We start from the raw sequence: 118,517 nt of genomic DNA on the forward strand, positions 1-118,517 counted from the left end.
CATATGTGTGTGACCCTCTAGGCCCAATATCGAGCTGGCCGTGAGTCATACCTGTCAGAACTCCTTCTAACTTAGTGAATTATTATCTCTGTAATAATTCACTCGACTCATCGACTACGGACGTACTAGGCCACTACGCCGTAGTCCCCAGACGATACAGGGGAATCCAATCCATTGGACCTGTCTGTCCTCAGTTACCATGTACCTATAATCCCTCATCCATCTAATATCCCAGAGACCGTATATCGAGCATGGTGTTGTCAGACCCATACAGTTTCTACTCGAGTCTCGCTCTAATCGGATTCTCCTGGAGAACTCTTTCTCTCTCAACCCGAATGACCCTGGCCAGGGATTTGTCTGAGCAAGAACACATGGGATATTCCTCTCATGACGCCGAGAGTGGATGATCCTCTGTCGACACTCAATAGCCCTCGTAAGGTCGACTACCACTCCCAATGACCAGTTGTACTAGATCTGGGAACAGCCAAACCTATAAGTCTGGTATCAAAGAGTGGAGCACTCATACAGGACATCCTTGGTGTCTCAAGTCTAAGAACCAGATACACCACTAGGACTACGGAATCGTTGTCTGACAATAAGGCATCATCAACCATCCAGCATTCCGTAAGCGGATCAATCAGTGAACTCATTCTCCAATGAGCACCTGTACTGTATCCCTAGTGTCCCTACACGAGCAGCTATGAGACCAGCTGCATCCATCATATGGACGGGTATACAGCACACCAGTCTATCCGGTTATCACGATGTCCCTCTCGAGTAACCTATGACTGGGATTATTTAGGATATGTGTTTAAAGGTGAATCGATCTCATTATCGTGATCTCATCACGATCCGATTCCCATTGCACAAATCCAAGGACATCACAATACATATGCATTTATGCAATAGTTATAAAGTGATATACGCCAAAAATATAATAAGCAAAAAGATTCTGTATCAAGTCACACGTGCCATCACTCACGTGATTGGCTTGCTGGGCACTTATGACTAGCAATCTCCCACTTGACCTAAAGCCAATCACCTATGTGTCTGATCCCCATCAGACCCCTGTGACGCTCAAAGACAATCTGAGACAATGGCTTTGTTAGTGGATCTGCAATGTTATCTTCGGATGGAACTCTTTCCACTGCTACATCTCCTCGGGTCACGATCTCTCTGATAAGGTGGAACCTCCTCAGAACATGCTTAGATTTCTGATGAGACCTAGGTTCCTTCGCTTGAGCAATTGCCCCGTTGTTGTCGCAATATAGGGAAATCGGCTCCTCACTATCCGGCACGACTCCCAAATCTGTGATGAACTTCTTCAACCAGACTCCCTCCTTTGCTGCATCTGATGCAGCAATGTACTCCGCCTCTATGGTCGAGTTATCAGTGGTATCTTGCTTGGAACTCTTCCAGCACACTGCTCCTCCATTCAAGGTGTACACATACCCTGAATTCGACTTGCTATCATCGACATCAGACTGAAAACTTGAGTCAGTGTAGCCTTCAACCTTAAGGCTATTACCTCCATATACTAGCAAAAGATCCTTTGTCCTTCTCAAGTACTTAAGGATACACTTTACTGCTTTCCAGTGCTCTAAGCCTGGATCCGCTTGATACCTGCTCGTGACACTCAGAGCATGCGCTATATCAGGCCTAGGACATAGCATGGCATACATGATAGACCCTATTGCTGAGGGATAAGGTATCATATCCATGTTCGCCCTTTCTTAGAATTTTCAATGCCAAACATTTTGACAATGGTTTCTATGTACCTGGACTGGGACAAGCCAAGCATCCTCTTGGATCTATCTCTATAGATTCTAATCCCCAAGATATATGATGCTTCCCCTAAGTCCTTTATGGAGAAGTGTCTAGATAACCAAGTCTTTATTATGGATAGCATTCCTACATCATTCCCAATGATGAGGATGTCATCCACATATAACACCAAAAAGGTGATAGCGCTCCCACTTACCTTCCTGTACACACAAGGCTCATCTTCGTTCTTAACGAAGTCATAAGATCTGATTGACTCATCAAATCTTATGTTCCAACTTCAGGAAGCTTGCTTTAGTCCATAAATGGATCTAAGCAACCTACACACCTTATCTGGGCAGTTCTTGGACACGAATCCCTCAGGTTGCATCATATACACCTCCTCCTCGAGGTTTCCATTGAGGAATGCAGTTTTTACATCCATCTGCCAGATCTCATAATCATAGTGTGCTGCAATAGCCAATAGAATTCTGATGGATTTTAGCATTGCTACGGGTGAGAAGGTTTCGTCGTAGTCAACACTTTGCCTTTGACGATACCCTTTAGCCACTAGCCTTGCTTTATTGGTCTCTACCTTTCCATCTACTCTGATCTTTTTCTTAAAGATCCATTTGCAACCGATGGGTACAATACCTTCGGGCGCATTAACTAGGTTCCAAACCTTATTGGAGTACATAGAATCCATCTCAGAATTCATGGCTTCTTGCCACTTCCCGGAGTCTATACTCATAATAGCCTCCTCGTAGGTCTGAGGATCAATATCCTCAACATCCTCTCCTCTAATATGTCCCACATATCTCTCAGGAGGATGAGATACTCTATCAGACCTACGTAAAGTTGAAACTTGTGTATTAGGTATCTGAACAGATTCGGGCTGTAGAGTGGTGCTTGAGCTTGGTTCTCTAACTTCGCTCAACTCTATCATTCTCCCACTGTCTTCGCCAAGAATGTGTTCCTTCTCAAGGAACACTGCTCTCTTAGCTACAAAGACCTTTTTGTCCTCGAGATGATAGAAATAATACCCACAAGTTTCCTTGGGGTATCCCACAAATTTACATCGCCCTGTCCTTGATTCTAACTTATCGGGGTTGTGTCTTTTAACATGGGCAGAGCAGCCCCAAATCTTAACTACTTTAAGATCAGGCTTCTTCCCTTTCCATATCTCATATGGTGTAGACACCACCGACTTAGTTGGAACTCTGTTCAGAAGGTAAGCTGCGGTTTCTAGGGCATATCCCCAGAATGAGATGGGTAGGTCAGCGAAACTCATCATGGACCGTACCATATCTAATAATGTACGATTTCTCCTTTCAGAGACACCATTGAGCTGAGGTGTATAAGGAGGTGTCCATTGGGATAATATCCCATGGTCCTTGAGGAAGTGAGTAAACTCTGTACTTAAGTACTCACCTCCTCGATCTGATCGAAGAGTTTTGATACTCTTTCCAGTCTGGTTCTCCACCTCATTCTTATACTCTCTGAATTTCTCAAAGGCCTCGGACTTGTACTTCATTAAGTACACATATCCATACCTTGAGAAATCATCAGTAAATGTAATGAAGTAGGAGTAACCTCCAATGACATGAGTTGACATGGGTCCACATACATCACTATGTATGAGTTCCAACAACTCAGTGGCTCTCTCTCCAGTTCCACTAAATGGAGAGTTGGTCAGTTTTCCACGAATGCAAGGCTCACAAGTTGCATATGACACATAGTCGAATGGATCTAGATATCCATCATTTAGCAACTTTTGAATCTTTCTTTCATGGATGTGACCTAGCCTACAATGCCACAGGTATGCACTGTTCAACTCATCTCGTTTCCTTTTGGACATATTTATATTCATGATATGTGGAGTGGTGTCTAACATAAATAAACCATTATGCAATGTTCCTTTCGTGATGATCTTATCATCTAATAATATCGAACAACCATTGTTCTCAAAAACAAATTTATATCCACTAACTGTTAAACATGAAATGGAGATAATGTTTTTGATAATAGAAGGAACAAAATAACATGCATCTAATGCAATAAAAGCTCCACTAGGCAGATGTAGGGCGACCTCGCCAACAGCTAAAACAGCAACTTTTGCTCCATTACCCATCTTGAGGTCCATCTCGCCTCTCTCTAGTCTCCTAGGCCTTGCCAGAACCTGCAACGAATTACATATATGATAAGCACTACCGGTATCTAATACCCATGTGTTATCATAAGAGTCTGACAAATGGAGACCGATCATGAATGTACCTGAAGCTTCATCAAGCTTTTGTTTCGCCCTTTCTGCAAGGTACTCTTTGCAGTTTCTCTTCCAGTGCCCATCTTTACCACAGTGGAAGCACTGGCCTTTGTCCTTTGTTGGGTCTTTCTTAGCAACCTTTGCTTTACCTTGTTTGCCCTTGCCCTTTCCCTTCTTAAGGGACCTTTCTGCTTTCCTTTTCTTTCTGGTCTCACCAGTGTAGAGAACTGGCTTCTCTTTCTTAATAGTACTCTCTGCCTCCCTCAACATATTGAGGAGCTCTGGGAGAGTCACCTCAAGCTTGTTCATATTAAAATTCATTATGAACTGTGAAAAGGAATCTGGTAGGGACTGAAGCATAATGTCCACACACAAGTTATCCTCTAGGACCATTCCTAGACCTGTGAGTTTCTTTATCCACTCAATCATCTTTAGGACATGGTTCTGAACCGGTGTCCCCTCAGTCATCCTAGCGCGGAAAAGGCTCTTGGATATCTCATATCGTTGAGTCCTTCCCTGTTCCTCAAACAATTTACGGACATGTAGGAGAATGGATCTGGCATCCATCTTTTCATGTTGTCTCTGTAACTCTGGAGTCATAGAGCCCAACATATAGCACTGAGCAAGAGTGGAGTCATCAATGTACTTCACGTAGCGAGCGATCTCATCCTCGCTTGCCCCTTCTTCGGGCGTAGGCATCACTGTATCAAGGACGTACACGATTTTCTCCGCTGTGAGAACAATTCTCAAGTTACGGAGCCAATCCGTATAATTTGGACCAGTGAGGCGGTTGACATCAAGTATGCCACGTAAGGGATTTGAAAGCGACATTTTTTGAAAATAAAGATGTAGCAAAAATGAATAACATGCAGATTTTGCAAGAAATAAACTATCAAGATATGGACTTCTATCTTAATATGCTCCCACTATTTTACTAACGAGTCACGCGACACCCTCAGCACGTGAAACGGAAGTCTCCGGCAGACTTCTAGTGGGGATCAGGATCCAATCAGCGTCTTAGTGTAACCTCGAGGGACTCGACCAATCACACTAAGCCTAAAAGGTAGACAACTCTTGCCGATCACAACTCCTTGTGATTCCCGTCCTGTTCGGCCTCCGAATCACCATGGCCTCGAGGGACTCGACCAACCATGATGCTCGGTTAAGTCAACACCTTCGTTACAAGATGAGTCTGATTTGATGATATACCCTCGAGGGACTCGACCAAGCATATCATGCCCTCAGGTCACCGGTGACATCTCTATGTCGTAAGCAAGATAGCGAATCGCGATATAGGTGAGTCTCGAGGGACTCGACCAACTCAACCTACACCGGGATTCGGTTCCTACTCATAACGATGGAAGGCCACGTGGGTCAATCTAATTGCCTCACGTTTACCGACTTAATATTATCGAGAGATGTTTCTATGATTTGGTCTCCTATTATGACATGTCACACATGTACATATTTAATATATATCTACATCGCATGCAAATATATATACATATCTAGTATGTGTATAAGCAATCACACCAGATGATCATGGACCACAACCTAATATGATTAGGCCCGAGCCAGTAGGCCTAATCACTCACATCAAGATCTATGTGTGCAACGGTGCATCTCCATGCCTTGTGATCGTCCATCTCGTCCTCGTTGGTTCCGTCGACATCTTGATGCATCTTCATGCATCACGATCGTCCGTCTCGTGGGTCCCGCTATGGCTTCCACGCTCCCGCTGCGCCTCCTCATGTGATTACAACTTAATCATAGGCACGCAGGCCCGACAATAAACGAGAAATATAATGGAGGTTCGCAGACCTCAATAATAATAATCACAAGTACACACATCACACGGTCCATGATCATCCGTCCACTCATCATACATCACATGTATAAATAATCGTCATTATGTAGGACTACTAGATAATAAAAATAATAATCAACTAAACCTTTTAATTAATTAATATTTTTTGAAATCAGGGATATATAGGGAATTTCTCAATTCCTAAGGGTATTTTCATAATTTGGACAAAAGATAGAAACTGGAATTTCTCAAATTCCGAGGGGCAAAACTGTCTTTTGCGCAGAAAACCCTAATACCCTTTCCCCTTTTCGCTGCTGCGCCGCCGCCGCCGCCACCCTGCTGGCGGCGGCCTGTGCGGCGAGGGCGAGGGCACTGCCCTCGCCTGCAGGTGGCACGCCCGCTGGGGTCGCTGCCGCTGCAGGTGGGCGCCCCCGCGGGCGCCGCCGCCTTCGCGGGCGGTTCTGCCAGCGAGTCAGCGCCCGCAGGTGGTGCTGTCTCGCTGGCGGCCGCCCCTGCGGGGTTTTTGCCCGTGGGAGCAGCGGCCACAGGCGCCGCTGCCCTGCGGTGCCTCAGCCCGCGCTGCTGCCCCGCGGCGCCTCTGCCCGCGGGCTCAGTGGCCGCAGGCGCTTCTACCGAGCGGGCTCCCAGCCCCGCCGGCCGCAAGCCTGCTGCAAGCAGATCGCCGGCCGGCTACTGCAGGCACAGCGCTTGCGCATGCGCCGGCGCTGTGCTGCCTGGCTGCGGCTGCGGCTGGCTGCAGGCATGCAAATCGAGGGCAGCAACTGTTGCTGCCCTTCCTTGCTTTTGCGTCAACGATTTTGACGTCAATATTCTTCTTAAACACAACACACGCAGTTCAAAAACCAATCATTCGCACGAACAACCTGGCTCTGATACCACTGTTGGAAATCATGGGGGGCGACATCATATGCGCAGCGGAAGAACAAGAAAACAAAAATCCCCGATTCCCAAAAAGATGTTCGTCGTCGTGCGAAGATTGGTGTGCAAAATCCGCAAAACACAAAACTGCGTATAGAGATTGTGTTACCTAGGGAGATCGTATATCCCTGTTTCCTTGCAGATCCTCAGGAGAGGGTGAAGGAGGTCAAGCGTCCTCCTCTCTAGCGGTGATCCACACAGCAGGGTTGCGACGACGCTCCTCAAAACTCCAGGCCTACTCTAAGGTGGAGAGGGAGAGGAGAATAGGAAAGGCAAGCAAAGACTCTAGCCTATGAGGCTGTGAATCCCTCCTATTTATAGAGATCCCGTGTCAAACCCTAATGGGTCCTTCCCTAGTGGGTATTGGATCTGCATCCAATAAGACAAGGGCTCCGTCGGATATCTCATATCCGAACCTCTACTCATCGCAATGCCTACCCTCTAGGCCCAATATCGAGCTGGCCGTGAGTCATACCTGTCAGAACTCCTTCTAACTTAGTGAATTATTATCTCTGTAATAATTCACTCGACTCATCGACTACGGACGTACTAGGCCACTACGCCGTAGTCCCCAGACGATACAGGGGAATCCAATCCATTGGACCTGTCTGTCCTCAGTTACCATGTACATATAATCCCTCATCCATCTAATATCCCAGAGATCGTATATCGAGCATGGTGTTGTCAGACCCATACGGTTTCTACTCGAGTCTCGCTCTAATCGGATTCTCCCGGAGAACTCTTTCTCTCTCAACCCGAATGACCCTGGCCAGGGATTTGTCTGAGCAAGAACACATGGGATATTCCTCTCATGACGCCGAGAGTGGATGATCCTCTGTCGACACTCAATAGCCCTCGTAAGGTCGACTACCACTCCCAATGACCAGCTGTACTAGATCTGGGAACAGCCAAACCTATAAGTCTGGTATCAAAGAGTGGAGCACTCATACAGGACATCCTTGGTGTCTCAAGTCTAAGAACCAGATACACCACTAGGACTACGGAATCGTTGTCTGACAATAAGGCATCATCAACCATCCAGCATTCCGTAAGCGGATCAATCAGTGAACTCATTCTCCAATGAGCACCTGTACTGTATCCCTAGTGTCCCTACACGAGCAGCTATGAGACCAGCTGCATCCATCATATGGACGGGTATACAACACACCAGTCTATCCGGTTATCACGATGTCCCTCTCGAGTAACCTATGACCGGGATTATTTAGGATATGTGTTTAAAGGTGAATCGATCTCATTATCGTGATCTCATCACGATCCGATTCCCATTGCACAAATCCAAGGACATCACAATACATATGCATTTATGCAATAGTTATAAAGTGATATACGCCAAAAATATAATAAGCAAAAAGATTCTGTATCAAGTCACACGTGCCATCACTCACGTGATTGGCTTGCTGGGCACTTATGACTAGCATCTATGATGTTATCTTCGGATGAAACTCTTTCTACTACTACATCTCCATGGGCCACAATCTCTCTGATCAGGTGGAACCTCCTTAGAACATGCTTGGACTTCTAATGAGACCTGGGTTCCTTTGCTTGAGCAATCACCCTGTTATTATCGCAATATAAGAGAATCAACTCCTTGCTACCTAGCATGACTCATAGATCTGTGATGGACTTCTTTATCCAAACTCCTTCCTTTACTGCTTTTACCATAGTAATATACTCCGCTTCTATAGTTGAGTCAGTAGTAGTATCTGTAGGGAAATCTAAGGGCGACATCATATGCGTAGCGGAAGAACAAAAAACAAAAATATCAAATTTCTCAAAAATGTGTTTGTCGTCATGTGAAGATTGGTGCACAAAAATTGGTAAAACTTAAATCCACATGTGAGATAGTTGTGTTTTATCGAGGGAGATCGTATATCCCTGAATCCCTATAGATCTTTAGGAGAGGATGAAGGAGGTCAAGCGCCCTCTTCTCTAGCGGTGATACACTTAGTAGGGTTTTGATAACGCTCCTCAAATCATTACTGAAATCTCCACGTCTACTATCTGAGAAGGAGAAGGAGAGAGGAGAATAGGAGATGACAACTAAGAAACCTCTGGCCTATGGGTCTTTGGTTCCCTCGTATTTATAGATGTCCCATGTTTACTTAACCATAATGGATCCTGCCCTATTGGATATTGGATCTTCATCCAACTACTCAGGCCTCTTAGATTAGTGGATCTCTATCTAATAATCTATTATTGACTCTTATTGGATCTCTAGGATCCAATAATTCAAGGGCTTATTGGATATCCAATAAGATAGGGGCTCCAACGGATATCTCATATCCGAACCTCTACTTGTCACAATGCCTACTACATGTGTGTAACCCTCCAGGTCTAATATCGAGCTAGCCGTGAGTCATACCTATCAGAACTCCTTCTAGCTCAGTGAATTGTTATCTCTATAATAATTCATTTGACTCATCGACTACGGACATACTAGGCCACTACGTCGTAGTCCCCAAACGATATAGAGGAATCCAATTTATTGGATCTATCTGTCCTTAATTACCATGTATCTATAGTCCCTCATCTATCTAATACCCCAGAGACCGTATATCGGGCATGGTAATATCATTCCTATACAGTTTCTACTCGAGTATCGCTCTAATCGAATTCTCCCAAAAAAACTCTTTCTCTCAATCCGAATGATCCTAGCTAGGGATTTATCTAAGAAAGAACATATGAGATATTCCACTCATGACACCGAGAGCGGATTATCTTCTATCAACACTTAATATCCCTTGTAAGGTTGATTGCCACTCCCGATAACCAACTGTGATAGATCTGAGACTTCAAAACCTATAAGTCTGATATCAAAGAGTGAAGTACTCATATATGATTTTATTAGTGTCTCAAGTCTAAGGGTCAAATACACTATTGGAATGACATAATCGCTATCAGACAATAAAGTCTCATCAACCATCTAGTATTCCGTGAGCGGATCAATTATTGAACTCATTCTCCAATGAGCACTTGCATCATATCCCTAATGTCCCCACACGAGCAACTATGAGACTAGTTGCATCTATCATATGGATGGGTATATAACACACCAGTCTGTCTGGTTATCTTGATGTTCCTCTCGAGTAACATATGACTAAGATTATTTAGGATATGTATTTAAAGGTGAATCGATCTTATTATCATGATCTCATCACGATGCGATTCCCATTGTATAGATTTATGAACATATATATATATATATATATATATATATATATATATATATATATATGTAAAAAATAATATAAAATAATAAAATATTAAATAATATAATAAGCAAATAGAGTGTGTGTCATGTCACACATGTCATCACTCATGTGATTAGCTTGCAAGGCACCTATGACTAGCAATATATTAGTTGGAACTCTTCTAGTATATTACTCATCCATTCAGGATAAACATATACCATGAGTTAGACTTGTTATTATCGACATCGGACTGGAAACTCGAATTCGTGTAACCCTCAACCATGAGGCTACTTCCTCTATATACTAGCAAAAAATCCTTAATCCTTCTCCAGTACTTAAAGATACACTTTACTATCCTCCAATATTCTAAACATAGATCCACCTAATATCTGCTCGTAACACTTAGAGCATACATTATATTAGGCTTGGTATATAGTATAACATACATGATAGATCATATCACTGAGGAATAGGGTATAAAATTCATATTTGTCCTTTCCTCAGGAGTTTTTGGGGATATGCATTTAGAAAGTGATATCCTTCATTGATATGAGACATCTCTTGGAATTTTCTATGCCAACTCTTTTGACAATAGTGTCTATGTATTTAAATTGTGATATGCCAATCATCCTCTTGGATCTATCTCTATAGATCTGAATCCCCAAGATATATGATACTTCCCTTAGGTCCTTCATGGAAATGTGTCTAAATAGCCAAGTCTTTACTATGAAGAGCATTCTTACATCATTCTCAGTGATGAGGATATCATTCATATATAGCGTAATAGCACTCACACTTACCTTTCTGTACACATAAGGCTCATCTTCATTGTTAATGAAGTTATAAGATCTAATTGTCTCATCAAATCTTATTGTCTAATTTTGGAAAGCTTGCTTTAGTCCATACATAGACTTAAGCAACCTGCATATCTTATCTAGACTTTCTTTGGACACAAATCCCTTAGGCTGTATCATATATAACTCCTCATTGAGCTTATTATTGAGGAATATAGTTTTTATATTCATTTGTTAGATCTCATAATCATAGTATGCCGCAATAGCCAATATAATTCGGATAGATTTCAGTGTATCTATGAGTGATAAGGTTTTATCATGGTCAACACTTTGCATTTGACGATACCCCTTAACTACCAGCCTTGCTTTATATGTCTCTACCTTTCCATCTACTCTGATCTTCTTTTTGAAGATCCACTTGTAATCAATTAGTACAATACCCTCAAGTGCATCAACTAAGTTCTAAACTTTATTGGAGTACATTAAATCCATCTCAAAATTCACAGTTTCTTACCACTTCCTAGAGTCTATACTCGTAAAAGCCTTCTCATAGGTCTGAGGATCAATATCCTTAGCATCCTCTCTTCTGATATGCCCCACAGATCTTTCAGGAGGATGGTTACTCTGTTGGACCTATGTAAAGTTAGAACTTGTGTGCTAGATATTTAAATAGAGTTAGGCTACGGAATAGTGCTTGAGCTAGGTTCTCTAACCTTGCTCAACTCTATCACGCTCTCACTGTCTCCACTAAGAATGTGTTCCTTCTTAAGGAACACTGCCCTCTTAGCTATAAAGACATTTTGGTCATCAAGGTGATAGAAATAATACATATAAGTTTCCTTGGGGTATCCCACGAACTTGTACCAATCCATCATGGATTCTAACTTATTAGGGTTGTGTCTTCTAATGTGGGCATGACAACCCCAAATCTTAACAACCTTAAGATCGGGTTTCTTCTCTTTTCATATCTTATATGGTATAAATACTACCGACTTAGTCAGAACACTGTTCAAAAGGTAATCTACGGACTTTAGGGCGTATTCCCAAAATAAGATAAGTAAGTCAACGAAACTCATAATGGATCGCATCATATCTAATAGCGTGCGACTCCTCATTTTCGATATACCATTGAGCTGAGGTGTATAAGGAGGTGTCTATTGGGATAGAATCTTATGGTCCTTGAGGAAATGGGTGAACTTTGTACTCAAGTACTCACCTCCTCGATCTGATCGAAGAGAATTGATACTCTTTTTAGTCTAGTTTTCTATCTCATTCTTATATTCCCTAAATTTTTTAAAGGCCTCGGACTTGTATTTCATTAAGTACACATGTCCATACCTAAAAAAATCATCAATGAATATAATGAAGTAAGAATAACCTCCTTTGGCCTAAGTAAACGTGGGACCATATACGCCACTATGTATAAGTTCCAACAACTCAGTTGCTCTTTCTCCAATTCCACCAAGTGGAGAGTTGGTCAATCTTATGGTCCTTGAGGAAATGGGTGAACTTTGTACTCAAGTACTCACCTCCTCGATCTGATCGAAGAGAATTGATACTCTTTTTAGTCTAGTTTTCTATCTCATTCTTATATTCCCTAAATTTTTTAAAGGTCTCGGACTTGTATTTCATTAAGTACACATGTCCATACCTAAAAAAATCATCAATGAATATAATGAAGTAAGAATAACCTCCTTTGGCCTAAGTAGACGTGGAACCACATACGCCACTATGTATAAGTTCCAACAACTCAGTTGCTCTTTCTCCAATTCCACCAAGTGGAGAGTTGGTCAATTTTCTATGAAGGCAAGACTCGCAAGTCACATATGACTCATAATCGAATAGATCTAGGTATCTATCCATCAACAACTTTTGGATTATTTATTTGTGAATATGACCTAGCCTACAATGTCACAGGTATGTATTATTCATCTCATCTCATTTCCTCTTGTAAACACTTACATTCATGATATGTGGAGTAATATCTAGCATAAATAAACTGTTATGTAATGTTCTTCTAGTGATGATCTTATCATCCAATCCAATATAATCGAATAATTATTATTCTCAAAAACTAATTTATATCCAATATGGAATGAAAATAATATTTTTGATAATAGAAGGAATGAAATAACATGCATCTAATATAATAATAGCTCCATTAGGCAAATGTAGAGTGACCTCGCCAATAGCCACTACAGCAACTTCTCCATTGCCCATCTTGAGGTTCATCTCACCTCTCATTAATCTCTTAAGATTTGCTAGAACTTGCAATAAATTACAGATGAAGACTGATTATGAATGTACCTAAAGCTTCTTCAAGCTTCTGTTTTACCTTCTCTGTAAGGTACTCTTCGTAGTTTCTCTTTAAGTGCCCGTATTTGCCCTAGTAGAAACACTGACCTTTGTCCTTTGTTGGGTCTTTCTTAGCAATCTTTGCTTTGCTTAGTTTGCCCTTGCCCTTACCCTTCTTAAGTGACTTTTGCCTTTCTTTTCTTTCTAATCTCACCAGCATAGAGAACTGGCTTCTCTTTCTTGATGGTGCTCTCAACCTCCCTCAACATATTGAGGAGCTTAGGGAGAGTCACATCAAATTTGTTCATATTAAAGTTCATAATGAATTGAGAAAAGGAGTATGGTAAGAATTGAAGCACAAGATCCACACACATGTTATCTTCTAATATCATTCATAGACCCATGAGCTTCTCTATCCACTCAATTATCTTAAGGACATGGTTTTGAACTAGTATCCCCTTAGTTATCCTAGCGCAAAAAAGACTCTTGAATGTCTCATATCGCTGAGTCCTTCTTTGTTCCTCAAACAATTTGCGGAGATGCAAGAGAATGGATCTAACATCTATTTTTTCATGTTGCCACTGTAACTTGAGTGTGGGCATCACTATAATAATGGATCTAGCATTGAGCAAGCATAGAATCATCTAAGTACTTCACGTAGCAAGCGATCTTATTCTCACTTGCCCCTTCCTCGGGCGTGGGCATCATTATAAGAACGATTCTCAAGTTATGAAGCCAATTCATGTAGTTTGGACTAGTGAGGCAGCTGACATCAAGTATACCATGCAAGAGATTTGAAAGTGACATTTTTTCAAAATAAAGATGTAGCAGAATAAATAATATACAGATTTTATAGAAAATAAATAATCAAGATATGGACTTCTATCTTAATATGCTCCCACTATTTTCTGGTAAAACACACAACTCGCTTCGGTATATGAATTAGAGACTCTCGATGGATCTCTAGTGGGGAGCATGATGCAATCGACGTCTTAGTGTAACCGCGAGGGACTCGACCAATCACACTAAACCTGAAAAGGTAGGCAACTCTCGTCGATTATAACTCTTTATGATTCCTGTCTTGTTCGGCCTCCAAATCATCATGGTCTCGAGGGACTCGACCAACCATGATGTTCAGTTAAGTCATCACTATCATTACAAGATGAGTCTGATTCGATTATATGCCCTCGAGGGACTCGACCAAGTATATCATGTCCTTAGGTCACCGGTGACATCTCTATGTCGTAGGCAAGAACTTGAATCACAATATAGGTGAACCTCGAGTGACATGACCAATTCAACCTACATCGGGAATCGATTTCATCCTATAATGATAGAAGACACGTGGGTCATGTTAGGATCGAGAGCACTAAGGGGGGAGGGGGGGTGAATCAGTGCAGCGGAAAACTTTCTACGATTAAAATCGAAAGCTGCGTTCAAATGATAAAAACAACTTCTGTATAAAAGTTGATACTAAGCAAGGTTAAAGTCAATCTATGCAGGCAGTTTGCAGCTATGATGAAAACCAGAATATCGGCGCAAACTAAAATCCGACGTTTGTACGAAGAAACTGATTTACGTCTAAATGCTGATTTGTAAATCACTTGATTTAGATAAGATGCAGTTTAAGTAGGAGTATAAAGGCAGTGTGCAGTTATGGTAAAGCTCAAAACGTAAACGCAATCTGCAATATGATGATCATACGAAAAAGCAGATTTACGTCTAAACGCATATTTACGTCTGAACCTTAAAACTCATTTGTAAAATCGCAGAGGGTAGTAAGATATTGAGAAGTTTGCAGTGAAGGTAAAATGCTCAAAGGAAATGCAAACCGAGATTTACAGTGGTTCGGTCAATCTTGACCTACTCCACTTTTGGCTTCCTCCACCGACGAGGTCATCGACGTCAACTAAAGGCCTTCCTTCAATAGGCGAAGGCCAACCACCCTCTTACAGATTCACTCCTTTTGACGGGCTTAGGAGACAACCCTTACAGAAGTTTTCTCTCCTCTCTTTACAACTCAAACTTTGAAGAACAGAAAGAGGAGAACTAGCAGTTTTGAGCTCTAAGAACCACAGAAAGACAGCAAGATTTCGAGTGTGTGTTCTATGCTTTTAGTGCTGAATGGGTGGGATATTTATAGGCCCCAACCCAGTTCAAATTTGGAGCTCAAATCTGTCAATTCCCGGAATTCCGGGATCAGGCGGTTGCACCTCCTGACTGAGGCGGTTGCACCACCTGGCAGAGCTCGAAGACTGAGCCTCTGGGCGGTGTCACCTCTGTCAGGGGCGGTTGCACCTCTCTACTAGAGCTCGAAGACTGAGCTCGGACGGTTGCACCTCCTGACTGAGGCGGTTGCACCGCTTGGCAGAGCTCGAAACTTGAGCTCAGGCGGTGCCACCTCTTGTCAGGAGAGGTTACACCGCCCAGTCTCGCTCGGAGACTGAGCCCAGGCAATTGCACCTCCTGGCTGGGGCGGTTGCACTGCCCAGTCTCGCTTGGAGACTGCCTCATGGGCGGTGCTACCTCCTACCCTGGCGGTGCTACCTCCTAGCACTATTTCAGGTCCGAATGGGTTGATCCATTCGGCCTAATTTGGGTCTTTCAGGGGCCCGATTGCCCCAAGATTAAGTTAATGGGATCACCTCCCATTTCTAACTTAATCATTATGCTAACTATGATTATTTCCTAAGACATTTACTGTAACTTGCTCCGGTACGTCAATCGCTTCTTCCGGCGAGCTTCCGGCGAACTTCCGTCGATCATCCGATGAACCCTCGGTGATGCTCCTGCGGACTTCCGACAAACTCCTGGACTTGCGACGATCCACTTGGCGAGTTCCGACGAGCTTCTTTGGCAAGCTCCTGGACTTCTCAGATTTGTTCCCGCAGAACCTCCGACGACCGTCCGAACTTCCGTAGAACTCTCGAACTCCCAACGTGATCATTGTCTTGACTCTGGCGCAACTCCTGCTACATGTCTTTCTTCCATCGTAGTTAATCCTGCACACTCAAAACAAAAACTTCGATCGAGACAATTAATCCTAAGCAATTAACCAAGTTGTCTGGCATGTCATTGGTCCCTCGACGCTTCGTCCGATTCTTCGGCGCATCGTCCTTTCCTGCAGCCTATTGCCCAATCGGCCAGTTGACTCCGTAACTCCGATATCCTTGGCATAATACCCGCTCTTCTTGGCCCGATGCCCAAGTCCACGGCCCGAAGCCTTCTGTCGATACGTCGACCGGCCCGACGTCCAATCTTCTGACATGTTCCTCCAGCACAACATGATTTTCCTGCTTTAATTGTCTCATCCTGATCGAAGTATCCTGCATTACTCAAAACGCAGATTACATCATAAACATATATCAAGTGGTTTCATCATCAAAATACGAGATTCAACAATCTCCCCCTTTTTGATGATGACAACCACCTGATGACGGAGTTAAACTTAACTCCCGGAGTTTAAACAAACTCCCCCTATCAATATGCCATATTGATAGAAACTCTTGGATTCAAAAATCCAAGCAACATGTCATCATAAACTTATGCATAACATGTCATGTCATCAACATACTTCTCCCCCTTTGTCATCAACAAAAAGGATAAGTACCACAATCAAGTGTTTGTGATATAAGTTTAACTCATTACATGAAAAACATAATATCTATTGTTATCATCATGCAAGTTTGCTATCATCAAATGGTAAGATATCAACATGTAAAATTGTGATTCAAGTTCTTGATATCTTAACATGATATGACATTCATAGCACCTATTCATATGAATGCTGCTTTTGATATCTCATCATAATATGGCATTCATGACATCTATTCATATTCTTCAAATATGGCACTCATAGTATCAATTTATATATTTCTCCCCCTTTGTCATCAACAACAAGGAGAATGATATAAGCAAATTTTAAATATAAGTGCGATGCCATAAGTTGGTTCATGTCATTTTCCAACAGTGAGTGATAGGATACCAATTATGCAAACATCTCGAGGAAAACATGACATGGAGATAGCTTTTATTGCTTCTTCATTTTTATTTATTATCTTTTTACATGAAGGAGGAAAGCTATATGTGAAGTTCAAATCGATAAGATATTAAAGCACACTTCATTTTTGCAAGGATTAAGATATGTAAGTGAGTCAAATCCTTGTATATAAAAATATCTTCCTTTTATAAGAGGGAATCATCAAATATGTTTCTCGAAAAATATTTTTCACATGATAAGTGCATTTGCTAGATGATTCCATATGTCAAAAATCAATGATGTGAATTAAACTTGATATGACATATGCTTGTTAAGTTCGAAAGAGGATAATGTATCAAGAAAATCCAATTGTTAGGATCAAGAAAATTCGAAAATGAAATTTGACACTTTCATACATTCGGACAGGGTTTTACTAGAGATATTCAATTACAATCATGAAGGTAAAACATGCTTATTATCATGAAAATTTTTGTATTCAAGCACATAATTTCCAACATGTAATCATGGCAAGTAATTATGTAAAATCATTATGGCAATCAAGTGATTTGATCATTCAATCAAAAAAGTCCGAAAAATAATTTTAACACGTTTAATCATTCGGACATATTTTTGCCATAGTTTTTCAAATATAATCATGAAGATAAGGCATGCTCATCATCATGGTAGTATGATAGCAAGTTTACCATATACAAGCTAGCAAAAAATTTCTACATTTTAAGGCCCGCAAGCTAGCAATTTTGAGATGTTCAAGAAAGCAACTCTTGCTTCTTGAAATATAAGTTTTGCTAGATGTGCAAATTAACTTTTTGCTTCTTGAGATAGGCAAGATAGCATTCCTTGGTGATGTTCAATATAGCTAAGTTCTACATCATGCAAGCTAGTGAATTTTATAACATTTTAGAACATGCATAATCACCAAAGCATCATAAATTTTAATAATGTGCAAAATTACAAATTTTGCATGATTGCATTTGTGTGTCTTGAGATTTGCAAGATAGCACTTCTTGGTGATGTTCAAGATAGCAATTTCTTCTCTTTTGAGAAGTGCAATTTTTGCTTTCTTCTTGAATTGTGCAAGCTAGCTATCTCCCCTTTTGTCATTGTCAAAAAGAAGGGAAAAACCCTTTACATCAATTTTTAAATCATGACAAATGTTAGTATCAATCTCATTTGTGCATCATTATATTTTCAAATTAAAATATGCACATTTTCAAAACATATAAACTCATTATTATATGCATGATTCCAAATCATCATTCATATTATTTCAATCATTGTTTCACTCATCACTATAGCTTATCATGCATAATATGTAAAACCATCTAACATGATATAAATATTTATTTATTTAATTTTTTTAAGCATTCATGATACACATCATACATTATCATAATAAAAAGCATATGCATCATAAATATTTCAAATCATTATGGTATTAATTTGTCACATTGCATCCTACCATGCATAATCGAAACTTCTCATTTGCATACATCAAAATAAATTCATGAATATCTCATGCATTCATATCATCACTTGAGGAATATTGAAAAGAAATAATTGGGTGATGAGATAAATATTTCATGAATACAAAGAATTGCATAAAAATTATATCATGAATACAAGGAATACAAGTCACAATCATTCAAAAGAAAAATCATCATTCATTTTCAATTCATTCAATTTGATAAATCAAGATCATGATTTTGATAAAACTCATTTCAAATTTAAATCATCAAAATCATTTTTATGGCCCACAAAATTTATAACATAAATAGATTCATGATTTCATTGATAATATATTTTCTCCCTTTTTAAGTGTTTCATTTTAAGTGGTCGATTTCATGTTAGCATGTCTTTTCATTTATGAAAACATGCATCAATTTTTTTAAAGCCACTGTTATTATCATGAAAATCGATAATCCATAAATATCAAGAATCATCATACATAATTTCAAAAATATATACTCATTAATCATAACTTCAAATTAAACATGATTTCATATACTCAAAATCGAGAAATAACAATGGAAATCAACATAATACACATTATTACTTCTCAACCACATATAGCATGATTTCATAAGGTATTTTTAATCAAAATCATTTTGTTTATCATAAACATGCAATTTTCATGATTATTTTCAAAATTACTAGAATGATAAGCATGATTCCTAATTGTTTGTATTTTCATTATAAAATTATTAAACATGCAATTTTCAAGAAAATTAAATAAAAAAGAAAAATGCTTTATGAAAAGCATCATGTAATTTCAAAGTAAAATAAAGGCATTTTGATTACCTCAGCGTCGAAAGGCGTAAAGACATAGTTTGCCACCTCACCTTTGTTGATTTTCTCCTCGTCTTCGGAGGAGCTCGATTCATCCCAATTTTTGTTCTTCTTCTTGCGTTCAAAGCAAGTAGTTCCATTCTTTTTACTTTTTAATTTTTGTTTCATTTGTAGTTTAAGTTCACCATCACTTGAGCTTATGCTCGAGTGGTCTTCAAATGTTCTATGTCCCAAATCCTTCCTGTTCTTTGGAAGGTGGTTCTCAAGTTCTTCATATGCATTGCACGTCATTTCATATGTGATCAATGAACCAATTAGTTCTTCAAGTGAAAAAATATTTAAATCTTTTGTTTCTTGTAAAGCCGTTACTTTTGAATCCCACTTCTTAGAAAAAGAACACAAAATCTTGTTCACAAGTTCAGAATTCAAAAAACATTTGCCAAGAGCTCTTAAACCATTGACGACATCCGTAAAACGGGTGTACATGTCACCAATGGTTTCGCTTGGCTTCATTTGAAAAAGCTCGAAATCATGTAGTAAAATATTAACTTTCGAGTCTTTGACTCTACTAGTTCCCTCGTGCGTGATTTCAAGAGTGCGCTAAATATCGAAAGTCGTTTCGCACAAAGAAACCCGATTGAACTCATTTTTGTCCAAAGCGCAAAATAAGGCATTCATAGCCTTTGCGTTTAAAGAAAAATGTTTCTTCTCTAAATCCGACCATTCGATCATTGGAAGAGAAGACTTCGAAAAACCATTTTCGACAAGATTCCAAAGTTCAACATCCATAGAAATAAGAAAGATCCTCATTCGGGTCTTCCAATAGGTGTAGTCCAATCCGTTAAACAACGGTGGACGAAAAATCGAAAAGCCCTCTTGAAAGCCATGAAGAGCCATTTCTCTCGGGCGTAAGTCCGAAATAATAAATACTGGGCTCTGATACCAATTGTTAGGATCGAGAGCACTATGAGGGGGGGGGGGGGGGGGTGAATTAGTGCAGCGGAAAACTTTCTGTGATTAAAATCGAAAGCTGCGTTCAAACGATAAAAACAACTTCTGTATGAAAGTTGATACTAAGCAAGGTTAAAGTCAATCTATGCAGGCAGTTTGCAGCTATGATGAAAACCATAATATTGGAGCAAACTGAAACCTGACGTTCGTACGAAGAAACTGATTTACGTCTAAATGCTGATTCGTAAATCACTTGATTTAGATAAGACGCAGTTTAAGCAGGAGTATAAAGGCAGTGTGCAGTTATGGTAAAGCTCAAAACGTAAACACAATCTGTAATATGATGATCATACGAAAAAGTAGATTTACGTCTAAACGCAAATTTACGTCTAAACGCATATTTACATCTGAACCTTGAAACTCGTTCGTAAAATCGCAGAGGGTAGTAAGCTATTGAGAAGTTTGCAGTGAAGGTAAAATGCTCAAAGGAAATGCAAACCGAGATTTAGAGTGGTTCGGTCAATCTTGACCTACTCCACTTTTAGCTTCCTCCACCGACGAGGTCACCGACGTCAACTAGAGGCCTTCCTTCAATAGGCGAAGGCCAACCACCCTCTTACAGATTCACTCCTTTTGACGGGCTTAGGAGACAACCCTTACAGAAGTTTTCTCTCCTCTCTTTACAACTCAAACTTTGAAGAACAGAAAGAGGAGAACTAGCAGTTTTGAGCTCTAAGAACCACAGAAAGATAACAAGATTTCGAGTGTGTGTTCTATGCTTTTAGTGCTGAATGGGTGGGGTATTTATAGGCCCCAACCCAGTTCAAATTTGGAGCTCAAATCTGTCAATTCCCGGAATTCCGGGATCAGGCAGTTGCACCTCCTGACTGAGGCGGTTGCACCACCTGGCAGAGCTCGAAACTTGAGCTCAGGCGGTGCCACCTCTTGTCAGGAGAGGTTGCACCGCCCAGTCTCGCTCGGAGACTGAGCCCAGGCGGTTGCACCTCCTGGCTGGGGCGGTTGCACCGCCCAGTCTCGCTTGGAGACTGCCTCCTGGGCGGTGCTACCTCCTACCCTGGCGGTGCTACCTCCTAGCACTATTTCAGGTCCGAATGGGTTGATCCATTCGGCCTAATTTGGGTCTTTCAGGGGCCCGATTGCCCCAAGATTAAGTTAATGGGATCACCTCCCATTTCTAACTTAATCATTGTGCTAACTATGATTATTTCCTAAGACATTTACTGCAACTTGCTCCGGTACGTCAATCACTTCTTCCAGCGAGCTTCCGGCGAACTTCCGTCGATCATCCGATGAACCCTCAGTGATGCTCCTGCGGACTTCCGGCAAACTCCTGGACTTGCGACGATCCACTTGGTGAGTTCCAACGAGCTTCTTTGGCAAGCTCCTGGACTTCTCGGATTTGTTCCCGTAGAACCTCCGACGACCGTCCGAACTTCCGTAGAACTCTCGAACTCCCAACGTGATCATTGTCTTGACTCCGGCGCAACTCCTGCTACATGTCTTTCTTCCATCGTAGTTAATCCTGCACACTCAAAACAAAAACTTCGATCGAGACAATTAATCCTAAGCAATTAACCAAGTTGTCTGGCATGTCATTGGTCCCTCGACGCTTCGTCCGATTCTTCGGCGCATCGTCCTTTCCTACAGCCTATTGCCCAATCGGCCAGTTGACTCTGCAACTCCGATATCCTTGGCATAATACCCGCTCTTCTTGGCCCGATGCCCGAGTCCACGGTCCGAAGCCTTCTGTCGATACGTCGACCGGCCTGACGTCCAATCTTCTGACATGTTCCTCCAGCACAACATAATTTTCCTGCTTTAATTGTCTCATCCTGATCGAAGTATCCTGCGTTACTCAAAACGTAAATTAAATCATAAACATATATCAAGTGGTTTCATCATCAAAATACGAGATTCAACAGGTCAAGCTAATTGTCTCATACTTACTGACTTAATATTATTGTGAGAGGGAATTGTTTTATTCGATCTCCTAATATGATGTGTCACATATATACATATTTAATATATATCTATATCACATGTAAATACATATACGTATCTAGTAGGTGTATAATCAATCACACGTGACATGAGCAATCACACCCGATGATCATAGATCATAGCCTAATGTGATTAAGCCCAAGCTAATAGGCCCAATCATGATATATGTGTGCATCAGCGCATCTCTATGTCCTGTAATCGTCCATCTCGTCTTCATCGGTTCCGTGAGCATCTTAGGTATCTCTATGCGTTGCAATCATCAGTTTCAGTCTCATGGGACTCGTTATCACCTCTACGCTCCCAACGTATCTCCTCATGTAATTATAACATAATCACAAGCACACAGACCCAATAATAAACAAGAAAAATAGAGGCTCATAAGCTCTAATAATAATTATTATTATATCATATATATACACATCACATGGTCCATGATCATCCATTCACATCACATATACACATCACCATATAGGACTACTAGATAATAAAAATTAATTATATTATTTAATTAATTATATGCAGTATTTTGGGAACCCTACCATATGGTGCCTTATTAGTCATTAGTGCCCTACAAGCCAATCACGTGAGTGATAGCACGTGTGACATGACACGCGAATTTTTTGCTTATTATTATTATAACATTCTCTCACTTTATATTGCTTATTACATATATATTATGATGTTCATGGATCTATGCAATGAGAATCAGATCGTGATGATCACAATAATAAGACTGATTCATCTTTAAACACAAACCCTAAATAATCTTGGTCATAGGTTACTCGAGTGGGATATCGAGATAACCGGACAGACTAGTGTATTATATACCCATCTATATAATGGAGGCGACTGGTCTCATAGTTGCTCGTGTGGGGATATTAGGGTTATAGTGCATATGCTCATTGGAGAATAAGTTTACTGATTAATCCGCTTACGGAATGTTGGATGGTTGATGATACCTCATTGTCAGACAACGATTCCGTCGTTCTAGTAGTGTACCTGGTCCTTATACTTAAGACATCAAGGATGTCTTGTATAATTACTCTACTATTTGATACTAGACTTATAGATTTGGAAGTTCTAGATATAGTACAGCTGGTTATTGGGGGTGATTATACAGGACATCTTTAGTGTCTCAAGTATCAAAGAGTAGAGTAATTATACAGGACATCCTTAGTGTCTCAAGTATAAGGACCATCCGCTATCAGTATCATGAGAAAAATATCCTATGTGTTCTTGCTCAAACAGAAAGAAAGAGTTCTCCGGGAGAGTCCGATTAAAGCGAGACTCGAGGAGAAACCGTATGGGCCTGACAGCACCATGCCTGGTATACGGTCTTTAGGATATTAGATGGATGAATGACTATAGGTACACGGTAACTAAGGATAAATAAGTCCAAAGAATTGGATTCCCCTATATCGTTTGGGGACTACAATGTAGTGGCATAGTACGTCCGTAATCGATGAGTCGAGTGAATTATTATGGAGATAATAATTCACTAAGCTAGAAGGAGTTCTGATATGTATACTCACGGCCAGCTCGATATTGGACCTAGAGAGTTACACACATATGGTAGGCATTACGACGAATAGAGGTTCGGATATGAGATATTCGTCGGAGCCCCTATCTTATTAGATATCCAATAAGCACTTGAACTATTGGATCTCATGGATAAGAGCTAATAAGAGATGATTAGGAAGAGACCCACATATTTAAGAGACTTGAGTAATTGGATGGAGATCTAGTACCTAATAGAGTAGGATCCATTAGGGTTAAGTTAACTAGGGGCCTCTATAAATAGGATGGAACCAAAAGCCCATAAGCTATGGCTTTCTAATTTCCACCTCCTATTCTCCTCTCTCCTTCTCCTCCTCAAATAGTAGGCGTGGAGATTTGAGCAGCAATTTGAGGAGTGTTGTCGCAGTCCTGTTATGTGGATCACTACTAGAGATAAGAGCACTTAAACTCTTTTATCCAATCCCATAGATCTGTAAGAATTCAGGGATATATGATCTCCCTAGGTAAAAACACTATCTCATACGTGGATTTAAGTTTTATGAGTTTTTGTGCACCAATCTTCTCACAACTACGAACACCTTTTTTAAAAATTTGAGATTTTTATTTTTTGTTCTTCCACTACGCATGTTATGTCACCCCTAGATTTCCCAACATATCCCACATGGCAAGTAGTCCCTTATGCAGTTAGGAAACCCTAGCCATTGGGGACTCCTTTGTGGCCAGGAATCCTATGCCACAGGGCTGCCTTGTGTGGCTAGAAAACCCTAGCCATCAAGGAGGCCTCTTTCACCAGGAAATCTTGACTACAAGGCAACCATGGATGGCTAAGAAAACTGGCCACCTGCTTACCCCATGCAGCCGGGAATCCTAGCCACCAAGGCTACCCTTGCAGCCAGGAAACCCTGGCCACCAAGGCTGCCCCTTGCAGCCAACCCCCAGGTCGAGAGCACTTATGTTGCTCTCAGCCTTGATACTTTTGGCCAGGTCGAGTGCAGCAAGGTGTGCTCTCGGCTAAGGCTGCAAGCAACCTTCACCCAATCTATAGGACAACAACAGTTGCTGCTCTTTCTCCCCTATTTGTATTAATAATTTTGATGTCAAAAGCCTTCTCTAAAATATTTTTTAATAGACGAAATAGGTGTAGTTCAGATTTAAAAACTACGACAAAAATCATAACAATTGCACAAAAGTAATTCTACGTGATTCAATACAACACACGCAGTTTAAAAACTAATCTTTCGCACGAATAACTTGGCTTTGATACCACTGTTGAAAAACCTAAAGCAACATCACATGTGTAGTAGAAAAACAAAAAATAAAAAAATCAGATTTTTCATAAAAAAATGTTTCTCGTTATCATACGAAGATTAGTGCATAAAAACCCATAAAATTAAAAACTACGTTTATATAAAAGATGTGTTACCTATGAAGATCGTATATCCCTAAAAACTTATATTTCTATAGGAGAAGATGAAGGAGGTCAGATGTCCTCTTCTCTAGCGGTGATCCACATGATAGATACGACAAAAACACTCCTTAAATCGCTACACGATCTTTCTCTCCACACGCACCACATGATTAAACAAGGGCGCCCCTTCTTGCTATTCACACACCCCAAACTGGAGCTATCAGTTGAGGATGAGAGGGAGGGAAGAGTATAGGAGATGACAACCAAAAGAAATCTAGCCTATACCCCCTTTGGTTTACTCTTATTTGTAGAGGTCCCTATTAACTTAATCCTAATAGATCCTGCCCTATTGGGTATTGGATTTTCATTCAACTACCTAAGCCTCTTGGATTAGTGGATTTCTATATAATAATATCTCTTTGGCTCTTATTCACAAGATCCAATAATTCAAGAGCCTACTAGATATTCAATAAAATAGGGGCTCCGACGGATATCTCGTATCTAAACCTCTATTAATCGCAATACCTACCATATGTGTATGATCATTTAGGCTAATATCGAACTAGTTATGAGTCATACCTATCAGAACTCCTTCTAACTCAATGAATTATATTATCTTCATAATAATTCACTCGACTCATCAACCACAGATGTACTAGGCCACTATGTTACAATCCCTAGATGATACAAGAGAATCCGATCCACTGGACATATCTATCCTCAGTTACTATATATCTATAGTCCCTTATCCATCTAATATCCTAGAGACCATATACTAGGCATGGTGCTGTTAGGCCTGTATGGAATCTACTCGAGTCTCCCTCTAATCGGATTCTCCTAGAGAACTCTTTCTCTCTCAATCCAAACGACCTTAGTAATGAATTTTCCTGAACAATAACACATATAATATTCCTCTCATGATACTATGAGCGAATGATCCTCTATTGACACTTAATTGTCCTCGTAAGATTGATTGCGACTCCCGATGACCGGTTGTGCTAGATTTGAAACTTCCTGACCTATAAGTCTAGTATCAATGTGTCTCAAGTCTAAGGACCAGATACATAATTGGGATGACGGAATCGCTGTTTGATAATGAGGTATCATCAACTATCTAGCATTTCGTGAGCATATCAATCAATGAACTCATTCTCCAATAAGCACATGCACTTTATTCCTAGTGTCCCATACACAAGCGGCTATGAGACCAATCGCTTTTATCATATAGACGGATATACAACATACTAGTTTATCTAGTTATCTCAATGTCCCTCTCGAGTAACCTACGACTGAGATTATTTAGAGTTTGTGTTTAAAGGTGAACCGGTCTCACTATCGTGATCTCATCATGATCTGATTTCTATTGCACAGATTCATGGATATCACACTATATGCAACAAACAACATAAAGTTAAAAAAAAAAAAGTCAATAAATAATAATAAGTAAAAAGAGTGTGTATCATGTCACACGTGTCATCACTCACGTGATTGACTTGTAGAGCACCTATGACTAGCACATTGTGCTGAGTTTTAATCACCTTAGATGGTCACAAATAGTCCATCATCCACACATAAGCCCTTGTATAAGTACTAAATTCTTTAAGTTAGAAATTCCCCTCGGCTCTGTGAACTTTGTACAACTCTTTTAGTCACTGAGCAATCTATCTCACGTTACACGATCTCATCCTTTTCCAAGTGCCCCGCTTGCCTTCACTATCAAGTTTGGTTGCCAATATCGAGCTATAGCTCAAACTCAACCATCCTAATCTTTGTACGCTACATGTTCTTCTCAGCTTGCTTGTCCTCGTGGTGCCTCTCAATGCTCATTCCCCCCAGACGATCATGCCTGCTGACTATCCTCAACACAGCCTCGCTTAGTCCCCCATGTTTGCATGTCCAAGTATTTCTAAGTATGTTTGTCCCGCTCTAATACTATCTGTCATGGACTTAGTTGGTTTTACCTAAGTCGTGCGACACCCTTGCGTATCAATCTAGAAAGAGTCAACCTTCTTGAAATCTCTTATGGTTCCTTAAGAACCTACAAAAGAAAAGACGGGTTAAAGAAAGCGTTAAACTCGGGATCCATAAGTAATATTTTCAACAAACATTTTATAGACAATACAAATTACAAATATGAAATTTACAAGCTTTAAACGATCCGCCACAACTAAAAGTCCCCATAAGTACTCACATGATATTACTGTGAAACAAGATAATGAACTAACCCTGGATAATACCCCAAAGGCCTATATAGCCATGTGTCACCCGAGTAATTTTTTAGTGTTATACTAGTTGATACTCCGAACTATATTGCGAAGCTAAAAAGCCTCCCAAAATGACTACACCTGTTTCTAGGTAATTTTGTATTTACATGACAACTGCACACAACCTAATCATAAAAGTCAACCAAACATAAAAATAAACCAAATAGGGGTTACTAATCTCAACAGTAATATGGCAACGAAGCAAAATATACCTATGCAGTATCTTAAACATGTCAACAGTAATATCTCATTCTTCAGTTTTTATCATCTCAAGCTCTGCAGATCTCGAAATCTGAAAAAGAAATAAATGCACTGCTTTGAAAACTTGCAATTAACTTGTAAAGGTTGCACACATGATAAGCCAACCAAACCCACGCCAAAAACTATATACAAACATGGAGTTCCCGTAGAGAAAGAAGAACAGCGCAACAAAAACAAAATTTTAAGTGAAAAAAAAGGTTACTAATCTTAGGAAGGGCCCTACAAGATGTTTGGTACTTGTGAAGCAAGTTTTAGCTGCAACTCCTTGATCTTTGAGCATAGCTCAGTTTTCTGCTCCTTGTAGCTCTGGAGCAAGAAATCCTTCCCATCTATTACTTCCTTCAACTCCTGCACTTCTCTCTTCAACATCTCAATCCTCTCTCTCTCTGCTTTTGCTTTCTCTGCTCCAACACAGTTTACTTCCATGCCATCAACATTGTCAGGAAACCCGTTCATGAACCCATTTGTAGCCACATGATGCCATTGTCTTGCCTCTATGGGTTTCTCAGGCGAGACCACCTCTGCAACACAATGGTCAGCAATGACCTTTCTTAGCTGCTGGATCTCTCTTTCAGAATTAAACAAGTCTCTGCCAGTGCAATCTAGTTGAGCCTGCAGATGTGCCGATTGGGACAATTGAATGTTCAGAGAATTCTGAAGGTCTGTTATCTGGGCCTGCATTTCCATGATCATTTCATCCCGTCTCTTGAGCTGTTGGCGTAGTTTTTGGATCACCTCTCTCTTGCTATAGATATCAGATCCAGATTCTGAGATGCAAGGGGAGCCTGAGCTGTTTGAGTGGTGCAATGGCTTCCTGGGCATCTCAAGACGATCAGGCGATGATATCCACATCACACTTCCAACATCTTTATTTTGTTCTGCTGCAGGGATTTCTACCAGGGTAAGGGAGACATCTGCCTCGTGTGCCACTGGATTTTTGGGTTGCTTGACATCTACTCTGCCTTCTGAAGTACCTATAGCACATCAAACATGGAAAAGGCCCAGTCAAAGATTGAAGGCACACCGCAGAATATCTACAACAATGAAGCACAGATACAAATATAGGATGCATACGTCAATCATGGAAAAGGCCAGGTCAAAGATCGAAGACACACTGCATGATATCTACAACCATGAAGCACAGATACAAAAATACGATGCATACATGTATGATACAGCTGTTGGATACATGTAAATGAAAACTTAAAATTTCCCTTTGGTTTTGCCAGTTCCCCCAAGCCTTTTAGTCCCTGATGGGGAAGGAAAGAAAGGGCTTCCTTCACTTATAACTACTCATCAGCCTTTATCCATTTGGACTTGGAAAGAGAAGTGTGTTGTGGATTAAACTTTAATGAGCTTCTTCAAACAGCTGCACCGGACCAAAGTAGGCCAGGTTGATAAGGACGTGGGTTGAACTCAATTCAAGCCGAACCCTGTTTCCTAGACCACACCTAAATGGTTCCTTGGCTGTTTAACGTTTAAAAGGTGCCTCCATTGGACCTAACCCATTTGGAAGCACCCTTTGGGGCAGTCAACGGTTCTCTGACTTGTTGAATTCTCACTTTCTCTTTTCAACTTAACCTCAGTCCTTTTTGGCTTAGGTTTGAGTTGAATCAAATCGCATCTAACCAAGAGTTGATGTACTACCAATCAATTATATGATTCTGCTGCTACTTACAACCTGTGCTGCGAATCATACAATTGATATGAACTTGAGGTTAACATAAAATAGTGTATCCACACCTCGCTGATGAATGCTAATCAGAAAAACATTGGTAACTTGAATACCATCTTGGGATGAAAGGCGTTCCTTCAAAGTGGACTTATTTCAGTGCATTATTCACAAATGACTCAGCTCATGCCAGTTCATATATCATTCAGCATCAGATCCATTTTATATATGAGAACCAAGCTCGGACTCAATCTCAAGAGGAACCTTAATTTGAATAGGCTTGCTCAGGAGCAGGCTTGAATAGGCTCAATATATCTAATATTACTATAACACTAAACTTATTCATTGAGCATTCAATTTGTTTGGTTTCTATATAAGAATTATGGGAAAATTGATATTTCAAAAAGAAAAGAGAAATATATATGAAATTTATACCATCCTTGAAGCAAATATGATGGTTTTGAAAAGTAGAATGATCATTTAGACCTTGATTAGTTGTTATTAATTTTTTTTGTTAAACAAAACATAAAACTATATAAATTTGACTAAAGCTTGAATCAAGGTTGAATTTAGCATTAGATCAACTTGGATGATAAGATATGATCCCATTATTATGCCACTTAATTGCATAAGCTTCAACTTTACTTAAAATTGGATAAACTTAGGCCCAGTCAACTGCATATGATTTGAACATGTATTAACTTAAGCTTGGTCAATTGGAAAATTAACTGAGCATAAACAAAGCTTTCAGTTTGAATACAGTTTCACTGAGCTTGAAGGAAGGTTCAATAAGTATGTTATATTATTGCTTGACAAATGTAATGTATTTTATATTATCGGCTACATTTACATTGCAATCAATATATGATAAACGTAATGTATTTATTGATGAAGACACTACACCATATAATTAAAATATATGCCAACATGAATGTCTAAGAACACAGCTGTTACTGCTAAAGCCATTAGAGTTCAATTTAATGCATATTTTATTTAGAGAAAATGCCAAAAAATATCATGCACCATATATTAACCATGTCTAATACTTTAGGTTACTATATGAAAAACTCAATAGAAAGACCTTGACAGATGTGTAGCTTGAACTAATATTAGTTTTAGATGCCAAGCAAGAAAAGTCATGTGGCCTTGCTATTGATAACCAAAAGTAAATACATGACACTAATAAGTCTACTCACTATGACATCATCATTAAATCTGTGTATGGATATGCTGAAAAGCAGCCTATAGATGTGGTTGTTAAACAATTTGAGTTGATAAAAATTAGTAATTAAAGAGAGATAGATGAAGGCTTAAGAAAACTTAGCTAGAAGGAATAAAAGATATTATAATGCTCTTGATTTAAATAGAAATAATTACATTACATAGATTTTAATGATAAGAAAAAAAATATCCATGTAGCCAACTCCAAGTAGTTGATACATTTTAGCTTATTATTGTTGTTGTCGCTGTTGTTCATGTTCATGTGCCACATCATAAGAAAATGCACCAATCAAGAATTAATAATTTGGCAATTGCAATATCTCCATAAATAGACCATACAAATTTAAGAACTTGAGAGAAAAAGCACCTTTGTTTTGATACTTCGTCTATATGAAATTTGTAGAGGGTTTTCCAAGACAACACACCTGAGAGACAGTAGCAACATACTTCCTCATCCTGATTAAAGTGATAAAGACTTGAATGCAATTGGCATGCGCCTGAGCTTTTCTTGGATGCAGATTTTCTATATTCTGTGTGGACATCTAAAACATTTAATATTAAGTACATCTTTAAGAAATAATATGCCAATATAGCACTGGCACAGGTTAAACCTTTGTGGGAAGTATCTTGTCTTCTTATCTGAAAGGCCTTCTTGAGCTTACATCCTAGACTTACTGTTAGTGTGCTCAGCAATGCACTGCCTGCAATAAGAACCCAATTTGGCCCTTCCTGTCGTACATGATTCAGCTTTTGAACTCTCTGTATGGATGCAGTTGTTTTTGATGTCATCTTAAACCTGTGGCTGGAGGAAAAGTGATTGAAAAGTTTACTTGATCTGCACCAAAATCCAATAAGGAGGCTAAGAATCTAATATGACAATTATCGGAGAAGATACTCATTTATCGAGCTCCAAAATAATGGCTATTTACATTTCTACATATACATATTAGTCAAATCAATAAGAAACAAAGTTACCTCAGCTCTTAATGCACATATTAGGCATGAATACTTATCCTCCATCTGATCTTCTCTTCATTGCTTAGTTATTTATTCTTGTTTTAACCTTCATATCTTGCAAACAAAACCTTTGCTTTCAAAATCAAAACAAAAGAAATTTCTCAATATATTAATAAGACATCAAGCACATTTATAATTTTCCTAGTTTCTTTTTTCTTCTGTGCTCATGACAACCTTGATTACTTTCATATCTCTGATTATGTTCACTGACACCAACATGATTTCATATCTCCAGTTCATGCTAAAAATCTTGATTAGTCAACTGTTACAACAACAACAAAACCATAAGTATCAACTATTTGTAATCGGCTACATGAATTTTTGCCACAATTGAGACTTAACCAGTCAACTCAAAAACATAAATAATCAACACTACAATATTAGCTAAGGTTGGCCCCTTAATTATATTCCTATGACTGCTTTACACTGTGCTCTCATGTATGGATTACATAGGTATTAGCTAAGGGTAGCCCCTTAATTATATTGCTATGACTGTTTTACACTGTGCTCTCATGTATGGATTATTGATTCCTAAACAAACATAAAGAAACAATAACTGTTACAATAATATGATGCATGAATTGGGAATTTAATTCATGTACCCTTTTTTTAAATATCATTTGTTTAACAAATCACCTCTAATTATGTCTCTGATAGCAAGCTCCTAAGTTTCTGTAAAAGGACCGTTTCTGTAAAACAGTATCCTTTACAACAGAAGATATTGTAGCCCTAGACACAAGGCAAACGTTTTGATTTTTTTTCTATCCATGTTTGGGATCATTTTGATTACTATTATCTTCATATAACACATGTTGTTCATCATCGTTGCTCCGGTTTCACACAAGCATATAACTAAAATCTCAATCACCTGACTCAAACTTGGGTAATAGCATGGCAGAAAAACATAAACGTGGAGTGTTACTTCCTATCAATTCTTATAACCAATTCACTGGTGGATAAAGTTAATTATACATTAGGCCTTCCTCAACACAACTAAGTCCGATACACGAGTCTAAAACAAACGTGGATCAAGCATTTAGTTTGTTTCAAATCCTGCATGACATCCCTTCTCTTTCCAACACAAACCCTTCCTTTCCTGCAAATGCAACTATTTCTTTCCTATCATGATTAAGATAACAAAAGAGGACAATGAGAATCACACAGAAAAATGCTGCATCAACGTAGCTACCGCTTCCTAGTTCAAATAATATTCATAGCCAATTCCATAACCTTCAAGAAGAAGAAACAGAGAACAAGTTTTCCTTAAGAAAACATCACAAATCAACCCAAGTCAATCAAATACATTATCAATATAAAGACCCATCGATCGAGCACCGAGAAACGACACTCAGCCGCCCCATGGCGCACACAGAGGGAATCGATCGGGCAACATCACGAAATCAGGACCGGAAATAGAAGGAGGAGGATACGAATCGGTCGATCGTACCTCGTGGGGGCGGAATCGGCGGCTGCGACGATCGATCGGATCTCTCGCCCGCAGCAGTTATGTGTGTGTGGTACTTTCCGGTATGGAAGTGCTAACCAGTCGATGGAATCGCCTCCCTTCTCTTCTACTGAGGATTCAGCGGCGGTTTGCGCCCCTCCTCTTTCTCCTGCTGCTCCTCCGTTACGGCCGCGCATGCCGCCATATAGCTGTCGTCGTTGCCTTCGCCCTCGGAGACCCGATCTCCCGTGCGGGCGCCCGCATATAAATACCGGCCTCCTCCGGACCCGGGAATTTATAGCCCACTGGTAATATAAATATTGAGAATATCATATATATATATATATATATATATATATATTATTAATAGAAAACTGAAAAATTGTGACATTAATAATCATGACTCTAATAAAGTGTCAGATTGCAATTTAGGATTTGAATCCAAAGACCTATGATATTTTGAAGTATGCATTCTTTAATTATTTTACCTTATTAACGCTCTAAGAACATAAAAGCTTCTAATCAATAACCATTACGAACAGTATAAAGGGAATATTTGATTCATTGTTTAATCGAGCCAAATTATTTGATTAGTTGTTGAAGAGTTGGAAGCATGGTGTCTCTTTAAAACCTCTAAAACCTTAGTTTGTAATGTGTTTATAACAGTAAAATATGTTTATAAAACATATACACATGATAACTCTGTTTAATCTCAAGTCGAAAATAGGAGTCGACTCATAAGAACTCCTTGAATATCCTAAAACCTACTTGAATTTAAACAAATATTCTGGCTTAAACTAAGTTATTATCCTTCGATTTGTCGAGACAAACTCACCTGCAAATAACACAGTAATAATGAGCAAATTTCTTTGCATTAATGACTTGTGCGGAACTGGAACAGTAAAGTAACAAGGACATCAGTACTCACTTGTACAGTACTGAAGCAGTAGTACCATGGATGATGTTAATTGTGCATCAAACTTCACACAAGAAATGCAAGGCCTGCATTGCACCATACAAAATGCTTTGTTATGATGCTTTCTACAAGACCAGCAAATGCTATTTGTTTCTTACACAACTGGTTGGAAGTACATCAACTCTTGGGAGATCAAAATGAAATGCCGAAAAGACTGATCTCGACCACAAACAATTTCAGAGAAATAAAACCAACACATCTGATAAGTAAAAAAGAAAAGCAGGTTATAGCTAAAAAATGAATAGCTTTATCCAAAATTTAATTTGCCAAACTAATAATGAGATGCTTTGGAAACACTTTGCAACACAAACATATTTATTGAACAATCATGGACAGACACCAGAACCTTGTGCTTGCTTCCATTGCCTACTCGGTGTACAAAATCCCAGCTTTGCTAGGCATGTTGTCCATGATTTGATTATATTAGCTCCAACTATAAATACACTGATTGAAACTATATATATATATATATATATATATATATATATATATATATATATATATATATATAGACCTAAAGCAGAAGGTCCATTGTTCTTCATTGAAGAACAAAGTGGTTTTAGCCTGAACATGTGTGGAAGCTGTGGGATAATATTATCCTGATGCTCCTGCAGCTGCTGTGGATCCTTTTTCATGTTCGTGTTGTTCCTCTTTGGCAAATTCCTCGATTAACATCTGCTGTCTCTGTGTTAAATTGCTGTCGAAAAAACATAGTTCACCAGAAGTTAAACATAAACCATAGACCTCCAGATGAACGAAAATTATAAAGCAAAGAAAAGGTTAACACTGGATAAAATGAACTTACACTGGTACGGTTACGTTAAAGTGAACATATTGGTCCCCATAGTAGGAACTGTTCCTCATCTTTATTCCTGCAGATTAATCTCTTATATTAAGCTTCATTATGAAACCTATGTTACCTTCTCTTACATAGAAATGTGATAGAACAAAGTAGTCTTTTTGCTGTACGAATAGACATGCTAAGCATAATAAAGCTGTAGAACAAGGTAAATAATAGCATTTGCAGTCAATAACCAACAATAAGGATCCTCCCATGCAAAAGTCCAAAAGTAAAATACAATAAAATAATCCCTTTAAGACAACCTTCTGACCAGGTTGAGTACCAGGTTTAACCTAAAAAGTAGAAATCCAGCACTCGTTATATGATATTTATTGTATAATTAAGGTATCTCTTCCCTGCTCTACTTGAATATTTCAGAATTTGCAAGGATGGCAAACTGACCTTAAGAACTACGTCTCCTGTGAGAGTTGGCACTTGAATTGTCCCTCCTAAAATTGCCTGAGAATATGACATTTAATAAAATCCATCTTAAGCAAACAATTGTTTCCTTACCGTTTGCCTCTCCATAGGAATAACTCCTGCTTACAATCATTCAAAAGCTAGTTGTCACAATGCTAAGACACTTTAGCACAAGACCAAGGCCTGCTTTTATACTCTTGACACTGGATTTATAGTTCCATTTAAATATTGTCAGTCATATTATCATATGCATATGCCCCTATTTATCTATGTCAACACAGTCGAAGTATGATGTGAAAGACATTAGTACCAACTAAATAGAGCTGTGTTATGATCCTAGTGAAGGTGATGAGAATAATTGATCTAGAAAATGGGTGAAGGATTGATGTAAGTCAAAAATAGAACGCAAGAATGGGAAGGTTCACAAGAAGGCCATAACCTACGCTGATACAATTCTTACCCAAAAGAAGAGAACCAAAATAAGGAGAAATGACCCAATTGAAATCTAGAACTCGTGGTGATTTCAGATTTTGCTAGTAGGACAAGTAAGATAGTCAGATGCTTCATGTAACTCACCGGAAAAGAACCTAACCCAATTATTATCCAATTCATAAATCCAACCTTGGTACAAGATAAACATGAATACAGAAGAAGGTACCTGAGTGACACTTAAGACAGCATCAACATGAATGTCTTCTTTCTCTCTCCGGAAAACAGGGTCCTCCCTCACCTGAAAAAGAAATTGCAGTGTTTAGTGGATTCTAACGCCAGCTCATCCCAGTATACAGGAATAAAATTGTTCACCTTGATAGTAACATAAAGATCACCAGGTTGATTGCCACCAGGATCTGCACCCCCACTTCTATAAACTTACATAGCATCATTGTCATCCGCTCCTGACTATCAATGTAACAAAACAAACAAAGCATCATGCACACTGGACAATTAAGTAGACTAAAAGTCCTTGCTTAGTAGAGATTCTTTGTTATTAGAATAATGATTCAACATTATAGATATTCAAGTGCTTAGTAACAAAAGCACATTTCCGAGTTTCCAATATGATTTTTTTGATATTTTTGTGATATTACAATATGTATATATAATTATTACTGAAAACGAAAATAACATAATAGCACACGTTACACCAGATAAGTAGATATAGATTTGGCCTCCATAAATCTGTTAACAAAACAGTTAAAAGTGAATTTAAATTTGGCCTCCGTAGATCTCCTACCAGAACAGTTGTCAAACAAGAAATGGAACAAGAAGAAGCTTGGGTAGATACGCAAGTTCCAGAGTAATATTAGGAGATTAACAAATGTATGAGACATATTAAATACAAAAGTACAATGTCAATATAGCATCACAAAATCTAAGCTACATGTCAACATGTTTTCATCTTTCAAACATACCAGGTACCACATCCAGCTTAACTGACTTCACACCTTTCACAGCTCGCTGTCCTCTGCATGACTTGCATAGGCTCTGAAGAAAAAGAAAACGGTGGGCCCTCATCAGCAAGCATACAAGAAATTACCCAATATACCTAAAACTCAATAAAAAAGGACCTATGAACAGATGGTTCTAAATAATCTTTGAAAACACGTTACAGTTGGCCTCGATGCCAGGCTCTCAAATTGATGTCAAATACAACAAAAGTAATACTTGGAAACAAGGGTTTTCACAAAATCTGTAAGGTACAAATTTCCATCTTCAACACAAGATCTTTTGACTACATAAGAAGATGCCATCACTAATAAGGCATGTCTCCCTTAACTCCAATAAATATTTTGAACCTAGCATTGAACTCTTTCTTATTACTAGGCTTTAGTCTGGATAAGAATTCAATGCTCAGGCAATCAGTACCCAATTCAAAGTGAGAACATGTGCAATCCACAAGGGTAACCTTCAAGTCTTGGACGTGTGCATCAAAACTAAACCCAACTGGGTGGGCAAAAAACTCACGTAATTAAGCATGAAATGATCGTACTGACACCTCCAATAGGTAGACAAATGTTTAAGCTAACTATCTATATTCAGAAAGAGCTCAAAGAAATTAACCTTTTCTGGGTTCTTCCTCTTGCATTATACTTTTCTGAGCTTTCTCTCTCTTTGTGGCTTTCAATTTTCTATTATGAAGAATAATCATAAAGGAGCCTCACAATAGTCATCTCATATCTTTAACATCAATTAAAACTGAATTTTTAAACTAGCCAGAACTTAGCTTTTGTGTCGTCTGGCAGTTTAGCATTTTTCTATCACTACCATAACTTAGCTCCTGTTAACATTTCCTGGATTTCTCATTTCTATCCTTCCACCATGCAGATTGTTCACAACAGATTAAGTAGGAAAATAAGTAAGAATTCCAAGAATCTCTAGAAGCATGGGGTATAATTGCAGTAGATGCAACATACTATAGATGAAAAATAATCTTGCATCAAAAAATAAATACTTTGACAGCCCTCCCTGATCCACCACATTGTGAACATGTTGACTGCGGCCTGAAGGAGCCGTTTTGCATGAAAGTCTGACATGTGAAATTTTGATAATTTGTTTGAGTGAAAATGTCTGTAGAATAACAAAGAACCAAACATATAAAACAGAAGTCACATTATCTAACCATTCCAGATCTGCAGGCTCTACAGGTTTCAGGCTTTGTTCCAGGAGGGATGCCAGCACCACCTGAAGAAAATTCCCATAATGTCAAGGAGTTGGTAGAAGCTTCTATGATGATCGTTTTGAAATGGTTGGCTCTCTCAGAAGAATGGATTTCCATGTCAATGGACACGAGTCAACATGGTTAGAAACATGCTATTGCAGGAAGGTGTAGGCATAAGCACCATCAACTCATGTCAGCGGTGCTGACATATGGCAAGGCCAAGTTTGAGCCTATGCAAACTGGCACAAGGGTGTGTTGGTCAGTACCATACTGTGCCAAAAATGTATTGGTACAATGCATGCCATGATACTGCAATTCTTGTTCAGAAGAACATGTACTTTACCACATGATTCACAAGTTACAGCAGTTTGGAAAGTCACAATCTTGGAACACCCTTGAACTGCTTCCATGAATGAAATTTCAGGAGAAACCTACAACAGTAAAACGGTTGTGCAATATTTAGCAACTAAGTAATAAGCAGCAGCATAAGGGAAACATTAGAGGAAAAAGAGAAAGAAGAACCTCAACATCTTGTCCTCCAAATTCTCTCTCTCTGAACATGCTTCTGAAAAACTGGTTGCATAGGCATGAGACAATCAAATTTACATGTCAAAGCTGATAACACCAAGGACAACCAAAAGGTATAAATAAGTCATTCAACTTGTACAACTAAAATTGTTGATCAGAGCAATTCAAAGAGTTGTAGATTATCTGTGCAAGGAAAAACAACAATATGGATTTCGCTAATGGCATATTTTCCTGCACATATCCATTTGAAAGCAAGTGCTCATAACTCTAGTCCTACCATACACATTGGCTTAGACAAGCTTGGCTGGCACCTGCCATTCTGTCACAACAGGCCAGCAGTTTCTAGAATCTTCGTACATTAATTTCTCAATTCTTCATATTTGTATATTAGTTCCTGCATCCCCGAAGCATAGTGAATAAAGTTCCCTTATGGGTACGTAACTGCAACAATAATGAATATAATACGAATATCATTTTCTTAAATTCAAGTGGATTAAAGACTTTTCTAAATTTTTCTCTTTTATTCTTCTTTACAGATAAGATGAGAGAATTGTTTAAGATGATATGAGCATGTGTTTAAGAGACCTCAATATGTAATAATCAAAAGAAGTAAAATGATTAATGTTAGTGGTACGAGGAGAGGTAGAGAAAGACCTAAAAATACTTTAAGAAAAACTATAAATAAATATTTAAGTATTCTGAGCTTAAGTAAATATATGACTCTCTACATATCTCAATGGTAACAAAAATCCATATAGCTAGCCCCAAATAATTGAGACTTACAACTTTGTTGTTGTTGTTATCGTGCTATTTTCTTCTCCAGAAGACATAATCCATAAAGCTCAAAAGTACACCTTAGTACCCCATTTTAGCTCTGAACGCTTCTAAATAACTGATTGATTTTCATATACAATATGGATTACTTCTAAAAATGTTTAAACGTTGGGAAAAATATAATCATTATTGTAGGGTAATGATCTCAAACAATCCTTAGATTCAAAGATGATCCAGGTTGAAATGTTTAAGGTTAGAAAACAAATAATCATCATTACAATGCCGTACAAAATATCAGGTCACAGTTCAATGCAGTAACAGTCCATAATGCAAGGACAGAATTGCAACTAACATTGTCAGCGTCATCTAAAAACTCTACGAGACATAAAAAGATCTTCATATATCTTTCTTTCAGGTCACACCAAACTCTACTTTTAATCATCAAAAATGAAAATAACAAATTTAGTTTAATAGAATAAAAAGTACATCTCTCTACATACAGCAAACAGAGTGAAAGATCACTTGCAAAAGGAAAATGTACACGCACATCGTTGAATCCTCCAGCACCACCAAATATATCTTCAAATGGATTCCCAAACCCAGCTCCTCCAAATGGTCCATTAGGACCGGGACCACCTCCAGCTGCAACTTGTTCAAATGCATCTGGACCAACCTGCCAGATATCAGATAAATAATTCACCAGAGAGAACAAGGGTAACAAGAAATTTCAGAAACAAATTATTGATTGACAGTGAATTTAATTGAAAAGTTGCTCATGCCCATGCAGAAAATGTAGAAATATAAGCTAGATGTATCAACAGATAGCAAACTGCTGATTTAGAACTATAAATGACCATCAATCACTAACAAATGCTTGAGTTTGTCATACTGTCGTTTAGTTTAATTTTACTAGGCCTATATATCTTACACTTACAAGCTATATTTGAATCTAGCAACTAGTCAACACTAGCAATCACTAGAATTCTGACTCTGCATGCACAAACATTAACCACAGAGAAAATAAATCTCTACTTTGTAGAGTTATAGTCTTTTACAAAATAAATTTTAAGCCCATACCCACTGACTACTCCATATAAGCATAGAATTTTGTCGAGAAGATGTGATCTGCTTAGGATCAAAGGTACTAATGATGCAAACACAGGATAGGTTGAGGTCCTCCATTTTGTTTATGGTTATGTTTATCAGTTTATGTGAGTCCTAACTACAAAAGATTTGATCGATCTATTATCTCAAAAATACATTTCACCTTTTAATTCCCCCTTCTTACCTCTTTCCAAGAAGAAAGCTTAACAAAGCACTCATCATATTGAGTCTAAAACCTAGAACATGACTATAGGGTCATCATGAGTTAGTTTCAAGATGCAAGGGATGTTAGAAGTCAGAAGATGGATGGGTCTGCCTGCTACCATTAACTTGTTGAATCTCGGATTTTGATGATGAAATCAATTGATAAAGCTATGATCTAATATGCGTTTAAGTGATGCAGGACTATCTTCGATCAGAAAAGACAAATCATCAGAAAAGACAAATCAATTGAAACAGAAAAAATCGAACGTTGAGCCGGAGTGAACATGTCGGAAGATTGGACGTCAAGCCGGAGGTTTGATCGACGTGCTGGCAGAAGGACCTCATGCCATGAGTTCGGGCATCGGGCCGAAGGATTGAACATTGCGCCAAGGAGATCGGATATTGCGGAAGGTTAACATGCCGATTGGGAAATTCGCCGAAGGAGAGGACGATGCGCCGAAGGATCAGACGAAGCACCGGATGAACCAATGCAATACCGAACAACATAGTATTCTCGCTTTGTAATCATTTGTCTAGATGGAAGTAATTTAGGGGGCTAATTGAGTTAGTTTTTAATGTAATCATATTAACTCAATTAGGGACCAATTGGGCCTAAATTATGACTGATTTGGGCTCATTGGGAGGCCCATTCAATGACCCAAAAATTGGGTCAGGCGATGGCACTGCCAAACTGGCAGTGGAACCGCCTATGAGCTGACAAAGTCAAAAGCTTAGTCTCCGAGGCTGTCAGGTGATGGTACCGCTAGTGTTAGACTGGTAGGCGATGGTACCGCCCATACCTCGAAGACTCAAAAATTTAAATTTTTAGCTCCATTTTTTAAACCATTTGGGGCCTATAAATACCCCACTTGGGCAGCAAGAAAGGAGTAAGAATTCTTAAGGAAAAAACTGAGAAAACTCTGCCAAAACGGTGAGTTCCCTCCTCCTTGAGCTTAGAAGTTGATCAAAGGGATGTGTGTGAGAGTGACCTTGTAAAAAAGGGGTATAAAGGTTCTCTTCTGAGCTTGTCAAAAAGAGAAAAAAGTTGTAAGAGAGTAGTTAATCTTCGCCCATTGAAAGAAAATCGTTAGTGGAAGCCGGAGGCCTCGACGGAAGAGGAATCGGGAGTGGACGTAAGTCACGATGACCGAACCACTATAAATTCGGTGTGCTCTTTTTTTCTTATTGTTTACTTTTGTTGCTAATTGATTTAACTATCTACCACTTATGCTTGCACTCTACAATTAAACATCTTTCCGATACCCGTTTTGTCGAACTAAAGTTTTTCAAACCGACGTTTTTACGAAAGCACTAATTCACCCCCCCCCCCCCCTCTTAGTGCCGATTTCGATCCTAACATAACTTACGCCTAAGCATTTATTTTAGATCAATAATTCAAGTTCATCAAGTTCGTAGATTAGTTCTCCCATCAAATTAGGTCATGTCAAATGATATCATAGCGGAGTTAGTACTTTGTATAGTGATGTTTGAATCTGGGCGTACCCATTCATGGTGTGGGGAACTAGGTAACCAAAGTCACAATCAGAATCAAAAGGAAGTTCGTTGGATAAGTCCCAGAGGTGCTGGTTCAAATCTAGTTTGTAGCATAGTTATCTGGATAAGAATAAGAGCAGTTCGTATTGGACGAAGGGGAAGAACATCATGATCCATTGATAAGACTGGAGACACATCATGATATGAAGCCACCATTGGACTAAATCACATATGCTGCCAACAACACATGATTCGAGGTTAGGAGTTAGTTTAAAACCTTGACAAAGACTTCAACGCTAAGTGTCTTACATCTGAAGAGAATGAATGTAATTATGTAAAAATAGACGATTCAATTGTTATTAGCTTGGACTTAAGCATTTTATGTTGGTAGTTTAAAATCGTCAAGTAAATTCGTCAGTTCTCTCATGGGACTAGATTATTACAAAGGACCTTTGTAAATTTGAATTGATTTCCTTTTTAAGGTAAATTTTACATATTCAGTAATCCTCAATATTTTTTCTTTTTGGTCAACATTTTGATGTACTGCTCTCTTCTTCGTATAGATCTTTTTATTTAAAGTTAATTCCTTTTCTACAAAATTTTTCCTATTGCATTTTCTATTTTCCCTATGTGTTATTCACTGGAACCACTCATCTATTACATGAAAAAGTTATGAGAAACTAATGCTCCAATACCACCTAAGCACACACATAACAATAAAAGAAGTAAATGCAAACAAACAAAAATTTCAACACCTGATTATATAACCTTCGTTTATCCTCATCCTTCAAAACCTGAAAAAGGAAAAGAAAATTGTTTCATGTTCATAAAGTTAGAAGCAGAAGATGGAACAGTTCTACAATATATTACATCATATGCGCATTGCACTTCTTGGAATTTTCTTTCTGCACCAGCATCATCTTTGTTTGTGTCAGGATGGAGCTTCTTAGCAAGCTACACAAAATTTTCAAAACGAGTCAGCAAATTTCACAGCAAACATAAGCCCATGATATAAGAAAAAGGAGTTTACACAAAACATCTTTGTAAAATCTATTCTTGAAATCTAGAACAAACAATGGAAGAACTATATTAGTCTCAGATTTCAAAACAGATGAAAAATCAAGAACTTGGAATTTGAAGAGTCTCTGGATGAAGACCATGTCTTCGATGGCCATAGTATGCATTATTAGGTTGTTTTTCCTTATCTCTTAATAAAAAATTTGTCTTATTAGCTACAAAAGGCATGGTGATTGTATTGCACTTGGGTTGTGTCTGTAACCGCATTGCTCCATACCACACCAATGGCTGTTTACTTTTCTTTAAAACTCTTCCCATGTGTAAAGGAACTTATGACAATTTCTTCTAAGTGAGGTAAAAATGAACTAATATGGTACATCTGAACCCAAAAGTTGAACTCTTACATGTTTGGGTAAACCTCACTTATAGCAAATATTGCACCCTTAAAAAAAAAAAGAAGAGACAGCAACAATGTAGGACACGAGAGAATGAATGGCAACAACAAAAGAAGAAAATAGTAGACAGAAACGGGGGTGACACTGTAAAAGTGATGCATTCTCAATGAAGCAAAATCTTCTTATACAAAAAAAAGTCTGATTGCTCTAATCTAACACAATATGTTCAATACTAAAGAGAGAATCGAAAAGGAAAATGTTTCATCTCCCATCTTGACTTGTGACTAAGATCCCTGTGGAGGTGGTGTTTTGCACATACAAAAAACTCTGCTCCAACCCCACTGCGCTCCTCCCACAATCGGTACCAGATATCCCATTTGTGAGCTAAACTTATGAGTTAATTTGAAATGTCAAGCAGTGCTAATAAAAAGGGGTCAATTAGAATAACGGTCGATATCAATGGAAAACTATTCAGCAGTCCCTGAGTGAACACACAGAAGACCTAAGATGCAGAAGATCACAACATGCATGCCTCAGAAAAAAATGTTCTCTTATACATCCATCTGTCAGCTAATTTAGGTCATGGCCTGAGCCCAGAGACAAAATCTGAGCCTAATCTTTGTTCTTATAGTCTGAATCAGATTCCAAGATGCAATGTACAATTGAAAGTATTTATCATCACAAAACTTCTTATTTTCTAATTAATGTTAACATCGATTTCAGGAATTTCAATGGGTAATGCATTCTCATCAAGTCCAAGAGGAAGTTACAGTCCTACTAAGCTACTTATGAATTTGATGTATGACATGCATAAGAAACGTTTGAATTATTTGGTATCCGAACACATGGTATACTAGGTAAGAATGAAATGAAATGTAATGTGTTTGCGCTGCAAACCGAGAAAACCAATATCATGCACCCATTCACAAAAAGGATAATGCTTAGAAATGAAATTGACAGTTCATCAGAAAAATTACCGCATGGTAGGCTTTTTTGATATCAGAAGCGCTTGCATTCTTATTATCACCAAGTACATCATAGTAATCCTTTGCAGACACTGACCGTGTACCTCGATATAGAATCAGATGTACAATAAGAGAAAAGAACGCTCAACGGCTCAAGACATAAAAAATCCAAAATGCAAAATCCTCAGCCTGTCCTACTTCAAAATTCTACAATCGTTAATTCCTTCAGCTTCCATACGACAAGAGGGAACGCTATGCATACCATGAAACGACCTGCTCGGGACAAAGTGCCACTGAAACGCTCCATTAATAATCCCCTTCGTAAGATTCGCTGCACAATATGCAAGACATCGGTATTCAACCACAAAAAAGAATTCAATGTTTAGTATATTAGACGCTACAAAATCATGACTTTTCCACCATACACATGCCCATACCCACGTAACACATCGTACCTGCTTCGCAATTTTCGTTTACGACACTCCGAGACGAGCTGCAAGCCCAGGAAACGAACCGGGCCGATGCGCCGTCCAACTACAACAGCCCATGAAAAGGCTTCGAAACTCCACAGACGAATCAAAAACACAACAAAGAAAACGACACAAGAGAGGGGAAATCTCTACCGCAGCGGCGGTTGTCGATTCATCGAGGAGTTTCGATCCGAGGGACCTGCGGGCGAACCAGAAGCCGAGGCGGGCGGCGTGGGGCCTCATCGAAGGAGAGCCGGCTAGGTCTCAGGGCCTCTAGTTGCAGGTGTTCGACATCAAACTACGGGCTTAAAAGAGGCGGAAGAGAGGTGCGAGGGAAGGCAAGGTTGGTCGAGTTGAGGAGCTCGAGAACCGGAAGGGACCGCGGGGAGCTTCTGTGGTGGAGAAAGGTTAATTGGAGAGGGGCAATTAGGGTATACAAAATGGAAGACAAAACTTCAGTAAAATATTAGTGGGGAGTAGAGAATATATGTTCTGTTCTTGGGGAAGAAGAAAACGCTGGAGATGTCTTCCTGTAGTCTGCTCTACAGAAGATTGATAGATCAATTTTAATATTTTTAAAATACAAATAATTATAAAATATTATATCAGACATATTAAATATAAAAATTATAAAAAAAATATAATGATAAATAAGAATTGATCAGTTTGGATAAATCACATTTGGGAAAGATTATCAAGTAAATAATTGAATTATTAAGATAGATTTTAGGGTCAAAGCGAAGACATAGATCACTCATCTATATCATCGAGTGTGATAAAGAAGTAAAATTTACTATTTGGTTAGCCTATCGATGATTCATCAAACTCCCTCATCAAAAGTTGAGGATTTGAAACCTCATTTTACATCAAAAGTGAGGATACAAATTCTTATCATATGATTTTTCTTGGTTGTACAAGATTCACTTATCAAAAACGAACTCAAAATATTATGTTACATTTTACTCACTTAGCAGACATGATAAAATTTGGAATGACATAAATAGTTCACTTGTGACATTGATGACAATGATTATCTTCAAATATAATGGAAGACAAGGAGGCGAAAGAATTGTGGCAAAAGATAGAAGGGGAGAAAAACACATTGAGGACTGCACAAGGAAAAGAACAAATTGTTGATCACAAAACAAATTAATCAAGAAGAAACCAAACAATCATCCTATAATCAGTCATGTTCTGCAGAGTACAACCTTTTGTAATGTTACTACTGTGTCATCCAAACAGAGAAATATTCATATTGCAGTCTATTTATCTTAATCAATATTGTATAAAACATGCCAGCCAAAGAAGAAAGAAAAGAAACTATATGAGCCAACTCTTCTACAAGAAGAAAATGTTGAAAACCAAGCAGAAGATTATTGCTATCAAAGCTTCTTAGTCTACCTGTGATCCTGCCACACACATCCATGAAAAAGACAGCAAATGTGCTTGTTTTTTAAGGCAAGATAACTCCGATAGTAAGCATCACACTGTTAGTGTTCTTACTTTAGTAGTCATCCCCAGCAGTCTAAGTGAAACTAATGAGCTTTGCAAAATCTGGTTTACTAGTTCTTCGATATATTATCACACATCCATGAAAAAAATGAATGATTAAAAAAGATATTATGGCATTGTAATGTCCCTGTCCAATGAGATAATTATTTGTAAGCCTCCACTGACCTACAATGCTTTAAGTTTAACTTAATATCATAATCTCTTCCACTTAAGGCTTGACATCCTCCTCAAAACCTATACATAGCAATTACATGATCATCAAAATCAAATTCCATTAAAGATTATTGTAATACATAACAAAAAAATTTGTCAAGAAGCAATCATCATAAACAAGTAAAACTTATAGCCACATGCCCCCTTCGTTCTAGCATTAGCATTTGCACCACCCTCAAGTAACAACCGTTACACTGATGTGCCATCATTGTGCAGCCATATGAAGGAGCATCACACATTACTGGGTATACTCGATGATGGCAATTTGAATTATAGCTCTAGTAAATAGGGCATACTGAGTCTAATTAAAACACATTATTGATGGTGCACCAATCTGATCATAAGTAGCATAAGCGGTACACTTAAAATAAATAAATAAAACATGAATATCAAAAGTGTATGCACAGAATAAAACTTTTTGCACTGTCTAAGATGTCAACAATATATTGGTTATTTCTGCCATTTGACAAGGGTACACTTCTTCTAATACTATGGAATGGCTAAATGGAAGATGTAAACCAAAAGTCTAAATCTGTGAAAGGAAGATAACCTCTAAAATTCAAATTCCTTAAGCATACAGAGTGATTTCTACATACTTCCCACTAGGGAGGTAAAATTTGCAATTTTTCGCAAACCAAAATATGTAATTTACTAAAATAAAAACACACACATCACATTACGGCTCTCAGGTGTCAGGGCAGGAAAAGTTGACATTTTATATCACACTGATAGAAATTGGTACACTGGAGCACATGTATCATCCAGATTGTGCATGATTCTTGGTGCTTCAATGAGAGCAATTTTGGAACAATGATGCATCAAGTCGACCAAACCTGATCAAGTAATGACAAAATAAGGTGAAGGTAAAGGAACAAAGAAAATAACTTTTTTTTCATTTTCAACTCTTCAGTGGTGAGATTGTTCTAGCTCACGTTTAATTTTTTTGAACCAATTAGACAATTAAATATGGATTAAGAATTCAGTGGATGGCCTATACTTCTGTGCAAAAGAAAATAATCCAGTGTCAAAGATAATTAACTCTGTTATAATCCCATTTATCAACTATATCAATCTAAACTAATTTTTCCATTTTACAGTAGAATCTTAGGCTTTTCCTCTAATGTGCAGATGAGCATGCATTTCTTCCAAGTCACAAAAAGGCAAATTAAACTTCTAATAACACAATAACTCTTTAACATACTAAATAAGTGGACTAAATTATTTAGGCAGACAGCAAAGTACCAGTCTAATAACGCAATAACTCTAGACAGATAAGCATTTTTTGTTGACAACTTGAAATTTAAAGCTAATAAATGAGAGAAGATATAAAAACACCAACACCTTGCAGGTCACCCTTACTGGCACCAATGTGAAGCAGGGCACAACCCTTGTCATCCCTCTCCCTCAGCCTTTGCTTGAAATATCGTCAGCTACACAAGTAATTCTCCGAAGGCATACCTTACCAGATCAAGAATCAACCATGAAAACAAAAAAGAATAAATGACAAATTACCTCAAAAAACACTTTCTTTTTTCGAAAAGAATAAAAGGGAGAACCAACAATCCAATCCGAAAGCAAAATCAAGGCCATTTAGCAGGGAAGAGAGTAGTTCTTTATGCGAAAGGATGTGATCAGGGGCGAAGATACGGAGAATGCTGAGGGCTGAGATCGGAGCAATGATCCAAGAGAAAATAAAGAAGAAGACAGGAGCGTAATGAAGGCGCCTAATTATTCGATCAAATAGAGGGAACCCTAAATCAAAACGAACAAGATGGACAGAGAAAATAAGAACCATTAATTATCTTTTCGACAACAGTTTCATGACCTTTGATGAGGACAATCAATGATAAGTATTGTCAAGTTAAGCCTATGGTCATCAATCTAGTAGCTCGACCGGATCGACAGAATCTATACATAAGGTTCAACGTTTCCATGGTTTTAGGGAGAAACCTACCCGAAGAGAGGGGAGGAAACCATCATCAGAGCCTACAAAACCGCATCGATCAGAATAAGAAAAGACGATGAGTATTCTAACGTCAACGAAGAGACTCGATCCGACCTCGCGGCGTCGAGATCCCGCGAACGGGAGCCGCGGAAGAAGGAGAACGTCGTCGCTTTCCGCCTCCGATTCAGTTGGTGCAAGGCGGGAAGCGGCTCGTCCGCCGACGGATCGCGGCGTTCCCGACCTGCACCAAGCGAACCGGAGGCGGCATCGACTGCCGAATCGTAGCCATCGCCGGCGGCGGCGAAAAGAAATGTCTCCATCCCGTCGCACGGTGTGCAATTTATGTGCGAAATCAATGGACCTGATTGAGCCACGTGGTTTTATTATATACTGTTTGGGATCCGACGCTCATCCTTGAAGATTGAAAACAAAATTATTTATTTAATTATCGGAAAGACGCAAAATATGAGTTTTTTCTGAATAATCTCACCTTTCTATTTTAAAAATATATATCTTCCTTTGTAAAATGATAAAAATACTCTCCTTACCAAAATTCAGATCCAATGGTAAATTGGATTGATTACAGTATCTCTGAACAAAATTATATTGTTTTGATTCAATAACTTAAAACATTATAATTAAGTAAATATTTACTTTTTTATTATAATCTTTTTCAAGATATATAGACTTGAATTTAAGATAAATGAGAAGAAAAAAAGATGTATCATGTTTTATTCTGATACATATGTCAAAGCCTTCCTTATTCCTAAACAAAATTACTCAAAACTCTCAAATATATCATTTAATGAGACTCTAAAGCCCATAATAAAACTGATGATTATAATTGGCTGAAATTTGAATCAATTAAAGGATATTATTTTAATATAGTTATAATGTATTGGTTCAGTAATAAGAATCATTGTAATCATTATGATAGAAAAAAAAAATATTTTTTTAGGCAAAATGAGCTTTTTGATTATTTACTAAAATTTTAGAGAATTTTTTAAATAAAATAAGGCCAAACACTGTTCCACTAAGTAATATAGTATATATAAATAATAAATTATATTTCCTGTGCACCAAAAATGCAATATTTTAAATTTAAGTTGGTTATGAGAATGAATGAAATATTTTTGTAAATGTTTTACTAAATTTTTTTTGTATTTTTTATTTTATTACAAAGAATAAATAAAAAAATATGGGATTCCATCCCACAATTTTACTGTTTACAGTCAAAGGTGTTTCCCTTCTTTAGTATTCTTCTCACCCACAAATCTACACCCTGTCCAAGACAAGGAGAGAAGTGCTCTGATAGCTAGCAATCATTCAAGCATCAAAGTGATTCACCAAACTCACTTAGCAGACTTGCAGATCCATATCATGCAGACAATGTCTAGAATAAAGGCATGAAGCATGATAGCAACAACAATAAATAGACAAGGGGGAAGTGCCAAACTCTGTATTCTTAATAGTACTTTCTAGAGTATGATTATATTAAGGAATTTGAAGAGCACATGCCCTATGCACACATATTAGTAAGGAAATTAATTTCATTTTTATGCTTCATCCATCTTTCAGCATTTAAGGGTTTGAGAAGATGAACCCACATTTCAATAGTAGACCTATCAACACTTTATTAATATTTCGGATTGATCATCCATTGATATGGTAGAGTCAATCCGACTCGACTTATTTCTTAAAAAAAAATTAGATCATAAAAAAAAATATTTTCTTTTTAAGTTCGGATCATTTGATCGAAAGAGTCATTAGCACAAGTGTCACCTGCAAGAATTATCCAAGTGTAATGTAAGAGAATCTTATATTTATAAAAATACTTTTGAAATAAAAATTTCTTCTTTAAATGATATTAATGTGATAGTTCGAGTTGATTGGAGGGCATGGCGAGTACCGAATGACATAAAAGATTGGCTATGTCTGTTCCATTAAAGATGATCTCTCAGTTCATGGGGGCAACAACATTCAAGCATGCCTGTCCACCAAGAGACATGCACAGGAAAGGACACTGTTCACGGAATTAAGCGTCACTGTTGTTGGATGAAGAGGTTCGCCAAGACACCCTTCATATGTCGTTTCTCCAACGAGGAAACCACTCAATTACCCAATCATTTTGCACTCTCATTTGACACCTCCTCCGCAGATGGAGTCCATGTTCAACCAAGAGGAAATGAAATGATGGAGTTGTGATGGAACTACTGGAGGTCACTGTTCTTCCGAGTGTTTGAACCTGTGAGAGAAACCAAATAGATTCCTCTTTGCCACTGTTTGAGATAGGAACAAGGCACAGTGGTGCATCCAACGCAGCTCATGCCATGTCTCAACTTGGTCCTCTGGACACACAAAAGCAGAGAGAGTCTGTCCTCACTTGTGCAGTTCTTCTGAGGCAGAGCAAGAATCTAGCAGTAAGTCGTGACATTTTCCACTAGGATGGTTGTGCTGTCCGAGCTCGAGGAGGAATAATTGTCCTGCATGTCACATGGCTGAGGATTTGGAATCGATGAAAAGCATCTGACAGAATTGTGCGAGCAAGGTTATGTTCTTCTGCCTGGTGATCACCGACTGTGTTCAATGATTGAAGCCCATTAGAGTGGGAGATGCAGCAGCTTTGGCTGCACAGACACCCACTGTTCTTAGGTGAAACAATGTATCATTCTGGTTATGTTAAATTCTTGTTTCTATATGGACAGACAAGTGTATGTGATTCAGAACAAATGGCTAACAATTTCTTACTTGAATATGACACTCTGAGAAGAACAGTCGGTGACGAGTATACCATGCAAATGGATTCTTTGGACAGATTTTCTTACATATAAAACCTGGAAGATATCGGCATGATCATTTTGGTGATGATCCGATCAATAATTTAACATGATATCAAAGAAAAGTTCACAAGTGAGGGAAGATTTTGTTGATGATCGACAGTGGTGTATAATTTGACATGATAAGATGAATGGTTTTTGGAGCAAGTCTAACATTGAAGATCAAGGTAGTGAAGAGAAGGCAAGATATTAGGAGGTGACAGATTCATGACCAATCTTTTCTGTGGCTTCTGCCTTTCATGATCCAACACAGAGAGCTTGGCTTCTCCCCTATCCAGGCCATGTGGGGCTCCTCTGACATCTGCCATCATGTGATCAACTTGATGACAAATTTGCTTGGTTTGATCCAGTTTGTGCACTAGTTCACTTCAAGCAACATGTTACTTGATAACAAAACTCAATCTGACTTCGATACAAGCATATTCTAACCAAATGGTGACTCTGTTTGACATAATTATTGCAGCATTTTAGTCAGTAACATCACTTTACATGAGGATATTACTGACTCAATCCATCAAGTTTTTCAGCATGGCAAGTGCTCTGAGTTCTTCAGTTTCCTCTCCAGATACAATATCTGTTAATGGAAATAGAACAGTACTAAACTTTTTATTTGTTCTTCCTTTGACTTTTTTTCTTGAATGGTTAAAACAGTGTGAAATCAGTTATCATGTTTGACATATGTTTAACAAGTGTTTCTGGTTCAATAAGTTATAATAAATTCTCAATAACTCTCATCTTGTTGTTCATCATGGTCTATCTTATTTCGAGAATATTAACAAAACAAAAGTAATATTTTATATTACTTGAAAAGAAACAGTGTTTCTTAGTTTCCAATAGAAATAAATACTCTTAGTTTTCTTCAGTTCTGTTTGATTTTCTTGAAAAGAAATAGTGTTTTAAGGAGAATTGAATCCATTATAAATCCTTTTTTCTTCCCTACCATCATTTGTTCAAGGATTTCTCTCTCTCTCTCTCTCTATTTAGTCACTCATGATCTCTGCCAGTGCTGAAGAGCTGAAGCTACTCCTGTTGCTGCACTATCAATCCTCTTAGGGCCAAAATGCCTAGTACAACTTTTGGAGTGCTCATAAATTTTGCATGATGCCATGCATCTCTTTTGGTATGTTTCATATAGTGTTTGGCCATCTATTTCATGCAATCTTTATGGCTTTGCTGCCAACATGGCATGAGCATGAATGAGATTCCCTACACCTAATTGCCGTGCCATCATCAATATTTGCCACCAATTGCCATCAGTGAGAACTTAATTGTTGCCTTCAACTGCTAATAGTGAAAGCTGCACACTGACCCACCTAAACATCAATGGTGATGGCCATACAAGTCCACGCTGTGGAGGGCAGAAGAGGCAACAGCAGATGAGTGATGAGCTTCATAAAGAGAAGGAATTGAATGTTAGCTGGTGTTGCAGTTGAATTGCAGCAGTGCTGCTGAAGAAAACCAGACAAAAAAGACCTGCTAAAGTTCAGATATGCAGTCACCTTCAACTTCACTGTTGCAATTAATGGTGCTGATGTAAAAGGTTATAAGATTAACCCTAAAACCTAAACCTTTCATGACAGTGGAATGTGAGAACCAGGGTTTGTCTCAATGGCAGTTTCATGACCTAGGAATGCGAGAACCTTCCACTAATGTGCTTGTGTTCATAAATCATTCTCCTAACAATGCCAATGGCATTAGTTCCTTGTAAGAGTTCACTACTGCAAATGGCCTTTTGGCATGATGAGTTTGGTAGTTGTCTTTGCAGAGAGTATAGGCTGATAGGCAATGCTAAATTGGTATTAAGGCCACCAAGTTTGTGTGACAAAGAAGTGCCTGAAGGCATTTGATTGTGGCCAAAAAATGATGACTCAGTTAATAAGATTGGAAACAGATATAAGGACTTTATATATACATATATTTATATATACCCCTCCAAAATAAGTGGCTTTACTATTTATCCTCTAAATTAAGTATAGAACGTATATTCTTACAAAACATTAAAAGATTATATATGTCATTGTGGTTAATCTTCCTCGGATATTATCATTTGAATGATGATTGAAATTCTAATACCCTTTAGAAACTTATTGTTTTAGGTATTTAAATATTTTTAGAACTCCATCAGCTAATGCTTACTGCAGTTAAGTATGATTAACCTGAGTAGTTTTTGGATGGATGTGAACATGAGGATATATGTGAAAGATCTTAATCTTTGGAGGAATATATATGCATATGCAATGTCAAACTTTGAATGCATAGATATGTTAATACCCCTCATAGTGTCTATCTTAAATTTCTAATATGAGAAGTGCTGTGCTTTTCTTCAATCTTCTATTTCATGGTGGACTCAATATTCTCATGACTGTTCTCAGGAATTTATATGTTACTAGTAACAATTCAATGTAGTTGCACCCATTATGATCCTGGATTCCTTTTGTAGGAAAATATGGGCCATGTTTCATTTACTAGAATTTACCTAATAATCCAACATGCAAGAACTGCTATAACAATGATGCAATTTATGGTGGAAGAACAAGGAAGATGCTGTTCTTGTTTCGTTGGCTAGAATGCAAAGCCTGGCCATAACAATGATGAAATAACATCGTATGAATGGTCGTTTGATTCACAATGTGCTGTATACAACAAGGATATAATAGCTGTTAATGTTAGCTATCATGTTCCAATATTAATGTGATGGTGCGCTGCATCCATCAGAAACTGTGATTGTCGCTGCAGTACTTTCTGTACGTGCTACATTGATTGCTATTGTCTTTTCGATGCATTATTGTTGTTACAATTACATGCCACTCATTGCCCATTTGATGTTTGGGCTGAGATACATTTCAAGGGCAGATCAGTCTTACGGGCTCTCCATTGCCTGGGCTCGACGAGTCATGGCATTGGCAGAACCTCGATGGAGGTTCATTGTGCAGTGCTGGTGCCTGACGTGAAAAGAACCGGCAACAGCACAGCTTGATTTCATGAACAGTGTGTCGGTCATCCATCACCTGTTTCATCGTTGATGGGTTCCCTGTATTTGTCTCAGGCATACATGTGAATTGCGTAGACGAAAGAACTGTCCAAGAGCCTTAAAGAGACACAGCTTCTTTGTCTTCCATTCTGTGCTGGAAAACAATCGCATTTATGGTGGCAGGTGCACCGGTGCAGTCCGAGAAGATGGTCTATGGTCAGCCGTGCATTTACCTCAGTCCTCACGGGGCACTCACTAGTATATGTAGACGCAAGCAAGGGAAGTGTGCTCACCGAAACTGAGAGAGAAAGAGAGAGTTGAGGTATCACAACATACATGCTTCAGTTTTTGTTTCCGTAATCTTTCTTCCCTTCACCATTCCCTTGTGAACGACTCGGTACTTGACAGCGCATGCCATGGCCGACCCAGAAGAGATGAAGACATGGAAGACAGTGAGCCAGCTGACACATCCAAACCTGATTCCGGAGCGTCTGAAGGAGTCACTGGCGGCTGTTTGCGACACCCTCCTCCCTCAAGTCGACGTCTCTTCCGTCGGGGACGAAGGGCTCGTCGAGTTCTACGGCACCTCGGCGTCCATGGTTGGCACTTCTGAGCACGTAAGATATACCACATTGCATCGAACAGTGTGTAGAATACTTGCAGCTTCACGACCGAGTTCTCGTTGTGACTCTCGTTCGAGACTTCATAGATTTAACTTACAAGACAGCAAATAAGACGTATGTCGGCTGTTGTCTGATACATATATAGGCATCTGCTTTCAGATCACACATGAAACATATCGACTCGTATCTTTACACACAACTTCTCAGAAACTATCGATGGATTTACACCACACAGGTAATGAGATGAAGTGTGATGCAGATCGGAGGACTGCTCTCCGGGGGACTGAAGCACCCGGCGGCCGGGCTGCTCTACTTGGCCCTGTGGTTGCTGTCGACATGGTACGGCACCTTCGCCATGTGCGGAACCAGAAGCTTGTCGAAGCAGTTCCCCTACTTCCACAGGTTCGCCAAGGTGGAGAGGACGAAGCGCGAGCAGATCCTCCTCTCATGGTCGCTGGGCTCATTCCCACTCTATGCCATGCTCTTCAGGTGCCTCAAGTATCTTACCATGCGCCTCTACTTCACTCAGGTACCATCTCTGTGATGCTCCTTTGCTCATCTTTGGCTACTTTTTCCTTCGATAATTGAGCTTATTTACAGTGATTAAACTTAGCATTGTAATTTTGATTATCCGTGTTTTAACAGTCATCCACGTTTCTAAATAGATTAATTGCATTCTTTTCCAATTGCTTGCAGCTCAACGATGACCGCACCAACCCGGCATGGAAAGCAATGGGCTACTGTGGACCGGACCCTGACTTGGTTGACCAGAGTCAACATTTGGGGACCCCACAACCCAAGGAAAAAGACCCGGTCGACCAAGAAGACGACGTCTTCGGTCCGCTGCACTCGGCTCTCCTTCACATGGAGAAGCCAAGAGATGTCATCACACGAATGCTACACAAAGCTGGCTTCCCCGCCCCTGCCACCTTCCCTTCCTCCCCTCTCACCCTGTCCTGCGACGCCGCGGTCATCGGCTCCGGCTCTGGCGGTAGCGTCGTCGCTGGCGTCCTCGCCAAGGCTGGCTACAAGGTCATTGTTATCGAGAAGGGGGACTACTATCCCAGCAGCCGCCTCTCCCTTCTCGAAGGACCGGCCTTGGGCGCCATGTACGAGGGTGGCGGCCTCGTCGCCACCGACGACGTCGGAGCCCTGCTCCTCGCCGGGTCCACCGTAGGCGGCGGATCCACCGTCAACTGGTCGGCCTCCATTCGCACCCCGGGGCATGTCAGACGCGAGTGGTGCGACGAGCACGGCCTCGAGCTCTTCTCCAGTAAAGCCTACGATGAAGCCCTCGACGTCGTGTGCGAACGCATGGGAGTCCAATCCGACGTCAAAGAAGAAGGCTTCAACAATATGATCCTGCGAAGAGGGTGCGAGAAGTTGGGATATCCGGTGGCCAACGTGCCATGCAACGCCCCACCTGATCACTACTGCGGGTGGTGCCACCTCGGTTGCAAGAACGGGAAGAAGCAGAGCACCAAAGAGACGTGGCTCGCGGACTTGGCAGACTCCGGGAACGGGTTCATCCTCCCCTGCTGCAAGGCAGTGAGAATCTTGTACCGCAAGGGAAGAGGACTCGGCCGAAGCGTCGCCAACGGAGTCGTCGTCACGTTCGGAAACGAAGAGTTCACCGTCGAGTCGAAGGTGACGGTGGTGGCAAGCGGCGCCCTCAACACGCCGAGTTTGCTAAAGCGGAGCGGCCTCAAGAACGTGCACATCGGGAAGCACCTCCACATCCACCCCGCCGTGGTGGCGTGGGGTTTCTTCCCGTCGACTAGGTGGCCAGAGGAATGCCGGAAAAGCTACGAGGGCGGGATACTAACCTCCATGTGCCCGCTGTCGTCCTACTGCACATTGCTGCAGACACCAGCTCTGCACCCCGGCATGTTCGCGACGGTGACCCCATGGCTATCGGCCGCGGACTTCCGGGAGAGAATGACGCGCTTCTCGCGCACTGCTCACATATTCGCACTTGTCAGAGACAAAGGGTCCGGCACGGCAGACTATCCGGAGTCGGTGGTGTACCGCATGGACGAGGAGGACGAGGAGAAGCTGAAGCGATCATTGGAGGCTGCGGTGAGGATACTGGCGGCGGCGGGAGCAGAGGAGGTGGGGACGCATCACGGCAAGGGAGAGAGGGTGAAGGTGGGAGGAAGAGGAGGAGGAGAAGGGGTGGAGGAGCTGGTGACGGAGGTGGTGAGGAGGGGGCTGAGGGACGGGAAGACGCCCATCAGCACGGCGCACCAGATGGGGAGCTGCAGGATGGCAGCGGACCCGAAGGAGGGGGCGGTGAGCCCGCGAGGGGAGACGTGGGAGGTGGAGGGGCTGTACGTGGCGGATACAAGCGTCTTCCCCACTGCGCTGGGGGTGAACCCCATGGTCACAGTGCAGGCCATCGCTTACTGCACTGCCCAATCCATACTGCAAGTGTTACAGGGCAGCAACAACAGCTCTTATTAGCCTCTGCAGTAACACCACAACTACTAGTGCTGCATTTGCAACATTCCGCTCTATATATAGTGTGTGATTGTTGTTCTATCAATGTCAGTGTTTTGATGAACTCCATCATAATAAATTTGAATGTTCTAAAATATGCTTGGGTTGGAATGTACAGGTCACAACATTTACATGTTTATGCTATAAGATCATCTTGATTATACTGCATCTAGTTGTGTTGTCAGACTTGAAGTTGTCAAAGCAAGGTGGTGATCTTTTACTTCTGTGCTACCTTGGCCTGGAAATCTTCATGGTGTGGATGAGTTTGGATATGTGGAGGCTTCTTAACTAGCAAAACTGGATGCATGCATGCTCTGGAAAAGCTACAGCTTTGTTCAGTGTATGATGCAGGGGTTTTCTTTGTAACTGATGTATATTAAGTAGCTAAGAGACATGGAAAGAAGCAGTTTGCATGTTGATGTTGCAGTCCATTGTTCCAGGATTATTGACAAAATAAGCTGCCAATTATTGGTGGAATTGCTCTTCCTTACATTGGCAGAAGTCTTATGAACTGTGGATTGTAACTCCTCAGAAACTATAATTCGACTTAACATGCTATTCTAAATAGAAGAACTACAAGCATTCAATGGTCTTATGAGGATGAATACATGCCCAACAAAATGGTTGTTCTCTTCTACTGCTCTTGTCTCTTTGCCTGCAACATTTAACTGGAAGCTAAAGGACTGTTTGATATAATTAATTCTTATCGTCTCTCCCTCCCTCCTTTTCTCTGATGACTTGTGAGGAAAAAACTAACTCCTTGAGTCTCAATCCCTCTCATCCACTTTAAAGATCTGAAGAACCCTTCAGTTTGAGTTTGACCTGAAATCAGCATGTAAGAAGAGAATTGGAGTAGGAAGACAGGGCACAGATCACTTCTGATACACTGCCATGGCCTTGAATCACCTCCTCCTTTACCTCCTCTCACTAACCATCTTATCTTCCACACTTGATGGTGCAAGCTGTGAAATCCAGGAGGCTGTGATCACTGCTCAAGTAGGCAACCATGCATCCTTCAAGATGGGAGGATTAGCTTCTGCCAACTTCTTGCCCCAGGGAGACATTGTGCCGCCTTCTGGCCCATCAAAGAGGCATAATGGTGTCACCAGTTCAGCTGTAGCTCATCAGGATGTTGCACCATGAAGGATGCTGCTGCTGCATGCAGTGCAAGCACATCAAAATCTGACATTAAAAGCCAGTGGGATCTGAACAGACTTCAAGCTTCAGATGTTTTTTGTGTCAGATTCAGTCTATTATTCATCTTAGGTTTCTGCTTCAATTATTGTTTAGTAATCTAGCTCTTGTTTTCTGATCTCACTCAATGGTTCTCTCTCTCTCTTTCTCTGTTTCATCTCTGTGTTCAATGCAAGTTTTGATTATATAAATACTGCTTATAGCATGCTGGATTTCAGACTAATAAATAGAATATGTTATTTACTAGTGCATTTTCTTCTCAGAGTAGCTCATATTTGATGATACCTTCTTCTTATTCAAATTTTACTTCCACATAATAGTTAACAATGGTAATTATATCTTAACATAAATTATTTATTGCTGCATTGGACTATCTTCTTCTGTTAACTTTCTTTTCATCAAATGATTTTTTTCTGACAATGGTTATAAATGCTTGACAGAAATTTAAAAAAAAGGGCCATTTTAATATATTCTGTGAAGAACATCTGCAGTGAGGTTTAGCTAATTCTGATTCTACTCTTGAAATCATTTATTTTATGGAATCCACTTGCACACAGGACATGCTTGTTTTTGGCTGGTGAATCAGAGTATGCCAAAAAAAAAATCTATCTGATGCTTCTAAAGGGGAAAATATGTCGATGAAATCTAACAATCTCGAAGTTCTACTACTAAACACAAATCTCATGATAAGATTACTCTTTTACAACTTCGATAATCAAAGATATAGGTTTGGGTATGATTTTTTTTGTTGTCTCTCCTATCATCTCATGTTAGCGGGTGTGAGATGATTGAATTGGATCATTATATTTGATGCATAATTTATCACTCCATATCTTGGTTGAGTCCAATAATATTAGTAAATAAATTAGACTACACGATTATCCACTCTATATGCATAAGAGTATTGACTTAGTAAAATATAATATTCAAAATTTATCCATGATCCTTGTGTTTCTTGATAGGATGAATTTCATATCACGAAGTCTTCATTGTTCTTCTTGATAAAGTAAATTGGACACTATAGAATTTGATTCTACTTAAGCTCCTTCAATACCTTGTAGTGTCTCTAAGGTCATAGCTCCAAGGGATTGATTTTGAGAATGGGACCTTCACTTTCAATTTGAGATTCTTCAAATTCCTATTGGATGGAACAATGCTGCCAAATTCTTTAGATGAATCTAACAATTCTCATTGAATAATTAATTAGATTAGTTATTTCATATTTTTTTTATTTTTCTCTTTTAGTAGAACGGTAAAAGAAAAAAAAAAAAGACTAAGCCTCTAAAATCATCATGTGTTCGTTTTCTCTAATCGAATGACTTCAAGACCTTGGAGTAAGTATGATATTTCAATATTAAAATAATAAATTTTATCTTTGACTTCAGTATATTACAGAATAGTATGATCTTTCGATATCAAAATAATAAATTTAATCTTCAAAGTATACCTTCAATACATTCAGATATTTCTATCTTTGATGATTGATCTAAATTGATGGTGATATGATAAATATTTATCCCCAACATAACTGCAACATAATAAATAATAAGATATTAATTTAAAATAATAATTCAGAAAATATTACATGTATATCCATACCGTAGATGGAGCTTACAAAATGTTACATTATAAATTGGTAATATTATCCATATCCATATTATTCACCCATTTGAATTCACTTGAAAACCAATTGGAGCTTGCAAATTATATTATAAATTACTGGTAAAATAATTATTTGTTTCAAAAATCATGCATTAAAAATTATATAATTTAAAATAGACACACACACAAAAAAAAAGAGTCCATCCAAAATGTTTCCTTTTGAGGCAGGACGCATATCACTCTCAAGCGGAAGGTGGCGTCACCGCTTTACCTTCCTCGGCCTCTCACTCGCACTCTGAGACGAAGCAGCCATGTCTCTCCTCCCAACGCCTCCTCCTTCCCTTCGCACCATTCCGGCCACCTCCGCCGCCTCCTCCACCGTTGCCCTCCGCCCCGTCGTCATTCTTCCGGTTGAGCCCTCTCCGTGCTTGTGTTGAACTTGGGCCACCTGATGAGGTAATATGCGATCCCTTATTGACCTGTTTCGTGGTCTTCAGGGGCTGGGGAACAACACCGGGGACTACAAGGATATGGCCATGACGCTGAGAGAAGGGTACGGCATCCCCTCCGTGGTCGCCAGGGTCTCGCGCGTCGACTGGCTTCGCCATGCCGCCGCACTGCTCAGCCCCGGCTTCTGGAGGGGCAGTCTCCGCCCTCGGCCCCTAATCGATTGGTACTGTACCGTTCTCGCGGCCTTGACTCTGTTTACTGCAACGGCGGAGTGGCAGTCGGAACTCTCGGCTTCTTTCTTGCCGTCTCGGCGCACTAATTAGCTTGTCGTTGTCAGGTATCTTGAAAGAGTCGCCGAGGCTGTTGCAGAGGCTAAGCTGCATTTGGAAGATGGTAATCTCATCAGACATTGTGAAATTTCAACTGAAATTTGATTGAATTGAAGCTGGTTGATAGTGTTCTGTGCGTTGTAGGCTAACCTGTTCTTTCCTAACAGACGCAAATCTTTCTGTCTTTCAATGAGGATTTAATGTGTGAAATAGTGTAAGATTCTGTTGGCAAGCTTCACAGAATCTGGATGGAGAGTTGGTTCTCCTAATATTTTGGTAAATTTGTTTGATTTCAGGATGAATTGAGCTCGAGGTTTTGGGTATCGTACCAGTTTCAATGATCTGGCTGGAGCGGTATGTACCAGTCGGTTCAGGTGTTTTGGAGAGGAGAAACCAGAGTAAAAGAGGAAGGGGCGGTGGAAGAAGAGGAGGAAGGAGGAAGGAAGGAAGAAGAGGAGATAGTGGAGGAAGAGGAGTAGGAATTGGGAGGAAGAGGAAGGAGGAGAAGAGGTGTACTTGTGAGAAGTGGCACGGTGGAGGAAGAGGAGGAAGAAAGAAGAGGAGATGGTGGAGGAACATGAGAGAGAAGCAGAAATATGATGAAGAGGAAGAGGAGAAGAGGGGTACACATAAGAAGTGATTAGGGCAAAGGTGGTGCATGGTGATGGTGTGTGACGAGGTCCTAGCATTCATGGGAAGCGGAGGTCACATTGAGAAGCATAGGTTGCGGTGTGCAATGTGCGTGAGAAGCGATTAGGGTTAGGAAAGTTTCCTGTTTATATGAGCGGATTGAACCGCCTAAACCGGAGCGATCTGCATATGGATTGATGCTTAGACCGGTACATACCGCCCGTTTCATGGTTTTTTATACAATTTGCTTTTGTTCTTATTTGTGTCCAAGTGATTAGAGTTAAGCTCGAGTATCAAAGTTGGGATTTTCATGGAACACTACAAAATCTAGACCTCTCTTTCACATAGTATTTAAATCTGTCACTACTCTGGTTTTGAGGTCAAAGAACTTCTCAACCCATTTACAGTGTGAAAATTTTTTGCTGACAAGTTTCATACAATGCATCTGTATAGTTGTTTTTCCTGAACTTCTTGGTTGATCTTGTGGCATGCAAGGGAAAATCTATCTGTTTCTCTTTACAAATTTCTTATGTTGAATGTTAATTCCAACTTGCATATTGTTGTTGATAAGCTTGACATTGTCATTTGGCATTCTGTGGTTTGGTTTGGGACGATGAGAAGTAAAACTTTGTTTTTTAACATTATTTAGGTGGGAGCATATCGCTTGTAGGTCACTCGGCAGGAGGATGGCTTGCACGTGTATACATGGAAGAATTTGGGATGTCAAGAATCTCTTTACTGCTAACTCTTGGATCCCCTCACTTGTATGACCTCTTTGTGGTTATTTCACTAATTCACTCAAATGATAAATTTTATAGTTGTGGAAACTATTTTCTCGATACAATGTGATTCTAGTTTGTCTTCCTTTTTTTGTTTTATCAATGCAATGTGATACTTGGGCTTTAATCCGTAAGTGATAATTTTTTCCAGGCCACCACCAAAGGGTTTGCCAGGAGTAATTGATCAAACTAGAGGCTTACTGGATTATATTGAGAAAAATTGTGCACCAGCTGTTTATACACCAGAATTGAAATACATATGTATCGCTGGAAGGTATGTCCATCATTATTGCATAAATTTGGTGCATCTGAAATATATCATGTTCTCTTCATGAGTGATACGAGTTCACCACTAATACAACCTTCAAGATAATCTAATAAATTATGCAATGAGATGTGCATTTTTTTAGAACTTGTGTTAGAACTTTTGTAGATTCTAAACTTAGGGTTGATCTCGTTAGGGGATCGGCCTCCTTGGAACTCTATAGGAGTTTCTCCCTCCAAGTTTGCTGCTCAAAGGCTGTAAAAAAGATTCATCTATTACCTATGAAAAGAGGAGAAATATATGGCTATTTATAGAGCTTCTAAACCCTAACTCCTAATAAGACTCCTACTCAAGACTCGTACTTCTAACCAACTCATAATAGGACTCCTACTCAAGACTCCTATTCCTTTATAACTCCTAATTCTTCTTTAAGAAACAACCTCCTAACCCTAGCTGGCCTCTTCACCTCCTTAATAGGGGTCGGTTTAGGTAGGTTTTACATGAATGTCCCTCTCAATTAGGACTCTCCTAGCTAGAGTCCTAACAGACCCGCCCTCTTCAAATCAACTTTGTCCTCGAGGCTAAAGATTCATGAATTCTAGGAATTTGATATTTAAGTCGTCATAGTTCTCCCAAGTGGCATCTTCTGTTGGTAGGTTCGCCCACTGTATTAGCACTTTAGTAGTGGGTCGTCGTCGTTAAGTCACGATCCGTCGATCAATAATGAAACTTGACTGGGTTTGGAGTTCTCCTTGGGTAGTCATATTTGGTGAGTGGCTTTGGGCTGTCTCCAAGCACATATTTACAACTTTCGTCTGGCTGTCGGTTTGTGGGTGATATGCCGTACTCCTTTTCAATTTAGTACCCTACATATGGAATAACTTTGTCCAAAATCTGCTCGTGAAGATGCAAGTAGAATTTGTCACAAGCACAATGCGTCCCTTATAGCGTAATTCTTTTGAGTCCCAATTGTAATGAGCCATAGAGCTTGGTGCTTCCTCCAATTTTTTTGTGATCTTACTGGTCTCCGGATCTTCCTACCATTCCCTCTTAATATCCTTAAGGACATCACTAGTCAAAAGTGAAATGGCCAAAAATTCAGCTTGCATAGGTAGCCGTGAAAGCGCATCTGCAACAACATTCTCTTTCCCCTTTTTGTAAGTTATTTCATTATCATATCTGAGTAGCTTTGTTACCCATTTTTGCTGCTCGGGGGAAGATATCTTCTGCTCCAAGAAATATTTTAGGCTTTTATGGTCGGTCTTGATTTAAAAGCATCGCCCGATTAAGTACGATCTCCACCTCGTTGCTGCGTGTACAATGGCGAGCATCTCCTTATCATATGTTGACATGTTTTGATGGGAGGGAGACAATGCCTTGCTAGTGTATGTGAGTGGTCGACCATCTTGCATGAAAACGTCTCCAATTTCGACTCCAGATGCATCGGCCTCAATGATGAAGGATCGGTTGAAATCTGGTAGCGCTAGCATCGGCATCGTCGTCATGGCTGCCTTAAGTTTGTCGAAGGCAATGGAGGCTTTGTCCGATCATTGGAAGGTATCATTTTTCAGTACAGAAGTGAGTGGTGCACTAATCTTTCCATAGTTTTTCATGAACTTGCGGTTGTAACCTGTTAAACCGAGAAAGCCACGTAGCAATTTTATGTTCCTCGGGGTTGACCAGTTCTGCATTGTTTTTATTTTGGAGGGGTCCACCGTCACACCTTCCTCTAATATGATATGCCCAAGATATTTCACATTTTGTTGAAGAAAGTAAAAATTCGTAGTGGTCGTTGTGTGTTCGAAAGGCAGTTTTCGGTATGTCTTCTTCGCACACTCGTATTTGATGATACCCGGATCGAAGGTCCAACTTTGTGAAGATTTGTGCTCCCTTTCATCTAGCAATTCATCTACTACTGGAATAGGGTATTTATTCTTGATGGTTATATCATTGAGAGCTCAATAATCAACGCATATTCGCTATGTTCCGTCCTTCTTGCGTACAAGTAGCACCGGTGAAGAGTAGAGGCTACAACTTGGCCGAATAACTCCTGTTTCGAGCATCTCTTTTACAATACTTTCTATTTCACCCTTCTGGAGATGTAGATACTGATATGGCTGAGTATTTGCTGGAGGTTTGCCTAGAAGAATCGTTATATAATGATCATACCGACGGGTAAGAGGTAGGTTGTGCGGTTCGTCAAATATATCTGAAAATTCAGCAAGCAAAGGAAGTAGGTTTGGATCTTCAAATTCTATTGGCTCTCCCTTAGTTTGCTGCTCAAGTTGTACCAAAAAGCCGTTGTATGTTTTATGCAAAACCTTCTCCATTTGTTGTGTGCAAATCGTCGTTACGTCACCCCCACGTTTCCCGTGCAATATCACATGTTTCCCCTTACTATAAAATTTCATAATTAGTTTCATAAAATTCTAGGAAACATCACCTAATGTTGTCAACCATTCAATTCTGAGCATAGCCTCATGATCATCAAGAGGGAGAAGGAAAAAATATGCAATTATCTCTTGGTCCAACAGCATTAGTTTCACTCGCGAGCGCCTACGATCATACTTCAAAATCCATCCGTCGGCGACCTTAACGTCAAACCTGCTGCAATTCTCGATATGTAAGGCCATCTGGACAGCAACCTTACTGTTTATGAAGTTATTAGTGCTGCCCGTGTCGATGAGAACAATAATCGGTTGTTGTTTGAGAAGGCCTCCAACTTTCATCGTTTGCGGGTTTGAGTAGCCGGCTAGTGCATATACCGTAACTTTGGTCGGTTGTGGCTCTTCTTCTGCATCTTCTTCTTTATGTTCAAGGCTTTCTTCTGGATGTTCAATGACCTCTTCTTCTACTGGTTCAATCATAAGAAGTCTTCCTTTACTACAGCGATGCTCATGGCTCCACGGCTCGTCGCAATGCCAACATAACCCCTTTGCAGATCGCTCCCGAAGTTCTTCTCTTGTCAAACTTTTTAGTGCAGGGACTCGATTGATAGTAGGGGGGGCTGAGGGCTTCGATATTGCTGGTTGGGGAGCAACCCTAGTCCTCCGGGCTTCATGGTTCAATCGCTCCTCTTGAAATCGTGCGAAAGAGATGGCTGTCATAAGCGTATACGGTTGTCGCGCTTTAACTTCTCCCTGGATCTCCGGCTTCAAGCCCTCAATGAAGGTCCCCAATAGCTGTTTTTGAGACCAATCACGAGTTTGATTAGATAACCTTTCAAACCTGGTTTGGTACTCTTGAATAGTGGAGGTTTGTCGGATCTTTGCTAGTTGTCCGTCAATGTTCTCGTAATCGGTTGGTCTAAAGCGGATCAACAGTCCTTCTTTGAATCGTCGCCATGAGAGGACTCCATGAGTGTGTTCAAACCAGTCAAACCACTGTATGGCATCCCCTTCAAGATGTATAGCTGTAATTTTCACCATAGATGCATCCGCGGTTTTGTGGTACCAAAAGTATCGCTCTGCGCACGAGATCCAACCAACTGGGTCTCCTTCTTCCCATCTAGGGAAGTCCACCCTCATACGTGGATAGTTGGGGTCGGTCATAGAGCCTCCCCTCTCTTGGAAGTTATCTCTTCGGGCTTGGTGCGATTGGTTTGAGCTCTCTTGTTGATGTGATTTCTTTGGGCTTGGTGGTCGACCCAAACTGAGTTCGGTAAAGAGAGTCCGAATCTTATTCTCCATTCGGGCCTCGAGTGCTTCGAATTTAGCATTGATTATCTCCTCAGATGCCATAGTATATGCCTTCAAATCTGTGATGTTAAAATCTCTCTTTTGTTGGCGGGTTAAAGGTAATGTATAGGTTGAGAGAAGTGATGGTCGAAAGGGTTGGTGGATTGGTGGATGTAGGCTGCGGTTTAGGCTTGTTTTGTGACTGTTTTGGGTGTTGTTTGAGGGTGTGGTTTGGTGGAGTTTTAGGGCTGTGGATGAAAGTTTTGGATCTGTGGCAAATGGTAGCAAAGGTTTGATAGAAATCAGTGGAAGTTGCTGCAAATATGTGCTGTCTTGTAAGAGTAGAATTGTCGTTGAAGAAACAGCGGTTTCTCGACGAAATTTCCACCAAAAACTTGAGAGATTTGAGGAGGGAATCGATAGCAAAATCTCAGTTTATATGACAATAAGGATGTTCAATTTAATCAAAAAAATTTCGGCAGTATAACAGCAAGAAAATTGGTGCAAGTTGCGATAGCAGAATTTTCGTCGAAAAATTTCAGCGGTTTGTGACGAAAATTTGGAGCAATACAAAATCGTTTTTAGAGATGAATTCCTCAATAGATCAATATTAGATGGAAGTCAAGATAATCTATGAAGTGTATAAGAAATTTCATTCAAAAAGGATTGCAAATAGATCGGTTAAGGCAACAATATGTGGTTGAAATTTTCTGCAGATTTTCAAGTATAGCAGATTGGACGTAAAAGATTAGTGGTTTGTATTAAAAAATTTTTGACGAAACGAAAGGGAAATCCACTGTTAGGAAGTGTCAAAGCTATCATAAAAATTTCGTAGAGATTTGGACAGAAAAAACGTAGTAGCAAGATCACAAATTGTGCTTTGCGGTTGGAATTTTATAGTGCAGATTTTTAAGTATAGCAGTTTAGACGTAAAAGATCAATGATTTATATTGAGAATTTTTTGACAAAACCAAAGGGAAATCTGCTGTTATGAAGTGTCAAAGCTGTCATAAAAATTTCATAGAGATTTGGATAGAAAAAACACAGTAGCAAGATTAAACAGATTGTGCTATGCGGTTGGGATTCTGCAATGTATCTTTCGTCGTAGATATGAAAACTTTGCGATGAAAAGTTTATACAGCAATTTTGGAACAATTTTTTTTTGGATTTTCGAATAAGGATAACTAAATTGCAGCAACAATAAGGTAGGAAATCAGAACCTGTTGCAATTCACGGAGAGATCAAAGGATGATCTGCGGTGGTGGAGATGACAGCGGAATTTGGCGACGATCTTTTAAGCAATTGTGGGGATTGCTTTGGGCGGTTGTGGAGGGCTGATGGATAGCTGTGGAAGGGCAGCGAGACGCCAGGAACGCTGCTCTGATACCAGGTGTTAGAACCCTTGCAGATTCTAAACTTGGGGTTGATCTTTTTAGGGGATCGACCTCCTTGGAACTCTATAGGGGTTCCTCCCTCCAAGTTTGCTACTCAAAGGTTGCAGAAAAGATTCATCTATTGCCTATGAAAAGAGAAAGAATACATGGCTATTTATAGGGCTTCTAAACCCTAACTCCTACTTCTAACCAACTCCTAATAGAACTCCTACTCAAGACTCCTATTCCTTTACAACTCCTAATTCTTCTCTAAGAAACAACCTCCTAACCCTAGCCGGCCTCTTCACCTCTTTAATAGGGGCTGGCTTAGGTAGATTTTACATTAATGTCCCTCTCAATTAGGACTCTCTTAGCTAGAGTCCTAACAACTTGACAGTAAGGTTTGGGTGTGCAATTGTTAATTTGAATACTGTGGTCTTATGTTTCATATATTCTGCTAAAAATGTTCATATTGGACTATAAATTGTCGACAATTCTAGTATGGTAGTTTTCATGGTGTTATATATGGAAAATGACAATTCCTGATCATAGATTTAAAATGATATTTATTTTATTTGAACGATTGATCAATTCCATCTTGTATATCATTTTCAGGCATACACCTATGTATCACTTGGTTCTTCTTTGCTCAAACAGATATTAGGCTTATTGGATAAGGTATGAGGAGTCTTGTGATATCACTAAGAGAAGTCCCACATGCGATGTGGGCTAGATGTAGTTTTATGTAATTACCTTCACCCTGAAGTGCAACTCCTTTAGAAGGATTAGAAAATTGACAGAATTTTGTTCAATAATATTTGACAGTGTGACAAATCATTAGATAAAAGAAAAAATTATATACTAGCATGGCTGCAAATAGCATTGGTTCTAACATATAAGGAGCTTCTGTTGCAAAAGATTTCTACTTTCCACAGGTATATCCAAGGAGCTCCTTTGTTTGGGAATTCGAACGACCCTTCTTATGATCCAATGCTTGTCGGTGAGGAGCTGAACAAGATCAAGTTGCCTGCAAAATACAGCAATGACAAGTCCCTCTCATCTGCACCCAGCTTACATGCTCGCTTCGTAGGTCAAAGTTATAAGCAGGTATACGGCATTCTTTTGATTAGCAGATAATTGGTTATCCTTTCATTGAAATGTTTCTTTGAAGCCCAACTTAAACCCATGCATCCAATGGAAACTCAAATTCTTTTCACCTGAAATTTGGATGACTAGGTATTTTACCAATGAGGAATCATCAAGCAATTCTCGCATCTATTCACAGATTTATATGCTTGCTCATTCATGTTCTGATTGCATGGTGGGTCAAAAGCAAAAGAAACCCCCACTCTGTAAATCAAGTTGGCAACCATTGCAGAAAAGAAGCTTAGCTTCAGATTGCTACATTTCAATTGATAGGTTGGGGTGGTTGTCATTCTTTCTTTCTGCCAATTTTCATTTTCCGTCATTTTTGCAGGTGTGCGGGCAAGCAGATGTTTGGGGAGATGGTGTTGTTCCGGAAGTGTCTGCTCATCTTGAAGGTGCACTGAATATAAGCTTGGATGGTGTTTATCATTCTCCAGTTGGTTCTGATGGGACAATAAGACCATGGTTTGGTTCTGCATCTGTGCTCAAGAAATGGGTCCATCACCTTTTGACGTGATGACAGGAAAAAGAAATTGTGTGTGCAGATTTCTGTCGATAGCAATGTTCATCAGCAGTTGAACGACCATCGGAAACAAAAATGCCTTCCTACAAATTCTGTGGATTGAGTGGTGACATTTGACCAGAATCAATAAATGAACATGAGTTTTCAATAGTAAGATGGATTCCTCAACTAGTAGGGGATTTGGCCCTACTTTCTTCTGCTCAATAAATCTTTTTCTTTAATGTTTTGATCATTATCCCCCCCATATTATTTACGGTGTCACTAATCTTGTTCTTCTTATTAGCAATTGATGTAATCATTAACTCATTGTTCTTTGTTCAAACCTGTAATTTCTAAAAATTTCAGCTTATTTTATTCCAGTTACCGTTAATTTTACAACCGGTTTTCACTCCCAAATTCCTATCACAATAGTTCTTTGATGGTAGAAAACTAAGACACGGGTCATTCATGTGTTTACATATTTCTATATTTCAATTGTCTATTTATCATAATCATATTATACAGTACTCTCTTCACATACCGCAAGATTAATTATATATTTTTTAAATTAATTTTTTATTATTCTGATTCTTATATTTTTTATAAATTATATTAGAATTCCTATTTTTACAAAAACAAAATAAAATATTAATTATATATATTAAAAAATAATTTTTAAAAATAAAAATATTAAAATATTAAAATAATAATATTAAATATTTCACTTTCATAACTATAAAAATCTTAATATGATTTTTTTAAAAATATAAATATTAAAAATAACTAATTATAAAAAACAATTTATATAATTAACCCCATAAAACATAACTTACAACCTTACTAACTTCAATTTTGTTTTCTTTGTTCTTATCCTGATTCTAGGCAAGATAACAAAACAACTAAATTATAACCTTCAACCAAAATGCTTGTGCACAGCTTTGCAAGCATGACTACAATGGCGCAACAGAGTGAAATGCAATGACCAGCCAATGCACTAACATCTGAGTGAACTATAAAACAAGACAGAGTTACTACAGCATGACTAAGAGTTCTACCACAGCATACGCAAGAACACACTTAGAAAAGATGGGGAGCTCTCCACTGCTACAAATAAAAGTCCTAACACTGCTGACACCAACAAACGTAGATCAAACTGCGAACATGAAAGCAACAGCACGATTCCTTCGTTGATTTCATTTACGTTTGGGGAAATGAGAAGCTATCAGTCCTGAAATCTCAAACATCTGAACCTTGTCTCTACCATCAAGTATACTCTTCAGCTTATCATCGCAGTGAATCTCCCTCTTGTTTGCTGAGTCCTGAATTGAATGATAAACCTAATTAGCAAAGAAACAGGACAACGGAATTAACCTAGTACATACAGAACATATTTACAGCACAAATATGTAAACATGATACTAGGTTTTTACATGGCTCAAACTATAACCATGACTGTAACCCTAATACCTAATACATACAGGCTTTCAAGTGCTAAACAAAGAAAGACTTCCAAACAAAATCCCAGCAGGTTAGCATGATTATTTTCTCAGATACTTTTATAAGATTACAGTTCATCTAACTAAAATCCTGTTCTCAGCATACTGCTTATATGACCATCTGATGGTGCACCCAGCTTGCACTGCCCTCATTTGATGGACTCATGTGGCCTCTGCAGTGAATTGAGACACACATCAACAATGTTCTTTTCATTTACAACTCCATAATGTTAATCGAGACACACACCTTTTTCCCTACTGTCTGACTAATATATTATATATATGGCAAAAATCACACGAAATCCCTAGTTAGTCCTGAAGAACCATGTGAAAACTCGATAACTACTAGTTTTGCTAGCTAAACGGAATATATAACATCAGAGCATAACGAATCCACTACTGTGATTTGTTAAGCTAAAGTAAGATGCTTGCTGCATGGTTGTTTCCCATGATGAGGATGTTCAAAAACATTTAAAATGAATCATTATCGATTTATAATTCATAGTCTCAAAAAGTCTCCTAGAATCCCACCCTATGTATAACACCATTATAAGATTTGTAAATGAGTTCCCAAAAAACCAAAAGCTCATTGGATAAAAGCAAACATCTTGCTTCATCGATTACTATCGCAAGCAACATAGTGCTTTCTACGGTTGTCTTACACCTCAAACAACCTCACATCTCAACTAGACAATTTGCCACAACATTCTACACACAGCATTTATATCCTTCTTTTGTTGCTAGTTCGAACGGAAGGGGGAAATCATGAAAAGTTCTGAAAAAGAGTGTCCACTCTTCTGAATGTTGTGTTGAAGACATTATATGATGTAGCAGATGAATATAACATCCGAGCATGAATATTCCTGCACACATACTGTCGACATGAACATGCAACTCATTTTGCTGGGAGAACTGCTGGTAACTTTGAAGGTACATAAAAAGGTGGATTGGTGTATAATAGACAATATTTGCCTTAAAAAGTGTACGGGACTCTTATTTTTAAGCCCTGCTGCATCCTAGCAGCTCAATCGACCACAGTTATGGAGCTTCTTCAAGGAATACAAACGCCAGTGACGAACATATGAAACGCAAGAGCATTAGTAGCACAAACAGACCCAAAGGAATAGCCGATGTAATACTTTTCTTGAGACAAACTTCGACCTATATAATGGCATTAATGAGATCATAAACAACCCTAAATCATCCATTCTTTGAGGCAAATGAAACCATATCCTTCTCGACACAATATTGCCACAACCAACTACAGGAATATTGCAGATAGCAAACAAAGTGCCTTTGCAGAAGAACGGATAAGAGTAGAAGCCAATAGACAAGCCCAAAAGACGGTAAGAAGCATCAAACCCTCGGCAAAGCAAAGGGGAGGAAACGTTGATCGACAAGATTCGGACCTGAAGCTGGTTGAGCTTGATGTGCTCCCAGATCTTCTTAATGGCTACGTTACGCGAGATCTCGGAGGCGCCGACGAACTTCTGCATGGCCGGGGAGATGGGGTGCGGCTTGAGGAAGCCGCTCTGCATCTTCTCGGCCGCCGGGGAGGCAGCCTCCGCCTTGGCCGCCACCATGAGGACCCTGCACCCACCAAAAACCCTAGACATGTCTCCCACTCTCACCTTGGAATCGATGCGCAGAATGGGGCAGAACTGAGGGTTTTGATTTCTCCCGTGCCTTCTTATGGCGAGGCGCTGCCTCACACCGTGACTTAAGTCACGTAAGCTACGCCCCTCGTTTCGGTTTCTCACGTACGCCACGTCAGTGGATCGTGTGTGAAAGTCCGCGGCAATTTTTGAATTCGAACACATTTGCTATACTGACAATTAGCAACCCACTAATGAGGATTGAGCAAAAAATACAAAGATAATACTTGACATTCATATCGGACTTAATATTATTTTTGGATGATTAAATCTGTTAACTAAAATTCTTTTATCTATAATTTGAATTATTTTCCATCGTGCATCACATAAAATAATTTTGCCTTCATTTTTATATGTGTGAGCCACGTCAGTCAATTGTAAAGCGTCAAATGAGTGGATTCGGTGCGGTAGTTGTGGGCTCAATTTAGGCCCAAATCTGGTCTTTATTGGGCCCGATTTAGGAATTATTACGATAGATAATGAATGGATTAATAGATATAAAGAGAATTCTCTTACGCTATCATCTCATTTTCCTTTATCTATTATTAATATTTTATTTCTACTATTCAAGAGAAACATTATAAGCATTAGTGGTGCAATTACATCCTGAAGCAACGTATTAATTATTTGTTAGCTAAAATTATCAATACAAACACCCGTAATTAGTTTCACATTGGTGAGCAAATATTAAGATTGGATTATAAGAGTCTGATGAGTGGATTATAATAGTTTCAACTTAAGCATTTTGATTAATAGTTGAACCAAATAAGAGATATTGGCTAATTAATTTAAAATTTTTATAGTTTGAAAATATTTATCATTCTTTTTTATGTTAAAATATTTATTATTAGATTAAGATATGTTATATGAAGCTTTTAAGGGATCCTTCAATCCTCTTTAAAGGTTTATTTGGATTTAAATACAATGAAGTTAATGTTTTATATATTGAATACATGATATTTGATTCTTCTATTTGGATTAGGAATGTTATTTTCACATTGTAGTTTACCTTTTAATCTTATTTAGATTAAAATATACTATGAGTAGTTTCAAAAAGAAAAGAGAGTTTATTATGTAAATATGGATAATAAAATACTGATTTTATTATTCTTTTTATAAATATGGGATGTGACAAATTTATCAAAGTAATGATTTTGAGGACATGTTGGAATATGTGATCCTAAGGTTAGAATATTAGATTACTCAATTAATTTTTAAAATTTAGATTTTGAAAATTAGATTATAATGCAACTAAAACATGTATTTAAGATATTAGGATCATTTTAGTGAGTCAAATATAGTTTCTTTATAAAAAAAATAATTGATTAAAGATGTCATAACCTTGTTAAATGACTTAAAATCATATTATTGAGTAAAATACCAAAATTTTATTTTTTTCACTAAATTAAAATAAGTGTTGTATTAGTTTATCTTATAAACTCCCATAAGTTTTTATATTTTGAATATGATTTTGTTATTACCCTTTGGTTGTTAATTTAATTATAGAATGTATTATTTTCCTTTTGAGATATACATGATAAATAAATATTATTAATTGACTTAGTTATTCATGAAGATGCACATATTAGATTTATATCTAATACTGAAAAATAATAATAATAATTTGGTAATCTAACTTAAAATATTATATGATGGTTATATTCACTATAAAATATTTAGAATTTTATTTTATTTTATAAAAAAATAAATAAATTAAGTTTATTACACAAGCCTTATAGCATTTATTATTTTGATCATATCATTTTTATGTTAGGGATCTAAAATTTATTCATATAATTTTGTTATAAATTTAAAGTAGATTATAATGAAGGAAGTTTGACATAATTTATATTATAGTTTGATATATTATTTTTGTTATCCTATGTTCTATAATGTTATTTTATTTATAATTATGAATAGGATAAATTTAATAAAACATATTTGTTACTATATGGATTCTTTACTTTCGATGATTAATTATCTTTTATGGTTTTGTCTTAATGTTTATAGTTAACATATCTAGTTTTACTAATTGAAGATTATACTAAGTATCAATTATTCTCTCGGATGTAAAAGTTTTGATAATTTTAAGTTTAAAATTTTATAAGATATTTTAAAAATATAAATTAAAAGTATTTACCTTTATATTTTTTGTTACCATATATTATTCTTAAAATTGAGATTAGATTTGACATGTGCTAAGATTATTCTTAAAATTTAGAAGTTATTATTGATATTAATAAAAAATATGCCTTTGAAGTTGAATAAATTTGATCATGACTAGTGTAATGAGAATTAAATATAATATTGTTTCTTTGACACATATAATATATAAATCATTTGAAATTATAAAAGAATATATGTGAAATAGTTGGATAAGTTTTCATCATTTTAATTGCTTTTGTTTGTTGAGTTGTACCTCAATTTATATTTTACGTCAACAATCAATTAATTTTTAAAACTTAAAAATTTTATTGATTTATTAGATATAGAATTTGATATACTTGTTATGGGTAATTAAAACCAAACTTATTCAATAAGTTTCACTAATTTGTCATATATTTTATGTTAAAAAAATATATTTTTTTTAGCTTAAAAGTTTTCGAGTGATATATTTAATCAAAATATTTTTCAAGTTAATTTAGTTTTATCTTTTGACTTAGTATTTCAAAATCTAACTATATTGATTAATGTTATTTTTAATCAAATTTGGGAACCAAATATCTATTAAGTGGGGGAGAAATGTAATCACCGATAATTTCTCCCTTAACATAAATTAATTACTATAAATGATGTATTGCTTTATTATTAACTTTTATATTGGTGTACTATAGTTAAGGAAAATGATTATATTTAGTTTTCTGAATCATATGGGTAAATTATAAATTCTACTAATCAATCAAATTATTAATTGATTTATTTTCTAATGAATGATTTGATTTTTAGGAAGTAAATAATTTATATTCCATTTTTGCGTGTAAACTATAAGAAATGAATATTATATTTCTTTTATGAAAGTAAAATAAAAATAAATTAAAAATTAAATTAAATTATTACTTTCCTTTCGGGGAGACGTTATCTTCTCCTATATAAAGGGGACTATTCTTTTCCTTTTTAATTAGCTTTGATTTATATTTTAAAATCTTGATGTTGAGATTATTATAATTTTTTATGCATAATGATATTTTAATTTTAAAATTCATGATTAGTAAATAATTATAACTATTTTGTGATGTTAGAATGATTATTTGATTTATATTGATCTCTTAAGCTTAAGTGAATTTTAATATTAATTTTTATTATTTTTAGATTAGTATAATAGTTCTAATTTATTTAATTATATATATATATATATATTTCAAGAATTATGTGTGAATTTCTATAATATAATTAGTTTTGAAATTAAGATCATGAATTTAAAATTTTAATTTATAGATTTGAGTCATTCTTTAATAATTTTAAATATTAAAATCTAATTTGATAAGAGGAGTCTAATTGGGGTCTGACTTGAGCCAAGTTGATCGATCAACTCGAATCGACTTAGCCCATGTGATCATGTACGACCCAGCCCATGTAGTCAAGTACAACCTAGCTCATATGACTAGGCATGACCCGGTCTATGTGACCAGGTAGGAGCCAGCCCATGTGGCCAGGTACGATCCAACCCATGTGGTCAGGCATGATCCAACTTATGTGGTTAGGAATGACCCAACCCATGTGGCTAGGTATGATCCAATCCATGTGGTCATATATGACCCATCCCATGTGGTAAGGTACGATCCAACCATATGGCAAAGCATAAGCCAACTCATGTGGCTAGGTACGATCCGGTCCATGTGATCAGATATGACCTCAATTCATATATCTATATGTGACCAACTCGTGAGCCAAACATGACCCAGTTCAATGGTAAGGCTCAGCCAAACTTATAAGTGAGACTTAGCCTAATCCATGAAGTTAAGTTTGCCTAACTATGCAATTGATATTAAATACATCGTCACTCCTTTATCTAGTCCGTTATACCTCAACTCAACCTATTACTTGGAAGAGGTATATGCAGTGTATATGACCTGTCCAAGACTCAGGTGGGTTGGTTCGATTTGGGTTAGTACTATACAACATAGTCCAATTTCCTCTCTCTCTATTGGTTTAAACTTGTTAATTGACTAAATTAAAAAAATTTAATAGGTTAAAGCCAGTTTAGGGTGATTCCAAACTAACTTGACTAGTTCATACCTAAATGACATAATTAAGATCAATCAAATCTAAATTAAACAAATCTAGGGTGATTCCATACCGATTTTATTAGGATTTGAGGTTGGTTCCGTTAGATCATAATCGAATTGAGTTTGATTTAAATCATTTGAGATATTACAATTAGGGTTTTGGTTGATTGAAGATTATTGAGAGATTGATATTTTATGCATTTATGATTTGATGAATTTAAAACTGAAGATGTCATTTGAAAATGATTATTGATTTTCTACTTTCTTAAGTTTATGATATTGATATGATTATTATTATACAGTAGATGTGACTAGCCTAGTAGTTCACATTGGAAGTGCAACCTATGAAAGGGGCTACAGGCCCATCATAGTGTAGAGCTACCAATGAACATAGTCTAGCATATTTACATCTAGTATGATCTTTCATAATTTTTAATCATATTGATTTTTTGATGTATGCGTGAGTGAATGGATGAATATAAATGAATGATCATGGATGTTTATGTATCCATGTCGAGGGCAAGTATGGTGATTCCCTTCGGATATTAGCGGGCCGTCAGACGTGATGGTTAGATGGTTCCTCCATCCACTATTGGGAGGAACGTGTCTCCACTTGGGCGGATGAAGGATATTACTCCATTCGTTGTTGTTGGGAGTGCAATATAGATTATCTCCATCCGTTGTTGGAAGTGTAATATAGATTATCTCCATCTGCTATTGGGAGAAATCTATCTTGTGAAACATACGTCTTCATCCGCTATTGGGAGAGTGCATCATCGGATGTGATGTATGTCTTTGTTATCTAATTATTATGTATATGTTGCATGTGGTTGATGCATGATTTTGTTTATTATGTAAGAAATTATTATCAATTTTCTGATGTATAAGTTTTGTGATGAATAGATATATTATCATTTTTTTTATTAAATTATTGATATTTATTTATATTACACGAATATTGAAGATTATTTTTATGATTTTTTCGAGGTTCCTATCAGCATGTGTGGTTGCTGATATGTTTTTATCTTATATTTATTTTCAGAGTAATCTACTATTTTGTAATAGATGTGAAGCTTGGGTGGAAAAGATTTGTAATTCTATCAAGAATAAAAAATAGTAATCTATTACTTTGTAATCTACTATTTTTTATGATTTTTTAGTTATTAGAACATTTACTATTTTAAAGATAAGGATTTGAATCGAAGGAGATAGGAAAAAAAAAGTTTATTATATAAATTATCAATAATAAAATATTAATTTTATTATTTTTTATAAATCTGGGATGTGAGGATGTGAATGATGTTGTGGCATAAAGATAAGATGATGGGACACTTTTTTTTGATATGGCATAAAGATAGGATTGGTGAATGAGATAATGGTCCCTAACAAATAGATTGGTGAGTGAGTGACATAGCATGAGTGAATCATGGTTTGATGTGACATGAATGACAGGATAAATGGGAAAATATTTGACGTGGCATATAAATGATAAGGGCATGAGGATGTGTCTGATTCTAAGTAAAATTATCCAAAAGCAAGACACAGTCATTGCTCATTTTTTGGTTCTAATGATTTGTTATGGTTTAAAAGCTAAGATAATGGCATTAGGTAGTTTTTTTTTATTTTATAGGAATTTATATGCTAAACTTACATTTGGAGGAATGAATACAAAAAATATTAATAAATTTCATGTTTTCAAACTTGCTGATGAGCATAAAAAACTTTCAAGCTCCAAAAAGAAAAAAAAATACAAATAAGAAAGAGACAATGGAAGAACAAATCTCATCCAAATTATAATTGGCATGGAGTGAAATGGATAAGGATAAGAGTTGTAGTGTGCCTATTAGGATAGGAGGATTCCTTATGCATTATTTGGAATGCTGAAATTATCTAAAAAAAATTAACATCAACCACAAATATGTTGGAAATAAATCCTATCATGAAAAATATTTGGATGTTGCATTGCAGGAAAGATCATAGTGACATGTTTGACCAAAATGGAATTTCTATAGATTAGTTCAACAGTCACTTTCATCTCTTGTGGAAGGTTCAAATGAGGACTGAGGTGAGTTGAAGCCTCTGTATTTTGTGAGTAGTTTAACATGTTAAAGACTCAGGTTGAAAATGTTGAAGTAATTCAATTGCATGAGATGAAGCAGAACACATCCACTAAAAATATTTAAAAGGACAAGATAAATGACCTTCACTTTTTTTTTTTTTGCCAATAAAAACAAAACCAACTTTGCAAGCTTAAAAAAAATATATTATTAATTAATTTTAATAATAATCTTATCTCTTAAAAATGAATTAATTAAAAAAATGAAGATATCACGAGTTTTGGTCTTCACTTAATGCAATTGATGAGGCTAATGGATAAGGACAAGATGGGGATGAGGATGGAAACACCACTCGTACCTATCTTATCCCATTGATATCCCTTGGTAAAAAAAAAATCTAAATACTTGATAATCTTATTTTAAAAATTAGGATTAGGATTTGCTTATTTAACTCATCTCGTCTCTACGTTTCATCATCTATTAATTAGGATTTGGCTATTAACATGATGATGGTATACCAGTAAATATATGATTCCAAATCTTATTTTAAAAATAGTAAAATATATCAGTTAACCTAATTAGTATAGAATTTTACAATATGAAAGCTAGATTCTAGGATTAATTTTTATCTCCATCATCGAACTATAATAACAATAATAATAATAATAATAGTAATAATAATAATAGTAATTATTAATTTATAAATTTATTTTAATAATATTATTATATATAAATTTTATAAATATTACCATTATTTATAATTTAATATTAATAATAATAATTTTTTAAAAAAAATAAATTTAATTAGGAGAATCGGAAGACCTCGTGAAATCTTGTCTCCTCATCTCCGTGATAGCTTATATTTGATAAAAGAAATTTGAAATACATGATAATCTATCACAGACGACCAGTTTCATACGTGGTTGGTGGGGATCCCTTCCACGACACGAATCATAAAGGTGATTTAGATCATGCATCGATAAGGAGGTTTAGTTTGATTAGGTCGTCACGAAACAACTTATCAAATAAGGCAGCTCTCGTTGGACTTTTCTACCCCTCAGTCGACGCAAAAGACTTATCTCGGTCAACACGTTTGACCGTGGAATATTGATTCGTCCAAAATAATTATCTTAAATGTTTCCATCGAAAGATATTTCTATTGAAATTTTGCACTCGTATCAGTTAATTTCCATCGAAAAGGATCGATGAGAGAGCGACAATTTACACACGATTACCATATTCCAATTGCCGAATCCATTTCCCAAGATGCGGCATGGCGTGGGGTCAACGCCTTGTCCCTGAGGCGTGCGAATCAAGCCGTAGATCTCGGAATGATGGGAGCGAATCCGACATCTCGCGGTCGGAGCCTCGGTAGCTTGCGCACACGCCAATGCCTCCACTGGCGCCGACGCGACCGACGAGGATGACGCAGAAAGCATTAAAGACGAGCTATCCACGTTGTTTCTCCCCGTTCTTATCCGCAAGTCTCAAAAAGTTTCGGGAGAGAATACAGTACTGCGTTGCAGTATCCAAGAAGACGAACAGGAAGGATGGCGGTGGGAATGGCGATGCGGGGGAACGAGGTGTTGCGGGCGCACCTGGGGATGGCGCTGGTTCAGGTGACCTACGGCGGATACCACGTGCTGACCAAGTCCATACTCAACGTCGGCATGAACGAGGTCGTCTTCTGCGTCTACCGCGACCTCGTCGCCATCTCCATCCTCGCTCCCTTCGCCTTCCTCCAACACCGCAGGTTTCTGGTCTTTCCTCTTTTTCTTCTTCTTCTTGTATCGATCATTTGTTTACCTGACGACGATCTGTTTCTCTGTAAATAGTTTGGTTCAATTACTTGTCGATCAACAGAGGTTAGGGTACGTGTTCCTCTATTTGATGTTTGATGATGAGGTAAAACGAGATTAATTGGGCTGTTTGATGTGCAGAGGATTAATGGAATTTTGGGATTGGATTAGGAGGTTGGACAAACAAGAACGGTATCGAGGAACAAAGAATTCAGATGCCAGCAAAATAAACGATTGAGAAATTAGGGGATTTGGAGTGTAGCCCGTTCAAGAAATCGATCGTTTTCGAACATTTGGCTGTTGCTTGAAGATCGGGAGAACCAGTAGATTGTTAACGCAAGGCATTGACTTATTGGTGGAAAAAGACGGAAGACGCCATAAAGGAGATTTCGAGTATGGTTGGGCAAATTGTTTATGCCATGAAAAGATTCCTAATACAAGCCACCAGCTTCCGTGTTTTGCGTGAGTTCGTTGTGATTCATGATCCCACTGGAAGCATTCAAGATTGATTATTAGATTCCAATTTCCTTGCTTGAAGGCATGAAACAACAGAAGCTGCTAGTTGCTAAACTTTGACACTCGATCCAAACAAGGATGATGTGTTTACGATGAAAGCTTACAGAAATTTCCTATGGTTGGAAGAGGATTTAAGGTTGCTTCATCGAAGTTCTTCAACATTTTAGGAGTACTACCTTTTACCTAAATGATAGTGTAATAATTGGTTTGCCACTACAGGACATACTAATCTGCTGAGCAAGAATCATGGAGAAGGTTGGAAGATAATTTTGTGCCTTCCATTGTGGAGTAATTTGGTAACTGGGAAAAAGAAAATGGGGAAAATAAAGGTAAAGGAATTTGGTAAGTATGATGAAAGAAGCAAATTCACTCGTCAATGTGCTCTAATCATTTGGTATTCTATCCTTGGGAAGGTGCATGAGTCAGTCAAGGTTACATCAGTAGAGGGTTTTGTTTAGTATAAGGAAAGAGAAAGATGCGGTCTAAAGTCTAAACCAAGGCTGCTTGTTAAATTGGGACAAAATTTCTTTTTAAGTTTAGACAAGAAAGAAAGAAGCATAGCCTCTCTAATTTGGTTACTTGAGCTGAACTAGCCATCTCCACTGCGTTTCAACCCTATACATTGTAGCCGCTGATGTGTGTTGGGGCTGGATCTTAATTTATCATCATATGGTGCAAGCCAGGGTGTAAATTGTTCCACTTTGTTCATACTTTCGTCGAAGATGTTCTTCGGTTGTTTGTTGAGGTTATTTTTGATAAGCAAAGAGCTGGTAGTTAAAACATTATGTTGAAGGCAATATGACTATATAAGGACTTCGTCAAGTTTCTGATTGACTTCATCAAGTCTTTATTCATTTTATTGAATATTACTGCTTCTTTAGATGGATTTCTTTATGGTTTTTATTTTGTTTCATAGAATGATAAGGATGGTTGGTTAATAAATGTGGTAACATATTTGACAGAAATGTTGGCCTTCAAGTAACTCGGCGCCTCTTTGCATCTTTTATCCTTCTTGGTTTTACTGGGTAAGCTCTGTCGTTCACTAATTGACTTAAGTTTGTACTTTCTTGACATGTTTTAGAAATAAGATTTTGCTGCTTCTGTGGTCATGAGAATAATCAGATCATTTTTGGATATTCTTTGATCAGGATATTTGCAAATCAGCTTTTGTTTCTTCTCGGCCTAAGCTACACAAACCCAACTTATGCATCAGCTATTCAGCCTGCAATACCAGTCTTTACGTTCATCTTGGCTGCAGTACTGGGGTGATTTTCTTTGCAATTTGTTTGAAGTTTCCCTAATATCCACTTAACATTCTACTTTCAGTATTGATTTAGATTGTCAATGGTTACAGCATTGAGACAATAAACTTGGTCACAAACGAAGGCCGCATGAAAATTCTTGGCACACTTGTTTGTGTTTCTGGTGCAATATTAATGGTCTTCTATCGAGGTCCAGCTATAATTGGATCCGGAGTTTATGATCTATCTGATCATGTTGCGGTAGGCATGAAGCCTCAGCCTGAACCCATTGGTTGGTTAGCATCTGGTCTTCTTGGAGTTGGACTTGAGAAGTGGCATCTTGGTGTTTTGTGCTTGATAGGGAACTGTTTTTGCATGGCTGCTTATTTAGTTTTACAGGTATGTAAATGTGAACACCATAGCAATCCTCGTTACTGAAATCTAGACATTGTTTTATTTATAACAAACACAATGCTAAAGTGTCAAGTATTTGATAGATCCTCCATAAATTAATATATGAAAAGTGTCTTGAAAGACACAGGTTTTAAGTTTTGCATCTGGGGATGGTTCTGTTAAACAGTATCTTGCTAATGATCTCCACCTCCTTTTCTTAGCATGTTCTAAATTAGCAAAGTTTCTCTGATACAATCTATTGAAAAAATATATAACCTTGAAACATGCGAGGAACATAAATGATAAAACTATAGCTACTATCACCGAGTAATTTCGGTGATTCTTTTTCCTGTGTTTCTTCTGTTTATGTTTGTTTTTTCATTACATATGGTAATTTTCTTGTTTGCTTATGAGATGTTAACTCTTTCAGGCCCCAGTGTTGATAAAATATCCTGCCAGTTTATCTCTGACAGCATACTCGTACTCTTTTGGGGCTCTGATGATGGTATTGACTGGAATATTTACCACAAGTGGCTCCAAAGAGTGGATTTTGACCATACCAGAGATAGTTTCTGTATTATATGCTGTAAGCCTCAGATTCTGATTCTTTCAAGTGTTAATATTTTACAAGCTCGGCCAATCAAATATATACTTTGCTCTACCTTTCATAAATTTCTCTATCTTGTACATCTACAACTGACATTATCTGCCCTTATTACTTCTATTTCATCTTTGAAGGTTTCATATGCTTGATAGAAATCTACTTAGTTTGATGTTGAGTCCGCACATAGTTTAGCAAATTCAATTAGAATATTTTTCCCTTTTGATATACTATTGTATATATCTTTTACATGTTCATAATCAGAAACACAAATCATTGAAATATGGGAAAGTTCTGTTTGTATCATTGGATTTCCTTAAAAGTGTCATATTGACAAATGTACAACCATACAAATTGCCTATGGATCTCCTGGCTACGGTTCCCCTCTTCCACTTGGATTGAAACTTCAAGATTAACTCATAATAAACTATTTCTAGACTGTACCTTTCTTTCTATCTTTCAGTGCACGGTCCCATGGAAAGATGCTGTGTCTTATCACTTGCTGTAAGAATGAAAATTTCATTAATTCTTATGGACAAACCGTTCATTTGTCAACTCTACATAAACCCGCACCAAACCTTCCCTTACTACTGTTGGCATACTACACATGTCTGTTCATTGGCCAAAACATGATATTGGTGAACCTTGATGAAGACAACAGCCTTTTTACATCATTTAGGAACTTGCATATGACTTTTAGTTTTTATATATAGTTGTTGCACATTTAATAAAGTTTTGTGTCTTGCCTCTTTTGTAGTTCAAACCACACAAAAAGCAACCATATATGATGATCTTCCGTCAGGACTTTGTTGTAGTTTTAGTCTTTTTGAAAGTTTAATTTACCAATCCTGTCTATCCCATTCCTCATGAGCTTGATTCTAATTTCAAAATTGTTTTGTCCGAGGAAATTATACATGCAAAGTATAATTACAAGTAAATATAGTTAAATTGGATGGACAAAAAATCTTTTTAAGTAAAAGTTTTAGGTATTGAATCAATTATTTAACAAGATGGAGATATCGATAAAGATATTATTCATTGAGTAAAAATATGATGGTTAAAATGATGAGAGGTGTCAGGATTCTTGTATGATCATCGGATACCTTTGAGATTCAAAGGAAAATTTTGTAAGACAATTGTGAAACTAATGATGCTTTATGGATCTGAGTGTTGGGTAATTAGGTAAAAATATATCCAAAAAGTCTATGTTGTTGAGATGAATGTGTGGAGTTATTAGGAAAGATATAAAAAGAAATACTTTAATTTGTGAACAAATAAGTATCGCTTCGATAGATGATAAGATGAGAGAAAATTATTTAAGATGATATTGACGTGTATTAAGGAGACCTCCAGATGCGATACTCAAAGGAAGTGTTAATGTTAATGGTACGAAGAGAGGCAGAGGAAAACCTAAAAAAATTTTAATAGAAACCAAAAAGAAAGATTTAAGTGCTTTGAATTTAATTAAACATATGACTTCTTATAAATTTCAATGACGACAAAAGTTCCATGTGGTCGACCCCAAATAGTTGAGACTAACAACTTTGTTGTTGTTATTGTTGTTATAACTTTAGACGACAATATGATGGATTGATGGTTGACTTTTATTTTTAATGTGTGGCACTTTGTTCAAGGGAATCACAATTTTCATGGTTTTTGTGCATCAATTTTTGTCATAGTGCTTGATACCAGATATATCAACAACATTCAAAATATATTGCCTGCATAACTTATTACTGCAACAAATAAATTATTTTTTTTTTCAGGGAATTGTTGCATCTGCTATGAACTATGGGATAATGACATGGTCCAACAAGATTCTAGGGCCTTCAATGGTTTCTCTGTACAATCCACTTCAACCAGCCATGTCGACTTTATTGTCGACCATTTTCCTTGGAAGTGCGATTTATCTTGGAAGGTACTGCTCCACCTAGATTTTAATATGATTGTTTCCTAACTTTTCCTCTAATCTTCTTCTCAATTTTGCTTGTCAAAATTCAACAGTTCTATTGACATGCATGTGACTTGTTTAAAATTTGCCACTCAAAAAATGTCTTCTTTTATGCTATTTCTTATGATTGCTCGAGATCTCTGCATCTACTACACGCTGAAATATATTTGTACTTTCTTGATAAGTAAATCTGATATGATATTGTTCATTCATTTGTGTAAAGCAACATATCATGGTTGCTCAATGTATGTCAACTGCTATAGTATCGTTCTACCGAAACATCCTTGTAGAGGACTTTTTTCCCCTTTTATTTTTTTTCAAAACTAAAGGTGGAAGGCCCACCTTTCCTGTTTACCACATGAAATATATATTGAACTTCTCTTGATAAGGAAATTCCATAATCGACCTCTCATCTTTTGTGGTAAACAGCATTGTAGGAGGGATTTTGATCATTGTTGGCTTATACCTAGTCACTTGGGCTCGCCACAAGGAGGCAAGATCATCCACATCGATCCCTTACGTAGACCATCATGCGCCTCTTCTCGAAGAAGATGAATCGCTTATGAAGAAGCATGAGGCTTCCTCTAGCCATTCTGAGATTCCTTAGGCCAAGGATTGCCTCATGGATCACGATATGTTGCACTTCTTATCTCGCTGTATTATTTTTTCGTCGGATCATGCAGATAACAGTCACATCCATATTCAAGATTCTTTCTGCACAAAAAATTTCTCGCTCGAGTGGGCAAAAAGGCTGTGGCTAGTCCTCATATTTCCAAGACCTATCGGTCATGTAACCTTTTCTCAGTTATGTTTTCATGAGAAGGGAACTACAATTACTGTCCTCAGAAGAATGTTTCAGCCAGTGAAGCTGAATGTGATCTATTGTGACTGTCATGTATACTATGTTTTTATGTGGAATAGCATTTGATATATGTGATCAGAGGCTTATATTTAATGAAACATTGCTTTATGTTATTTGAGTTGTGATGGAGATGATTGCTTGTTAGACAGCAGCAACAGCAAAGGAGTTAATATCTTGTTGTGCTGCTGAAATTGACACCATCTATGTTATTCATGCAGTTATATATTCTCAAGGATATACAGATGCTATGGCATCATGCTATTACTTGATATGTTGTCAATGATCAGATGATATGACATCAGTGCTTCCAGTGACTTACATGTTCATAGTAGTAGATTGCAGTCTCTTCTGGTGTGAGTATGGTTTGATGAACTCAGTGACAGTTGCAAGAAATTTGATGAACTGCTTACAGTAGATGGTGAGCAGAATTCTTTTGTTCTTCTTCTTTTTTCCTTCTCTCTTTTGGGGCTAATTCATCAAATTCATAATTTGTTGTCATTAACTCACTTTCTTTTCTCCATGGAATTGTTTTTTCGCTTCCAATTGGAGACCTCAAGATGTTCTCACAAACAATTCTAAGTAAGACAAATGTTCTCATAAACAATTCTATTCGAAACATGATTGTGCATGCTGAGTAAGACTTATCCTAATAATCATTCCTCGGCCTCTCAATTAAATATTGTGAACAGTCAACTTAACGCTAATTGCTTCTACTCTGCCCAATGAAATCCATCACCAAATTTTATTTTGCTAGTTTTGCTGAGGTAGATTCTGAACTTGCATTTCAATATTAATTACACTAGTAATATTTTGAGATTGGATATCTCATGATCTATCTGTAATCATTTTTTTCCTTTAGTTAACAACTAATATTATACCTTGAGCATATAATACTTAACATGTTTGCTACTTTTAAGAAAGAGAAGTCTCTACATCATCACTACCCATCCTCAAGATGCATGCAAGGGACATAGAACAAGGCTTTGTTGACATGAACTTGTGCTGAGAATAATGGATGTTCATCAGGAGATCTTGAGGCACCATTGAGTCAGCTTTTGCTTGGCCCCAAACTGCACCAAATCATGAGGCACAAGGCATGGCATGGGCACTGCAAGCAACAAAAGAAGTGGCCTCTTTTAAGGTAAATGTTGATGCTAATCATGATTGTTGCCACTACAAGCTAAGTGCTTCATCTACACATTACCTAACAAAAGTTCCCAACTTTTTTAGGTAAGGATAAGGAACTCTTAAAGACAACAAGATGTCTGTCCACAGAATCAGAATAGAAAAATCCCTTCTTTATCTTTTTATGGATGGATTGTAAGTCTAGATTGATCATTTCAAACACAAAAGGCAACATGGTCTTTATCACCTACAAGTTGTAGATAGTGCATGCATGACTTAGAAATCTATATCAAAGTAGGCCATGGAAAGCAAACCAGTTTGGTTCTTGTCATGTCATTGATCTTTTCTATCCCATCCCCCCCCCCCCCTCTTTTTTTTTTTTGCCTAAAGTAGTTTGATAGAGAAAATCAAAAGGCAAATGAGAAATTTAGGAACTTAAGATATGGATCAATTTTCATATCTTAAGAACTTAAGACACACTTGAGCAATTATGAGAACAATTGTTATGTAGGCAAAGAAAAATGTGCTCTTACATGCATCAACATAGAAGTAGCATCTCCAAGATGATTGAGAGACTAGTGGACCAATCCTAAATCATCTTTTTTTCTTCTTCTTCTTCTAATTTTTATGCATAAACTAGCTCTTTGGTTGATGTGATTTTCATAATTAGCTTTTGCATCATGTATTAGCCATGCTACATTAACAATTTTCTATTGAGTTTAAGCTACTTTATGAAATTTTGATGTGGATGTAAATTTGGTCACAAAAATTGCATTTAGAGTTATGTGCAATTTATGAATGTTAATTGTGACATTTATGAGTCCAATAATGGATGAGTAAGGTAAGTACATTTGGGACCCACTCTCCCTCCTTGTGTGTTGAAGATTTAAATCATTGATGGGTGAAGACATGGATGTCAAAGGAAATGATTTGTGTGGCAAATGGATCTAAAAGATGAAGCCTTCCATTGCTCTTCCTTTCCTTGATGGCCAGTGGGATACCCAACACATGTTTTCAATTGTGAATGAGGATGGACAAGTAAGGTTAATCTTTTTATCAAGAAATTGCAAAAGAAGTCCCAATTCTGATCATGTTAAGTCATACCATTGAAGATCACTAGTTGTTGTGAAAACTAAATAATATCATAATTATGTAATGATTTCTGTTCAATATATGTAATTTTATTATTATAAGTAAAGAAGATGTTTCAGAACTAATTAGTAAAGACACAGAGTTTCACATTTATTTCTAAATAATTATTATGTTTATTCTAGTCCTTATTTTATCAAATCTTTTCTAACCATTTAAGGTCAAAACACTATTTGATATGACATAAGCAAACTTTCTCTTTTACATATAATATTATTTTATTACATCGAGTATATTCTGAATTGAATGTCGAAAAGAACTCATCGATCATATGCCATCGATATTAGTTTTATAGGAACCTTAGACAACATTAAAAAATTAGAGATTTTATCCGTCTTAGTATATTTAAACTAACAATAAAAATTGATATTAACAATAATAGATTAGATTTTTTTTGAACATCCAAATCTATTAAATCCATTTATGTTAGGTTGAGACAGGTTAAAATGAAAGAAAAAAAAAAGGTGTTGGAATTGAATTTTCTTCAGATATCCATATCTGCTAAATCAATGGAAATGTCATTCCTAATTATGACAGTGGAAACAGCTATCACTTGTAAGAACAAACCCTCAGCTGCTCTATGGTGTGGTGGGTAAGTCTCAGGAGAGAGATTTTTTTTGTGTTTTGGCTGAAAGGGAAAAAAGAAAAGAAAAAAGAAAAGAAATGTTAAAGGATGCAACAAAGTAGTCTCTTCTCCTCAAAAGTTTCATGAGGAAAAGCACCTGAATTCCGGGAAGCTCTTGCTACAAAGCTTCCTTGTTCTTACACTACTCCTTTCAAGTCTCCCAGTCCAAGAAAAAGCATGGTTGTTCTGGCCTACATTATAATTGCCCAGTGTTGTTTGTTCATCATCATCACTTCTCCTTGAATTATGGATTTGATGCCAAGGTTTTGCTCCATGGATGGTCAGGTTGAGACCAAGATCTGGACAGGCACTTGGAATGGTCACAAATGCTCACCTTGTATCACTTTCTTTTGAGGAAAAAGTAAGTCATGAAAGCCCCCCCAAGATCATCTTGTGTGTACTTTTAACTCAGTCTCCGTAATGATAGCCTGCCTGTTCACAACCATGTGCTAATAAAGTAGTTCCATTCTGGATTCCAAGTAGTAGGAGTAGTATATGAGGCCTGCACACAGCAAGATTTGCTGGTCAACCCTGAGCTGACAGATCCAGGTGGAGATTGCCAAATCTATTGGTTTGTAGTTCTCTGTTTCATCACGTCCGAGTCCATCTGAAACAAGTCAAGTTTGGATGAGTACGGACGATGGTATATCAGGTCCAAATCTATGCAGTATTTTTGATATGGTTTGATATCTTAGCAAGTGAAGAAGAAAATTCCAAGAACACTTGTCTTCCTTTATTGGAGAATTCCTCTGAGGAGTAATCAACAGAGATGTCACTTCCTCCAATAAGTTCCTGCCACTGTTGGGTGTCAGGAATGCATGTGCTGGCTGCTGTACCAGGAGGGGGATCTAAAACAAATCTACCTTAGATTCACTCTTCTTTTTCTTAACTATTGTTTGATTGGATTCAGCAACAAAGAAAAAAGAAAAAAACCATTTTCTCTTACTTCCTGTCCTGCATGCAGGCTGATTCAGTGCGGTAAAACAGTAAAAATCTCCCATGTGGGTAACAGAGCTTGATGATTACTGTTTCACAGAGTGTTGCTGTAGAGAGAGAGAGGTGATTAAAAAGATGCAATGGCTCACTTGTCACTGAATGGATAGCCCTGTTTGACTTTGGAGTTTGGCCTTCCTTGGAGACGACAGCGGCGCAGGTGCGATGACTACTTCCCCTCCTCTCAGGGTTTCGTCTCTTGGTTTCTTGCCCATCTGCTTTAGGTCCCATGAAATGCTTTTGTTTCTTGCTTGTCATGCTGTGCGGTGGTGCATGAAATCTTGATTCTTGGTTTCGATTGTCTTACACATGAAAAATCTGATCTTTTTTGCATCTTTTCTTTTGGGGGGCTTGGATTCTTTATCTTGATCTCTGCTGACCGATAGCGCATGCGATAGTTCTGCTTGGGCGATGGATTGGAATGCGAACGCTTCGCTGCTGTGGGATTGGGACAACCACGCGCCATTTGGTGGGAATTTCAAGCTGTCGGGCGGCGGCGGTGCTTCCTCTGGCTCTGAACTGGGGACTGGTTCCTCGTCCAAGAGCACCATCTCTGCCTCCGTTGATTCCTCGTCCAAAGCAGGAAAGGAACCTGAGTGGGTCGCAAACCTGAAGAGCCACGGCAAGAACCAACTTTTACCGGAGGCTGGTTCTTCCCTGGTTGCGGCGTCGGTGGCTGGATTGGAGGAGTCACAAATAGGGCTAAAACTTGGTAAGAGAACCTACTTTGAGGATGTTTCTGCCGAGAGCAGCGTGAAGAACCCTTTGTCATCTTTGGATTCTCCGGCGGCATCGACTGCTCTGGTCAAGAAGCCGAGGGTGTCTCATCAAAGTGCACAGAGTAGCTGCTGCCAAGTTGAAGGTTGTAACATTGATCTTAGTGGAGCCAAGGATTATCACCGGAAGCACAGGGTCTGTGAAACCCATTCTAAATGCCCCAAGGTCATTGTCGCGGGCCAGGAGCGCCGGTTTTGTCAGCAGTGTAGCAGGTTACTTGAGATCGAACAATTTAGTGTATATTTCTAAGAAACAAAATCAAATTTATACAAGTTATTCTTGCTAATATTGCTTGCATCTGAATTTTTTTTGGTACCATCCCAATCATTATGCAACAGTCATTCCTTATCTTGCATGCTCTGATTTGTTCATGTTTAAGGTTCCATGATTTGTCCGAGTTTGATCAGAGAAAGAGAAGCTGCCGTAGACGTTTATCCGATCATAATGCACGGCGTCGCAAGCCACGACCCAACATAATCTCCTTCAGTTCAACAACTTTTCCTCCGTTGCTTTATGGTACAAAAGAATTCTTTCTTTACTGACAGTTCTATTTCGAGTTTTGTTTTCTTTTTTTTGGTCACAATTCATGCTGTGCTGCTTTCAGACATTTTTTCTCACATGAAATGGAACTCTAAAAGGTGCTTTGTTTTTTTCTCTTTTCTTCAAGAAGACTTGCATTTCTTGATCGATGTGTATGCTTTTGTAGCAAGATCAACTTGTGACACTAAAAATACTGTGTTTCTTTTGTTTAACTAGTTTACTAAATTAGACCAGTGTTGATGGCAAAACATCTGCCTATATATATTTATATATATATTTTTTTATTCACCATCTTATTGCTTTGTAATTTTATGCATGCATTCTTAGTTCTTGGTAGGCCTAAAGTCAACATCAACTACTTGACTTGACTTTATAGTCTATGACCCTCTTTTATCTTCGGAAAAAAAATAAGACTGTTATTTTGTGTCTAAGATAGTTTATAGGTGTCAAATCTGGACAGTCAAATGACTGTAGTAAGGAAACTCCAAAGAATGATCTTCAACTGACTGCTCAGGCACATTAATTTGGATCATTATCAATTATATTTGCTTCCTGTTGCTTTGTGGTCTTTGTATTTGGGCTTTTCTTGTGCTGTGACCCAAATTTATAATGCTACAGAAGAAATTGCATGGTCACACTCATCAAGAAGTGATTGCTTTATAACCTACTGGATTTACAAAATTATAAACTTGTGGAAATACGTCTGGCACTACCGTTATTCTCTAACAACAGATAAAGCATTCTGATATATTTTGTGTATGAACGTTCTAGTTTGAGATACGAAAGATCTTTAGTCACTGGATGGTTTAAGAGCCATTATCACTGGGAAACCTATACTGATGACAGCCCAGAGGTCTAATGAGAGCATCTGATCCTTCACTTCACTTTCTAGGTTGATCTTAGAGTTTTGATATAATCATTGACAACACTTAGTTGTACATCCTCGATATTAGCTCTTCTAAAAGAGTAAGAACAATTCGATGACAACTTATTAAGACGGTGATCAAAGTAGAAGTGTAACTTTGCGGATTAGCTCCCATTGATTGTGCCATTATACTAATGGTGATTGAGTGCTAAATAGTTTGTTTGTTCAATCTTTTGATTGCATGGGGTACTTGTATCTGACCAACCTATTTTATCTTCTGTGCACTTCTCCTACTGTTTGTTAACAAGATACTTAATGTTTACATGAAATGACGTTTCTGTCGCACTGCAGTTCTCATTGATGAAAGTTACATGGCTTTTGCAGATAATAAGCATCAGATGAACTACTTGTGGAATAACGCTCCTTTTGGTCACATGAAACCCATGACAAGCAGCAAAAGTGAAGGCTCTCAAACTTTCAAGCTCACACAAATTAAAGCGCCATGGATGAAATTAACAAAAGAAGTCAGCATTGATGGGCAGCTGCATTTGCCAAACACTCAGCTATCAAATGGCTTCCCCGCACTTTATCATGATGTTGACAAGCTCTTGCCACTGAAAGGCACTGCCACCGAAGTTCTAAATCAAGGTAAGTGAAGTCTTGATGCAAGTTGCTAGTTTCAATGATCTCATTCATGCGCTACTTATGTCCAGTGTTCTATGGAGATTCCTCTACGTTCTGGATTGTTCTCCTCACAATTGAAACTCATATTTGCCAGATATGGTTGCAGAGAAGTTATCTGATGAAAACATATATAATTGTAGAAGCAGTACTTTACATATCAGTCTTTGTTCTCTGATTTAACTTTCTTTCTCATATTATCTAGACATCTAATGTCTTAAGAACACTGTCAAGCTTGACATAATTTTACAGCACTTCGAGGCATTTTACATTATAACCCTTTGCCTCTGAAGCGAAGTTCAACAACAAAAATATCATGAAGAAGTTTTTTTTTTTAAGCTTAAGATCTTCAACCTTGGGCATGTTTTGATTTAGTAGAGTCTCAAGCTATATGTTTAAAGCAAGTAAAAACCAATATTTGTTGCTAGGATCTCATGGTTTATTTCTAAAGCAAGTAGACTCCAAGATTGTTGATTGCTGTTTGTTTTGATTTGGTTGTATCCAAGTGACTTGTTCTGCATTAGTTCGGTTATTTCTGATAAAGCTGACCATGTTTTATTAGGTAGTTGATCCTATTTCCTTCTCGATTAAGCAAAATAGGGCATGTTTTGCCTCATTCTTATTCATGTTTTGTCTACTTGATTGTTCTGCATGATTGTTAATTTTCTAAGCATTGCAAACTTGTGGTCTTTTACGTTATCTAACTAAACCGAGAAGGTATTAAACCACTGTAGAAGGCCAATGCCTATTGATAAAACACCACAAAAACCATAACAAGCCTGTCAATGTCTAGATTAAATAGTCATTTTTGTTGGTTTAATTTGTTGAACGGTTAACTTCTTATTGATTTTTTGTCTACATCTATCTGAGGACTCTGCTAAAAAGGAAAATACAAGAGCCTCAAGGAAATACAAACAGATTCTCCCAGAAATGGGCATCAATGGAAGTCTAAATTTCTTACCCAAAAGCCTCTACAGACCCCTAAGTAAAGCCTCAAGATGTGATGCATTCCACTGCAAAGTATACTCTTGCCGAGTTACCAAATAGCCATTATAGGCTATATCAACAGCTTGCAATTGATCTTAACAGGTTTTGGTGGTCAAAAAAAAAAAAACCTCAAAACAAAATCAAAGTTTGGTGGTCTGCACCCCTCACAAAGCATTGTGTTGCTTACCAAGATTGACCACAAAAGCTTATGGTCTAGTTCATTTTAGCACACGTGATTAATGGAACCTAGACAAACTGCAAAAAAAAAAATACGCCAAAGGAATTTTCAAAGCATAAGCTTCAGATGGGTTTTCTGTCATCGTTATAAATTCACCTGTCACAATAACTTTAAACTGATTCGACATCCATTGTGCAATATCAAGGTAGCTTCATCATATAAACCTAAACTTGTCTCTAAGTGAAGTCAATAGAAAATTTGGTCAATGTTATGTTATCGGTTACACAGAAAGCATCTATTGGGAATGTCTTCAATCTCTTTTTTTGTTTTTGTTATATATCCTAGAGACAGAACAGTCACATTTTGGTACTTTCAGTGCACTATACGGATTGTGAGCCCATCTTAGTTAGCATTTACATTATAGCTGGACTTAATATTGTCCTTTTTTTAGTTCTGTAGATTGTTATCTTTTAAGATACTTCATGCATATATCTGATTGAGAATTTGACTTTTGCCACCAATTATGGCAGTAATCTTTCCAAATGTAATAATCATAGTTGCTAGCGTGTGGCACTACGTCACCAGTTTATACTATATATACCAGTGGCATCTGGAGTAGATTTTCTTGATAAATTATTAATTTTCTTTTCTTAAATGAGCATACACCTGAAAACTTTTTAGCACTGTTTCACGAGTTTGTTTTCAGAAAGAAATGGCATCAGGACTAGGGTATCAAATATCCAGGTGTCCGAAAAGGACTCAGCCCAGGAACCTTCAAAGTGACATGGGAACACACCTAGCTCATGTGGTTCCATATGCAAACCCCATTTGCCATATAGGTACCCTAAGCTTGTCAGACTGTCTCATAATTAATTTAAGTTGATAGAAGGTATGGATATTGTGATTTGAGATTTGATGGCCTATGCAATAACAAGAGTTTTAAGTTCTGGATATAATGGTAATGGTTATGGGATCAGAACTTATTGTAGACCAACAGCATCGAGGTACTTGAATTTTTCCGAAAGATTCCGACAGTCAGCATGTATCGTCATGGGTAAGAACTTAAAAATCCAATCATCCGGGTAATACTGGTCCTATATCTTACACAAGTGTTGCTGCTACCATGATCTTCGTTCAGGCAGCTGCCATCTATTTTCATCAAAGCTTGTGCTTCTGGCTGCAACCGAGACATTGTCTTTCTGTAAACCGACAAACAATTTCCTTCTAAATCCTTCATTTAGAACACAGTTATCCTTCATGTTACAAACCTTCCAGATTGGTTTTGCTAATACACGCCTCTTCTCTCTTTACAGGTTCAGAGGCATCTGCAGGAGCTTCGAACTTGGACAGAGCACCGGATCTTCGGCGTGCTCTCTCTCTTCTGTCAACCAGTTCTTGGGCTTCTCCTGACCCCAGACAAACTCCCCCTGTCACCGAGTTCGTGGATGCTAACTCCTCAAATCACTGGATCTACGGGCAGCCTCTAGCTCAACAAGCCCAACTGCTTCCATTTATCATGCGCAGAAATGACAACCAGCCCCAGGAGTTCCAGCTGCAAAAAATCCCATACCGGGATACTATATTCGATCCTAGTCAGATATATTGACCTCGAGAAGTCAATCGACTGATACTTGGAATTTAGATCGATGGTTGGTCTTCTGTTCTTGAGTTGTACTCTTGCCAAGACACAGCAGTTTCTTCTAACTTTCATCTCAAGCTGCTGCTGCTGCATGGTTGTGAAGGACAGCTATATGTGGTGTTCTCATTTGTTAGGTGTTGGTGGATCCAAGGACATGATCTGTATAATGTTCACTAGACTATGAACTCTTGTGCCTTGTGATGTACTTTCTCTCACATTTGTTATGGTACTCTTCATTTAGCAAGAATTCCTTGCAATATATCTTTGCATCAATCTTGGTGATGCTGATTCCAACTTTTGCTCATGGATGAAGATAGTGTATTTATTCCACTTGAATTTGAACTGCCAAAGTTCCTGAACAGTACATTAACACTGCTTTCCTTGACAGATGAGGATTGGTACATGTTATGCAAATTACACAAAGTCAACATCATCTATATTGGGTCAAACATGTGTCATTCTGACATCAAAAGATCTCCTGTGGACATGGTTGTGTTTGAGATCAAAACCTCAACAGAACCTAACCTTAATGGAGTGAAACTATTCTAACCTTAATAAACCCAAGTAGTCTCAAATCCAATCTGATTAGATTCACAAGTCATCAACTTGGCAGTCCTTATTGTTTTAACTCTTTTTTTTATTAACAAAATATTATTATTATTATTTTTCTCTTTGTAGATTCCAATTAAAGTTTGACCACAATGATGAGCCACAACATGGCCCACTCACAACATAGAACCAACTCAATCTCCACCACCTTCCCTTCCCATGGTGCCCCCTCCCTTTTTTTGTTGTGCCCTTTCCAAGTGGGTCCCACCACAACCTATATCCAAAATGGCCCCCACCATCTTTTGGATCCCTCTTTGCCCTTCTGTTGGTGTTGGGGTCCATCATCCCCCTCGAGAACTCCCATCAAGCCTCCTATTTGAGCCACCATGTTTGAGAAGAGTAGATCTCAGTCATTATGTTATTGGCTCTTCCCCAAAAGCTCCACTACACACCTCCCTCTCTAACACTCACCTTTTGCATCTATATATATATAGATATATATAATTCAATTATTTCAATAAATATCCTACATTAATTCGTAGGAGATTCATTGGTAATCCTAATTACTAGAATATCAAAATACTTAAAATAACTTTTAATGTTCTCGTAATAACAATAATAGTTATACCTGAGGATATTAATATCAAAAAGAGTTTTCTTTTTCTAAAGGTTAGGAAGTGAAATATGAGATCTAATATGATGATCGTGTTGTTACTAACGAAGCTTTGTAGTATCTTCAATTTCATCACATACGAAGGAATATATATAATATTCAAATTAACATTATGATCATGTTATTATTGACTAAGCTAATTAATATCATAAAATTCATTGCATTCGAAGGAATATATACATATATATATATATATATTCTAATATTCCTTCTTGGTCTTTGTTGTGATTATTATGAAGGACGGCAATTAATGAGGCCGCATCTGCTTTGTTGTTCGTCTCCCCAATCCAAAGTCGCATCTTGGAACGAAGACTACTCCTCCCTCTCACTCTCTCCCTCCCTTTTCCTTTAAACCCCAGCCTTCCTACCGACGAGATCGCGAGGGAGGGGACTCGAGGAGGAGCTCGAGGGGGGTTCCTAGATTCGTCCTCTTTTTCCTTCTTTTAGAAGAAGTCGGACCTCGAGATCTCGGCTGCAGATGGCGACGACGCAGCAGCCGCCGGGTCGTATCGGTATCTCCGGTTCTTTCACCAGATTTATGGGTTTGATGTGATGTTTTCTTGTCAAGTTTCCATCTTTTGCGTGTTTGAATCCGAAATATGTGATCTTTGCTTGGTTCGATTGGATCGTTTTGGTTTGTGCGTCGTGTCGGACTTGGGACCTCGATAAATACGTGATCTTCTTGTGTTTCTTCTGTTTCTTTTTGCTTTGTGTGACAGTGCTGGTTAAGGAATTGTGTAATCTAGAAGCGTTGATGATCTGGAGGCTTCATTTGAGGAATTTTCTTAGATCTCCCTATAAATCTTTATGTAAGCTCGATATATTCGCCTTCTATAGTAGATTAAATAGAAAGAGATTGCATTGACCTTCAACATGGGTAGATCCACGACTGTAGTAACATTTTGCTGATGACATGTCCTGTTTATAAGTTTCTTTACTAAATTGAGAATATGCATTTCTTCTTCTCAAGATTGTGCTCTCTGCATCTATTATTTTGGACTGCTCTGGATTTATGATGCTGGACACCAGAAAGCTGGTGTCCCGTAGCCTCCCACTTCATCCGGATCAAGTGCAGTTGACGTAGCAAAGAGGATGTTTTCCGATTTGGATTCTGATATCTTTTTTATGCTTTCGACTGCTCACGTTTGGAGTGAGTCATAGTATCTTTGTTTTTTTGTTTATATGAAGGGACCGCAAGGTGATGATGATTGAGGGGGATTTTAGTTGGTCTTAATGGTAGTCACTTTTGTAGCGAGCATTCTGATTTAAAATTACGGTGATATCGGAAGTGTTGGTTTTATATTTGATACGTCTGCTACTGTTTGTAGTGCTTTTATAAAAGACGAAAAACACCATGCCATATGACCTTATAAATTTAGAAAACAGATTTGTAATACTTAGTCAGCTAATTCTAGGGCTTACTGATATTTTTAAGTAGCATTATAGAACAATTGTAGTTTAACTTGGGTGGATCTTCATAGACTTTACAGCTTTCACCATGGAATATATTATCTAGAGACCCATATGAATCTTTCTGTGTTGGGAGGAACGAAGCAATTTTGGAAAACAAATTGTTGGAAATGTTTGTTGCGCTTTGTAAATGCCAAGTTTTTGTGCCATAACGATCATGTATCATATATATTAGGCTATTGTTGCTCCTTACCAATTGTGAGAACTAGAAATGCTTATGAATTTAAAATTGATTTATAATCTGAATTTAGATCTTCGGTTAGTTGTAGTACCGAGTTCAGATGCTTCAACAACTCATATGATTTGTTACAACAGTGAAGCCATTTTATCCATTATTTGAGGTTGATTATACAAATCCTTTCCATCATTGAGCTTCGCTGCCCATGAATTGAACAAGTTATATCAAATGACCTACGGTTACCCTAGAGAGTAATCTCGGAGAATTAAGCTTAGCAATTGTTGGATTTGGCCCAGCAGAATTGTAATTATTTAATCAGATTACCTTTGTGCCAAAAAAGGGTGAGAACAGATTGAGCCTTTGGCATTCCCTTAAGCTCATTTTAGCATTTGACTGAGATTTTTCTGAAGTTAGATTCTGTGACTATGGGTGTTGATTTCATAATTTTTTAGGTTCTTAATTCTTCATAGATATAGGTTTTTGGAAAGGGCTTACAGTTCTGGAGGTTTTTTCTAGAATCTTTTTACTTCAGTAATTTAGAGCTTTAAACAGAGGTCTTCTATCTGATGCAGTTTAACATCTTATTGCTTATAGAATACTGTTCCATACTGCCTGAACAACTGATATTTGGATGAGCAATTGTATTCAAATATTATGTTGAATTTTTTTTAATGTTAACATTCTGGTTTTTGTCCTTTAGTTTCCTGTTTCTAGGTGCCGCTTGGGATTTGAAGCTTTATATGTACACACATACACAACATATCCACTATATATTTGTATGCATGCAGTTATCCACATAAATATCCATATGTATGTATATATGTTATGTGGATGTGACATATATGTCTACCTATACATTAGCTTTTATATAGGTACATATTTATATGAATGCATACATAAGGATGGGTATAGGCACTTGTATTTTACTTGCATATTGTTATCTAGTTGAATTAACAAATTCTTTTGATAATTCTTTTGGTAGACTCATTAGAATCATTGGGATCATCAACCACAAATGCTGATCTGAAACCTGTCAAAGTTGAAAGCCCGAACGAACAGGTAATTTCTTCTTCAATGCACCTCTTTTTCCTATATTGAACTTCTTGTTAATGATAATTGTCTTATCTTCTGTCAGCCACCTGCTAAAGATGAGAAACTGACAACCACCACCACTTCACATGATTTAAATGACATGGATACCTCAAGAGATGCACATGGGCATTTGGTTTCTTCTGATATAGTTATTGATCATAATGCAGTTTATCAATCCAACATTTTTGCCCCTCATGCACATTCCTTCTTCTATGGTGGTTAGTTTTTCTCCAAATATTCATTCACTTGTCATGTTAGCATTTTCTTCTGCCAGATTCATATACAGCATCTCTACTCCATTACTAGATTGACAATTTTGCATGTTCACAATTTTTGTCACATTTGAAAGCTTACTTCCTAGTCTTGATTGCAAATGTCCTAATATTTTTTTGTTCATTTGTATGAGATATGCACATATTTTATCCTTAAGAAGGTTTCTGAAGTTTATCAATAGAATGAAACTTCTGTGAGAGTGCATGTATGCACAAAACCTGTAGTCTTGTTATGAAAAAAATGCAATGCTCTTTTGTGCCTTTTAGTTTTCATCTATGCCACAAAGTTAAGTAATTTGAAAAAATAAAAAATACTGGGTAAAGGTATTTCTGTTATCCTATCTTCACCCGATCTAATTTAATCCAACGAGCCTCCGGGTACCACATAGCACAGCTGTTATGCATATTCCTCTAGTTGACAATAGGCTCTTGTCTAGTAACCCTCATAAGATAAATTCCTTGGAGTCTTTCAATGAAGTTGAGAAACTTTCTGATAAGTTAGACCATAGCTCAAGTACTAATATTTCTATCTTTTTCTTTTCTTTGAAAGTTGGTGATCAGACAAAGGAAAGGTCATGTCAACCTCCTTTCTGTAGGTTGGCCATTGGCTCTTCACCACCTACAGGTAGCATTAATGACGATGTTGGTTGGCTGTTTGGTGTACTGATTGGCGACGCTGGGTAGCGGAGGCCAAACCTTGTGTCCTTTTATTTTGATGGACAGATAACATACAAGAAGTTGCCAAGGAAAGATGTAGAGTAGGAGATGTGATGCATCCTCTCTCTCTTCCCTACATGCCTCTCTTATTATGTGGAATCAGCTGGTCATCCTTATCTAGTAAAGGAGGTAACAAAGGGCAACATTTTCTATAATAATTCACTATCTAGGGGCTTAGGCATTGAAGTTTTTTTTGAAAAAATAAGATTAGGTCTACATTCTATATTATATTAAGAGTTCTCATATGAAGATTCCTCCCTAGAAGTTTCTCATCCTATATGACTCACAAGTTACAGACTTGACCATCATGGTCATGGATTAGGTTCTCATGACCTGCCTACAGGCACCACATTCAAGTTTGTGAGAGAGCATATAGGATAAGAGTTTTCAGACTGGAACATTGGGATCTCACCTATTGGCTTCACATTCATGTTTGTGTGAGAGAACGAGAACTCTATTAAGAAGGTATTCGTAACAGAGGTTGAGAGAGTTCTCGGGAGGAAGAGTGGAACATTATCCATGCATCCCACATGCAGGTTTGTTGGAGAACACATAGGTCCTTATGCTGGACAGAATTCTGGGATGAGATGCCCTTATACTTCAGGCCAAGAATCTGAGTCATCTGGGGATTGGCTCATGAACTGTGCACTAAGTTCCATCTTAAGTAGTATTTACAATTTGAAATTAGGTTCTTTGTACTCTTATATTTCTTGTTCAATTATTTGCATAAATTTATTATGCATCTATTTTCACTTTGAACCTAAAGCAATTCCACAAGAATTGGTTCAGAATCTTCCAATTATGTTCACTTGCAAATTTTTTCAGCTGAATCATTCTTTTTTTTTATTAATTATGTTTGATTAGAATCTGAAATTGGACATGAACATTATTGTAATTTCCAATTTTTTCAGGATATGAGAATCTAATTGGTGATTGGGAAGATCAATCTCGATATGTAAATGTTGAAGGAGTGGAATTTGGCTTGGCTGTAAGTATACTATAAACATCCATATGTCTCTTTCTTTACCTTTTATTTTTCTTTTGAACCTTAAGTTTTTATGATATTGAAGGGTGTCTACAACGAGAACCCTTCGCTTGTATATCACACTGGATATGGTTACAGTCCTTATGGACCGTATTCCCCGGGTATGACACCTCTAACTTCTCTTAGTGGAGATGGCCAGCTTTACTCGCCTCATCAGTTCCAGTTCCCAGGTGCATACTACCAGCAGTCAGCTCCTCCTAACATGCCGTATCTGTCTTCTTCAACTCCTATACCACGAGTTGATTTGGCAGTGCCAATTGATCAACAAGGAGTATTTACTTCTGATACTTCAAACTTCAACACCCAGATGTTTGGACCAAGACCAGGTAATCATTTATCCTGTGACTCTTTCGGATGTAGTATAACTGGCAGTCATGGTTTTCATGACTCATAACAATGATTTATGGCTTTTGTTCTTGTGATTTTTGGTCAGATTTAACGAGAACCCCAGATGGCACTGGGTCTGTGACTCCATTATCACTACCAACAGTTTCAGTTTCACCTCAACCAATTGGTGGCCTAATGCCATTTGGTCAAGGGGCCATGCCTATAACTTCAGGAATGGTAGTGTTTTCCTATCTACATTATAGCCTTTTAGCATCTTGGATAACATGAAATATTGTTTTTGTTCCTTCAAATTTTTAAATGCAGTTGTATGTGTTCCATATATTAAATCTTGGTTCAATATCGACACTAGTTGGTGGTTGGACTGGTACAATATCAGACGTCCTTATACTTGATAGGGTTCAATAGAATCAATACTAGTTGGTACTGCTCAACCAGAGAAAGAGAGGAGGAGGAGGAGAAAGCGAAGGAGTAGGAGTAGGAGGAGGCAGAGCAGGAAGAAGAGGAGGAAGGAACATATTGGTAGGACAGGGAGGAGAGAGCACTGAGAGTAGGAGGCAGTAGCGATGCAGTGGGGAGGAGTCATGGGAAGGGAGAGAGAGAGAGAGAGAGAGAGAGAACTAGACAAAAAAAAGAGAAAGAGATGGCCGTGAGAATTTATAAAACCCAAACTAGGAGATAGGCTTACCATTTGATACTGCTCAATACCGATCTATTTACCTCCTGGTATGCATGATTCGCTATGTGTACCTGATGAGATGGTCCATATCGTACTGAACACTGGGTCTGCGACCTAGTTATGTGTCCGCCGCTAGTCTGAACGGTATTTTAATCCATGATTTTTCTTTTACATTTTGCAACTTTCCAAGAACATTGACTGAACATGATATAAATTTCAATTTTATCATTTCAATATGCTAAAATTGTTCTTTTTTCCGTTGTGGTTTCCTTATTTTATGTAGTTGGAACAGTACTTTTTGTCAGTTGGATTTGATGCCTTTTTTATTATTAATGCAGTAGATGAAAAGTAAATGATAGTCATTTAGCTTACTGTAAGTTTAAAATATTAATCTAATATCCCAATATCTGACCCTAAAAGTTATTTAAGCTGTGATCATTCTATTTTGTGCTATTTGTTGATATTTTCAGTTAATTATGATACGACCACCAAGTAGCATATGATGCAACAATACCAAAATCTGATGGTTTTTGATGAACTGTTGTGAACCAAATTGAGTCTTGACATATCCTAAAAGATTTTACATTATGGTCCCAATAGTCTCCCTAAGGACATAGCTTTTATGGTGCAGGTTCATTCTTTTATGCATACTCGTGGCATTTCGCGATACCGTTTACTGTTCAATACATAGTAATTGCCAGAATTTCAATAAAAAAATACTCATTTAGATTTTTGTGAAGTAGGAATCTTTCATGAATGTTCTCAATGAGAAACTTCTTTTTTTTATGTCAAGGTCCATTCTAGGAAAAGGCTTGCATTGGAAATTTTAAACAACTATAGTATGATGTAGTTGTTCTAGCTTTTTTAATAGCAAAAACCAGAGATCAAGCCTCTGAAAATTCTTGGGTCTTGGAATTTGGATTAATGCTGCTTTCGCTTAGCTGTATATTAGTGTTAGGTATGAGTGGCATCAATTTTCTATCCATCCGAAATCAATGCACCCAGGTGTTTACTAGAAAATTCCAATTAGAGGCGTGCTTATGTTACCACTGATACCTTTTAGTCTTAAGACTGAATTTATGCACTGTAAACTGCAATTTTGTACTTTTTGTTTTTGTTTGTTCACTTTATTTTCTAACTATTTTCAGGGTTCACAGCAACAGAGATCTTTGTATGGCTTTGGATCATCTATCAGCTCTATCGATAGAGGTTACTCGCACAGTGGGCAGTATCATAATAGCACATTTGAGACATCTATTCCCAGCTTGGGAATTAAAGACCAGAGCTCATTTGTTATGGACAAAAATAGGAGGGGAGGAAAGGAAAGTACTTTATTGTGTAGTTGCAATGGCACTGTTGATTTTCTAAACGAGCAAAACAGAGGACCACGAGCAAATAGGTCAAAAATTCAGATGATTGAATGCAATTCTTCACTTGACACTGAGAAAGATAGTTCTACCACAGGGGTCGATCATAAATTGTATAATAGTCCTGATTTTGTTACGGAGCACAAGGATGCCATGTTTTTCATAATTAAGTCTTACAGTGAGGATAATGTTCACAAGAGCATTAAATATGGTGTTTGGGCTAGCACTTCCAGTGGTAATAGGAAGTTGGATTCTGCATACCATGAAGCGAAACAAAAAGAAGATCCTTGCCCAGTTTTCTTATTTTTCTCGGTAACTTCATACTTTACTCTTTCAAATTAATCTCATAGGTTATATTTGTATGTTTCTGTGTTTAATAGCTCCCTTTTTTAGTAAATTGGCATAATCATATTAGTTCTTTGCAAAATAATAATAATAATAACCATGACCAGGTAAATGCAAGTGCACATTTCTGTGGGGTATCTGAAATGATTGGACCTGTTGATTTTGAAAAGAGTGTGGATTACTGGCAGCAAGACAGGTGGAGTGGTCAGTTTCCTGTCAAGTGGCATATGGTGAAAGATGTACCCAACAATTTGTTTCGACATATTATACTCGAAAACAATGAAAATAAGCCTGTCACCAACAGCAGAGACACCCAAGAAGTAAGCTTTTCTTTTTGGTTTATCAACTACATGACAGGCTGTTTATCTTTGACAAAATGCTTTGAAATTTAGTTTAGTTTGACAAAGTCAATTTATTGAACATGATCAAAATTTAAAATAATAATTTTAGGGAGTCAGCAATCAAGTTAACTGTGGATATCAACTATCCCTTAAGAGTGTAACTAGAGAATGCTTGCTACATAGAGAGAGAGAGAGAGAGAGAGAGAGAGAGTGATGGATTTCTTAAGCTCTAGGCAAGATGTTGCATCAATAGTCATGTGACTTTGAGTATCATGGAGAGATATGCCTTTGTAGCAAATAGAATAAAATGTGGAAAAAATATTTGAAATGGTATGAACATATTCAAGGGAGAGCTATATATGCTATTGTTAGATGAGTTGAATCAATCAAAACTAGTGATGCGAGGAGAGGTAGAGAAGACTTAGGAAATTAAACAATAAAAAGAGGCTCATTAACTCTTAATTTAGTCACGGATACTTCCCTACACTTGCTGACAGAAAAAGATCCATGGAGTTGACCTAAATAGTTGGGATAATAGAAATTCTTGTTGTTGATGGTCATTGTTCTATCCTTTTCTAGGATATCAAATTCCCAATGCTTTTTCATAATGTCATGTAGAGCTAGGCTACTCTATCTAAATACTTTGGATCTCTATTTCATTCAAGTGCACCAACTTATGTTGCTTCTTGGACTGATTTAGCCAACTAGAAATATCCAATACACCATGCTGACAGAAGCTCTGCTACCTATTCTGATTGTACTCTTGAGTGCATAGCTTGTTTGGTTCCTGGGTTTTTTTTTGTTTCTTATTCAGAAGCCAATCGGGTTATACATCAATGTTTCATTTGGATTCAAGCAGAAGTTTTCTCACTCCAATTTAGTTTCTGGTGTCAAATAACTGATGATCTGTTGAACCGTAACATTGAATCATGTTATAACTGCAAGACTTGAACTTCTAATTGTTTCTAGTGATTTACTTCAATAAATATCTTCAAAGAGACTTCTACAAGTGCCCATACTGGATCTGATGAGATATGAAATCAATGATACAGCCTTTCTTTGGAATATATGTGTAAAATCCATTAAATCCTGAATATTCAATATGTGAAGCCAGCAAAAATATTGTTTCTATTGTGCTTTCACAGAGGCTGCAGGAGTGACCCTTTATCTCCTTGCCACATCCCCATCTCTCATTCCTCGATTTTCTAAAAAGTTATATGCCCAGATATTGGTTTAACCATTGGAATTCTTCTAAATTTAACATTGTGGAAGGATCTAACCAAATTGTGGTCCTCTTCCTAGGTAGTGATGCTAATCCAGAGTCATCTCTGTCTGGAGCTAACACGATCAGTGTTAGTTTGTGTTTCTTGGTTCTGATCAGATGTTTGTTCTTTTCCTAAGTAGTGCTGCTAGATCAAATCATCTCTGCATGGAGCTAGCGACGTCCGAGAGCTATCATATGGCTTATCATGTTTGACTCTCAAGATATGAATCTCAACGACAATCCTTGAGTTGAACCCTTTTATGGAGTTATAGGATCCTATACCACAAGGATTGGGATGCATCTGCTTATTTCAAAGCAAACTTATTATCAAATATTAATAGTTTTGTTTCTTTTTTGCAGTAAACATGCTGATGATAGTGGGGTGAAATAAATCACTCTGGGGTCAAATACTTAGACTTTTTTCAAATATTGATCAAGAGATTTGTATGAGCTTGGATGTAACACTCTTAAATCTTTCTACTATTCCTTAACCTATTATGTGAAGGATTATCCTGTTTAACAAATTGGTTCTTGTTTTAGCAAAACTCCATTGTTTTATCTAGGGCTTGCGTTTGTTGGTTATGTTTTTTTACATAAGTTGTTTCTTTAGCATTTGATTCACACATAATTACCTTGTCTATTAAATTTGTATTTTGTTTCAATGCATGCAGGTGAAATTGGAAAAGGGTCTGGAGATGCTAGGAATTTTTAAGAAGCATGAATATGAAGTATCAATCATTGACGACTTTGAGTTTTATGAGGAGCGGGAGAAAGCCATGCAGGAGAGAAAGGCTCGCAAGCATAACCAGATGTACAACTCGGCAGGGCCTGTTCGAGCTGCTTTTAGGAATGAGCAAAGGAACCCTCCTGCCATCTCGGGTGACTTCATAAACCGACTATCTAAGAACTTTATTAGTGCTGTCAGGTTGGAAGAAAGAAACAATGCTGACCCAGCAACAGATAAAAATAGTTCCTTGAGTGTTAGTGTTGCTCCTAAACCTGACGAGCTGCAGAAATCAGAGACTACTCCTGCGACAACAAGCAGCTAGCAAGATCAACAACTATAACCCTCTCCTGTGCCAGACCACTTCATAGTATGGTGAATTGGACATTGGAAGACTGCTTAGTAGTATTAGCTCTTGAATTGCTGAAGCAGTTGTATAGTTTGTTTGCCATTTGAAAGGAGAAAAGGAAATAGAAGGTACCTCTCTATTCTGTATTTTTTTCCTCGTCATTTTGTTTTCCTTCTGATCGGCAATCTTTAAGCAGATCTGGTCCTTCTTACCAGCTTTTGTAAAGTGCGATCGGAATGCCATATGAATAATTTAGCTTCCACGCTCCTACGATCTTTGTTTTCTTTTCGTGATGCTGAAGAAGCTGAAATGTTTAAGCAAATACTTGGTAGTAACAATGATATGTTTAAGAAGCCCTACTTGCTGCTTGTTAATATTTGCTTTAGTAGCTCTATTTATACCAGATGGTTAAATTATGAACAACAAAAACTTTTATGATGTGTTGCTCCAACAATATTTTCTAGCTACATTTTCTGCTGTATGCAGCCGTTGAAATGTTATTATTGTTGGCGGTTATGTATTGCCGGTCATATTTGTTATGCTTTTAGTCAATTGCAAGTAAATTACTTTTCTAGTGGTTAGGTCTAAATTGAATGGTCGATACAATAAAAAATAAATAGGAAACTTCGAAAATAATACTTATATTTTCTCTGGTGGTCTGCAAGTTCAAATGCCAATAAATTTTTCTCTATTTGGTTCCACTTGAGAAGGATCATTCTGCTCAAATGGAAACAGACGAACAGGAGACAAAGAAGAGCAATTTGACCATTGACCAACAAAATGCACTAATGTTCAGGAAGCACTTCGTCCACTATGTTTGTCGAATATTGGAACAACTTCAATGCACGTAAAATGCCATCTTATATGATTGATATGATGCTGTTTTAGTCGACAGATAATAAATTAACATATAGAACAAATATTGATTGTATGGATCAGGCGTCTTATTTTTGTTCCATTGTATGGGTCATGATTTGCATTTTTCTATCACTTGCATTGTAAGATTTGGAGAAACGACATGGGTGAACCGAAAATTTATTTAAAGGAGAAAGTATCATGACACAAAATCTTCAGAAGTTGAATATAATGCGAAATAGATGTCATCTCCTTGTTCTAGAAAGCACATTTCTTGTTCCCTTGTGATCCTCTCGGAGGCAGACCCTTCCTGCAATAATAAGCAAGTAAGCATAATGATCTGATTTCATTATGGCATATGGAGCAACGAGCATTCCTTAAAAGATATCATGGATAACAATAAAAATGCAGAATCTTTTTTGACATGTTGGTATTTGTTTGAACATTATTTGATGCACAGAACAGGTACGCAACGAGATAGCGAGGACTACGCTAATCAATGAAAATTAACTGTTATATCTTTGAATTTCTCAAAATCTATCTGTTTGAAGAACTTTCCAGAAAGATTTCATACAGTAAGTCCGAAAACAACACCATGATCCAAGTGGCATCATCATAACAATTATGAACTACTCTTATGGTTAACTCGGCATTTTGATGTGCCCCATCCAGCAACCGTGACTTCACAAAGTATTGAATTAAAAAATAGGTAAGACTATCGATTGATAACCATATAAACATTTGACTTCAATCAATCATAGAAAGGAAAATATAACAGATGATGTCACAGATGATAAGGTCAGGCAAAATACAAGAAACCAACTACTTGTTACTTGGTGAAAATATGTTCATTAAAATCATCATTTAGTGTAAGTGAAGTTCCTGAGTTAGATTTGAAGTGAAAGTTTAAAGCTATATTAGTCTACCTGGATGGGTCACCATGCCATAATTTGCTCAACTTTACTGCTAACCGCGATATGGACGTCTTTGCTACTGGATCAGCGCATCCCCTTGTTGCTGCTACCTGCAGTGCTAATAGGAACTCCATCTGTGCTTTTGTAGACAGGAAGAGGTTCCTCGGTTCATTAGCCATGGTCAAATTAACCACCTAGAAAGCATTAAGAAGAAAATAAATGTTATTTGGACATATGTAACTAATGGATTATCACACATAGTGCATAGTCACACAATCTTTAGGGATAGGTAGCTTGCCTGCTGCAACCATGGAATTGCACCTTCCAGATATCTTCGATTGACAAAGTTTGCGGCCATAATGGAAAGTACTTCATTCGTAGTCTCGTGTGACAATTTATCCAGAACAGGGCCAGTTCTATCCATGAGCAGGGCAAGACTAAGATCATCACCAGAAAGTATTGCCTCCACATAAGCTGACTCCAAATTACCTGCACTAAGAAATTCCTTAATTCATTTCAGGTATCCATTCACATCTTTCAAATTGCTAGCCCCGACACTTGCATCTTTCGCATCTCTTTCTTGGTTTCTTAGAGATATAAGGCTTCTTCCTGAGTTGTTTCCTACACCTCTGGGTATTGGACTTTGCAGTATGTCAAGTGATGAATCCTCCAAAATCTCCCCTTCCTCTATGACCGAAGTGCTAGATCTACTCTTTGAAGACAAATTATCCTGCCAAATCTCCATGCTTTTTGAAGATAAAAGTGATGAATCATTGTAGTTGTTATCCACTGATGGCCTAGGTGTAAGCTTAGGGGACGAAGACACTGTTTGAACTTTCTTCAATATTTTTGAGCAAACCATGCTAGAATAATTTTCACATTCAGCAACAGAATGTGTCATCTTGTCTAGAGTTTGCTCCAAGAAATTCACTTTTGACTGTAGCTTTGAAACATTATCTATTGAGTTTCGAATGAACACCTGCACAAATATAAAATTTCAGGATGATGAGCATGGAAGACCCAATGTGTCTTTAGATAACACAAACAGATCAATACTTTACAAAGCACACATCTTTGAAACAGTAGCATGTTATATATATATATATATATATATATATATATATATATATATATATATATATATATATATATATATATATATATATATATATATATATATATATATATATATATATATATATATATATATATATATATATATGTATGTATATATATGTATGTATGTATGTATGTATGTATGTATGTATGTATATATCTATGTATGTATATATATATACATATACATATATATAAATATATATAAGACTAAACAAAATGCAAGCCATCAGCATATCAAGGTCCTGCCTGTGCATTGTCAAAGACTGACAAAGTTAGTCCACAAACTGGGCTAGATATGAAAATTTGACCAATCTTATGTAAAAATTAAAATTAAACCAAATATCATTAGTTGTGGAAAAACGGATGTTATCAGAAAATTTTTTGTTATAGTTTGGATAGTGGAAAAGGATACAATTTTCTATAATCTTAAAGATTTCAAGCACAAAAAGCATTCATTCGGTTATGGCATGCTCAAATTCAAGACAGTTCATTCATACTGCATTCAGAAAGAAAGTCAATACGAGAACTAAGTGGCATATAAATTGAAGAACCTAGAATTATCAGGCAAAATTTTCACTTATATTCTTACAGGAAATTCATTGGACACTAGAAGATAAGAACGAGTAAAATCCATTATCCTTGTAACAATAGCTTAAATAGTAGGGCAGAACTAGAACTTGAATTCCAGATAATTGACAATTGAAAATAGAGAAGGTAGATGCATCAATAATAACAAATTCTATATATACAAAGACACCTACAAAAGGATTTTTCTGATTCCAGCCTATTTTGTTCAATCTAATGTTAATTCCCAGGAGAAAAACTTTTTTAGTAAGCTCCTTGTTAATACAAAGTTTGAGGTTCATCTAATACATCTTGGCTATTAAGGATGAAAATCAATAAAGCAGTCTTATAAATAGTTGGAAAATAAATAATTAGTTTTGGAAGTATGTGCTTTACAGTGCATCCAGAAAACAGATTACCTGTAAGAGATCCAGCATATTTGATTGCTTTGTTTCAATTTCTAGGAGTTGCTGTTTGATGGCAGCCAGTCCATTTGCAGCATGCACACAACATCCATGCATACTGCGTGAACACAAATCTGAAATAGTGGACTCCGGACTCTTCCGCTCCTGGGTACCAAGGCATTCTTGTCCATTGTCCTCAATGGCAGAATGGTTATTTCTTGTTGGACTTATTGAATCATTGCCCTCAGAATCATTCTCCCCATCACAGTCATGAGATACAGTTAAATGCTCCATCTCATAGATCCGATAATCTGGAATGGATACGGAAGAGCATTCTGGCTTATCAAACACAGAACCATAATCAAAGTTGATATTTTGGAGTTCAGCAGTATTTACCATCCTTCTTTCTAAAAGATCTATTACATTACTGTCAGACTTTACACTATTGCTATTAACCAATGGTGTACCATGAGTCTTCGGGACTGATATCTCAATGTGCCAATCGTTTGACTTCATACGTTGATGAATCTGCATATTAGTTGTACTTGGTTTCCTGACAGATAGAGGAGCTCTTTTTTGTGTTGAACTGGTGGAATTTCCACATAAGTCAGAAACAGGACCATTTTTTCTAGACAATACGTCTCTCCATTGACTATCGCATACACCGGTGACTACATTAATGTCTTTGCCAAAATTTTCTGAAATGTCAACATAGAAGACTATTATCATCAACAATAGTTTGATAACACAAACATAGTTCTATAAAACGGGTGATGTCGAATCATAAATCTACTAGAACAGCAGAACTATACAAACAGCTGGTAGAGGTATCATGTAATCGAAAATGGGTGAGAAGAAATTAATTTAGACATGTAGAATCCTCACATTAAGTATATAATCAGATCATAAACATAAAACTTCCTCTAATGTTTAAAAACCATAATTTCTGAGATGAGGAATTAAATATCTTTTTGGCTTCATCCACTTCAAAATTAATTTAATCTAGACAGGTCCCCAAAAGAAGCATATGGTGTCAGTATACTGTGCAAAGAGAAAGGAGATTTCAACTAATTAATGCAGCTGTTGAAAAGTGTGCACGTTAATAAGCTCAAGCAAGGAAAAGCAGCTATATAATGTTGCATCACAAGCATTCTTCGATCATTTTCCCAGAAACAGTTATACCTTTTGTGGATGATCCAGCCTCTGAAGTTTCAGAAGAATGGGTCACTGGGAGAGCTCTCCAACACTGTATGGCATGCATGATTGAATCCCGCGCAGGTTTCACCTACAAAAGAAAAGTTTGGAGACATGTCTACAAAACTGACATTCAGATAACCAGAAACTATAACATGAACTGACTTTGTCAAATCTGCAGGATTCAAGGAAGTGGAGGCAAGAACTTCTCAGAGGAGCCATAGAAGATCCAGGGTTGACAGCGATTCCAGCCAATGCCACAGAAGCAGCTTTGCGTGTTGTCCAATCATTACTTTTAAGAGCTTCCAAAATGCTCGTAACTGCGGCAGATAAAGTATGCTCTGCTAAAGCACATCCTGCCTGGTTATATGAGTTAAATGTGATGTAAAATTTAAATAACAGGGTAATAAAAAGATTCAACCAAATTTTCATTGCTTTATTATTTTCTTGAGAAGACAAAAAATATTTGTCAAACAAGGTATTCAGCATAATAAACTTGTGGACAGTAAGGCAAGAGATTCGAATGATAAGAGCTACATATGCTGCTTTACATAGCCACCATATGACTTTATCCCCTTATGTCAAAGTGACTATTTAAGTTGGAAAATATATACTGCTAGCATGCACCTATTAACAATCCATCTTATGAATGATCAAATATCTGTATCGTTAGAACAAGTAAGATGATTCCCAGCAACTGGTAAACTATCACAAGTCTGTTAGAATGCACCAGGATAATCACAAGATAATGCAAATTATGATTATATTATGTTAAGGAGAAATTTTCGATTTCCCAGATCAAGCTACATCTAGAAAAATAGAGAACAAGAGACCGACCTCCAATGGAACCTTCTCCTCCTATTCTAATCTTGATCTTACCATCTTACAGAATGAAATGGGATTAAAGAAACGTGCATGATTGAAAATGAAATTAAAAATAACAAGCTGCAAACTACGACAAGAAGGTTAGTGAACGAGACAGACTTCCATTGGAACCAACAAAATTATATTCTTTTACATCCTTCTCCTCCTAATCTAGACTTCACATCACCATCTTCCAGGAATGAATGGGATATTACTACTTGGGTAGCCAATGATGGTAAAATGCGAGCTAGAGATGCTGCTTTGACAACTAGACCACATTCAAGACATGTACCAAAACTCCAAAAGTAAAATGAAAACGACCTGCAAGCTAAAGGTACCAAGTTAAACCTGTATGATGCTTCTGATCAACTCAATGATCGCCGGCTTAGCCATGAAATGCTGATTCTTCAGCAGCTTTGTGACACGCGTGAGCATCTGTGGCAAGATGTTCTGCGGAGCATCACTGGCCTCATCGATGACCCTCGCTAAGCAGTGCGCCGCACCCACCTGCACGTATCGGTTCTGCTCACCCAAAGCTTCGAAAAGGGGCTTGGCCAAAGCAACGAACGTTGCCCCTCCGCCGCCTTCCCCGCCTCTAATGCTGGTCGCCAAAACGCCGCACGCCTCGACGCAGGCGTCACGGACGACGGAATCCGTGTCCTTGAGGCGCTTGACGATGGAACCGACCACCTTGCCGAGATAGGGAGCCAAGAGGATCCCGTGGGACCTCGCCAGGGTACCCATCAGTCGGACACACTCCGCGCGGACGGCGCTCTTCTGCTCGGCATCGGTCTCGGCGACGCACGACAGGAAGGGAGCGATCATGTCGGGGGTCAACTTCAAAGCGGCCTTCTCGAGCTCTTCCACGCCGATATTGTACGTGTCGCGGTCGGCGAGCTTGTTCAGCGAGAGGATCACCCGTTGCTTCATCTCGAAGACGGCCTGCTGCGGCACGGCCGCCTTTCCGCCCGATCTGGCCTTGGAATGCGCCACGACGCAGGGCTTCATCGCCGCTCTCCTCTGGAAACCGACCCAACTTCCAATCTGCTATTATCTGCAATCCTGACGCTAAACCTTAGCCTCGGGGGTTTGCTATACGGACCCCTCCGGGGATTCCAGCGAGGAGGGAATGCGGAGAGGCCATAGCGGCGATCGGCCTCTTGATCGAAAAGGAGAGAATTTCTTCCATGGTTTTATTCCGCTAGGGTTGAAAAGGATCAAAGAAAGTGAGAAATAAAGAGGAAGAAAGAGACATCAACCATCTTTATTCAGCAAAGGCAAAAAAAGACGAGATAAAGAAGAGAAACATAGTGAGGCGTGGAAGATACAGAGAGATGAACTCCACAACTCCAGAGAGAGAGAGAGAGTAGTGATGGAGATGGAAGAAGAAGAAGAAGAGAGATGAGAGAGAGTGAGAGAGAGAGAGAGAGGATTAGAATTCGAATTGGCTCTTGTAAAGAGAGGCACAGACACCAAGGGAAGACGGAAGCTTGGAAGGGATGAGAGGAGAGAGAAGTCCAGAGAGATAACGAGAGCAGGGATTACTGACGGATGAGTTTCCGATACCCACATTTATTACCTATATTTATATTGGCTTGAAAAGTATTGTTTCAATGGAACGCATCGTGGGGCCGGCGGTAGACCACGGGTAACGACCGTACTAGTAGAAAAAGTATTCTTTTCCTACCTTCGCGCTTCTGGGCTGGTGCGATTCGAAATTCCGAACCCGCCTCGAGTGTGCGCGACGGCATAGACAACCAATCACACTCCCTATTTAGTTGGATCCCACTCCGAGTGGACCACGTGGCACTCTTTATATGGAAGGAATTGATGTTATGAGTTTTGAGTTATGCGTTCTTTAGGTGGACAAAGTTTGAACCTTTTGGATTCGACCGAGCTCGAGGCTACAAGAATTTAGGGTTTTTTGGTCACATAATTGTACGTACTCGTGAATTCATTCGTATCTCCGTATGCTGGCAAAAACTATTATTGGAAAAAAAAAAGGTACATATTGTATGTGGAAAAAAAAGAATAATTAATATAAAAAATTAAAACATATCATTTATGACGCTCTAATTTCGTTAGTTCATTTTTAAATAAATTTTATAATTCTTAGCATATGCATTGATAATTCTTATCATAATTTTTTTTTAAGTAATGTTTGAGCATGAAAATATTCTCTTTATATTTAGATATAAATATAAAAAAATGAAGGTGAGAGTATGATCAGATGTTCAATTATCTTTCCATTTTTCTCTAAGAAATGAGAGAGAAAAAAAGTTGACAGTTGACTGTGTAGTAATGAGAATGCACCAACATGAGAAGTGTCAAAACTGGTATCCATTTCTGCTACTGGTGCAGAACACATCCACCACCTCAAGCCACCAAGAAGAAGAAGAAGAAGAAGAAGTCAGAGGAAGCACATAAACACAGAGAGAAAGCCATGGTCAATTTTGTTGGGGGAGAAGAAGGTTTGTGCATCATCATCATCATCCCTCACCCGCACCGCTTCCTTCCTCTGCCGCTCATCTGCACACTGGTTTTGGTGGGAGGTGGGAGCTGGCGAGCTCAGCCTCAGCGGAGCAGTAGCAGAGCCCCTCCTTGTTCTTCTCCACCACCGTCAGTATGCTCTCGAACACGGCCACCTCGCATGGGATCCGCAGCACGCCTTCCTGCTGGAACCCGAACTCCTCCTCTGCTTCCCTCAGCAGCGCCGCGAAGGCCCTGTGGCCGAGGTACTCCGTGGGGATCACGAACCTCCGCATCTCCTCGCCGACGCACACCGCCAGGTATCCCTTCGGGACGTCCCCCGACGCGTCGGTGAAGGAGAGGGTCCTCTTCAGGAACTTGATGCTCTTGCTGCCACCGCCGCTCTTCGGCGTCACCGCCAGCTTCTTCCACTTCTTCAGGATCTGTTGGAGCCTCACTATCTCCGTGATCTTGTTGGACTTCTTGGAATCCATGGAAGCCTCCGTGGGTGATGGCCACTACGCTGCGAGTATTTAAAGGGGTTTGGGGTCATCTTCTTCGACTATTATATGCTCTCGAAGACAGATCTTTATATTGCTTCGTGTACTATGCATCAGAAATCAAGTGTTCTTGAGTTCTGTGGGTTTGCATGTCAGGACCACAGATTAGTTACTGCATCACGCCGTGGGTCGACTGCAAGCAGAAGTACGACAAGCATGTTATCTTCGCGCAGTTCGATCGATGTGATGCTGCTATCTGCTTTGCTCGAGCTTCAAGTTTAAGGTGTGCGTGACCTCTTTGTACGACCGGCCATTGGAGCTTTTTCTAACGGAGTTGGGTTCTCGGAAGAACATGGGAGAGGTGGGTGGAGATCAGAGCCCATGTGAGGTCTTCCAATATTATACCAACTGCAAGAAGCATTTGGTTTCACCATTGTTTACTGGAACACCTGCTCTACTCATCCTGAGATCGAGCATCTCAAGGTTCTCATTCGAACTCCGACTACCGTCCAAATCTGAGGATCCAAAGTACCTCCTTCCATTTCGAATCTTCTTCCAACTCTGCATCATGTTCTTGTTTCCCAGCTTGGAAGCTCTCTAGTTTATCTATCTCCTTGATGCAACTTGAATTAGATTAACGACAACGGGGGGGGCATTCCTTGGCCAAATCTCATAGAAGAGCAGGTTCCTAACAATGTCAACTACAACAATTCTACAAGAGCACCTTCTTAGTGGAAGATCCATCAGCAAGTCATGTGAAGCTATCTCTCAGCAGCAATGTGCCATTTGTAGACCACTCGCATGCACATGACACACTCCTTGATCAAATCAAATGATTAGAGCAAGTTTCAGTCTTCTTCTTTACTTGACACAGCTCCCACACAAGCTGGTGATCCTGAATTAAACATGGAATCAAGGTAGCTTGTTCTGTTTCTTGGAAGCAAAAGAAGACACTTAGTTTACATTCTTCAAAGCTGCATCAGTGGAAGTAAGCAGTGAGTGGTTACTTCAGTTGGGGACAGTTCTTCAAACCCTATGACCGTCCTCTTGTCCCTCTCTAATTGACTGCAATATTAATTTTGGGAGATTGAGCTGCATTAGCTTTTCAAGGAGATCGAGTCTCCTCTTCTCATTCAATTCAAGTTCTGTGTTCACTTTGTTTGGCATCTTCATTGACCTTATGAGCTAAAGATGGAGTGAAGAACCAGTGATGTCACATTGAAAGATCTAATGATCATTGAAAGAGCTCTCATGCTACTTAAATACTTCATGAATTTGCTTCTATTTCTGATGACCAATCTTATTGCTGCTGCCTACTTTCACACACAGAGGAGATCAAGATTTGCCTGCTGTGAGAGATAACATGATGGTAGCAGCTGAAGCTGTCTTCTTCTTCATTTATGAGGGAAACAAGAACTCCATTGTTGTCTCTTCCATCTCAATGCTCATCCTATAAACTTAAATGTTCATGAACCAATCCATATCCTACTACCAATCTCCACTCAATTCTCATGACCATTTCCTGGGCATCAATTTCCCTTTCTCCCCAGCCATATAAGTAGACCATATTTCTCCATTTACCTGAAAACTTACTTGCTTGCAAGGAACAGATTATTATTATTATTGTTTCCCATATGCTTGGTAATTGACCAATTTTGGTTTCCTAAGTGGAACTTACATCAATAATCAAGTTACTCACATGATAAGGAATCCAAGTAGGAAAAGAAATCCTTAAAAAATGATGATTTAAGATTTTTCTTCAGTAAATCCAGAGAGAATGAGGAAAAATAAAATAAAATTTTCTCTTCAATATTTAGATGAAATATCTATTTCTTGTATTTATTATTCTCTCCATGGATATAGAAAATAATTTCAAACTATGTTTTACTATTTTTTGGATTTATCTTTTATTTTATTTTTGATATCAGAAACTTGCTTCCCCACAGTACCAATGAATGATTTTAACTATGAAGAATTCAGAGGCTGCAATTAATGAAATCTCAGAAGGTGTACGCCCTAAATCAAGTCAAACTTTGTTTGTGGAAGGGAAAGTTGAAGGATTCAGAGCATGCAGATAATCAACTATCAAGGGATGTATACTGCTAGGTCAACGGTTGCGTTGACCAAAGCCTTTGTTGGCTCTTACAATTGTAATGTTAGATTGTCATATGCCATGCCTTAAGAAGGTGATGATGAGGCTGTAATGTTCCCTAATAGATTAAAGCCATCATAACATTATTGACTTGAAGATTTTTGGAGTATGCAACAACAATTCAAGAGGTTAAAAGGAATGAAGCATGCAATTGTTTTGAAAATTAGAATTTCCTTGAAGATTTTTG

The 118,517-nt window shown here is 38.1% G+C and overlaps 10 protein-coding genes and 1 long non-coding RNA gene across 23 annotated transcripts; 5 read left to right on the forward strand and 6 right to left on the reverse strand.

Moving 5' to 3' along the window:
• Positions 1 to 27,813: 27,813 nt before the first annotated feature.
• Positions 27,814 to 33,425, reverse strand: LOC103981270 (uncharacterized). 5 transcript variants are annotated; one of them, XM_065165684.1, is made up of 5 exons: positions 33,139 to 33,278; positions 31,650 to 31,745; positions 31,286 to 31,476; positions 31,100 to 31,216; positions 27,814 to 28,755 (listed from the first exon to the last, which is right to left on the reverse strand). In XM_065165684.1, exons 3-5 carry the CDS (start codon positions 31,461 to 31,463, stop codon positions 28,001 to 28,003), a joined length of 1,050 nt encoding a protein of 349 aa, XP_065021756.1. In that variant the 5' UTR covers positions 31,464 to 31,476; positions 31,650 to 31,745; positions 33,139 to 33,278; the 3' UTR covers positions 27,814 to 28,000. The 5 variants fall into 5 exon arrangements, with proteins under 5 accessions (XP_065021756.1, XP_065021755.1, XP_009396208.2 ...); XM_065165683.1 differs by having other exon boundaries at positions 31,650 to 31,759; positions 33,139 to 33,273; XM_009397933.3 differs by lacking the exon at positions 31,650 to 31,745 and having other exon boundaries at positions 31,286 to 31,509; positions 33,139 to 33,425.
• A 726-nt stretch (positions 33,426 to 34,151) lies between these two features.
• On the reverse strand, positions 34,152 to 45,825 carry LOC135647176 (chaperone protein dnaJ GFA2, mitochondrial-like). Of its 4 annotated transcripts, XM_065165686.1 has the most exons (16): positions 45,136 to 45,824; positions 44,968 to 45,046; positions 44,775 to 44,843; positions 44,525 to 44,616; positions 43,006 to 43,089; positions 42,891 to 42,929; positions 39,881 to 40,006; positions 38,554 to 38,604; positions 38,375 to 38,462; positions 37,993 to 38,054; positions 37,825 to 37,899; positions 36,785 to 36,857; positions 36,177 to 36,268; positions 36,031 to 36,102; positions 34,917 to 34,983; positions 34,152 to 34,808 (listed from the first exon to the last, which is right to left on the reverse strand). In XM_065165686.1, exons 1-13 carry the CDS (start codon positions 45,223 to 45,225, stop codon positions 36,243 to 36,245), a joined length of 954 nt encoding a protein of 317 aa, XP_065021758.1. In that variant the 5' UTR covers positions 45,226 to 45,824; the 3' UTR covers positions 34,152 to 34,808; positions 34,917 to 34,983; positions 36,031 to 36,102; positions 36,177 to 36,242. The 4 variants fall into 4 exon arrangements, with proteins under 4 accessions (XP_065021758.1, XP_065021761.1, XP_065021757.1 ...); XM_065165689.1 differs by lacking the exons at positions 34,152 to 34,808; positions 34,917 to 34,983 and having other exon boundaries at positions 36,030 to 36,102; positions 36,177 to 36,272; positions 37,787 to 37,899; positions 45,136 to 45,825; XM_065165685.1 differs by lacking the exons at positions 34,152 to 34,808; positions 34,917 to 34,983 and having other exon boundaries at positions 36,030 to 36,102; positions 45,136 to 45,823.
• Positions 45,826 to 47,252: 1,427 nt separating this feature from the next.
• On the reverse strand, positions 47,253 to 48,941 carry LOC135647222 (uncharacterized). Of its 3 annotated transcripts, none has more exons than XR_010499980.1 (3): positions 48,767 to 48,941; positions 48,662 to 48,693; positions 47,253 to 48,165 (listed from the first exon to the last, which is right to left on the reverse strand). It is a non-coding gene; the product is annotated as an uncharacterized LOC135647222 (long non-coding RNA). The 3 variants fall into 3 exon arrangements; XR_010499974.1 differs by having other exon boundaries at positions 47,253 to 47,540; positions 48,049 to 48,165; positions 48,662 to 48,941; XR_010499968.1 differs by having other exon boundaries at positions 48,662 to 48,941.
• Positions 48,942 to 54,772: 5,831 nt separating this feature from the next.
• On the forward strand, positions 54,773 to 57,702 carry LOC135647243 (long-chain-alcohol oxidase FAO4A-like). Its single transcript, XM_065165690.1, has 3 exons — positions 54,773 to 55,077; positions 55,343 to 55,612; positions 55,780 to 57,702. Exons 1-3 carry the CDS (start codon positions 54,877 to 54,879, stop codon positions 57,544 to 57,546), a joined length of 2,238 nt encoding a protein of 745 aa, XP_065021762.1. The 5' UTR covers positions 54,773 to 54,876; the 3' UTR covers positions 57,547 to 57,702.
• A 2,917-nt stretch (positions 57,703 to 60,619) lies between these two features.
• LOC135647259 (uncharacterized) lies at positions 60,620 to 69,704 on the forward strand. Its single transcript, XM_065165691.1, has 7 exons — positions 60,620 to 60,788; positions 60,876 to 61,051; positions 61,166 to 61,221; positions 62,437 to 62,551; positions 62,718 to 62,840; positions 68,817 to 68,988; positions 69,359 to 69,704. Exons 1-7 carry the CDS (start codon positions 60,690 to 60,692, stop codon positions 69,542 to 69,544), a joined length of 927 nt encoding a protein of 308 aa, XP_065021763.1. The 5' UTR covers positions 60,620 to 60,689; the 3' UTR covers positions 69,545 to 69,704.
• Positions 69,705 to 70,498: 794 nt separating this feature from the next.
• Positions 70,499 to 72,719, reverse strand: LOC135672413 (upstream activation factor subunit spp27-like). The gene is made up of 2 exons (XM_065180895.1): positions 72,435 to 72,719; positions 70,499 to 70,848 (listed from the first exon to the last, which is right to left on the reverse strand). The coding sequence occupies exons 1-2, from the start codon at positions 72,639 to 72,641 to the stop codon at positions 70,723 to 70,725; spliced, it is 333 nt and encodes a 110-aa protein (XP_065036967.1). The 5' UTR covers positions 72,642 to 72,719; the 3' UTR covers positions 70,499 to 70,722.
• A 7,678-nt stretch (positions 72,720 to 80,397) lies between these two features.
• On the forward strand, positions 80,398 to 86,439 carry LOC103981274 (WAT1-related protein At5g45370). The gene is made up of 7 exons (XM_009397941.3): positions 80,398 to 80,716; positions 82,241 to 82,303; positions 82,427 to 82,543; positions 82,633 to 82,918; positions 83,343 to 83,498; positions 85,280 to 85,431; positions 85,894 to 86,439. The coding sequence occupies exons 1-7, from the start codon at positions 80,514 to 80,516 to the stop codon at positions 86,069 to 86,071; spliced, it is 1,155 nt and encodes a 384-aa protein (XP_009396216.2). The 5' UTR covers positions 80,398 to 80,513; the 3' UTR covers positions 86,072 to 86,439.
• A 3,347-nt stretch (positions 86,440 to 89,786) lies between these two features.
• Positions 89,787 to 96,144, forward strand: LOC135583366 (squamosa promoter-binding-like protein 3). 3 transcript variants are annotated; one of them, XM_065165692.1, is made up of 5 exons: positions 89,787 to 90,378; positions 90,605 to 91,207; positions 91,375 to 91,511; positions 92,785 to 93,048; positions 95,560 to 96,144. In XM_065165692.1, the coding sequence occupies exons 2-5, from the start codon at positions 90,630 to 90,632 to the stop codon at positions 95,850 to 95,852; spliced, it is 1,272 nt and encodes a 423-aa protein (XP_065021764.1). In that variant the 5' UTR covers positions 89,787 to 90,378; positions 90,605 to 90,629; the 3' UTR covers positions 95,853 to 96,144. The 3 variants fall into 3 exon arrangements, with proteins under 3 accessions (XP_065021764.1, XP_065021767.1, XP_065021766.1); XM_065165695.1 differs by having other exon boundaries at positions 90,617 to 91,207; XM_065165694.1 differs by lacking the exon at positions 89,787 to 90,378 and having other exon boundaries at positions 90,385 to 91,207.
• Positions 96,145 to 97,667: 1,523 nt separating this feature from the next.
• Positions 97,668 to 107,669, forward strand: LOC135647325 (YTH domain-containing protein ECT2-like). 2 transcript variants are annotated; one of them, XM_065165697.1, is made up of 10 exons: positions 97,668 to 97,916; positions 99,738 to 99,814; positions 99,891 to 100,065; positions 101,748 to 101,824; positions 101,907 to 101,982; positions 102,052 to 102,207; positions 102,315 to 102,445; positions 104,054 to 104,584; positions 104,725 to 104,937; positions 106,894 to 107,669. In XM_065165697.1, exons 1-10 carry the CDS (start codon positions 97,862 to 97,864, stop codon positions 107,269 to 107,271), a joined length of 1,869 nt encoding a protein of 622 aa, XP_065021769.1. In that variant the 5' UTR covers positions 97,668 to 97,861; the 3' UTR covers positions 107,272 to 107,669. The 2 variants fall into 2 exon arrangements, with proteins under 2 accessions (XP_065021769.1, XP_065021768.1); XM_065165696.1 differs by having other exon boundaries at positions 97,670 to 97,916; positions 101,907 to 102,207.
• Positions 107,670 to 109,367: 1,698 nt separating this feature from the next.
• LOC135647351 (TORTIFOLIA1-like protein 2) lies at positions 109,368 to 114,677 on the reverse strand. The gene is made up of 5 exons (XM_065165698.1): positions 113,558 to 114,677; positions 112,511 to 112,705; positions 112,334 to 112,436; positions 111,167 to 111,849; positions 109,368 to 110,043 (listed from the first exon to the last, which is right to left on the reverse strand). Exons 1-5 carry the CDS (start codon positions 114,215 to 114,217, stop codon positions 109,576 to 109,578), a joined length of 2,109 nt encoding a protein of 702 aa, XP_065021770.1. The 5' UTR covers positions 114,218 to 114,677; the 3' UTR covers positions 109,368 to 109,575.
• Positions 114,678 to 115,504: 827 nt separating this feature from the next.
• On the reverse strand, positions 115,505 to 116,172 carry LOC103981277 (protein SMALL AUXIN UP-REGULATED RNA 12-like). The gene has a single exon (XM_009397946.3). The coding sequence runs from the start codon at positions 116,170 to 116,172 to the stop codon at positions 115,735 to 115,737; it is 438 nt and encodes a 145-aa protein (XP_009396221.2). The 3' UTR covers positions 115,505 to 115,734.
• Between the last annotated feature and the right edge of the window lie 2,345 nt (positions 116,173 to 118,517).

The sequence above is a fragment of the Musa acuminata genome, chromosome BXJ1-4, assembly GCF_036884655.1.
Source record: "Musa acuminata AAA Group cultivar baxijiao chromosome BXJ1-4, Cavendish_Baxijiao_AAA, whole genome shotgun sequence".
In the NCBI taxonomy this organism is placed as follows: Eukaryota; Viridiplantae; Streptophyta; class Magnoliopsida; order Zingiberales; family Musaceae; genus Musa; species Musa acuminata.

What these genes read in the sequence shown, in the direction of transcription:
- LOC135647176 (XM_065165686.1), bottom strand. Translation starts at nt 45,225, where the DNA reads ATGAGGCCCCACGCCGCCCGCCTCGGCTTCTGGTTCGCCCGCAGGTCC. An exon ending in TTGGAGGACAAGATGTTGAG is followed by an intron (nt 38,463 to 38,553) that starts GTTCTTCTTTCT and finishes TTACTGTTGTAG; the next exon opens with GTTTCTCCTGAAATTTCATT. An exon ending in GATCAGGGAGGGCTGTCAAA is followed by an intron (nt 36,858 to 37,824) that starts GTATTTATTTTT and finishes CTTTTTCTTCAG; the next exon opens with AGCCTATGCAAGTCATGCAG.
- LOC135672413 (XM_065180895.1), bottom strand. Translation starts at nt 72,641, where the DNA reads ATGTCTAGGGTTTTTGGTGGGTGCAGGGTCCTCATGGTGGCGGCCAAG. An exon ending in TCAAGCTCAACCAGCTTCAG is followed by an intron (nt 70,849 to 72,434) that starts GTCCGAATCTTG and finishes CATTCAATTCAG; the next exon opens with GACTCAGCAAACAAGAGGGA.
- LOC135647351 (XM_065165698.1), bottom strand. Translation starts at nt 114,217, where the DNA reads ATGAAGCCCTGCGTCGTGGCGCATTCCAAGGCCAGATCGGGCGGAAAG. An exon ending in TGATCAGAAGCATCATACAG is followed by an intron (nt 112,706 to 113,557) that starts GTTTAACTTGGT and finishes TCATATAACCAG; the next exon opens with GCAGGATGTGCTTTAGCAGA. An exon ending in GGCTGGATCATCCACAAAAG is followed by an intron (nt 111,850 to 112,333) that starts GTATAACTGTTT and finishes TTGACATTTCAG; the next exon opens with AAAATTTTGGCAAAGACATT.
- LOC103981270 (XM_009397933.3), bottom strand. Translation starts at nt 33,332, where the DNA reads ATGCGCGGCCGTAACGGAGGAGCAGCAGGAGAAAGAGGAGGGGCGCAA. An exon ending in GCCGATTCCGCCCCCACGAG is followed by an intron (nt 31,510 to 33,138) that starts GTACGATCGACC and finishes ATTTTGGTGCAG; the next exon opens with ATCAAGTAAACTTTTCAATC. An exon ending in ACAAGATACTTCCCACAAAG is followed by an intron (nt 31,217 to 31,285) that starts GTTTAACCTGTG and finishes TAAATGTTTTAG; the next exon opens with ATGTCCACACAGAATATAGA.
- LOC103981274 (XM_009397941.3), top strand. Translation starts at nt 80,514, where the DNA reads ATGGCGGTGGGAATGGCGATGCGGGGGAACGAGGTGTTGCGGGCGCAC. An exon ending in TAGTTTCTGTATTATATGCT is followed by an intron (nt 83,499 to 85,279) that starts GTAAGCCTCAGA and finishes TTTTTTTTTCAG; the next exon opens with GGAATTGTTGCATCTGCTAT. An exon ending in AGTGCGATTTATCTTGGAAG is followed by an intron (nt 85,432 to 85,893) that starts GTACTGCTCCAC and finishes TGTGGTAAACAG; the next exon opens with CATTGTAGGAGGGATTTTGA.
- LOC135647259 (XM_065165691.1), top strand. Translation starts at nt 60,690, where the DNA reads ATGTCTCTCCTCCCAACGCCTCCTCCTTCCCTTCGCACCATTCCGGCC. An exon ending in ACTCTTGGATCCCCTCACTT is followed by an intron (nt 62,552 to 62,717) that starts GTATGACCTCTT and finishes AATTTTTTCCAG; the next exon opens with GCCACCACCAAAGGGTTTGC. An exon ending in TAGGTCAAAGTTATAAGCAG is followed by an intron (nt 68,989 to 69,358) that starts GTATACGGCATT and finishes TCATTTTTGCAG; the next exon opens with GTGTGCGGGCAAGCAGATGT.
- LOC135647325 (XM_065165696.1), top strand. Translation starts at nt 97,862, where the DNA reads ATGATCTGGAGGCTTCATTTGAGGAATTTTCTTAGATCTCCCTATAAA. An exon ending in ATCTCCCTATAAATCTTTAT is followed by an intron (nt 97,917 to 99,737) that starts GTAAGCTCGATA and finishes TTCTTTTGGTAG; the next exon opens with ACTCATTAGAATCATTGGGA. An exon ending in GATGTTTGGACCAAGACCAG is followed by an intron (nt 102,208 to 102,314) that starts GTAATCATTTAT and finishes ATTTTTGGTCAG; the next exon opens with ATTTAACGAGAACCCCAGAT.
- LOC135583366 (XM_065165692.1), top strand. Translation starts at nt 90,630, where the DNA reads ATGGATTGGAATGCGAACGCTTCGCTGCTGTGGGATTGGGACAACCAC. An exon ending in TTTTCCTCCGTTGCTTTATG is followed by an intron (nt 91,512 to 92,784) that starts GTACAAAAGAAT and finishes TGGCTTTTGCAG; the next exon opens with ATAATAAGCATCAGATGAAC. An exon ending in CACCGAAGTTCTAAATCAAG is followed by an intron (nt 93,049 to 95,559) that starts GTAAGTGAAGTC and finishes CTCTCTTTACAG; the next exon opens with GTTCAGAGGCATCTGCAGGA.
- LOC135647243 (XM_065165690.1), top strand. Translation starts at nt 54,877, where the DNA reads ATGGCCGACCCAGAAGAGATGAAGACATGGAAGACAGTGAGCCAGCTG. An exon ending in TGGTTGGCACTTCTGAGCAC is followed by an intron (nt 55,078 to 55,342) that starts GTAAGATATACC and finishes AGTGTGATGCAG; the next exon opens with ATCGGAGGACTGCTCTCCGG. An exon ending in TGCGCCTCTACTTCACTCAG is followed by an intron (nt 55,613 to 55,779) that starts GTACCATCTCTG and finishes AATTGCTTGCAG; the next exon opens with CTCAACGATGACCGCACCAA.
- LOC103981277 (XM_009397946.3), bottom strand. Translation starts at nt 116,172, where the DNA reads ATGGATTCCAAGAAGTCCAACAAGATCACGGAGATAGTGAGGCTCCAA.